This window comes from Dasypus novemcinctus, chromosome 1 (assembly GCF_030445035.2).
Source record: "Dasypus novemcinctus isolate mDasNov1 chromosome 1, mDasNov1.1.hap2, whole genome shotgun sequence".
NCBI lineage: Eukaryota > Metazoa > Chordata > Mammalia > Cingulata > Dasypodidae > Dasypus > Dasypus novemcinctus.
In genome coordinates, this window is record NC_080673.1 from 151,984,967 (window position 1) to 152,129,145 (window position 144,179).

Sequence of the window (144,179 nt, forward strand, 5' to 3'; positions counted from 1 at the left end):
CAATTTCTCTCTCTTTCACAGGGATTTAGTGTCAGGAGGCTGTGTGTTACTGCTGTTCTTTGGTTTTTGGTTCAACTTGTTCTAGGTATTTAGGATTGTCCCTGTCCATTGCTTAAATCTGTGCCCTGGGTCCAGAAATGGGTTGCAGACCAACTTTCAAGGGCCTTGGGGAGGATATTAGGCCAGAAAAACCTCTCTGATTTACTTAAAAAAAATCCCTGCCCCCAAGATGACTTCCTTGTCTGTTTTGCTCATTACTGTTTTGTTTTTTCTTTAGGATGCACTGGGAACCAAACCCGGGACCTTCTGTGTGGGAGGCAGGTGTTCAACTGCTTGAGCCACATCCGCTTTCTGCGCGATTGTTTTTATTTTTGCTTGTTGTCTGCTTTTTCCCCCTCTCTGCTTGTTGTTTCTGCTCATTATATGCTTGCTGTTTTTGATCGATATCTGCTCATTGTTTGCTTGTTGCTTGTTTGACTTCTTAAGAAGGCTTGGGGAACTGAACCTCGGACTGCCCATGTGGGAGGTGGGCCTTCAATTGCTTGAGCCACATCGGCTCCCCACTTACTTAAATTTCCTCTCAGGTACTTTCTTGGTCCACTAGCAGATGGCACTCTTCAGCAGCCCTCTTGTTTCAAAGCCTGGTGGGAGTGTGTTTGCTGCAACTTCCACAGCAACATTGTGACAGAGGACCTGCCTGGACTCAGAACCGCCCCATTCAGGCTTTCTCAGAGGCAGCTCTCCAACCTTTGCTTGCAGCCCCCTCCTTTTTCCTGGTTAGGAAATAATTCCACTCCCATTTGCATCCTCACCAACCAGTCCTGGTCAGTAAGGAGGGTGATTGACTGGGTTGTATCTCTTTAGTTCTGTGCCGGCTCCCAAGGCAAACAATGGTGCAGCTGCTTCCAGCCTGGAAGGGCTCCTGGGACACAGCAGACCAGATTTGTTGGCCAAAAGCTGATCAGTCTTAGGCTGTCTCCCTTTCTCTCCCATTTCCTGGGGAGGTGGGTCCTTGCTGCTACCCCATCTAGTTGCTGGCTCAAGGCTGAAGAATTAAAAATTATCTGCTTGTTGGGTGGGGAAGAGTGCCAGTGGCTGCAGGTACAGCTTCTACTCATGGCCTCTACATCAAAAATTTTTTCTTGTGCCCTTCTCTCTTCTGGGTGGCGTCTAACCTTCTCCTGGTGTCTTAAGCCCTAGAACATTTTTTCCTCAGGCCTTATCTGCCTCTCCTCTAACTATTTTTCTGGGAGAAAGAGAGTTCCATGTCTTTCTAATCTGCCATCTTCCCAGAAGTTCATTCTGTATGAGTTTTGTATTATTTCTGCAACTATCCTATAAGTTCAAAAGTATTACAAATAAAATAATTAAAAAGATTTTCCCCTTATGTTATGTCTTCTAAAAATTTTATAGTTTTGCTTTTCATATTTAGATATGAACTATGGAATTTTTTTCCATCTTATACATTTTTAAGGACAACCAACTGTCCCAGCACCATTTATTCCAAGTCTTATCATTTCCCCACTCACTTGCCATGACATATCTGTAAGAAAACAGGAGTCCATATTTGTATGGGTGTTTCTGGACTTTCACACTTTTGCTCCATCAGTCTATTTGTTTATCCTTTCATCAATAAAACAATAAGTCATCATATTCATCCTTCCATTTTGTTCTTCAGGAGTGTCTTGGCAATTAGCCTTTTTTCCTCCATATAAATTCTAGACAAAAGGTCCACAGAAACAAAACAAAAATTTTATGATTTTGACTGAAATTGCATTGAATATTTAAATTTGGGGATAATTCAACCATGCTATATGTTCTTATGTGGAATATTCATTTATTTAGGCCATCTTTAATATCTTTTGATAGTTGTCTCATTTTCTCCATATAGGTCTTGCATATATTTCATTAGATTTATTTCTAAATACTAAATATGTTTGATGCAAATGACATCTTTTTTTATTATTATACTTTTAAGCATTTCTAGTGAATGGACATGCAATTAATTTTTGAATACTGATTTTGTAAGAACTTGCTTTTATACAGAGGATAACACATAACAGACTTAAGAATAATATCAAATGGCAACTTTTTAAAAAATTTCTTTATTTCAGATTAGCTTATTCATTGCTACACACAGTCACATAAACCTCAAAATCTAAGTTTACAACTGATCATCACATGAGTTCCCTAACCCATATATATTAGTTAGACAAAGGGGAAAAACAATTTTTAAAAATATTTTAATTATACATGGTTTGTAAACAGTAGGGACTTAGTGAAAGCTGAAGAACTCCCAATTCATTACACATAGAGTAACAACTCTCAAACACAAGAAGCTAAACAACGGAGGATTTCCTGTTCAGCCACAGAAAAAATGTTAAAGGTATTTTATGATAAGATAAATACTTTGTTAGTACACAACCTATTGGGCAAATAAAACTGCTATATAGGTTTGTACTTTTGCATTTTAAAAATCTGTAGAATGTTATTGTCCATTTTTATGACATTTACTAATACATAAAATATTAAGTCTGCATTCTCAAAGCAGTAGGTTGTCTGGTGTACTCAGAGTGCTTTATTTTATCGTTTCTTCTTTCATAATGTTTAGTGGGACTGAGCAATGCTGGAGCAATAATCCAGGATGTCCTGAATAGTGAATTCCATTGTAACACCAGATCCAGGATAACAGCGAGCTATTAAACCTTCAAAGTGCTTGTACTGGCGTATAAATTCATCTTGCATGGAATGCCACACCACCTATTTTAAAAAAAGAAAAAAAAGTCAGCAAACTATGAATGGAAAGGACACATACTCAAGTACATAGAAATAATGACAAGACATTCTATGAATTTGGCATAGTGTAACGGTATTTTGGAGGAGGAATCCTAGCTCCTTCTACTTATGAGTTTTGTGACTGCGGGTATGTTACATCACTGTTCTGGGCCTCACGGTTCTCATCTGAAAAACATGGTAATAATACCTCCTTCACAAGGTTCTTGTGAGGATTAAATGAGTAGATATATGTCAAGTTCATAAACAGTGTTTGATAAGTGAGCACTCATTAAGTTTTAGCTATTATTGTATATACTCCCATGTCTAACACAAATGTGGTTGTTTCACCATTACATATTGAATTAAAACTAGTGACTAAACGAAATGCAACAGTTAATGCTTAAATATAATTTCAGATAAGAGTTTAAATTTTCTTTATCTAAAATTGACTATGCAAAACATTGATTGATGTTGTTGAGGACACTAAGACCAGTCAGTCCCAGTAGTTTATAATCTAGCAATGGAGACTGATATAGTAGAAAACTACAAGACAGAATTTGATATACATAATATTGTAATGGCTAATATTAATAGATTACATTTATTGAAGCTTCTTCTATCTCAGCACAGTGCAAAGTGTTTAACGTAAATATTATCTTATTTAAGTCTCAGGACAACCTGGTGAGAATGGTACTATGACCATCATCTCTATTTGACACCTGAAGAAATGTATTTTTCCAGGTTTTTTTCCTTACTACAGCTCATAAACCTAAATTTCTGTCATCTTAGACTAATCACATTTTCCTAAGTGATACCGCACTTTTTGCTTTTCATCTTTTAGCTCATGCTATTTCTTCTACCTAGACTACTCTTCCCCTCTGTACCTGTTAAAATACTATCTGAATTTCAGAGACTGGCACAAATGAAAAAAACCCTCATGAATCCTTCCACGATATTGAACTTAGAAGTGGTCTCTCAGTATAATTTATAAAGAATAATGGCTCAACTGCAGGTTTAAATCTGGTTCCTCCACTTATTATTCATGGTCATATTACTTCACCTCTCTGGGCTCTGGTTTCCTTACCTATAAAATGGCAATGACAATAATGTAGTACCCACTATATGAGAAAATAAGAAAATTGAGGCTCAAAAAGGTTAGTAAGTTGCCCAAAGTCACACAGCAGATTCTTGAGATTATGAATTCAGTTCTTGCTCTAACCCCCATGCTCAGAACCATTCTTCTGTTCTATACTATATACCATTTTGATAAGATAGTACTATCTCACCTCCTCTAAAAATAAAAACAATGGTGATGGATGCACAATATTGTGATTATACTAGAAACCATGGACTATAAACTTAGGATAGATGGTATGGTATGCGAATATATCTCAATAAAACTGTTCAATAAATAAATGTGAAAGACTAGTCATAAATATCAGCTATGTACAGCAGGGGAAGTATAGAGAGATGGAGAAGTGAAGACATTTCTCATTTGTTTTTTGTCTATCATTATTATTATTGAAATAATGTAAATGCTCTAATAATGATTGCAGTGATGAAGGCACTACTATGTGATTATACCAAATACCACTGATTGTACACTTTGGATGAACTGCCTGCTTTATTAATATCAATAAAATTGATTTGTTTAAAAACAAGCACACCAAAAAATCCAAAAAAAAAAAAAAAAAAAAGAAATACAAAATAACCAGGAAGAGCCATATACATTTATATAAATATTATTCTTTTCTTTCTCAGAATTCATGATACTGGTCTGTAATTGGTGGAACTTTTCTCCTGCACTAAAATTAGAAACTCCATAACATTTCTAGAGAAATATTTTTTGGAGAAAAGTAGTGTCTCTAAGGATATTTCAGTTAGGATGGTCAAAAGAACTAAACATACCTGAAGTAAATTCTCCTCTTCACATAAATGTTTATCAACCTTCTTGTAGAGGTTATCTAAACCTTTTTTCACTTCCTTTCCAGGATACTCTTTAATAACTTTACGAAGTTCTTGTTTGTTAAATGCAAGTTGGTAGCTTACTTCTTCTTCTCTTATACCTTGTGCTACACGAGCTTCAACACCTTCAAAGAAATGCTTCAAGGAAATGAAAAGAAATAATGACCAAGAACTGCTTTTATTACCACAAATTAAAACTATCTGATTATAAAATAATAGCTATTCAATATATAAAAACCAGACAATGTTTGAAACAATAAAGAATTAAAAAATCACCTATTATCACAATGCTGTTAACATTTTATTTTATTTATTTATTTTATTTTATTTTTTTTTGCTTTAACATTTTAGATTTCATTCTAGTCTTCTGATGTGTAAAGACATCAGATGTATAAGTCTTCTGATGTGTAAAGATATCATCTAGTCTTTGGATGTATAAAGACAGATGAGATTATAATTCTGTATCCTGCATTTTCCATTTAATATTACATGGTTCCTAAACATAAATTTTTTTTACATACATAGGAAGCAGACACTCAACCACTGAGTTATATCCATTCCCCATTAAGTATAAACTTTAATAGCTACATAATAGTCCATCTAATGACTGAACTACAATTTATTTATTCATTCCTCCATTACTGGATATTTAATATTTTCCTATTTCATCTATCAGTTTCATAATTATCTTTATACACAAATATTTACCTGCATTGCAGATTACTATCTGTTATTAATTTCTACGACTATAATTACTCCGTTGAGCTGCAAAACAGTAAGTAATGTGAAGATTCTTCACATAAACGAATTACCTCCCAGGAAATTTCAATCAACTTATATTTCTATCAATGGTATATGAGAATGCTACCTCACCATATCACAATCAGTATTATCACAATTTTAAGACAATCCTTGCCATTTTGATCAATGAAAAAGGTTTATTTGTTGTTTTATTTCACAATTCTTTGTCTATAAATGAGGCTACAATTTTTGCTGCATTGGTCAGAGCTTCTATACCATGTTAAATAAAGGATCTAACGATGTTTCCTTTAAATTTGATTTTGAAGGGAATGCCTCTAATGTTGCATTACGTTTGAGACAGGCCTTTACTGGACTAAAGGAATATCCATCTGTTCTTAAGTTTTATAGGTAAGTGGTTCTTCATCTGATTAAATATCTTCTACATAATTCTTTGAAATGTTGACAACAGATACATACTCTATATTTGACTCTAATTCAAGATAAAAACTCACAAGAGATGGCTAACCACATTGTGAACAAAGTTAGAAGTGTCCCTTTTTTGCTTTCATTATGTTGTAAAGTTCTCTAAAACCACCATTTCTTAATTTTAATATCAGACTTGCTTTGGGGAATGGCTCAAGACAGGAAATGAAAAGAAAAGGCAATGAATAGAACGATTTTTGGTTCTCCTTTTATCTTGATAAGCTTTTGTAAGTGTCAACTGAATGAGAAAGGTTGGCCATTTACTAGGTAAGAAATGAGAAAGAATATGGTATAAAGGAAAAAGCCTAATCTGGGTTCACACTCTAGCTTTGTTGCTTACAAGCTCTTATAATTTTATTTATTTTCAGTTTCTTCATCTGTAAAATGGGGATAGTACTATCTTACTTCACATTTTAGTTTATAAAAAATAAAGGAAAATAATTAATTCTAAATGTACAGAGATCATCTAGCAGTGTCCGATACACTGGCAGCTTCAACACTGGGTTCCTCATTCCTTTTGCCCTGCTCTAGTATATGAGGAAATGTAATATATGTCTTGTCTGTAGTGTTACTCATCTGTAGATAGCTGTGTTTTGAACCAGGGGAAAAAACTGAATGAAGACATGCTTACATTTAGTTTTTCAAGAGGCTGTCCTAAAGAGTAAATGACATAAGATTGAAGGTGATCTGTGTATTTTTGTTTGGCTTCTTTTTTTTCAGCTTCTAGACATGAGATTTTCAAACGAGAAAGAGTTGCAGAAATATGGTGAAAGTTTTCCATCATAACCACATCCCTGGGTGTCTTCTGGCTTTCATTTGCTACTTTCTCCACTAAAATCAAAGCAGAAAAAAAGATGACACATCTCTGAGTATGGCTACATTTAGCTATAAAATATTTATACAGTTGATTCTTTTTCATTTATAAAGTTTATGTCATGCATATTTCAAGGTATTAATAAAACATATTTTATTGGAGGGTTCTTCACACCCATCTAAGACTAAAATATCATCCTGGGAAGCGGATGTGGCTCAAGTAATTGGGCTCCTGTCTACCATATAGGAACTTCAGGGTTTGATGCCCAGGGCCTACTGGTGAAGGCAAGCTGGCCCATGTGGAGTGCTGGCCCACGCGGAGTGCTGGCCCACATGAAGCGCCGCCCTGCGCAGGAGTGCTGCCCCACGCAGAAGTGCCAGCCAATGCGGAGAGCTGACACAGCAAGATGACACAACAAAAAGAGACACAGAGGAGAGACAATAAGTGACTTAGCAGATCAGGAAGCTGAGGTGGCGCAAGAGAATGATCACCCCTCTCTCACTCCCGAAGGTCCCAGGATCAGTTCCTGGAGCCACCTATGAGAATGCAAGCAGACACAGAAGAACACATAGCAAATGGGCACAGAGAGCAGACAATGGAGGGAGTGGGGAGAAATAAATGAATCTTTTTAAAAAAATCATCCTATAACAGTCTCATGTATATATGGAAATCTAGCATATGATATAGGCATCATTTCAAATCAAAGGGGAAATGATGAATTACTCAGAATGTATTAGGACAACCAGCTGGTCCTTTTGAATACATTAAATTTAGATTCCTATTTCACATTTTTCAGTAAAACAAATTCTAAATTGCTTCAGCACTTGAAATGTAATAAGCAAATGAATGAATAAAACCATGAAAGTACTAAAGAAAATACAAAAACATTTAAAAAAATAATATTGCAGTAGTGTGGCCTTTCTAAGCATGGCTCAAAACTTAGAAGCCATAAAAAGGAAAGATGGATACGTTTGACATAAATTTTGAAGACTACTGTATAGGAAAAGACACCATATACAAAAGCAAATTGGAAAGAAATCTTAGTGCAACACTAATGACAAAGAGTCAACAACTTTATTAGATAAAAAGTTCTTTCAAAGAAATAGAATATGTCAACAGGGATAAAATGGGCAAAGTATATGAATGTCAACAAAAAAAGACAAGCAAATGGTCAAAAATGTGTTCACTCAGTCTAATAAATGAAATGCAAATTTAAAAAAAACAAAATATTTTATAGCTATTAGGTTACCAAACAATAAAAAGATAGATAATACCTAGTAATATCCAGCACTGGTGCAGGTATAGTACAAACTTTCACCACCTGCTCATGGCACTAAATTGGTGTATCCTTTCTGTAAGGCAATTTTGCAAAGCCTTGAGGAAATACAAACCCTTTGACCCAGTAATTTCATTAGCAATTTACGCTAAGGAAATTATTAGTTGAGTGAGCAAAGATATATGCAGGAAACTGGAAACAAACTAATGCCTATGAGTTGATTTGGTAAATAACTAATACATGGAACACTATGTAATCATTAAAAATGATTATGGCTATCTACATTCATTAACAAGGAAGGATAATAGGATTATAGAGTCTAGCAGGTTCCGAAAAGGGTGGAAGGCATGATAAAATTTTTATAATAAAGACAACACATATACATACTATATATATATACATATATATATAAGACGAAAGACATACATTGAATAGTTTTGGAGAATTAACAGTTAAATGTTATCTCTGCACAATGAGATTGCAGGTGATCCTTATTTTATTCTTGATTTTTTAAATCTATTTTTCAATTTTTGGGGGTATGTGTAATGAGTATATATTACTTTACAGTCAGATAAAGTAAAGCTGCTTTGAATTTGTAAAAGAAAAATCAACCATACAAACATTTGATCACGAAATTGTCTATTTTCTCCCTAGACTTGCTTCCACTGAAAACTGTTGCATGTAAATAGTAGGTGATTCCACTTCCTGTCAATTTTTTAGCTTTTAAATACCTGAATTTAGGCAGGTCAATTATTTAAAATTAAATGACATATCCAAACTGTTTATGTACTTAATTGTGGGATATGATAGAGGAAGAGAGTAAATGATAGTATTTTAGCACTAAAAAAGACTAAATCATCTAATTTACTCACTCATGTAAGAGCTATGGAAACTGATGTCTAAAGAAGTAACACCATTGCCCATCATCTCCAGAAGACCCTAGTGAAAATTCAAATATAATGTGGGAGGATCAATTTTTTGTGTTTATAAAATGACTTTCAATTTTGCACAGTGATACACCCAGATTAGCCCTAAAATATAAGTGGTTCCTGATAAATAAGAATAGGTTGCATGCACTGCTTATTTTCCAAATTTAAAGAATCTTTAATTTCAGAAAACCCAAAAAAGAAAGACGATAAAATACAGAAAATAGTGAACATTGTCCCCCAACTTCCAAGTAACCAGAAATAATGAAAACCAATAAAAATTTTTTCTTAGAACACAACAAAAGCTTACCATTAACAAATACTCCTCTGATAAGTTTGGTATATGCTTTATCTAGATCTCCACGACGCTCAGCATTTTTAAAGATTGATTCTGCGAGTCCAGCAAATTCTTCAAATTCAGTGACAAATGAAAGAATTCCTACTTTACTCTTCTTTGAGATCTTTACTTCTTCCATTTGCCTTATTTGGGTACTCTAAAGTTAGGCAGAAGGCAAGTGAGAGAGATGACCAAGCAACTTAGAAAGTGCATGCAATTATAATCAAATGTATACATCATAAAGGCAGAATATAATTTAGTACCTAGGATATTTTGGATTTTTACTTACTGAAGATGCATCACAATAGGGATAACTAAGAAAATAACTTCTATATAATTTATATACATACATTATACACAACATTTTTCTAATATGTTTCACTTAAGAAAAAAAGATCAAGGAAAAAACCTAAACTATTGAAAACAAAAGTCAATCAAGGCTTGAGAAACTCAAGTCTTTGTTCAATGCAAAAACAACCAATAAATATTTCTATCATTCATGTACAAGGGAAGTAAAATGCTCGCCCATTTTGTGTCAGAGCAGACCAGAGCATATACAGTCTCACCCAGGCTATTTCTTGTTGATGGCCTTGTGGCCAAGTTTTGGAATCACAAAACCATTTCAAGGGGCAGGAATAACATTTCTATTTGGCTAGGCAAGTTCTGTATTTGGATAGGAATTGGGCGTGGGGAGGCGGGAATTGGGGAGGGCGACAGAAGAGGACAGACAATTCTTTTATGGATTTGCATTATATAGTTTTCTATGTAAGTTCAGTATTAAAGTGGTTGTGTATGCTACTGACAAAGTGCAAAAGTTTATATAGACAGAATTTAGACATCTGGGTTCACAAAGATATGAAGATTCAATTAAGGCTTTATATACTTCTTAGGGGATCTACATCAATTCATAGTAAGAATGACACTGCCATCTATAAAAATGTAAATACAAATAAATTAGAAGGCAGAAACTGAATAGCAGTTATGTATGGCAGGGGAAGCAGAGAGAGATTTAGAGATGATTATTAAGGGTTAGAGATTTTTTTGTTGGTCTTTTTTTATTATTGAAATAATGAAAATGCTCTAAAAATGATTGAAGTGATGAATGCACAACTATGTGATTATACCAAATACCATTGGTTGTACACTTTGGATGAATTGTATGCTTTATTCATATGTATCAATGAAATTGATTTAAAAAAAAAAACAGGCTACCCAGATTGAAAGATTATCTGGAGAGGGAGAGGTCCTGGGGCTAAATGTGGAGAGAGAAGCCCTGGGTTCCAACTGAGCCCAGCCTTCCAGCTGGGCTGGACAGGCTCTATATCTATTAAAGAAGTTGAATTTGTAGTTAAAACTTTCCCACAATGTAAACATAAGACCTTGCTGACTTCACTGGTGAACTGTACTGAACATTTAAAGAAGAAATAGTACCAATTCCACACAAAGTCTTCCAGAAAATAAAACAAGAGTTAATACTTGCCAGCTCATTCCATAAGGCAACACCAAGCTAAGACATTACAAGGAAACTAGAAACCAAAATTACTCATGAACGTGGTTGCAAAGAAAAGAAAAGAATGACATTGCCAAATACTGGAGGATTATTTTCATCTTCTACCTAAAATTTCACTCTGTTGAGATATGGGGCATATAACTTGAAAACCAAAGGACATGTGGATTAGGAAAATAATTGTTTCTAGGCTGCAGGCATTAGCATAAGAAAGTCCTGTGTATACCATTTCCTATGATCTTTACCAATGTATCAATAAACTAATGTTATTGATAAAATGACCCTAAGGAGTGAAAATGGATGCAATAGAGGGGACAGTAAGATTGCAGGTTCTGGAACCAGACTGTCTGGGTTTGAATCCAAGCTGTGTGACCTGGAAAAAGTTACTTAGTCTCTTGGCTAAGCACTTACCTTACAGGGGTGGTTGAGAGGATTAAATGAGATACTAGATATTAGAATTAGAGAGATATTGTGTGTAAAGTGTATAAAACAATGCCCAGCACACAGTAAGCACTAATTTATGAATGGTGAATATATTAAGTTACATGCATATTTTTGTTATCTATGATACTTAAATGCACAGGATAGTGACTATAGTCTGAAAATACTTGAACATTCATAAGAAATGTTCTATATGATAGTTGTCTTCTCTGGCTTTGTTACTGGTAGGCTAGAAATAATCATTCATTTAAGAAAAGAGCCTTCAATGAAATAAATCTATGACAAAAGCCAACCAAATTTCTCACATGCTGAAGGTACTCCTTATTTTCAACTGGCTGCCCAGTTATATTGTCATCACCATATGGGATTAGTCACTATTTAAGATTACAGCTTCGATGCTACATTACTCTTCTGATGTTTATCCATGGCAATTTAAAGAAATCATATCAGTCACAAAGGCTTAAGAGGGCAAATTTATGTCCCTATAGTATGAAGAATCTTGAAAAGCAAACTAAATGCAGATAGAAATATATGGATTGCAGAGTTCAGCTTGGTAGTATTAGAAGTTCAAGTTACTGTCTAATTCTAGCTCTTGTTCAGGCTAGGTTAGCTTTCTTAGTCTTGCACTTTGGAGAATACCCGGTACTTTGGGCTTGGACACCAGAAGAAACTGCCAGGAGCTCTCTGTTTCATTTTCTGCAGCCATTTGATACATTCATTCTTTTTGTGTACTACATGACCTTTTTCAACTCTTTTATGTCCTAAGGTCTGCTCTTGTCCCAAATACCAAACATGTAACACTTACTGAGCACATCCAATCTGCCAGGCACTGTGAGAAGACCTGAGTTAAAATTAGGTACAGAGGGACGACAGGCAGCAAAAGGAACCATATTTCTCCAGTTTAGTGGCAAAACACATGTCCTTTAGAATATATGCAATTTAGGAGAAAATGTGAAATTATATTTTTGCCGAGGTTAATGTTACTTCATTTCTCCACTGCTCTGTCTTGAGAGTAATGTGAATTCTTTTAATGAACTACAGTTAATTACTATTATATTAGCCAGTGTTCTCCAAAGAAACAGAACCAAGAGGATATACATATATGTACGTTTGTAAATATTAAGAATTTTATTAAAGGATTGGCTCATACGGCTGTAGGAATTAACAAGTCTGAATTCCATAGGGCAGGCTGTAAATTGGGAACTTTGATAGTTGTGATGAATTCCCCAGGAAAGCTGGCTGGCAGAAGTAGAAACAGAAATTCTGAATACTGAAACCATCACTTCTCTCTTCAAGGCCATCTACTGGTTGGATGACACTCGTCTCTTTGCAGAAGGCAAACTCCTTTGTTGACTGTAGATGTAATCAGCCATGGATACAATCAACCGACTAATAACTGAAATCCACAAAATACCCTCATGGTAACAATCAGGACAGTGCTTGCTTGAACGAACTGGACACCATAACCTAGCCAAGCTGATGCATGAACTTAACCACCACAGTTTACCTTGACAACTTGGCACCCACACACATCTCCTTAAACCATTCCTAATCTCTAAATAAAGAAAATAACATAGTCATACTTTTGCCTAAAAGTCCTGAGTGCAACTGGAAATGCACTAACTCTTTCCCCAAAAGAGGAAGCAAGTCCTTGGATAATATTCACTCTCAACCTTGATATCCTATAACTTAAATAATATAACTAAAGTTAATACAACTTACAATATATGATAAGGGGATAAGACAGGGGAGAAAAAGATACTTGCTTTATGTATTTATTCAAACATATTTATAACAAAACAAGGAAGAAATACTCCTAACTCCTAGCATCCTCATTTTGCAACATGGTCATAGCTCGTATTTATTACTACCTTCTTCCACTACCCATTCTATATTCCCTTTACTTTCAGGAAGCATCTCAGCTGGTCATGGTTCTTTGCCTGGTACGGTGACCCAAACCTTCATCCCTGAAGGTTCTGGGCCATTGTTAGTCCTGCCTGGATTGGGTTGTTACAGTTTTCCACTGACTTTATTCCCAAGGCATGGTAGTACTAAGAGATGCCCTAAGAGATCTCTTTTATTCCCAGTAAACTTTTTTTAACCTCCACTGTGTAGGTACAATCCTATTTCCCCATGGTAATCAGAATCAATCACCCCAGCCAGTAGAGTAATTCCCTTCTTCGATTTAGACACATGAGGAGCCCAAAGTGGCTGGGTGGCAGTCTTAACTTCCAGTTTAAGGTATCCTTGTATCTCCTGGTAGAAGCATTTCTTATTTGGAGCTAATACCTGTATACACAGCAGAGCTTTAGGTCACAGGGCCAGGAAGCAAACTTTTTCTAGTGGATCACTACAGGTAATAGCGAGCATTGCCAATCACATTTCTACCCCTTACTTCCTGGCCATGGGAGAAACAGCACTGAAGAGTGGATACTTATTCAGAGCACATACAGCATCGTGGAGAAAATGGCCCCAATCCTGCAAGGTATTGCCACTCAGGTGGTAATGTAATTGAGTCTTCAAAGGCCTTTCCACGATTCTATTAATCCAGCTGCTTTAGGATGGTGGAAAACATGGTAAAGCCATTGAATTCCCAGAGTATGTGCCCATTCCCGTACTTCATTTGCTTTGAAATGCATTCCTTGATCAGAAGCAATTCAGTGTGGAATACCGTGACAGTCAATAAATCATTCTGTAACTACGGATGGTAGTTTTGGTGGAAGCATCGTGTGCAGGAAAGACAAATCCATATCCAGAGTATATGTCTATTTCAGTAAAAGCAAAATGCTACCTCTTTGATGATGGAAGTGATCCAGTACAATCTGCCTGCCACCAGGTAGCAGGCTGATCACCTCGGGGAATGTGCCATATCAGGGACTGAGTATTGGTCTTTGCTGCTGTCAGATTGGACACTCAGCAATGGCTGTGGCCAGGTGAGACTTGGTAAGAGTAAGAACATTTTGCTGAGCTCATGCATAATCCCTATAACCATGGCTTTGATCATGAGCCCATAGGAGTGCCTGGAGAAAGTGGCCAACCTGTGTCTACAAAATGGATCATCCTTTCCACTTGATTATTAAAATTCTCCTCTGCTGATGTCACCCTCTGGCAAGCATTCACATGGGACACAAATACCTTCAAGTTTTTCTTCTGCTCATTCAGTAAGGTCTATCTCATACCTCTCCCCTAGACTGCTTTGTCACCAATTTTCCAATTGTGTTCCTTTCAAGTCCCTGACCATCTGCCCAAACCATTGACCACAGTTATGAATCAGTATGTAAAGCACCTCCAGACAATTTTTCTTTCCAAGCTAAAGAACAAGTAGGTGTACTGCTCAAAATTCTGCCCACTGGGAGGATTTCCCTTCGCCGCTGTCCTTCAGGGATGTTGCAGAAAGGGACTATATTGCTGCAGTTCACTTTCAGGTAGTACCTGTATATTATGAGGAACCATCTGTAAACCAAGACAAAGTTTTCTCTTCCTCAGTTAACTGACCACGGGGAATTACCCACAGTATTAGAGCTTCCGGCTGGGACAGAAGATAATGTGGCAGTGGGGGACCATGGGCATTTGTGCTACTTCCTCATATAACTTACTTGTGCTTTCAGGGCCTGCTCAAGCCTGTTATCACATATACCACTTCTGTTTGATGATGGAGTGCTACTGTACCCAACTTTATGGCTTGGTGGGTCAGACAACATACAGTTCATGATGGACAACTAATGTCATCTTAGATTGCCACAGGGCTGCCGATGCAAAGTATCAAAACTGTGTTGACTTTTATAAAGGGGATTTATTTGGGGTAAAAGCTTATAGTTTCAAGGCCATGAAATGTCCAAATCAAGGAACCATCAGAGACACTTTCTCACCAAAGTCAGCTATTGGTAATCATGGTGTTCCTGCCACATAGCAAAGCAAGATGGAGGCTGATCTCTGCTGAGGTCCCTGCCTTCCCCTTCAGGCTCACATCTCTTCAGTCTTGAGCTGCTGGACAGGCCCCAGCTCTTAGAGACTGTGCTTCAGCTTCAAGTGTGAGTGATCCTCAAGTCTTCTCTCTCACATGGCTGGGTCAAAATGACAGAGTTCTGTTTTCTGTGTGTCTCTTTATCTGTGTCTGTTTACATAAGGCCAGCAAGAGGGTGGAGACCCAACTTGAGTCACTCTCACTGACATAGTCCAATGAAAAGCTATCTAATCAAGTCCCTTAACAGAAACTAATGCAATCAAAGGGTTTCACACCCATAGGAATGGATTAGTTAAAAAAGCATAATCTCTTTCTGGGACTCACCAAACTCAAACTGTCACAGGTCTCATGGTAACTTGGTGGCCCATGGTTAAGTGTTCAGTCTCTACTAAGACCCAGTAGCAGACAATAAGTTGTGTCTCAAAAAGAGAGCAGTTACTTTCAAAGGATGACAGCGCTTTGCTACAAAATCCTAAGAGCCTGTGCTGTGATATTACTATAGCGGCCTGTCAAAGTCTCCAAACAGTATCTCTATTGGTAACTGACTCTCCAGCACAATTGGATCTGCTAGATCATAGGGGCCAAGTGGCAGAACAGCTTGCATAGCAGTCTGGCTCTATTATAGAGCTTCCTCTTATTCTAGTCCCCACGCAAAACAAGCAGCTTTTTGGGTTACCCAGCAAATGGGCCAGAGCAGCACACTTCAAATGAAGAATATGTTGCCTCCAATATCCAAAGAGAACAACTGGCATTGTGCCTCTTTTTTTGGTTGTAGGAGGGGCCAGATGCAACAGTTTATCTGTCACCTTAGAAGGAATATCTTAATATGCCTCAAACCACTGTATGCCTAGAAATTTCACTGATGGAAAATCCCTGAGTTTTTATCTTCTACACTCTAGCACAAAAATGCCTTATCAGTAAGTCTACCTAGAAGAGTTGCTACTTCTTGCTCACTAGGTCCAATCAGCATGTCATCAATATAATGGACCTCTGTGATGTGATATCTTGTGGAAGGAAAAGATGATCAAGGTCCCTGTGGACTAGATTATGTCATACAGCTGAAGAGCTGATATACCCCTGAGGTAGGACAGGACAGATATATTGCTGGCCTTTGAAAGCAAACTGTGTCTGGTGTTTTTTCACTAACAGGTACTGAGAAAAAGGCATTTGCCAGATAAATAGCTGCATGAAAGTGCCAGGGGATGTGTTGATGTGCTCAAGCAATGGCATCACATCTGGAACAGCAACCTGGAGTCACTACTTGGTTAAGTTTACAACAACCCACTGTTATCCTCCAAAATCCACCTGTTTTCTGTACAGGCCAAATGGAAAGCTAAATGGGGATGTGGTGGGAATCACCATGCCTGCATCCTTCAAGTCCCTGAGAGCATCCATTTCTTTAACAAGTGTATCCAGAATATTTAGAAACAACCTGTCAATTATCTTCTTTATTTCATAGAAGTCTAGTCACCCAGAGCCTTGTCTCATATAAGCATTTGTGTAGCAGTAGCCAACAGTGACATTTTATCTCTGTCTCATATAAGCATTTGTGTAGCAGTAGCCAACAGTGACATTTTATCTCTATTGCCAATTCATGCCATGGGCTATCAGTGCCATACTGAACACTGGAAAGAGTCATTGATGGCTTTAAATCTAATGAGATTAGAGAACCAATTCCAAGAACCCCAGAACCAACTGAGAAATCTCATCCTTCAGATTTCTGAAGATTTCTCAAGAACTCTCTGTACCAAAATCTGTATTAGTCAGGGTTCTCCAGAGAAACAGAACCAAAAGGATATAAATATATATGTATGTATGTAAATATTAAGAAATGCATTATAGGAATTGGCTGACATGACCATGGGGATTGGAAAGTCTGAATTCTGTAGGGCAAGCTGCAAATTGGGAATTCCAATGAAGGTTTTGAAGAATTCCCCAGGAGAAGCTGGCTAGTTGAAGTTAAGATAGAAATTAATCTTTCTGACTGCCAAAATCATCAGTTCTCCTTTTAAGGAGTTTGGATGATTTCTCTCAACGGTGAAGGCAATCTCCTTTGTTGTTTGTAGATGTAATTAGCCATAGATGTAATCAACTGACTAATAATTTAAATCCACAAACTACTCTCAAGGTAACAATCAGGCTAGTGCTTACTTGACCAAACAACTGGACCCTATAACCTAGCCAAGTTGACACATAAACTTAACCATCACAACAATTACTACCATCACCATCATCATCACCACCACCACCGCTCTTATTCACTCTCAGTCATTGAACCTTTATTCTGTGCCAGGTAATGTATTAAACACTTCATGTGAACCTACAGCTACATCTACCTGACACCACATCCTGTATTTTTAACAATTATGTGCTACTGAGTTGAAAGCTATTATATGAAGTTATATTTTACTGGTAAAAGCAACTAAATTTTCATATTCTGGAAATGTATAGTCTTCTCATGATTTAGTGTTCCCCTATGTCACATGGGCTTCATTATCTTAGCCTGTGGTAGCTCTTCCTTTTCCTTTTGTCTGTCTGCAGCCACACCTTCCAAGATTATCACTACCTCTGGGTAAGTGGGAGGCAGGGGAAGGATAAAACTCTGTATGGCCAAATTTTATAATATTTCAAATAGCAGGTAAAATCATTTGGTAAGGAAGAAGGATTAACAAGCCTGGTGCAGTAACATTTAAGTTTCTACAGTGAACATATTACTATCATACTTTCAAAAACTCAATAGATATTTTATAAAAGTATAAAAGATGATATGGATTATAATAGTCATTAATATTTTTATCTCTCATTATACTACAGATATAAAAGAGCTGGATATAACTTAGAGGTACCATTGTAATTTTAGTGATTTCATTGGTTTTTCAATTCTTAAAGTAGGAATATTCAAAAGATACATATTCACTTTTATATACTAAGTATATTAATAAAGTGGACCTCTTTTTTAAAGACCTGGACTAGCCCAATTCATATGTACAGGCTTGCTGAAAACTAACAAACAATAAGAAAGTTGTTAATTATTTTTTTTGCTATTAGAAGGGAGAAAATTGTTGGGAATTATTGTACAATTTATTCTTAAAATAAGGCAGAATTATTAAAGTTACTAAAAAATTAAAATAATAAAAATTGAAACAATCAGTTAAAATAACCCAGTTATTCATTTTCTTATTAGAATACATTAGAAGAAGAAGAAGAAGAGCAATAAATCCAAATGATAGTTTTAATTATCTCAAATCAGTGGTCACTGATCAGGAAACTGACATGTCAGTAAATCCCAAAACTTAATTACCTAGTAGATCTCTAAGCAGTGGCTATCATTGGGCCATCTACTCCAGAATTTGCCAAGAATCCAAGTATAGATAAAAACTAGCTGGCACAGTGTGATCCAACTCTGTTCAGATATATTACAGCCAATACCCTGTGATAAGGGTTTGAGGGATATGAACATCAGATCACCCAATAGAAACCTGGAAAACCCCCTGATTTAAATGAAAGACATTCACTTACATTTTACAATGATTAAAATTCTAAATTATTAAAAACAAAACTTACAATGCACTTGTCAAAGTTCCTTTTGACGGTCACCAGAACATTTCCCAATGTAGTACTTAGAAAGGAAGCAGGGTCCACATTTTGTGCAGTCCATACATGATGACTCATTTTGACCAGCATGTACAGGGAATTAAAGCTATCAATTTTATCTCCTAATGCAATTAGGTTGTTCAGTTCTGGCTCAATGCAGCGAAATATTTTAATCATCATTTGGCGGATCATATCTTTCCTGTTCAGAAATCACACAAAATATAGAAAGTTATTAGAAGCTTCAAGTGAACTCACCTTTAACTTTAATCTACTGGGTATACATAAAATAATGAAAATTTTTTATTTCAAACTAAAATTTTCTAGATATGATGAACTAAGTATTCTACAACAGTGTTCAATATAAAATATTTTATTGAAGTTAAGCTTTATCAGTCAGAATAATTTTATGTCATTAGTAAAACTGCATCCTGAAATGTGCTTTTTGATTTCTGAGAACACACTGCAATTCAAAGACTACTTCTATGCAGTAAATATCAGAATTGATCACATTTTTTCTGATTACTGAAGAGCCATATAATAGGACCAATTTTATATAATCCAATAAAATGATCTATAAGACTACAATACAGATGTACATGTTGGGGCTCTGACCGTTCAACCAGCAGCACTTCTCTATGTTTGACTTAAGGTTTTACTTTCCCAAAATAAACTTTAGATATTTGTACACATACTCAGATGAAACAGGTAGTGGTGTGCCAGAATTATGTTGTCGTGATAATGTTCCTCCATCCAGGTCTTCTGCTTCAGTCTGTAAAAATTATTCAGGTACTTTACATAATAAAAGACCAAGAATATGACTAGTTTATATAGTAAAAGCCTGCTCAGCTGGACTTAGATATGATCTTTGTCCACAAGTCTCTCCTTTTACTTTTACTGGAACTGCAGTTGGTGCTGGGGTTTAGTGTATACCCAGGGGTCCTGAATCTCTGGACTGACCATGTGATAGCCAGGCCCTGAGCCTCAACAGACTTGCAACTCCTACACTCTGATTTATTGGACTTACCCCACTCATCTAACATGGAGGTGAAGAAGGTCAACCACCACACCAGGGAGCCAAGAGTGCCTACAACTGAAAGCAGGAGAATTGCATCCAGTACCCATCTGCAATCTAAGCCCCCTCTTGATATAGATGTGGAGTGGACACAACCATTCTAAAGTCCACAGGATGGAGGAATAGATTATGGGTTAGAGTGGTCTTACTGATATTCTATTCATGATCTATTGTGATTAGTAATCGAAGAAAATTGGCATTGGTGTGGAGAAAGTGGCCATGGTGGCTGCTGGGGGTAGGGAGTGGGAGGAAGAGATGAGATGTGGAGGCGTTTTCGGGACTTGGAGTTGTCCTGGGTGGTGCTGCAGGGACAGTTACCGGACATTGTATGTCCTCTCATGGCCCACAGGGTGGAACGTGGGAGAGTGTGGGCTATGGTGTGGACCACTGACCATGAGGTGCAGCGGTGTTCAGAGATGTATTCACCAAATGCAATGAATGTCTCATGATGATGGAGGAGATTGTTGCTATACGGGGAGGAGTGGGGTGAGGGGGGTGGGGGGTATACGGGGACCTCATATTTTTTTAATGTAATATGAAAAAAAAAAGCCTGCTCAGTCTTAAAATTCCTAGGAGAGAATACATTATTAAAAAATAATGATTTTTAAAGGTAGTATTACTAATAAAGCTATATAATTATGTTGTTTAAGAATGTTAATGCTTCTTTTTCCCTTAAGGACAAAATCCTTTGTTCTTAGATTAATTTAAGAATTATTGTGGCATGAGAAGTTTTGCTTGTGTTGTGCACAAGAGGGGAAAGAGAGGAGAGGGGGTTACAAAGGGTCAGGAGGCTTCTGGCAGGACATGGGAGGGCAGGTCAACAAAAAACAAAACAACTTTTTAGTAAGAACTTTCAGAAGATAATTAGAAAGTGAAGGGAATCTCATCAATTGTTCTAATAAAACTTCAGCATTTAAAAAATGTTACCAAAAAATTCTTACGGAAGCCAACAAGTAAGCTAATTTACCACCACCTCTAACAAACCCACCCCAAATATTTGCAATACCAATTATTTTCTCATTCATTTTTTGACTGCTTTTTACATGCCTCTTCTCTGAGGCATAATTTTTTTTAGATGACCTTATTTTGAAAATCACTCTTTTGCACTGTGCTTTTAAGTTTTTCAAAATATTTTAGAAAATTTCTCCTTTTGTTCTCCTACATTTATGCCACCTGAGAGGCATGCTGAACAGGTATTATTAAGTTCATCTTGTAGGTGAGAAAAACTGGGGACTAAATAATTGACCTAGGTCTCATAGCTAGTTAGTAACAAAGTCATTCAAAGATTCAGATCTTTAAGTCCTCATCTTTTTTTTTTTTGGCTAGACCATGGTATACACATTCAAACACTATCTTTTATTTATTGTATTTTTTTCTAGATAACTACACTAAAATGTTAAAATTCCTATTTAAATAATGTTCTTCTGCAAAGTAAATTCAGACATTTGGCCCTCATTAATTAAGAAAATATTTAGATTAAGGTTCTGGAATATTAAATTAGATCGCCAAATTCCAACTATCATTGTTTTTAAAATCTTGTGGTATGAAAAAATTAATTAAAAAACCCTTGTCATAATCTCTTTACTTTTCTCTTCTGATATTGAAATTGTAACCATATATTAATTAAATTATATTACAGAGCATAAACACCAGCCAAAATAAATGTAAGCCATACCATAGTTCCAGGCATACTTTGATGTTGCTGCAGTTTAAAAAATTTGCTTATGAAGTCCTGTTCTGCTAGACATAGGGGCTCCAGTTCACTTAGTACCTGTTCAAAGATCTAAAGGAAACCAAAGTGATCTATGATGAAAGAAGTGCACCAAATGCTTAATGTAAGATTCTACATTTAATTCACTTTTCTACAGGGGCCAGATGATATATCTATAATCTCAATAGAATTTTAAAGACAAAAACCCTTCCAAAATTGATTTGGATGGCAGACAGGGAAATACACTATTATTCAGGACACAGAACATACCTAAAATAAAAACTCAGTTATTCACTCCAAATTGGGAAAGAATACAAAGATAAACTTTTGTAATTTATTTAATGCAGTGCAAAGAGGAGTTAGCTTCACAAAAGCTGTTTCTTCTTTACTTTGTAGTTGCTCAAAACTTATATGAAAAGTGTTAATACTTTAAGATGTAAAACAAATTTTAATAAATCTTTTATGTTATGCTATTGATAACTAACATATTAGATATCATTTGACCAGTATTCCTTTTCAAAATCAAAACTACAAAATAAGATATGGTTAATGTTTAAGAGAGTCAACAGAGCCCAACTATTTGGACACACTGAAAACAATAAGAAACACTAAGAAGAAAACCAATATTAATATTTAAGAAGTATTAATTTGTTGTTTTACCTTATCAAATTTGGTTCTGTCAGCGACATCAAGATCAGAGGTGGACATGTTTCCCATATCCAGCAAGGATGATGACTGAGATCTGCGATTCCCTGAACTCTGAACAGTGAGCTTGTTTAGACTAGATGTAGATCCAGTTAATTTCCCAGAACTTCCATGAAGGCCTAAGAAATAATAAGACTTTGAAAGTTGTGATCTTCATGAATAAAAGATCCATAGCATAAATCAGGGCTACCTCCTACTATCTTGGTCTTCCAAGGCTTTATGTCACATTAATTAGTGTACAAGTCTACATTATGGGACAGTGCATATTAATTAGTGCACAAATCTACCTCATAAACTTTTGTGTCCTATTCCTGGGCATCTTGTAAAAGGAAGCAAAAACTACTCAGATCCATAGAATAGGACTGAAAGGGACCTTAAAGATCAGTCTATCCCCCATTCATCCCATGCCTGATGACATCTCTAGAGTAAAGTAGATCAAGGTTTCTTTCCCACTCAAAAGACATGAATATGGATGAAGGTAATAGACCTTCTAGCGTACCTGCTAACCAACACGACTTTATTAAGTTTCTAAAGAAAACTGCCACATTAAATCAATATATTAGGTTGAACCATATGAAACTGCCAATACTCATTCTTGCCTTACAAAAAAAGTCAAATACATATCGTTTACCTGAATACATTCCCAAACCCAGCAGCTCTGCTTTTATAGTAAGTGAACTGTTCAACTACAGTTCTCTAAAAACTAAACAAAGAGAAAAAAAATACCCTGAAAATTTGGTATAGTTAAAATACAACTAAAATGTAATGCATCACTAACCATATCAATATGGGATATCTGTATTTAGGTATAATTTTAGGTATCCATCATAGCCAAGAGGAAAAATAGAAACAATACAGCTAGACAATATCCTATATATATCCAGGAATTCAATTTTTATAAGAAAATGTGATGTTTTTGTTCAAAATTAAATACAACGATAAATAAAATATGTATTTTTAATTCTTGAATAGTTTTCTGAGAAGTATTTGCTGACCACTTGCTGATGGTCAGAAGGAAGAAATGAGGACATAATAGGAGAATTAAAGACAAACTTTGGCTTCATTATTCAAAATCTGACCACATCTACAAGAATTTTTGAAGACTTTATAAACACAGCCTGAAAAAAGAAACATAATGGTTAAGCTTTTTCATAAATTTCTAACACAAAGTTCTAACATGAAATATATAATTTTAATTAAATAATATATTTCTTGGATGTAGCCATACCACTACCATCATACTGGTTTTCTTTCAACAAATACCTGGCAACTCAGAGTAATCAATTTTTTGGTATTAACTTTTTTTCCCAAGACAACTAATTTCTAGACATTAGAGAAACATGTATTGAGAATACCTACTAATGCACTCAGCATACTCACTCTCTGTTTCCTGTTTGACAGCACTTTCTTTTCGAGGCAGTGTAGCTGTGATGGATTAGGTTGCAAGCATCAAAGACAAAGACAAGTTAATAAACTGCATTTTGCACAAACCATGCACAAGAGGAAGTTAAGCTCTAGTTTAAAAGACACATGCAAAGAACCATGAGCCATCAAGTAACGAGAGGTGCAAACACATGTTTAGTTGGTCAGCTACTGTTTGAAAAATTATAGAGAGAAACAACTTTACTAGTCTTTTAATGTATTGTTTTTACTCAAATAATCAGGTAAAAATGTCTATATTTGTAATCTCTCCACACTTATAATTTTTTTTTATTTTTTAGGTTTTTGAAAGCAGTACACAAATTTTAAGTAGCTATATTTGGAAATTTTGATTTCTTGAGAAAATATAGTTCAAGGAAATAATTTAATACAGTGGAAATTCAATAGAATAAAGCTGTAGATTTAGACATTAAATGCAGCAACTCTTGTATTCCCTGATCCTGAAATGAATCTCCATTGTACTAAATAATTTTATAATATATGTGATAAAAATTATATGGACTTTAAAACCATTTAAAAATTAAAACCAACTATCAAGCTCAATTACTTAGTAAATGGTTTTGTGAATACCTAGAATGAAAGGTATATATCATAGCACTAATTATCAGGAGATGGGGTGATGGAAGGGTAAAGCTGAAGGAAGAGGTTTACTACAGGAATCTGAGTGTTTTTAGGATCACTTGGCATTTCTTTTATTCTAAAACCTCTCTCTGTAATACTTATTAGATCAATTTGAGAGATCGTCTTGTGGAACATTCTAAAAAATGTGAAAGGGAAGGAAAGAAATCACAGAAAGAAATGAAAAATTAAAGACTATAACCTAAAAATATCTTAAAAACTGAGAACAATGTGTCAACTGACATTGTCCCTTCAATACAAAGCCATGCTTAAAGGCAAAAGCCAAAGTGTAAGCTACTAACTTGTCACACCAGAGACATGTATATTTTAACAGCCTTGGCTACACAAAGATTGAGGGAATATAAGGCTGAACATTAGCTAGAGTGGAAAACAGAGGTCATGCTGGAGCCACCATCTAGCCAACCTGAACAGTACCTCCTGATTTAAGGTATCACTATGCTATGTGGTCCAATTCCAGAGCATAGCCTAATATTTCATGTAATTTTTTTTAAAGTAGCAATAAAAAAAATAGTCATTAGTAGTACCCATTAATTATAATTTGTGCCTCATAAAAAGTTTATCATTTATCAGCAATAATACTCATGTAAACTTATAAATAACTTTAAAAAACCCCTGCTGGAATATAAGCTTCACGAGGGTAGGGTTTTTGTGTTTTGCTGTATGCCTAGTACTTGGAACTGTGCTTATTGCATAGCAGGTAATTAATAAATATTTGTTGAATGAATCTTCTACCTAGCCCCAATTCCAGTCTTGTCTTCAAGATTCCTTTTGAAGTCTACAAAATGTCTTAGTTTAGTGGAGATACATAAAATGGAAAAATGATTCTGGCTACCATTTTTAAGATTTGGAATATTAAATAGGAAGTGGGCAGCAGTTATTTAAATGTATTATATATTTTAAATCAACTAAATGATATATGTTTTATTTTAGCTATAGAAAGAAAAAAACTGGTGATTTAAAAAATAATTACTAAATTTCCTTTGCCTGCTATTTCAGTAACTGCATTTGTAGAATACAAAGGGGAAAAAGCAAAGTATTAGTCCTGGGGGAAAAATTCCCCAACTCTGAAGTTCTCAAAGCAGACCCATTAATCAAAAAAGGCAATGACCTACATAAAAACCTTGTCACACAAAAATAATTCTTTCCAGCTGCCTTTTACTTATTTTGAATTATAGGAACTAAGTATATTTTAAAGACTTAAGAGTGTTCAGAAGAGGAGTATTTCCCTGACTCTCTATGACTATACTGACTATGCAGTTGCTTTTTATAAGATACATTCAAACTGATTTTCTATTCTCATCAGCATCTATGACACAGAATTCCCTCAGCAAATAAAAAACAAAACACATTTTAATTTTATTTATAATTATTTAATTTTTATTCATTGAAAATTATCACTTTGAAATTTCAGGTTTCTATTTTAATTTCTGTTAAAGGTTCGTTTAAATTTAATTTGAATCACTGAAAAAATATCTTTAAAAAAGGAACATTCTTCCTTATTCAAAACTTCTCAAGTCATTTATATTTAAATTGAAATTTATCCTTAAAATACTAACAAAGTTAAATCTTCGAACATGAGCTGAACTGTTTGATTCTCTGAATTGTGTTTATTATTTAGTTTTTCTTCACTTGTAGCTGATGACATCAAAATAACTGACACTAATTTTCTGGTGCTATCAATTGTCACAAATTACTCTCTTAATCCTTATCTTATTATTCTTATTATTACATAGGAGAAATGTAATTTTAACATTTTGTTTGTTTGTTTTTAGGTACCAGGGGCCGGGATTCAACCCCGGACCTCGTATGTGGGAAGCCACCACTCAAACACTGAGCCATACTGGCTTCCCTGTGTTGGTTTGTTTGTTTTGCTTGTTGTTTGTTTTTATTTTTTTCTTAGAAGGTACCAGGAACACATGGGACACACGGGAGGTCTCACATGGGACCTCCCATGTTTCTCGAGAAGAAGATGCTCAAACTGCTTGAGCCACATCTACTCCCCTTTAACACTTGTTTTAAAAATATAAAAAGTTCCTTCTAAATCTGTATTAGGGTAATTAAAATATTTTTAACAAGATAATTTAAGAACTTTTCAAGGGGTAAGAAAAGAAAAAAAAATAGGTCTCTGACAGGTTAATGCAATGATACTATAATTAAATTATATTTTTATTATGTCAATTATCTTACATGAATCTTAGGGTTTGATAAACTCTTATGATACTATGATTAATGAATTTTAGAAAAGTTCCCCTTTTCCAGTTTCTTTACACTGAATAAGAGTTTTTCCAAAATAAAATGGTTCACTAACAAGTGGTGACAAATATACTTAATGAAAACATTAAACATGTAACTGCATTAATAATATGCTACTTACCAAAAAAAAAAAAAAAAAGCATAACATATCCACAGTGAAAACATTAACATGGATATGAACAAACTGCTGTTTAAGAACAATTAACCTTTAGGATGAGTTAGCATTTCTGTTTCCAAAAGCCTATTGTCCCAAGATTCTTCTTAGTTCTTTACCAAAGTGTAGCATATATACATACATACATATATATATATATGTATATATGTATGTACATATACATACAGATTCAAACCATTTTAAATGCCTGGACTAGCATAATCAATATATTAGTACTTCATTTTTAAAAAAATAGTGAATTACAAAATAATTGCCCACTAAAGACAGTCCTTTCTTTCCTAAAAAACAATGGAAAGATACGCTACAAATTTTCAGTCTTGTTTCCTACAGTTACTTAGGGCAAAGGCTCCTTTCAACAAGCAAATGCTAAACTCATTATTCTAAAGGGGAGAGATGCAGACACACTGAGGAGTACACATCTTAGCCATTTAAGGCCAGGTTTTGACTAGAATAGGCACAGAACTCCATCCAAAAGGAACTCCAGGGATGGGTGCATGCAAGAGCAGAATGTGGCCTCGGTAAATCACCTCCCTCACAACTTGATACTTTCACTGGCTATCCTAAAAATGTTTTGGTTCAGTTAACACACTTAACAAGTAACAACAACAAAATATGTTCTTAAAATATCTCTTTGGAAAAATAAGGTATAATTACAGGAGAAATTCTGGCGGCATTTATAGCCCTTTGGCAGGGTAGAAAACACTTAAAACTTCTTTGTGATTCCAAGTGGCTAGTAAGAAGTAAGGAGAAGCCAGGAAGTTTTCTCATTTCTCTGCAGAGAGCAATGTCTTAAGAGATCAATGACTTGCCCCAACTGTTATAAAAGGTCTTTCAGGGAGTTAGAAACTGAACTCTCAACATCTAGTTCTTAGCCTAATACTTTCTCTACCAGACTGTACTTTATTTTAGTGTGAATACACAATTGAATAACTGTCAGATTCACACACTGCAGAATTTTAATCAGTAAAAAACACCTAATACCAAATACCTAATATTTGTTCTGTGAAATACCTATAAATCAAACCAATTTAGTTAAACCTACTCTTTCATGAATTCTACTGTATCTTTTTTCCCCTACTGTATCTTATACCGCTTTGCCTAAAAAGTCTTAGAATTATTTATTATGAATAAAACCAGTTTTAATATGAAAAGAAGACAACGAACTGAGGTGTCTAGGCTTACCAAACTTCTTGCTTTCTTTTGTTGTGCCTGTCATCTTGATCTTTGCAACTTCAAAAAAATCTTTGATTTCTCTTTCATACAGTCGTGATAAATAATCCATGTAATTCTTTAAATAAAAGTAACATGTACTTCTTATTAATAAAACAAACAATAATTTCCATTTTCAACCCTCTCTAATCCTTCATGCTTGTTTTAAATTTTGGAAGCTAAAACTTGGATGAATTTCACAGGATAAAAAAGGAGGCTATTTTTTGGTCTTTTAAAAAAATTGAATAGACATTATAACATTAACAATTTACAAAAAAAATATGAAATAATAAAAACAGACTTCTATTTTCAAGTTTACATATTATCTTTCACATATTTTAATTATAGCTGCAATCATATTGTATAGACTATTTGAGTCAGAGCTATTTTCACATACATAGTCCATGATTTTTAGGTTTTCATGATTTTTTTAAATGACCACATAGTATTCCATTTTGTTGATGTATCCCAATTTAATAAACTAATCACCTAGCACATGACACTTCAGTAGTTTCAATGCTGCAATAAGCTTTTTGTAAACTGTTTCCATGGAATGATTTCCTATGAGTGGAAATACAGGACCAATGAATATGGGAATTTTTAAGTTTCTTTGTCCATACTGCTATGTTGCTTAAAAAATGATCAAACACTGGCAATGACAATGAAGGAGTACATTTAGTTTCACTGAAACACTGTCATCTTGGGGTATTACACTCAAATAGGTTATTTCAGTAAGAATTTAATGAGTGTATCCTACAGTTTTCATAATTAATTAATTTTCTTAAAACAGATTTGATTTATTCTAGCTTAAAGGAAAGCATCTATCATTTAGCATAAAATGCATTTATTTGTCATCTTCTTATCATCATGTATAAATATTTTATACCAGGAGGGATTCCTCAACAGTGGAAGACTACACATTTTTCCAAGTCCTAGTTAAATGCCATTGACAGAGGCTGACTAAATTTAAATAAATCCATAGCAGAAAAATTGTAGTTGGTAATTCTTTTACGTTTATCACAGACTCCAAGCTTCAATTTTCTTTATTATTTCAAACTGACATGTTCACTTTTAGAACAGGTTTACCTTGATTTAAAAATCAGATGCACTTTTCAAAAGGTATACATTATGTCCATATTTGTATGTTGACTCATATTTCACCACTGATTTTGTTAGATATTTTACAGACATATCATTATAAAATAGTATTTGATCAAACATAATACAGATCCAAGCTTTCTCAATAATTAGGCCATATATACTTCCCACATAATCTCTGCTAGAAAAGTTAATTGAATGGGCAATTCTTCCCCGTGACTTCTGCCTAACTTTAAAAACAAATATAAATTAAAATATACTCTCAAAGTAATTGCTATTTCATTGGGCTATCTCACTTTTTTAAGGTGCTCAAATGACTGAAAATCCTTTTTTCCAGGTACTTAATAGAACTCCATGTTGGGAAAGACTATAGACAGGTGTGATGGTATCTGTTCCTTCACTGACCAAATACTGAAAGATGACTCTCACTTTGAGTATGTATTCCTTTTAGCTGCTGTATACAACACTAAACATAAAATTTAACTCATGATTATAAGCATTCTGTTACCTCAGGCAGTCTTTCAACTTTATTTTAAGCTGATTATGGATTCTTACAGAAAACTCCATGTTTTACTCTTTGTCAAGTGAACCTTAGGCTGAGAGAAGACGTCTCAGGAATCTTCAGGACTCACTGTTAATATCCAGAGGTTATTAAGAGAGGAAGATTCATTTCCTACCTGTGGCAGTTGGAGGTTATTTATGAATTCCAAAAAAGAGAGGTTATGTTGTAAATGGGTCTGTTCCTCTGGGTGTGATTCCTTTTGATTGTATTAGATTCAGGTGAGATGTCTTTGATTAAATTCTATTAAGATTAGGGCTTTGATTCGACCATGACAGTAAGGTATAACTCAGGGTTGAGTCTCTACCCCCTTGGTGAGCTACATAAATGGACACTCACTCATGAAGACACACAAAAGAAGATAACATGGAAGAAGAGAGAGAACTTTGTTTTGATCCTGGGGCCCCAGAGAGAGCTGAGTGATTCACCTAATAGTTTGCAGCTGAAGAGACCGAAGCCTTGAGCAGCTGAGAAGGCCTAAAAGAAACAGGATCTCCAGCCAACAGCTGAGATTGGAAGAAGCTGGGCTCAGGAAGTCTTAAGAGAAGGAGGAAGGCTGAACCCTTGCAGAGATAGGCAACCATCTTGCTTCAACACATGGCAACAGACTTTGGTGAGAAAATACCTCTTATGGTACCTTGAGCTGGACTCATTAGGGCCTTGTAACCGTAAGCTTTCACCCCAAATAAATACCCTTTATAAAAGTCAATAGGTTTCTGGCACTCTGCATCAGCACCTCTTTGGCTGACTAATATCCTATCCAAGTACAAATGGATCAACTCTATTATTAATTGCCCTACGTGCATAATCCAGAGCCACAGTCAGGGGTCATCAAGCTTGAGAGGAGACAATCTGGGTAGTTAAACTATGGGACCAAAGCACCCTTATTTTCTACAGTCCCTAATTATGCACATCAAAATCAGGACTTTGATTAGATTCAGCCATAAGAACAAATGGGGTGATGGCTAGTGATTCTTATACCTAAAGAATCTGGAAAGGTAGAGGAGGGATTTTCCCTTTCCTGCCAAGAAGTGTGAGCTGTGTACAACCAACCAAACTGCAAAATAGCTATCTGGATTTAATTATTATTTTTTACTAAAGAAACACTGGTTTGTTTCCCTCTTTCTTTTCTTCTTTCATTCTTTTTTTATTCTTTTAAGAAAAATAATCCCATTTTTGATAACACTTTAGCAGCCAAGGTTAGATTTGGAGGCAAAACACCATCTGTCAAAAGCTCGAACTACAGGATGAAGTAACACATTCCTGGGAAATTAGCCAATTTCATAGGAAAGCTCATTAATATTGTCAATCAAAAATACTCTGAGCACAGAATGATTCCATGAATCATCTAGGTTGGCTACAATCTTGTTTCTTCACTTGAAATTACATTCATGAATACTGCATTATAAATAAAGATATGGCAATGATACTGAGATTTAGGCAAAAAGCTTATTGATTACTTATTTGAATATTCACTAGGGGACAAAGCACTTGTTGGCACAAAACTCTTAAGGAGATATAATTTATGTTTAATTATTCAAAATGTTAATCCTCCTAAAACTTCAAAAGGCAAAGAATTCCAGTAATATAAATATTTTCCCTTAAGATATCTCCAAATCAGAATTCTGTTGAATGAAAACACAACACAACACAACACAACACAACAAGAGAGTTGAATAACACTTAAAAGACTAATTCTGAGAAACAAAAATAATCTTACCTAAAATAGCTAGCCAGATAAGATATAAGTGAACACCTCAGGAGAAGAACATCCTTTTTGAAAAGTATTTTTATTATAATTATGACATATTATTCATTTTGTCAGGGTTTATATCCCCTTTTCTTATCATTTTATTTTGGAAGTAGAAGGAACCAGATTTTGCTTTAAATGGCCAAAGACACTTGGAAGGAAAAATCCAGGAAGATTGATATTTAAGAATATCCTACTACCAAATAGGTTGATCTGAACATATTGTTGGAAATGCATGATTTGCCTTTTCCTTATCATCAGCCTTCTCGTAAATTTCTATTTAACCTTACTTTATTCTCCTGAAGCATGAACCTAAGATGCTCAAAAGGAGTTGTAATAATTATTTCATTAAGTATAGAGATAAAATGGGTTCATGTACAGACATTAATTCCCTAAGAGAAGATAATCTTCATTTTAAAAACGCTTTGAAAAGAGAGCTCCTCTAAATAAAACTGGGAAAATACTAGCAAAACTAGCAATAATTTCTACAAGTGAAAAAAAGGATGATTTTGTTACCTAATTCCCAGTTAGAAATTTTTGGGCACGAGCACATTAAGAGGTTTGGGAGGGGAAAGATCCTTTACATGAACCATTTCAGGATCTCCACTCTACTGGAAAAAAAAAAACATGAAACTTTTTCAAATTCAAGATCTTTTAGGATCACATTACCTACGTAAATTATTATTAAAAATTACTAAAATTAAAATGGCTTACGCATTACTTGGATTTTTCTATTTCTAAACTCTAAATTCATAAAACTTACAAAAAAAAGATTTCATCTGTTTCTTCAGTGTATTTCAGAATTAAACTGCTCTTTCAGCCAGGAATATCCAGAATATCATTAACTATTTATATATTTTATATATTTGAGTTAGACAGATAGCAATTCTTGGCTTCATCTTTTAAAACAAGTGACTTGCTAATTCCTATATTAAAGGCCACAGAAGGCATACCAGAAAAGTGCCATATGTTATGGTTTCTAACTGTCATGGTCATCTGTTAAATCCAAGTCAGATCATGTCACCATATTGCTCAAAGCTCTCAAATACCCTCCCCCCAGCACCCCCCCCCCCATCTCACTCACAGTAAAAGTCAGACACTTACACTGGTAATTCCAGTCCCTTCCCAAACTGCCCTGCTCTACCTCTACCCTTACCTATCCCACCTGTCCTAAGGCTCTGCCTCTGGCTCATTAAATGCCCCTCAAGCACACCAGGATCACCCTCAACTTAGGGGCACAGACACTGTGCCTGGAATGCTTTCCCCCAAAAAACCACAGTGTTCATTCCCATTGATCTTTTCTTTTTTAATTATTCCACTTATCTTTTAAATCTGGGCTTATGTATCACCTTCTCCTGCCACCTTCTCTGACTATGCTATTTGAAAAACCTTCCCTAGTCCTGGCATTGTTTCCCCTTTTTCGCTTTCTTTTCTTTATAGCACTAAGAATCTTCTTATCTTCCCCAATTACTGAATTGCAGTCAGTGGAATATACCACTATTCTTTTAGTTTCCAAGTCTAGCAAGTTTGGCATCATTTTGTGCCATATGACTTTGGAGTCTCTCTTTTTGTTTCTCTTCACTTTCCAGTCCTACCACGATCTTCCTGGTTGTTCAAGACCTCATATCATCTGAATTATTACATGAAGTTCCTAATTAACTTCTCCCATCTTGTCTAATCCCCCCTGCTTGATGAATTCTCATCTTTTTCAACATAATTATTCACTGCTCCAGAATATGAAATTTCTGCTTCAGTAAGGCTTTCCTCATTATCCTTGGAAAAGGACATATTTTTTCTTGCCTTTGTCCACATGTCTTGCTCCCTACTCCGGCAATGCCCTCCCTTTTATCTATAGCTCCTCTATTTCCACAATTATTTAAAATCCAATTCAAGTCATATATTTTCTCCAAGCCTTCAGGATAATGGTTTCTTCTTTCTCTAAACTGTCATATATTTCAACTCATTTCTAGTTTGGCGCTTAATTTTTTGCTGATTATTTTCAGTATGATTGTTCTTCCCAGCTAGACTTAAAAGCTCTTTAAGGAGAGAGTCTTGTTAGTTAGGCCCACATGCTTGGAATAGTGACATGTTTGCTTAATAAAGAAGTATTTAGTACTTGTTTATCAGACTAATTGATAAATTCTTAGAGGGAAAATCTTACACATCTTCATACTCCCTACAGTTTCTATATTGCATATAAAGAAACTCAAGAAATCATTATAGCATTTAACTAAATTCAATGATGTGTCAGGCTAGAGCATGGCCTAATATTATTTTATATTGAATTTTGAAATTTAGCTCTACTTTATCCAAGTACATAAAATAAATGCTATCACTTGTTACTGAGCACTTCGAAATTAAATTTTCTACCATTGCAAATAGTGTACTACAGTATTTAAAAGGTTATTTGGGGAAATAAATACATGACCTCTTGATTCTAAAAGATTTATGCTCTAGATTCAATGAGTAAATGATGCCATATCCATACCTTTGTGAGTCCCTCATATTTGCCATAATCTGTACTCTTTAGCCATTCCATCAGCTTGGCATATCGAAGCAAATCTCTATGAAATGGATGATGATTGGGTAAAGTCAGTTCAACTGAGTGTTGAGCAAGAGTTGAACTCTGATCGTGACCCTAAAACAAGTAAATAAGTAAATAAATACCACGGACAGTATAAAAAAACACTGCTACAACTGAAAAGTCAAAGCAATGACCAAATGCAGCAAAGCAAAATCAACAGAACATAGAAAAATAAAAACCAAGTACTTACTTGTCTTCTTTATCTTTTGTCTATCAAGTAAACCCATCACTATAAAATAACCATAATCAGGCAAGAATGGCACTCTGATAAACCAACTACTCATTGTATCTTCAAAATGAGAATCAATGTTTTAGTTAAGCTTGTCTCGCATACCATATTGTTTTACAATTTACTAAGCAAAACAACTTTATGACACAGACTATATTAAGAAACACCATAGAAAAGTAATTCAAAACAGAATTTCTATATTTATGAAAATAGTTTAGAGTATACAGATTTAAAACAACAGATAAAAATATTTAGTATATAGAATTTTAGATCTAGGAAGGACCATAGAGAACTATATCCTAGACTTTCCAGAAAATTCCTAATAATGCAATTAAAGTTTTTCTGTTAAAGTGATTTGTTAATAACTATACATGAGTTTGTCTTTATACCTTGAAAAGACTTTTATAAAAATAAATAGTTAATGAACAGCCTTAGACAGATGATGCATCCTAACTTTTGCCTTGGAAAATATAGACCTGGTAGATCATCTGATCCAATTACCTTATCTTCTAAAACAGGGGTTTTTAACCTTTTTTGTTCCATTTTGATCCCTTTGCCAGTCAGATAAAATGAATACTACTGTAATTTATTTATTATGGACATTCATAAGTGAAGGAAATGCTAGATTTCAGTTGGAGATCAGAGAAAATAAAGATAATAATTTGATTTTTAAAATTCAGTTCAGGCTCACAGACCCCCTAAAATCTTTCCACGGACCCCTGGTTAAGAACCCCTGTTCTTAAAGAAGAAACAGGCTCAATAGGCTGAGTAATTTGCTCAGTGTGCCCTGGAAGAAAGCTAGAACTGGAACTTTGGTCATCTGAGTCCCACTTCTGTTTTAAAAACATGCCAAACAAAATCATTTTAACCAGACTAAAAAAAAAAACTGCAATTGCCTACAAGTTATTGGTACTAAAAAGAAAAAGAAAAAATATTTCCAGCCCTCTATTCTCAAGATTATCTAGCTCTCCTCTGCTATGAGATCAGCATATTATAGAAGTCCAAGTCAGTGTCTAAGAGACAGGAGCTGAAAGATTAAGAGTAGATTCCCCCAAAAAACAATTTTCTAAGAACTAGGAAAGGGCAAAACAAGCCAGATTTATTTGAAGTCATTCTGAATCAATCTGATTTGCCTAGATAGTCAGGAGTTATTATTATTATTATTATTTTTAGCATTTTGTGAAAACTGAATTAAACAACATGATTTGGGGGGTTGTTTAACTCATTTCCTGGTAAAGTTACCTAAAGGCAATTATAAATGTATATTGTATTACTCAAAAAAGAATAACTTCTAAACATCACCAATGTGAAGAATTTAAATTATTTTACTTTAAAAGGGATTTCATCATCTACCTAATTATATTCTTTACTATATACACAAAATAAGAACTTGATGGTTATGGAGTTTTAAAAAAATTCTTTTAAATACAGAGTATACAGAAAGAATAATTCCTGGCCTATGGGAATAAAGAGCTCCCTAGTAATTAAGAAGTTACTTTAGAGTAATAAAGAGTAAAATACACCCAGTACTAAAATCTCCATCATTATCTGAGACCTTTCTTTATTAAAGTTTTCAAGTTACTCTCCTGGGGAATTTTCTTCTTGTGAGATTATAGCATCAATTTAAAGTGGAAATAAAAAGAAAAATAGGATCAAATATACAGAAATTACCTGTAAAACTGGGTGAGCAACCAATATATATTTTAAAATTCACCTTATTGATATCTGCTTCATTTAACTTAGGAAATTGTACCAGAGATGGCAGAAAAGTACTCAAAAAACGGTACTAATTCAATATAACAAGAATCAGAACATAGAGGCAAAATCTAACGTGAAGTGAAATGAGGCTGTTAATAGTGTTGGCAGTAACTCATCATATTTTTTGCTGCAGAAATATTAGTGTGTTTGATTATGGGGTCCTGCCCCAGATCCTGCTGGGGGTGTTATATAATATACTGTATATTCAAAGTATTACTTTCATAAAATCTGAAAAAGTCTAAAACCACAGCTGACTCCAAGAGTTTTAGATAAGGGAGTGTGGTCCTGCTTTCTGTACAGCTAACTGAATTTAAAATATTCATGTCTTTTAACAGAGTAACTGCATACTAAGAGCTTCAGTGTTTAAAAAAAAAAAAAAGGAACAATTCTGCATTTTTGGAATGCTTGGGAGACCACATCTTTTCCATGAAGAAAAGGCTAAAAATAAACTTGAACAAAATTAATAATATTAAATAAAACACATAATATTATATAAAACCATGGACTACTATTTAAACTCTAATTACAGGTGCTAAAGCTCAATACTTTGACACTACAGAAAAGTTTAATTGCCATACTGTAAATATAAGGCATGCATAGATATTATAGTTATTGATGTAATTTTATCTCCAAATTGTGTCTTAATTAATTATATTGAATAAAGGGAAAGAACATTTGACAGACTTGTTATGGCTTATAAATGGTTTCCAAATATGCTCTTCATCAATATCAATATGAAGTACCTTTCATTATCCAAAAATAGTCTTCCTCATTAATTCAAGACTCAAAATGCTTTATGTTCTTCTACAACTGTTTACTCAGATTATTACTCAAGTTCTATTATTTACTTTAGTGCCAGGAAACCTCTTTAATCATTAAAAACCTCCTGAAAATGGAAGAATAACTTTAATTATTAACATTTGTAGAGAATTTTACAGTTTACAAAGCTCTTTCACATTATTATTCAAAGTTTTCTTTTGCAAACAGCATTTGAACATCACCATCATCTGAAAAATTCACTTGTAACATTAAGAACATCATTACCATCAAACCATTACTATTAAGATAGACTGAATGGTATTTGTGTTAAAAAGGATTTAATTTTAGAGAAAATGCTTCCAAAATAACTATAATATAATAAATAGATACTTGAGTGTAGGTTGTGTAAACCATGCTCCTTGAACACTTAATACTGCCATGTACATTTCCTAAGAACAAGGATATTCATTTATCTTACCACCTAAAGTACAGTTACCTTAAAAGCATTATCTAGTTCAAGAAACTTAACATTGATATAAAGCTTACAGTCTATATTCCAATTTTTCAAATGTCCCTTTGAGCCTTTTCTCTTCCCTTGCTAGATCCCATCCAGGAACATGTGTTGCATTAAATTGTCACTGTCTCTTTAGTTGCTCACTCTTTCTTTTTTTTTAATTGTGGGAACATATACATAATATAAACTTTCCCATCTCAACCATTCCCAAGCATACCATTCAATGGATAAATCACATTTACAATATTGTGGTGCCCTTCCCACTTTCTATTACCAAAACCTTCCCATCTCCCCAAACAGAAACCCTATACCAATTATGCATTAATTCCCGATTCCCCCTCTACCTTCCCTAACTGCCCTGCCCTTGGCAACCTATACTCTAATTTCTGTCTCTATGAGTTTGCACATTCTGATATTTTCTTTGTAGCTACCATGGGGCTTAAATTTAACATCTTGATCTATTATATTCTCGTTTGCTTTGATGACAACTTAATTTCAATAGTATACAGAAACTGTGTTCCTCTACCTCTGTGTGTCCCCCACCTTTATATAGTTCTTACCACAAATTACATGTTTTTACATTATGAGTCCAAATCTAGGATTACCATTAGGTTTTCTGCATTTGCCTTTTAGATTCTGAAGTAAAAGGTGGAGTTAAAAACCAAAAATACAACGGTACTAGTATTTATATTTACTCATGTCATTAACCTCATGAGAGATCTTTTTTCCTTCATGTAGCTTTGATATATTATTGTCTATTGTTCTTTCCCTTCAATCTGCAGAATTCTCTTTAGAATCTCCTGTAGGCCAGTTTAATGGTGACAAACTTTCTAGACTTTTATATATTTGGGAATATCTTAAATCTCACCCTCATTTCTGAAAGACAGTTTTGCTGGATATAGAATTCTTGGTTGACAATTTTTTGCTTTAAGCACTTTAAACATGTCATCCTATTGTTTTTATGCCTCCATGGTTTCCAATAAGAATAATCTTATTGAGGTTCTTTGCATGTGACATGTTGCTTTTCTCTTGTGGCTTTCAGAATCTCTTATCATTGGCATTTGACAGTTTAATAATGCCGCAGCATGGTCTATTTGCATTTATACTGTTTGGAGTTAGTTGAGCATCTTGGATGTGTGAATTCATGCCTTTTGTTAAATGTGGGAAATTTTCAGCACTATTTCTTTGAATATTATCTCTGCTCTTTTCCCTCTCTCTTCTCCTCCTGAGACTCCAACAATGCATATACTGGTATGCCTGATGGTATCCACAGGTTACTCAGGCTCTGTTCCTTTTTTTCTTCATTGTTTCTTTTTTCTCCTCCTCAGACTGAATCTTTAAGTTCTCTGATTATTTTTTCTGCAATCTGCTGTTGAAGGTCTCTAGGGAATTCTTAAATTCTGTTACCATGGTGTTTAGTGCTGTTTGGTTTCTTAACTTCTATCTCTCTATTCATACTCTCTTTATGCTCAACTACCATTTTCTTGATGTCCTTTAGTTCTTTGCCCATGTTTTCCTTTAGCTCTTTGAGCATATTTAGGACCATTTTAGAAAAATCTTTCTCTAGTATGTCTCAGGTCTGGTACTCCTCATTGATGGTTTCTAATGCTTTAACCTCCTTTGTCTGGGCTATCACTTCCTGTTTCTTCGTATCTTTGTGACTTTTTGTTGATACCTGAACATTTTGATATTTTAAAGTGTTTTCACTGGAATTTAGACTCTGAGACATCTGTTCCTTAAGCTTACATCTACCTAGTATTGTGACAGAGCTTTCTTTAAATGCTAACAAGAAAAAAAGGAGGAGGAAGAGGAGAAAAAGAAAACACTTTTCTCAGTCTTTGCAGATTGACCTATATGAATGCTTTCCTTCAGGGCTTATCCATACAGTCAATTTAGATAATAGCTCCAGGTTAAAGAGCAGGGACTTTCTTGGTTCTTCCTGGGCATGTGTCTTGTCTTGCACATGCATGTGTGGCTCTATATTTCCCTCATTTACATGGTTCTGAATATCCCTCCTTCCCTAGGAAAAAGTTTCCTCACGGTCTCAAGAACAGTACTGTATGTGCTGTAGCCAGCAACCCCTTGTCCCAGGTATTACAACTTGACTGCCCTCCTACAGCATTCTGCAGGACAGTTCTGAGAGCTGCCTTCTACACACAGGGAAAATTCTGGGATGGCAGGTCCCTCATAGCATCACCAGGCAGACCGGGCCAGCCAGACAAGCTTCCAGTACATGCATGAGGGTTACTCTACTCTCTACAGAACCCAGAACAGGGTTTCACACTGAAAGCATTGGCTGATTCCACACCGAGCCAGTAAGGGGGTGAGAGTAGGCCAGTCAGGGCACCAGGAGATCATAACACCTTTAAGTAACCTTTTTCTTGATTCAGTGCTAGACCTATTGCTGCAGTACTTTAACTGTTTTCTAGGACTTTGAGAGAGAAGTTTCTTCCAGTTCTTGATAGTTGTTCAAAGCTTCTGTTGGGAAACAGAGCCCGGAAGCATCTCAATCTGGTACCTTGAATGGTGCAGTATCAACACATAATTTTAAAATAATAATTAGGTGACTACATTTTTTCCCAAATCAATCTAAGACAAATACATTTTGTGAAAATTTAGTGAATTATAACTTTTCATTAGTACATTTGTTATTAGAATTTGTAGTAAAATTTTCTAACATTGTATGCTTTATTTTCACTAAGCACTGCCCCAAGTGCTAAAAATATATAAACACATTAATCCTCATAACCACCTAATGAGGTAAGTATTTTTATTACCTGCTTTATTCAGATAAGACAACGAAGGTGCACAGCAAAGTTAATTAACTTGCCCAAAATTATTGATCTAGAAAGTGAAAGAGTTGGGGTTCCACACCCCAACTCTTACTCCAGCGTACTCACTCTTAACACTGACTTTCTTGAAGGAATGACACATTCATGTTAAATACTGAACATATTTTCAGGATTTGGGAACTCTTTCCTTCTACATTATGACAAGTTATGTTTAGCTTATTTTTAAAGGAAGGAGAAAATCTGAGCAAAGTTCCAACAAACATCATAAAAATGGATCTAGTTAAATAATTATAAGATTTTTTAGCTTTAATCAGAGATTAAGATTTAGAAAAGTATGAAATATCCTTAAGAAAACAATATTTGTGAAATCAATTGAATATTTGTGGCCTATTACACAGGTTTTATTTTACTATATGATGTTTCTGTAAATATATGTTGAAAGAAGAAAAGTTTTCAAACTTAAGCGTACAGAACAAAAAACCACAACTTCAGTTTTTTTCCTGGTATACTTTTAGTTCAGTGCACTTTAGCTCATTTTCATTTTCTCTAAGTTATTAGTATAATCAGTCTCATCATATTGCCAAAGGTAATGAATGGTATATAGAATCATATCACAAGGTCTCTGTAGAACAAAGAAAAAAAGCAGAGCATAGTTATCCTTTCAAAACAAATCTTTAAAATTCAACCAAAAGAGTTTTTAAAAAGACAATTTCTTTTTGCAAATATTTCAACAATTTCGTTAGCCTTAATTTGACGTCTGCTTATTAATATAATATCAGAATCCTAGTTAGTATAACTGGCTTGATTTTCCTAGCTGAATATCTTTCTATGTACAAAAATTTCTAGTAAATGTAAAAACTATAGATAGGAGTCTATAATTTCAATGAAAGCTGAGTATATAATAAGATCTAAAAGATCTAAAAGAATTTAGCCAACTCTTAAAAGTATTACTCATTATATTAGAGTAAGAAGTGACTATTAAATAAAATGCATTTCAAGTTTCGTTAAAATAGAGACATGTGTAAGTATTCATATGAAAGCTGCATCATAGACAGCATGCTCTGGATTAGTGATTTCCAAATGTAAAGATGTTTTTACTGGTTTATGACAGTAAAAGAAAAATAAAACGATGGGAGTGAGTTTCTCATAAATGTATTAATTTTTTTTTAAAGGAGGTATCAGGGATTGAACCCAGAACCTTGTACATGGGAAGCAGGCAATCAACCACTGAGCTACAACTGCTCTCCAAATGTATTAATTTTTAAAGTCTGAAATTATGTTCTGGTTTGTTTAGTGTCAAAATGTCATTTAAAAAAAGAAGATAATGAAAGAAAATGGTCTTTTAAGGTCTTTACTTGGTAAAATAAAAAACTGGGGGAAGTAGATGTGGCTCAACTAGTTGGGATGCCTGTCTACCATACAGGAGGTCCTGGGTTCAGGTCCCAGTGCCGCCTAAAGAAGATGAGCAGATGCCACACTTGCTGCAATGAGCTAGATGCCACACCTGCTGCAATGAGCAGATGCCACAAACCAGCTGACACCGCAGCCCAGGGAGCAGATATGGCTGAGGTTGTTGGGCACCTGCCTCCCATGTGGGAGTTCCTGGGTTCAGTTCCTGGTGCCTCCTGGAGCTGGAGAGCAAACAGTGTGTAGACAGACGAGAGAACCATTGGGGACAAAGGGGGCATAAATTTTTAAAAAAATTAAGTAAATAAATCTTTAAAAGAAAAAAACCTGGTAACTTGGTCAGTCTCCAATTTCATTTCTGTTAACTTTACTGACGTGGATTTAAAAAAGACTGGGAACCAATGCTCTTAAATTACTGTTATTTTGTGAGCAATAGATTATTTCCTCTGGATTCTTCTGTACAGTATTTATGTATTTTATAATATCTATAGATTGGGGAGTAGGTGTAGCTCAGTGGTTGAGCATCTGCTTCCCATGTACAAGGTCTTGAGTTCAATCCCTGGAGCTTCCTTAAAAAAAATCTATAGATTTACTACAATCTGTATTGCATACTGCAAGGTTTCTGTTCAATTCCTATATTATACATAATATCATATCTGATTACTTAAATCTTCAGTATGCTTGCTTTTGATTAAACCTTTTTAGCACTTACAAATAATCCATAGTTCTACAATTAGCAATTTATCATATATATATATCATTGTAGAGCTTTAAGTATGTTAATCTTAATGCCTTAGATGTATCTTGAGGACAGGAAACATTTCTTATTCTACCATATGGACCAGATTGACTACATAAGAGACACACAGTAAAAATTTAGTGATTGACAAAAAGCTGCATCATAATAGGTTAATCAAATTTTCCCAGCTAGTTTGTCCCAAAACCAGGAATATAAATACCCATGTTTCCTGACTTGTTTGCTAAGTGACCTGATGAATTGAATTCAGCAGAGAGCAATTCTCTTTCCTGCATTTGGGGCATCTTCCTCCACCTTCTTCAGCACATCCCAGACTATTGCAATATTACGGTTTTTAACATGCATCACTCACATGTGTTACGTATTAGATTTGCAGAAATTTGAAACATTCATTAAAATAAAGCCATTAGTCTATAAGGCAAAGAAGCAAAATCATAAATAATTGCATATTACAAGAAACAATCAAGGGTGCAGAAAGGACCACTGTTTACTGACTTGGTATTTTTAATACCATCTACAAATGTGGATAACATCACTGTCAACAGTATCATTTAAAAATATTAAGGGACTGCACAGAAATAGATGTTATTGAAACAAGAAAAATTTGAATTAGTATTTCCTATATGACTTCTAATTTACTTTTTTTCTTTATATTTTTTGGGTCAAGTGAAATGTTGAGGAAGTCTTCCCTAATTTCCCCCTCCCACCCTTAGCTCCCAAACTATCACTATCATATCATTCCTGAATATATTTGTCTGTCTCCCTCTCCTAGACTGTGAGCTACTCAAGGACAAGAACTGTCTCTCATTTATTCAAGTCAATGTCTAGTATGCATCTCAATCACCTGGCAAATGTTTATTAAATAAATGAAGAAGGAAATAAGTGAATGAAAGAGTGATGGGAAGAAAGCAAGTTGAATGAGATTAAATTCCTTTCTGGTAAAATAAACTCTTTGCTTACAGGACATTAAAAATTGCTACAAATATGGTTAATGGGTAACGTAAATCAGTAAGTTAAGTTATAATTTATAAAGATACTGCTGATGTTAAGTTTAGCAAACTTTTTGGAAAAAAAAATCAGAGAAGCTTGAGCCAAATTTGATGTACTCACAGGAATCGAAAGAAAGTAGGACCTGTTATAGAGTTGAAGGAGGGCCTGAGTAAACTAATTGGAAATAAAATATAGTAAATACAATTGTTTTAGAATACTGAAAAGTGAAAATAAAACAAGAACCCAAAGTTTCAGATAGTATTTCTTGATGAATAACAGATTCCCCCCAAGTTTTTTTCACCTAGTAACCATAATAAATAAAATAAGAGGTGAAAAACATAAGAAACCTAATATATTACACCCGATATTATAATGTCTTCCATTCAAATCCAAGGTATTCTTAATATTCTTTATATTAGTATTATTGTCACAACCTTAATTATAATATCCCCTTCCATATAAAAATGTAGACAAAGGGTTTACATGAAGATTAAATCAACTGAAAGGTACAGTTGAAATATATTCATTTTTCTCACATGAATATTTTCTGTATAAGTACATAGAGCCTATGAAACCCTTAAGAAGTCCTGGTTCCCATCTAAAAATACTGAGAAATAAAACAAGCCAACCATTAAACTTCTTCATAATCTCCATGTAACAAATGTGGACTTATATCAATACGAATGTCTAAACAGTATATGCAATAAATAAACATAGTTATTTGATTTCTAGAATCAGAGAGTTTGAACTGAAAGGAACTAGATTGTTTGGGGCAGCTGAGGCCCTAAATACATCTATGACAAAATATGCACGTATTTCAAAGTCTTAAAATCAAACAAAGGTGTGAAGGAATACATTGTGATCCCAATTAAACACACTAAAAAGCTGATGAGAATTTAAGGTTTAGGGTAATATACAAATAAGCTAAAGGGACAGGACAGTTTTAATAATAACGTAAAATTACCTGTTGAACAAAGACATTGTTGAGGTGACTGGCCAGTCTCCGGGCAAAATGTTCTCGCAAATCACTGAAACGCTGTTGTTGCTGTTTGACTGCCATAAGCATGTCATGGCCTGAAATCAGAATGATGTCTCTTGACTGACTGAATAGGTAAAAATATATTCTCTGATGTCTGATGCACACATTTATAACAGGACCCATATTTAAGTTTTAAAGAACCCAAAGTTTCACTGGTTTATATATTTGCTTATAAAAGAAAGGTAAGCAGAAGAAAAAATAATCTAGTCTGGTGTCAGTTCCCAAAGTGTGGTCCTGCATTAGCATCACCTGGAAATAGTTAAAAATGTGGATTCCAGGTTTGTAGTCCAGAAACTGAATCTGGGAGTGGAATCTGTCAATCTGTGTTTGAACAAGCTCTTCCATGCTTCTGATGCACAGTCAAGTTTTGGAACCATTGGCCCAGCAAAAACCTTACACTGTCTGGTCTAAACCAAAAGTTACTTAAAAAAGTACTTTGCACTAGATTCTATAGACTGTAAAAGAAAAATCATGGATTTAACCAGAGTTAATTACAGTCAGTTAGAAAAAAAATAAAAAGGGTTCTCAGCACCAAAAGGAATATGTTTGAAACATGTTGTGTAGATAATAAAGGAATCCTAAACCACTTCCCCATGTATTTCTTGTCACAGATGTCAAAAATCTTTGTATTGCCAGAGGAGAGAACTTGGTCATTTTGATCCTGCCATGTGACAGAAAGAAGAAGGCGCAAACAGCTAAAGCCCAGGGGAGAGATGGATCATTTGCCTGATACTTACAGCTAACCTTGGGAAGAGAGTTGAGACTGATTGGAAGACCCAGAAAGAAACAAGCCCTATGCGAGGAGACAGAGGAAGCCCTGAGGGACAAGCCCTACGCCAGCCTGCAGCTCAGAGAGAGGAAGCCCAGAGGGAAGGCTGAACCCTCGCAGAGATCAACGACCATCTTGCCTCAACGCCAGGTAACTGAGTGGTGAGAAAGCAATCTTGAATTGGATCTTTAGGGATTTGTAACTCTAAGCTTTTTTCCCAAATAAATAGATAAATAAACAAGAGCAAATAAACAAAAGCCAAAAAACTTTGTATCAAGTCATAGACTTAGACTCAGGTTCTTGGTAGATTTCATTATGTCCAGTGAATTTACCTGGCCGGAGAGCAATATTCATACACTGCAGGAGGGCATCGGCAGCATTGGTGCAGGCTTCAATGCCTCGGGAAGATGCAAGGTCTCCTTCCTGAAGGGCCTTTATGTGACCTTTGGCCAAGTCCATGTGGTTCTGGAAGATTTGCACATGTAATTTTGGACAATTTGTAAGTGAGATGCTATTCAATCCTATTGCCAGATCTTTGGAATTATTTTAAATCCTGATCTTATAAGGAAATGAGAAAATGTTTATAAAAGGGCTTTACATATTATCACTATTTGTTTGTTTGTTTGTTGGTAGTTTATAATTAACTTACCACAAGAAACTCTATCTCAGATAGGAGTTTTACATTATTAGTGTTACTAAGATGAATTAGGTGGTTGCTTTCAGAGATCTGGTCCATTTGTTCTTTTACACTTTGAAGCATTTCCTCATAACTGCTCAGTTTCAATTCAATCTGATCAACCTCCTTTAGAGCTTCATCCAGTAACTTCATCAGGATGTTCACTTGCTTTTCAGAGGCCATGATTGACTGGATATTAGCCTATAAATTTAAAAACAAAATAATACTTCAGTAAATGTGTAAAAGAATTATAAAGATAAAATGTTGTTAAACCTCTTTAAAGCAGAATAATAAAGATTTATATCACCTATATTCTGTAAATAACTTTTTTGTAACCTAAAGCTTCTTCGAAGACAAAATGAAAAAAATAAGACTTTGGGTGAATATATGGAAGAAAATGTCACTGTACATACAAGACAACAGATCTTACAGTGATGAAAGACAATGTCAAAATTTTTTAAATTTTATATTTTTTTATTTCAAACTTAAAAAAATTTAATTTTGCATTTTACTTGTTATTTTTAAAACTATCATTATTATATCATTTTCCTATTAATTATATTTGGTTATTTTCTTGGCTTCAATTTTGAAGAAGTTTTGGACCAGAGAAGGGTTGCTACTATGGCCGGGGAGGATCATTGGTGTGGGGTGTCAGAGATAGGGGGTACATGGGAGGCAGTTCACCTGGGGCATACCTATTAGGCATATGAATGTGTTCAAATGTTCATGTCACAGTGGGTGGAGTTTCACACAATAACCAAAAGAATTTTGAATTCCCATCCTGGAGAACTCTGCTGCAATCTCTATTAGGAAAACAAGGATCCCAAGTACAAGGCAGTGACCAGTGAAGGAGGATGGACCATTAATGGGCCTTTAATAATGATAACTGTACCTTTACTTTTGAATAATGATGACATGAACCTTTACTTTTGAAACTGAAACTTAGCCTAGTTGTATAGGGTTCCTAAGAGTTACCTCCTGAGGGACTCCTTGTTGCTTAAATGCGGCCTCTCTCTAAGTCAAGCTCAGCATATAAATGCATTACCTTCCCCCTGGCATTGGACATGACTCCCGGAGATAAGCCTCCCTGGTACCAAGGGATTACACCAAGCACCAACTAGCAATGCACCTGGAAAAAGACCTTGACAAAAACAGGGATAGGGTAAAGACAAATGAGTTTATGTGGCTAAGAGACTTCAAAGTGAGTCGGGAGTTCATTCCAGAAGTTATGCTTACACATGTCTCAGCAGGATCTCATTGACAACCAAAGTAAAAATTGCCTAATATAGCAGGGCTCCTGAGGGCTCTGGAGACATCCAGACACTATAGGCAGGGCAGACAGTTTAGAAGTTTGGCACCCAGCCAGGGGGCCCCATTTTAGAATTTATGTTTCCCAGTGTGACTGAATTGGATTCAGCTATGATTTACCTAAACATGGCTCTTCTACCCCTTCTTTTTGGACCTATAGTTAGTACTAGAGTTGATAGGTATATGTCCAAGAGTCTTACTCTTTGGGCTGTCCATGTACCAGTTGGGCCCTGAGTCTCAACAGATTTGCAACACTTACTCTCCAGTTCATTGGACTCACCGAGGACAACTAACAAGGAGATGATGATGGACAATGACCATCTCAAGAAACAGGGAGTCTCCAACTGCAAGCAAGATAGTCCCATCTGCCCCATGGGATCTAAGTTCCTTCTCAATTAGAGGCAGAGGGGCATCACCATCCTAGAATCCTCAGGATTGGGGAATGAACAATGGACTAGAGTAGAGTTACTGGTATTCTACTATAGATTTATTGTGATTCTAGCAATGGAAGAACTGATATAGAGGCAGTGGCCATTGGAGTTTCTGAGGGAAGGGAGAAGGGAAAATAGCTATCATTTGGGAGCATTTTTGGGACTTGGGAATTGTCCTGAATGACATTGCAAGGACAGATACAGGCCATTGTACATCTGTAATTACTTACAAAAATGTGCGGGACAGAGTGTACACTACAATGTAAACTGTAATCCCTTTGTGGCAACGCTCCAAAATGTGTTCATCAATTGTAACAAATGTACCATACTAACAGAGGATGTTGTTAATGTGGGAAAATATGGGAGGGTTAGGGAGCAGGGCATATGGGAATTCCCTATATTTTTAATGTAACTTTTATGAAATCTAAGTATGTATTTTTTAAAAATAAAAAAGTATATAAAAATTGATATACACCTACTTTATCACTTTATATTTATGTTGTAATATTTATACGGTGTTTCCTAAGGGTAGCTACAGCAAGGTCAGGCACCATGTCTCAGCATTTATAATTTCCACAGGCTGTTCAAGTAGGGTTCTTCCCCATAGTTTATCATTGCTAATGATATATTCTCATTTCTGTAAAGTGAGGAGCATTAGACAATAGCATCTCTAACATTTTTTCCAATTCCAGCAGCTATGGAAATTTTTTACTTGTTAGTATTTATGTAAATCACTAAATAAAAGCATGATGACATCTGAATATCTTAGTTAAGAGTGTAACAGTGATATACCAGTCTTTGAAGGATACATGGAACTTATAGGATATGCAAGAGCACATAGCAAACAAAAGATTATTCTATCATCATTTGCAACTACTACATCTTTTTTTCTAAGCAAGCAGTGACAAACCACCATCCCTTTCCACTGTTCTCTAAATGATTTTGAAATCCCTGAAATATGGAAGCTACCAAATTCAAAATTAAACTGCAGAGTAATCTGATACCTTGGAATTTATATGAAATATTAATTAGAAAATAAAAATCACTAAGCCACAAGAAGAAGGCAAGTAACATGGTATTGGACAAGGAATTAAAAGAACATCATTGTACAGTTGACACTGTGATGTCACACATTTTATGTATTATGCACAATAACTGAACTGCAAGTGTAAATCAAAAGTAAGAGTCAACAGGGCTTAGTCCTGCTGACATATCTTAGGTAGCAGAGCTGGGGCACGAACTTGCCCAAGACGATTTCCACTTCAACATCTTTAAGTCTCTTTTTGGTTTTCTTCCAGTGAGTTCTGTAAACGTGTAGGCTTAGACAATTCATGTAATTTCTCTGGGCCTAAGTTAGACTCCAACTTCTGTACCTTTCAGGTATAAATGCCAAAATTCTGTAATTCTTTAAATGTTTACATTTAAATTTAAATTCTGTAAATTCTTTAAAATGTTCTTTGTTCTCTGAGAGTTTTCCTTAAATGCTCATTATGTGTTTTTTTAAAAGAAAATCCAATACTCTTATTTTAGATTATTGCTATTTAAGTGGTCCTACTTTTAGCCCTTACTTTCTAACAAAGTGAATTTAGATTCGAGACTTGAAAACTGTGCATACAAATTAAAAGATCTATTCCAAATATGTTAGTGGAAAAGTCAACCATTTTTTTTTCCTGGTTCTCCTGTTTCCATCACGCTTATTCTGTTCCCTTTCGGTAAATAATTCACTTCTATCAGCTTAACTTCTTTCTAATTCATATCTATTTTTTTTCCAAACCAGAAAAATGTCATTCTTTTTCATGGAACTGTTTTGAAGTATTTCAGAGGCTGGGGGTATCAACCTTTAAATTGGTTTCTGGTTGGCACCTTTTTACATCCATCACTTCATATTAAGAACCTCCAAAAATCCAGAACCTCTGCCAACTGTCTACATTGATCTGACTAAAAGGGATGATTCTGTCTTTTGAAGAACAATGAAAGATGGATAACAGTTAGTAAGCAGCTTAGACATAAAGACAGCCCTACTCATACTATGAAGGCTTAAGTGCTGAGGCAGTAAACTATGGATATCACCATCCTACTCAATCTATTACGTATTGTTCATTCATAGATTATAAGAAAGTCTTACCCCATCTAACACCTGCAGCTCTCTGGACAACTTTTCAGCAAAGGCCTCAGCATTGGAGATTGCATATTCACAGCCTTCCATCATTATTTCAATATCTTGTTCTTCTCTCGCATTTAACTCTTGGTATTCATCCACTGCTTCTTCATCACCTCCTGCTACACTCTGATTTTCTCCACTTGGAACAGATTCTTAAAGAGGATAAAGGTAAATGACTCAAAATAAAATAGTCAATAGAAAGGAATGACTAATAATATTATGGTATGGTTACTCATAGCTAATTAAGATCAGCTATAAGCAAAGGTCACATTTAGTGGCTGAAAATAGGAAATGATTCAAAATATATGAAAAACTTTATTTCTAAAAAGAACTGTATATGTTAATGAAATAAAGCACTAAAAAATTATAACAAAGAGCATGCAGTCAAACTCACTGATTTGTAAGTGTTAAAACAGGCTTTAGTCACAATTTCCCAAAGCACAACTAGACCAGAAAACAAAAACAAATAAGACACATGAAAATACACCTAACCTTTTTCTCTACCTGAGGTGACTGTTGCTTTTTAAAGGAAACAATGATTATGAACTCAGGAAACATGAAAACACTTTACTTTCCTTTTTTATCCAGGTAACATTTTCCTCTTTGTTTTTTGTTTCTTTTTATTTTTGCTATGTTTTTTTCCACTTGAAACAAAAAATGTAGCTACAATTCACAACTTTTGGGGGGTCAATGGCTACATTAACTTAATTTTCTCTTTATTTTGAAAATATTCACATTCATTGATAAAATTTTTCAATATCGGTTACAAAGGCTTTCTCAATAACTCTACAGAAAGAAGAGCAACTACCATGACAACATGGGTGTTTGAGATTAAAAAAGTATAAACGGTCTTCATGCTTCATAACAAAAGACCAAGAAGCAAAAATCTGAGGTGCTTTCTGGATAAATGATTTTGTTCAATGTTTTGCGAATATATTTAATATAGGGGCATTTTGTAAAAAGCTAAGTATTCAACTTGAGGCTAGAAGTGAAATGAAATAAATAATTTTTAACCCCTAAAATATTATTTTAATCACTCTAAATTAAGTTAATGATTTTCACAGACTTTCACAGTTGCTTTAAATCAAAAGTTCTGGATGCTTTTGGTATTTTAGAACTCCCCAGGAAAAAAAGAAGGGACTAAAACTTATGCTACAGGCAATGATAGATTACAATACACAAATATGAGTTCTTTAAAAGAGAGGTATTCTCAAGCTCCTTGTCATTTTTCACTGTGAAAATAAGTGTTAAACTGTCATGTCGCTTATTAGCCCCTAGGGGGCAGGGACAATCCAAAGCATTCTGTATAGCTCCTTACAAAAGGATATATTTAAAATAAATATTTTAAATGATCATAATAACTATCAGAAGTATTTTCTCTCACAAAGCAATTCTTTGGAAGCCAATAATAACGAACACTATTATTAATTTTACTACACTATGGATTTTGTAATAAACTTGTCCCTTTACCCAATTTCATAAGGTATGCAACCAACAGCACATAACAATGGCAATAAAAATATACAGAATAGAATAAGAAGAAAAGGTGTTACGCACCTTCTGTAACTTTAGGCAGTTCTGGAGAGTAAAAAGGTATGAAAAAAGCAGAGGAAAGTAAGCAAAGAATATTAGCTGGGTATACAGGTTCAAAATTTTTTAATACTACCCGTGTATCATTCGAACTTCATGTTAAACTAAGGTTTAAAAGACAACATTGGGGGAAAAAAAAGACAACATTGAAATCAACTACAAAGGGGAAAGATCCATATGAAGCTAAATTTCCAGGGTTCATATTTCTTACTCATTTTCAGATAGAGACTAAAAACAATATATTTATTTTACTATTTTCTCTAAATCTTTTTGGAAACAGTACTGGCTCATCCTTGGAAGAGAAAACTGAAAAACAGATCATTTCCTGGGGATTATTTTTAGGTCAGCTGTGACTCATGCATTTAGTCTAGTTATTTTCACTCAAGGCCCCAAAACTTTACCCATACACTCCTTCACAATGGATTAGTCACAAAGCACTGTTAGAGAGGACAAGATTGAGGCAATTTAAAAAGCACATTAGGTATCAGTTCAGGCTAACTTTAGGTTCTAAGTTAAAGATTTCTTTTTTTAACCTGGCTGCAAGGAAAAGAATGAAAAGGAAAAGGCCAAACAAAAACTTAACTTCCACTGCTAACACATTTCTCTTTTAAAAACCTTATTCTTCAGAGAAGCCCCTATTATTTTGTATGAACATCCAATTACCACCAATAAAAACGACCAAAGTTGCCACTGCTAGTATTTACAATAAGAATAGTCTTACTTACTTGGATGATTAATAAGCTTTTAAAGGGAGGTGGTGATAATTTCTTTTCTTTTTTTTTTAAACATTATCCAAAGCTTATTAGATATACATATTTTTAAAAAGTGGGAATTAGTGACCTGATTTCAAGCCCATTAAAACAAGTTTGTAGGCATTAATAAAGCTATTCCCTGAACTCCACTAAACTAAGCAACGGTTATTGATTAATAGAAAGTAATTTTCAAAGTGTGATCCTTAAGGATCTTCTTGGTACTCTTAAAATTGATGTCAATTAGGGTTAGTGTTTGTAATCATGACAATGTCTACACTTTTGTTTTAGGCCTTGAAAAATGAAATGATTTTTTAAAATTCTGAATTGCCAATATTCAACCATTTTGGCTGAAAATCTCATTGATTTGGTAATGTTTCTTAATGAGGTGATTCCAGGTAAAGAATGCAATTTCCAATATTGTTAAATAATGAAACATATTTGTTTAAAATACATCTTCAGGAGACAAATAATATCTGAAATTACACAATATCTGAAAATAGAACAGTAAGCTTGTAAACCATTTACTCATTATAATGTTCAACCCTGAAATGGTATTATAATAAAAAGCTACTCAAAGCAAATTAAACCTCTAACCAAGGCATGAAAAATTACCATCAATTTCTTGGAAGTCATTCTCTCAAAACACTCAACTGCCAAAACACTGTGAACTATGTTGGTGAGATGGCAACTCTGGGGACTATAACGAAAAGGTCAGCCCCACTGGAAATCACAGGACCTGATGTGGCTTTTTTTTCCAGTTCCAACCATCAAGCCTAAAACCAGTAACAGACTCACTACTTGGTAAGTGTTATAAAAGAATTCTGCATTCAAGGAGAGAAAGATCGATGGCCAACCAGAAAAGAAAACAGTAAAACAAAATTGAGAAGGGACAGAGGCAAGTGACTAAATAAAGGAATAGCTTGAACCATCTGAAACTGCCATTTTTGTAGGCAAAATGGTTGAATATTGGCAATTTCAGATGGTTCAACATTATAAAAACCTTTTAATTTTTAAATTCTAATATATAGCTTAGGGCAAAGCTAAGTTCTTTCTAATACATAATTTAGAACAAACCTAAGTTTTCTTTCTCAATAAAAAGAGAAGCAACAACTTTTATAAGCTCTATTCACGGTATACTGGCTCTTATTTAAACTGCTTTTTTGAGATAAAGAATAAACCACTAATTTGGATCCATAAGGCATATAGAAACAATTGTCTTACAATGTTTATGTTTTTATGCAAGAAATTTTGGAAGAATAAATCTCATTATATATTTTCAGTAATTAACAGTAGTTTTTGCCTTGCAACACAAGTAATCCCTAGAGAGCAACATTCCCAAAGATAAAATGATAAAAAATACTTCAGTTAACTTCATGTTTAAAGATTTTATCCTGATAATAACAGCTAATATATTTATTCTCATCACTTTCACATATCAATAATTTAATTCTTACAACAATCTTATGAGGTAGTATATATATTATTATCTCTATATCTGAGATAAGGGAAACTGACATAGAAACTGATATAAGTAACCTATCCAACATGACAAAGATAGGAAATTATAAAAACAGGACTTGAACCCAGGCAACATGACCCCAGAGTTGTATTCTTAACCACTATATCTACACTCTGCACAAAAATATAGCTACAAGGATATTCATCCCAGATTATTTAAAATAAGCAAAAACTGAAATATTAAAAATAAGTGATGTTTGATAAATTATGGTATATCTATATATATAATTCTACAGTGCCATTAAAAATAATGTTGGGGTATTTAATAACATGAAAAATGTTCATCATATATTATATGAAAAAGTAAATTAGGAAACAATGTAAATTTCTTTATTTAATGTATTTGAAAATGCATAGAAAGAATACTAGAAGAATAACAAAACATTAATACTGGTTATTCCTGGGGGGGCAGTTTATATCTAAATTTAACTTAATAAATCAATTTTCTATAATGAACAAATATCACTGTAATAAGAAACATCATTTTAAAATTCCAATACAATATAAGGTAACACAGTGTTCTAATTAATGTAAATAATGTCAAATTAGATAGTCACTTAAATATACATTTGATTTTACACAAATATTTAATTTTACCTTCCAAAAGCTGTGAGCTAACATTGACAAAATCAATTTTCTTCCGGAGATACCGCTGATTTAATTTCCAAATGCACGAAATAAATGTGTTCTTTTCAGCGGTGCTGCTGGCAACCCATTTATAAATTTTTTCAAAATGTAAATCAAATTCAGGATTTTCCTGGAATAAAATATGCGAGAAGTTATTTATAATCATATCCTTGTACACTATTAATGTAAAATCTGCATGTCAATAAATCAAAAAGAAATTGAAGCTATTCTTTAAAAAAAAAAAATCACCATTAAAAGTCTGCAGGTGACTTTAATAGAATGGTTCAGAGAATTAAATTTATAGGAAAAACTGTTAACCACCCAAAGGAAGGTGGATGAATGACAACATACTGATTTGGTATTTCCTTCTTATACCGCTAAGGTCTTAGAGTAAGAAAATAGAGGCGGTGGACTTGTCCCAGTGGTTAGGATGTCTGTCTACCACATGGGAGGGCTGCGGTTCAAATCCTGGGCCTCCTTGACCTGTGCGGAGCTGGCCCATGTGCAGTGCTGATGCGTGCAAGGAGTGCTGTGCCACGCAGGGGTGTGCCCCGCATAGGGGAGCTCCACGGGCAAGGAGTGCGCCCTGTAAGGAGAGCCACCCAGCGCGAAAGAAAGTGCAGCCTGCCCAGGAATGGTGCTGCACATATGGAGAGCTGACATAACAAGATGACGCAACAAAAAAAGAAACACAGATTCCCGTGCCGCTGACAACAACAGACGCGGACAAAGAAGATGCAGCAAATAGACACAGAGAACAGACAACTGGGGTGGGGGTGAAGGGGAGAGAAATAAATAAATAAATAAATCTTCTAAAAAAAAGAAAAAAAAAAGAAAATAGAAAGTCTACTTAGTTTACTTAACAGCTTTATGTTTTAGCTTCCTCGTTTGTAAGATGAAGATGATCTCTAGTTTTGACTTGCACCTAAATTTTCTAACTAAACTGCCTTATGATTTTTAGAGTTACATTGTTATTGTTGTTGTATTATACTGTGACCTGACACTAACTCCTTGAAAAGGAATATCTTCTATTTATAACATGAGGAAAAAAAACTTCCATTTCATTGTGGTTTTCAAGAACAAATAAAGTGAAAAGCAGGGACAACTTCTAATTGTTTTTTATTCTGAAAACATAGAGTGATTAAATGTGTTTCAAAAGGCAAATATTCAGGTGGGCCTTAAAATTCTTTCGAGTAACAGACAAGACCGAGGGAATTACACTACGCTCTCTAAAAGTTTGTTAAGCTACATTTCAGCAATAATTCCATGTTAGGCTAATATTTCTTTGTTGATTGTAGAACTATGTGAGGACTAAATAAAAAATGAAAACATAAATATATACTTTTCTTTACATTCAAGCAATTAAAAATAGGTCATGTTTCATTATTTAAAAAAATATTTTACACAATATATTTAGTTCATACTAAAGCATCATACAGTATTTGTCCTTTTGAGTCTGGCTTGCTTTGCTCAACATAATGTCCTCCAGGTTCATCCATGTTGTCATATGCTTCATGACTTCATTTCTCCTTCGGCTGCATAATATTCCATCGTGGGAATAGACCACAGCTTGTTTATCCATTCATCAGTTGATGGACACCTGTTCATTAATTTTTTTTAATGCTCCATAGGGTTGAAGGAGAATAATATATTCAATTCATTTAAAGTATTACTTGGAGGGGAAAAATGTAAACAAACATTTTAGATGGGGAGTTATATCAGATGAGATTGGGCTTGTTCAGGGTGATATGGCCATAGACAAGGGAAGTTACATCAGACTTTTAACATGAAGAGGTGTGATATTTTAGGGAAGAGGACTTGCCCTGTGGTATAGCAATCAAATAACAGTAGCATGGAACTACTTATCAGTTTAGTTTATAGCTTAATGAAGAGATTTGAAGTGTCAAAAAATTTAAATCCTGCATTCACAATGAAAAGATAATTGCATTATTACTTAAAAAAAAAACTAAGCATATTGGCAACCGATATGAAACTTGATGGGAAATGATCTCTTCCCTGGGAATATTTCCCATAATGCCATAAAGAAGCTGAGTGCTCCAGTGGCAACACTCACACAAATCAATGTGTGATACTAAATGGCTAATGTCAGGCTATGTATAAAAATTTTATATTTTATATCCATATATAGAGTACACACACCAAGGTGCCTATATAAAATGAAAAAGAATCCATTAAGCAAGTCAGCAATGAGGCATCAGCTGTGAGAAAGCATTCAAATACGCCATCAGCAATGTTAGTGAATTATGCGAGTCACCTGGGGTTACAGTGGAAAACTATCCGAGAGAGAAAGACTTTAATAAAGGTGCATTTCTGAAACGCCCTTAAAGTACTTTCTCTCCAACAGAAACCTACAAAAAACAAGTCTCCACACTTGACTCCTTGCCATAATAGAAATAATTTACTTTCGAAGTGTTTAAAAAAATTCCATCCTCTTTCCAAAAAAACAAACAAAAACAAAAGCACTTTCAAAACCTGTTTCCACAGACCACATTTCTCTAAAAATTGGGTGTTCCTTAGGGATAAAGCAAAGGTCCAATTTGTGTGTAATACTTAGTTAAAGAATAGAATTCTCTGCATTTGGAAGAAATGTGAATTCTACAGATATGCAGGACTCTGGTAAAACTTGTTTTTTTAAAAAATTTTGTTTTTTTTTCTTCATTTCTTTTTGCATCTGACTCAAATGTCTTATCATTTTTTTTTTTCAGCTTTTAGAACCTCACAGGTTTTCACTAGGGTAAAACCAGATTTTATTAGATTGTACTATAAAGATTGTTTTCTACTTCTTTGTGTCTTTTTAATAAACGTATGAGACTTCAAGAATTAAATCCTAGCACACCTGCAATTACACTAGTACAGCCTGGCTATTACCCTCATCAGCAGCACAAGTGGAGTGTTGCAAACCATACCCTGGAGCTCCGGAGGTGCTAAAGAAGCCCTGAATCTAACCAAAAGAGCTCTACTTGAGATCCTTGAAAAAAGGGTATTGCTGTGAAACGTTTTGTTAGGAATGTAGGTGGCCTTTTAATGTGAATATCACATTAATCAAATTCCTTGGAGTCTGAATGTGGTTTATGTTGGTGTAAGATTTATTTATTTTTTACTTGAGCCACAAATATCAAAGCCAGGGCCTCAGAAAGCCAGCTTGACTGCCTCAGCTAGTGATTTTGCATTAATTCATGAGAAGGAAATAAGTATGAGTCACTTTGGTTATATTATGCATGATTGTGAAGCAGGTTTTACCAAAACGATGAAGATGAAAAATAATTAACTCGTATGACATACCATGGATACACTTTAAAATCCAAAACACTAAACGTATCTAACTTATATACAGATATGTATGGAGACAAAACTACCTTGGCTCTAGTTTATATAACTTGTACATAAGCATAATTGTAGCTTAAAAAAAATTAAAAACAGGTTAGCAGATGTAGTTCAGTGGTTGAGCACCTGCCTCCCACACGGGAAGTCCTGGGCTCAATCCCTTAAAAAATAATAAAATAAAATAAAAACAACCAAATACATATATATATACACACATGCACACTTACTGTTAGCAGCCAGGGTTATAGGGGCCAGAAAGGGGGTATGAAGGGTTGAATAATACACTTCAGATTATTTCTTGGTTAGAGTTTCAGCAGTCACAGGTTTAAATCATCTTAGAATACAAAAGGCTATCTTATAAAACAAAAGACACTTCCTGAACACAGATCAAAGAACTAAAAAATAAAACATACTTTAATAGCGTCTTTGGCATCTACCACAGCCAGGTCTCGAAGAGCCCAAGCAATCTGCCTTTTGTAGAAATCTCCCTTATCAGATTTCTTGACTTTGACCACTTTCACTTGCACAGGGCGTTCAGTTGTTACTGTCGAGTAAATACATACTTTAATTAGAATTACTTATCACACATTCACTCATTCGTTGAATAATATTAAAATAGGAGTAATATTTCATAACAAATGCAAGAACTGAGAAATGCTGAGCTAATGGAGGCACCTAAATCAGATACAGACAGAGGCAAGTTCCTAGAAAAGTAAAGCTTGAGATCAATTTTAAAGGAAGAGTAGGACTAAAGAAAGCTCTAAAAGAAGGACATACGTAAAGCCAGAGAGGCTTGAATGAACATAAGACCATTTCAGGGAATAGCAATAAGGAGTTCAATATGGACAGTACAAGAAACAAAGTAGATGGAAATGAAGTTAACAAAAAAGCATAAAATGGAGTGTAGGTCATAAAAGGGCTTTATCTGAAAGCTGTTGGGGAGCCATTAAAAGATTTTGATTAGGGAAATGATATGCTCTTGTTTCCCATTTCTAGAAATTACTCCGGTAGCAGAATGGAGAATGGACTGAAAGGGTCAAATGAAAGAGAAGACTAGTTGGGTGGCTACTGAAGAAATCTAGGAGAGAAGTCATGGGAGGTTGCACGAATCAGGTAGTGAAAATGAGGACTAGGTGACAGATGAGAGAGAGAGATGAATGAAACAAACAGATGAGAGAGAGAGATGAATGAAGACTACTGGATGGTCAGGAAGGACGCTAGCATGGTAACTTGAAGGTTCTCGTTGGGCAAGTGGACATCGCTATTTACCAAACAGGGATTCCAGAAGGACCATATTTTCTGGAAATAAATTCTATATTTAATCATGATAGACTTAAACTATAATTGTTCATATTATAAAACTACTGCTGCCCTCTACATACAAACCAATGAAAAGGAGATTCTTCCCCTTTGTTGGATGTTATTTAATGAAAACTGAATTTACTACGGAGGGAAAGATATAATAAAGGTGACAGAAATTACGAAAGAGAAAATGAAATTTTAACAGACAGCATCAAAAAAGCCAAAAAACAATAAAAAATAATAATAAAATTGGAAAACCTTTGGCAAGAATGAGCAAGGCTATACAAGATCTCTCAGTATTATTTCTTACAACTGCATGGGAAGCCACAATTGTCTCAAAATAAAAAGTTAACAAGAAGAAAAAGAGAGAGAGAAGGCAAAAACAACACTAAGAATTAAAAAGGGTTCATAACTACAATACTGTTAAAATAAAAAAGATAAGGGCATATTAGAATAACTGAATGCAAAGAAACCTGAACACTTAGATGAAACAGTTGAATACTTTAAAAAATGTAGCTTACTAAAATTGAATCAAGAATAGAAAATATGGCAGGGTATATACCCATTAAAGAAATTGCATCAGTAGCTAAAAATCACCCTTCCCCTCAAAACAAACACCCCAGTCTAAGACAGTTTTACTGGAATCTTTTGCTTTCAAGGAATGAATAATTCAAACCTACACAACTCTTCCAGAGCATAGAAAATGAAAGTACACTCCTTACCTAATTTTATAACTAATTATAAAGTCAGACAAGGAGAGTGTGAAAATAAGAATTACATGCCAATGTAACTAATGAATATGGATGCAAAATCTTAAAACAAATTCTGTACCAGCAAACTTAACCCAAGGGTATATATAAAAGATAACATTATACTTGTTAATTCTAAGATGTACATATGTTAATTTTTTCTTCACATTTTAACATCTCTGGCATCAGGATAAATCTTAATATCAATGCAATCTCACAGCATAATTGGCAGCATTTTTTTCTTTTTTCTGCTGTACAAAAAAATAGTATATCCTATAATCAATGGCACATAATACGTATAATACATCAAGATTGAATTGGGTTTATTTTAGAAAGTCAATTTATCAGTAGAAAAACCAATTATAATTACTCACCACATAACACATTAAGGGAGGAAAATTATGAGCATCTCAATATATGTGGAAAAAGCATTTGATAAAATATAACTTTCATTCATGATTAAAAAATAAACAAAACAAAAAAGTTTAAGAAGTCAGGAAAGAAGGGAACTTCTTTGATATCTTAAAGGATAGCTACAAAAACCCCACAGCAAATATACTTAAGGGTGAAATCATTCCCTATGAAATCAACACTGTATTGGTGGTCCTAACTAGCACAGCAGAGAGAGTAAAAGAAAAAATGGAAGGAAGAAAAAGTCACTACTTGCAAAAAGTCTACAGACAAACTTTAGAATTAATAAGAGGGTTTAGCAAAATTAATAGATACAGAAGGCAATATAAAAAACAACTCTATATTCTAGCAAGAAATGATTTTAAAATGTATTAATGCTATAATAGTTTATTTACGACAGTATCAAAAAGCCTAGGAATAAACAAATACCTAGGAGTAAATCTATCAACACCCATGCCAAGCTTTTAGAGGAAACCATAAACCTTAGTGAAAAGCATTAGAGAAAACCTAAGTAAATGGAGAACTGAACCATGTTCAAGGACAAGACAATGGAATTTCATAAAAATACTGGTTCACTCCAAATTGATCGATAGATTCAAAACAATTCCAATCAAACAATCAAAATCTAAACAAAACCTGTGACTTGACAAGCAGATTCTAAAATTTAGATGAAAGAACAAAGAGGAAAAAAAAAAGGCCAAAATATAATAAGAACATAGTCACACACATCCCTATAATCACAAACACAAAAATCAACTTCAGGTAAATTATAGACGAAGATGTGAAAGACAAAATTATAAAATTTTTAGACGATAATATAGGTGAATATCTTTATTACCTCAGGCTAAGGAAGGATATTTTAAAAGACATGCAAAATGGAGAATCCATAAAGGATTAGGATGAGATACTTGATTATACTAAAATTACAAATTTTTATTAAAAGACACCATAAAAATGGCAAAAGACAAGCCACGGACTGGCATGCACATAACTGACAAAAGATGAGTATCCAGATTACCTAAGAACTTGTACAAATCAGTAAAAGGACAAACAACTCAGTAGAAAAATGAGTAGAAGACTTGAACAGGCAAATTTTATATGTAAGGAAACCAAATGGCTAACAAACTCACGAAAATATTGCTCAATGTCATTATTAATCAGGGAAATGCAAATGACGAAGTTTAATGAAATACCATTTCACACCTACCAGAGATTGGCAACAGTCTCAAAATCAAGAGATCACTAGGATATAAAGAACCTGGAACACACACAATGCCAGTGGGAATGTAAACTAGCACAACTACTTTGGAAAATAATTTGTTATTAGATTGAACATTTACATACCTATGATCCGGCAATTCTATATCTAGGTATCTACACTGGAAAATTCTCGCCTGTAAGTAGCAGCAAACAAGGACAAACATGTTCACAGAAATAATGTCTGTAATAGCAAAAAACTGGAAATAAATTATAGTGTTTTGAAGCTGTATATTCTCCCAAAAAACATGTTCTTAAGTCTAATGTATTTCTGTGGGTGTGGATGCATTTTAAGTAGGACCTTTGGATGAGGATACTTCAGTTAAGGTGTGACCCACCTCCTTCAGGATGGCTCTTAATCCTCTTACCGGAGTCCTTTATAAACAGAATGAATACAGAGAGAAAGAAGAGGAAGCCATGGGAGCAAGAAACTGAAAGCAACAAAACCCAGAAGAAATGGGAGAGACCAGGAGACACTGTCACGTGCCTTGCCATGTGGTGGAGGACCAAGGATCTCTGGTGCTGATCTTTAGGAAGAAGGCATCTCTTTGATGATGACTTCATTTGGATATTTTCCTGGACTCTAACTGTAAGCTAATCAATTCCCATTGTTTAAGCCCAACCCATTTCATGGTATCTACTTTAAGCAGCCTAGGAAACTAATACACAAATCAAGTATTCATCACTAGTAGAATGGGTAAGTAAACTGTGGTACACTCATCCAGTGGAATACTACATAACAGTGAAAATGAAATAATTAAGGCTATATGAAAGAACATGGATAATACTCATGAACACAAACAAAACATGAAGTGAAAACAGTCACAAATGAATACATGCACTATGATTCAATTTATGTAAAGTTCAAAAACATGCAAAACTAAACAATACATTATTTGAGATTATCAACATATGGTAAAACGATAAAGAAAACAGTAAACCAAAAATCAGGATACTAGTTACTTCTTAATGAGGGAGGGAAGGGAATGAGGTCAAAGAAGGCACACAGGAAACTTCACAGGCAATGGTAATATTCTTCTTATATAGGGTGGTAGGTACACAAATATTCACTTAATGGTTAGTCTTTACACTTTACACATATGTAACATTACAGAAATTCCTTTGTATCTAGTCAATATTTAATAAGAACAATTTTTAAAAACTAAATTTGTTGGCCCCCAAGTTTTTCTGATTACAGAGACAATGAAAACATTTACAATCCAAAGTAAACAAATACTTATTCTTACTACCTACCTGTAGCACACAAAAAACAGTTCTTTTTCTTTTTTCCTGCTTTGCAGACATTCACAATACTTAGCAAGCGCTCATCATTTGGTGTAAAAATATCTCTTTGTAATGCGTGCTTGATTGCCGTCATCTTTTCTCAGCTGAAAAAATTCAGAGTATAGATAATAAGTTCGCCCTGAAAATCATCCTACTTTATACCGTTCTACTTATGACTCAAAAACTGTCTTATTTATAGTTGATAAGTATAGGAAGAATGATTTAATACATTAATACACCTACACCACATGAATCAAAAGCTGTAAAGTATGGAATTGAAATTAGAGGAGAACCAATGGTACTAAACTCTAAAATCTTTGGAAGCACTCACCAGGTAATATAATATGAAAAAATTAAGATTTAAGAAAAAAATTGTAAAACCCAATGGTCAATCTTTAAAAATAAGTCTCCTGTATTAAAAAAAACACCTTATAACTCAAAAATAAAGACAACCCAATTAAAAACTGGGCAAAGGATTTGAATAGACATTTCTCTAAAGAAGATATATAAATGGTCAAAAAGTAAATCAAAAGATGCTCAACATCATTAGTCATTAGGAAAATGTGAATCAAAACCATGAGATACCATTTCACAGCCACTAAGGATGGCTAAGATAAAAAAGAATGCTAAGTGAACAAAGCCAATCGCACATGTATGATTCCATTTATATGGAATGTCTAGACTAGGCAAATCCATAGAGACAGAAAAGGGCTGAGATTAAGGGAAATGGGAAGTGATTCCTAATGAGAGTAGAGGTTTTCCTCTGGGAATGATAAAAATGTCCTTGAATAATATAGTGGTAATGATTGAAAAACTTGTGAATATAGTAAAAATTGGTGACTTTTATACTTCAAAAGGGTGAATTATATGGTATGTGAATTACATCTCAAAGTTATAAAAAAGTTTTCACTTATCTCCTTTTTCTCATCTAAACATCTTTTAAAAAGTTTAAGTTAAATTTTTAAAAAATCTTATAAATTTTACTTTTCATACATATATATTTTGTGTATGTGTATTACTATTTTTCAATGCTAAAAGTGAAGTATTTCATATATATTGCCTAGGAAATTAAATTATCCTTATAACACTATGGAAAAATGAAGAAATTGTGAATTTTAAATAAATGACTTACAATGAACTTTAAAAAAAATTTATTGAAGTATATCACACATACATAAACAATAAGTGTATAGTAATAGTTGTGAACTTTCAAAACAAACATACATAACATCTTACAGGGACATGATACTTCATCCTACCAACAAAACCTTGCATTGTTGTGCAATATTATTAACTAATGATTAAAGAGCACCCTACCAAAATATTACTACCAACCAAAGTATTGTATTTTGGTGTATTTTTCCCTCAACCCATCCTATTATTATAATTATTATATCATTTATATATGAACATACATAAACAATAAGTCTATAACAAAAGTTGTGAACTTACAAAGCAAACATGCATAACATAATACAGGGGTCCCCTACATCAACCTACTCCCAACACCTTGCATTGTTTTGAGACATTTGTTAATGATGAAAGAATATCATCAAAAATCTTACTACTAACTATAGTCCCCATCTTACAGTTGGTGTATTCTCCCCCAACCCACCCCACTATCACTTTCTGAAAATACCTTTATGACGGAAGTTGTTAAACTTACAAAACAATAATGCACATGTGCAGGATTCCCATACAATACCCCTTCATCAACACACCACACCGTGGTGCAACACTTGCCACAGACAATGAGATAATATCATCAGACCATTACCAGGTCCATAACATATATTTGGTACACGTTTTCCATACTCTGCCATTATCAACATAGTATATTTTTGGCTTAGATGCATGAATATATTATCACTGTTAGCCATAGCCCACAGGTCATTCCAGTTGTATTTTTCCCATGCTTCTCCACATTCCCACCACCCTGCAATAGTGATGTACATCCACTTTGACTCACAAAGGACACTCTTGCACCTGTACCATTAACCACAATTCTCATCCACCTCTGGGTTTACTGTGCTATTCAGTCCCTAAATAACTCTCTAGCTTTCTTTCAAACGGCATTTACATCCCTAGACTATCCTTTTCATTCCTGTTTATAAACCTGCTGTTACTCACTATAATGTGTTACCATCAACCCTATACAGTTCCACACTTGTACAATAAAGCTAATTAAAACTTTTATATACATTAAACATCAGTAGTCCATCTCAGTCCTCCTCTTATCTCCTTTAAGAATTTATCACCTACCACGATGTCTTGATATTTTCCTACATTTTCTTCTAGAAGTTTTATGGTTCTTGCTTTTATATTTAGGTTTCTGATCCATTTTGCGTTAACTATAAGGTGTGAGATATGGGTCCCCTTTCCTTCTTTTGGCTATGGATATCAAGTTCTCTTGGTAGAATTGATATCTTAATGATATTTAGTGTTCCAATTTGTGAGTATGGAATATTTTTCCAATTGCTTAGGTCGTTTTTTATTTCTTTTAAAAATGAGTTGTAGTTTTCTGAATACAAGTGCTTTACATCATTGGTTAAGTTTATTCCTAAATAATTATTTTGGTTGCTATTGTAAATTGATTTTTTCCCCCAACTTCCTCCTCAGATTGCACATTACTAGTATCTTTTTTAGTCTATTTCAACTAACATAAGTATAGGTACTCTGGCTTTTTTTTGGTTTGTTACTGAATGCATGGAATATCTTTTTTCCAGCGTTTCACTTTCAATCTATTGGTTTCCTTGGGTCTAAGGTGACTCTCTTGCAGATAGCTTATAGGTGGCTCATATTTTCTTATCTATTCTGCCAGTCTGTGTCTTTTGATTGGGGAGTTTAATCCATTAATATTCAATGTTATTACTGTCAAGGCAGTTCTTATTTCACCCATTGGAACTTTGAATTTTATCGGTCATATTTTATTTTCACCACTCATTTGAGACTTTTAGTTACTTTTACTGATATAATCTTCATTTCTAGACTCTCTTCTAAGCCTCTCTCTCCAGTGTTTTCTTTTTAGGCTGTAACACTCCCCTTAGTATTTCCTGCAAAGCTGGTCTTTTTGTTATAAGCTCTCTTAGTTTCTGTTTATCTGTGAATATTATAATTTCACACTCATTTCTTTTTTTTTAATGATTTATTTATTTATCTCCCCTCCCCCCCACCCCAGCTGTTTGTTCTCTGTGTCTACTTGCTGCGTCTTCTTTGTCCGCTTCTGTTTTTGTCAGTGGCACAGGAATCTGTGTTTCTTTTTGTTGCGTCATCTTGTTGTGTCAGCTCTCCGTGTGTGCGGCACCATTCCTGGGCAGGCTGTACTTTCTTTCGCGCTGGGCAGCTCTCCTTACGGGGCGCACTCCTTGTGCGTGGGGCTCCCCTACGTGGTGGACACCCCTGCGTGGCATGGCACTCCTTGTGCACATCAGCACTGCGTATGGGACAGCTCCACACGGGTCAAGGAGGCCCAGGGTTTGAACCGCGGACCTCCCATGTGGTAGACAGATGCCCTAACCACTGGGCCAAGTCCGCCACCTCACACTTATTTCTGAAAGACAATTTTGCTGAATGTAAGATTCTTGGCTGGCAGGTTTTTTTTTTGCAGTATCTTAAATATATCATACCACTGTCTTCTTGCTTCCATTGTTTCTGATCAGAAATCGGCACTTAATCTTATTGGTTGTCCCTTATATGTGATGCATTGCTTTTCTCTTGCTGTTCTTAGAATTCCCTCTTTGTCCTTGGCATTTGACATTCTGATTAGTATGTGTCTTGGAGTTGGTCTATTTGGATTTATTCAGATGGGAGTACATTGTGCTTCTTGGACATGGATATTCATGTCCTTCAATAGGGTTGAGTAATTTTCTACCATTATTTCTTCAAATATCGCTTCTGCCCATTTTCCCTTTTCTTCTCCTTCTGGGACATCCATGACATGTCTGTTTGCACATCTCTTGCTGTCATTTAGTTCCCTGAGACCTTGTTCAATTCTTTCCATTCTTCTCTTCATCAGTTCTTTTGTATGTTTGCTTTCTGAGGCCATTTCTTCTAGCTCATCAAACCCTTCTTTTGCCTCCTCAAATCTGCTATTATATGACACCAGTGTATTTTTTATTTCATTTATTGCACCTTTCATTCCCATAAGATCTGCTATTTTTCTATGTTTGCTTTCAAATTCTTCTTTGTGCTCATCCAATGTCTTCTTAATATCCTTAATCTCTTTAGCCATCTCACTGAATTTATTAAAGAGATTTGTTTGAACATCATGATTAGTTGTCTCAACTCCTTTATGTCATCTGCAGGCTTATCTTATTTCTTTAACTGGGAAATATCTTCCTGTTTCTTGGTGTGGACTGTAATTTTTTGTGGTGTCTTGGCATCTGGCTTAGCAGATGTATTTATTCTGGGTGCAGTTTCTCTCTTTAGTTTAGGGTTTTCTTGCCCTTTCTCCCTTGCTGTTTGTGTAGTAGGAGCCAAGGAGGTAGTTGGTGCTGTAGCTGTGGAGGTTCAAGTCACTCACATTGTCCAAGGGACAGGTGAAGTTTCTCCCAACTTTCTCCTTTGCCAGGAGTAAGGACAGAACCACAGCTGTGTGGTGCAGGCCTAAACTCTAGTTGCCTGGAGAGACTGATGAAGTTTCATGCCTTTCCTCCCCTGCCTGGAACAGAAATGGAGCTGCAGGTGTGGGCAGCAGTCTATGCCATGTGGGTCCAAAATGACTGCAATTACCTCGGGTATACTTCCAACTATTCAGTCTGTGCCAGTTGAATGTACCTATAGTTACCCAAAGAGGTTGGTGCAGGGCCTGCCTGCCTCCTCCCTGCTAGAGGTGGGGCTGAAGCCTAAGATAGGGCTGCAGGCTGATCTGGGTATAAGAAGTCAGCCCCTACTGTCACTGTGATTTTCAATCAGCCCACCTTCCCCTCACGCTGGGAGCAGAGTCAAAATGGTGGCTACTGGTCTCTTTCTGACCCAGACAGGTTCAAACTTTAGCTGTTCTTAGGGTTATACTTCAGCCAGCCAAATTTACTAATCCATAGCTGAAGTCAGTGGCCAACCGTCTCTTTCTCCTTGGTTTTTGGGAAATGGAGCTTTCAACTCCAGCCACAGAACAGCTCCTGTGGTGGCCTGTGCTGCCAGAGTAGAATAATCACCAGCCTCCGTGGCATGGCCTGTATTTTCCCAGAGAGGCTGGTGCAGGTCCCCCCAGGTTCCTCCCTGCTGAAGGTGAGGATGGGGCTTAGGCTAGAGCTGCAGTCTGATCTGGATGGAAAGAAGCTGCTCCCTACCAGCACTATGACTTTCATTCAGCCCCGCTTCCCCTCTTGCCAGGGGCAGAGTAAAAATGGTGGCTACCAGCCTCTTTCTCACTTGGATAGTTTCAAATTTTAGCCATTCTTGGGGTTATACTTTAGCCAGCCAAGTTTACTAATCATTACTTGTGGTTGGTGCCCAACCATCTCTTCCTCCCCCTTTTTTGGGAAGTGGAGCATCCAATTTCAGCAGTGGAAAAGTTCCCAGGGTGGCTTGTGCCACTAGTGGAAGATGGGCACTGGCCTCTGTGGCGTGGAGTGCTCTGCTTACGAAATCTTCTCTGCAGATGGGCAGTCTCCCCCTTCCATTCTTTCAAGGATGTTGCAGGATGTGCTTCTGGTCTCCTGGAGCTCCCAAACAGGTGTTTTAGGTAGATCTGGATGATTACTACTTGCCCTGTGCATGAGCTGACTCTAGGAGCTCCTTACTCTACTGCTATCTTGTTGGTCCTACAGTGAACTTTTATAACACAATCAACACTTTTGTAAAGTTGGTCTCCTATATTTTACTCAACCTGTGAAATCTGTATCTTTGCTTCAATTCCAAAAATTGTTTTCTCACAGAAATCACTCATCTTCTCCCTCCTTCCTCTAGTCTTAGGCTACCCGGCCTCTTCCTCCCCTCCCCCACTCCCCAAGATTGCTTCCTTCTTATCTGTTTGCTCATTGTTTGGGCTCATTGTCTATTTTTTGTTTGTTTTTCTTTAGGAGGCACCGGGAACCAAACCCAGGACCTCCCATGTGGAAGGCAGGCATACAACTGCTTGGGCCACACCTGCTTCCTGCTTCTTTTTGCTCCTTGTCTGCTCATTGCCTTGCTTGTTGTTTTTGCTTATTGTCTCCTCATTGTTTTTCTCATCTGCTTGTTGTTCTTGCTTGTTGTGTGTTTTCTCTAGGAGGCACTGGGAACTGAACCCAGGACCTCCCATGTGGAGGCCAGGCACTCAACTGCTTGAGCCATATCTGCTCCCCCTACCTGGCCTCTTTTAGTTCAATTTATTTTCTTATCTAGCCTGGAAGCAGTGCTCATTTCCCTACACCCACATTATCTTCTTCAATTGTCTTACTCTTTCAGTTGACCAATTTATTGTTTTACCAATCTCCTAAAACTGTCTCTACTGCCACTTTAAAAAGGCACATATCTAAGTTCTCTGAATACATCCTGAATATCTAAATCAACAATTCTTTAACATTTAGCATGACTCTAGATGTTTTCTTTTTCCAGTGGCCATCTCTGTTCTAACAAATCTTTACTACTCTCCTTCAGCTCCCAATTCTAGTTTCAGTCTCTGCACTATGCACATGACTTCACCTACCTTGCAGAGGATATGGAGGCCACAAAGAACAATTCTCTCCTATTGTTTTCTTCTCCATTTCTCTACATCTTCACCCATCCTAACCTCTCTTCCATCTATTACCAAATGTTGCTATTACGATACCCTTAATATGCTCTAGGCTTAGATATTGTGCTAAAAGCTCTAGTCTAATCCTATGCCCAAGCTACACTGGACACTGGCCAGTTGAGTTTCTTATCTCTGGGCTTTTGGTCATATAATTTCCTTTTCCTGGAATTCTTTTTTTCCCAGGAAATTCTAACACATCTCATTCAAGATCCTGCTAAAATGTCACCTCTTATATGAAGCAGCCACAAAAAAATTAATAACTCCACTTCTACTTCTCTAACATTTCCCCTTTACTCTGCTAGCATAGGACTTGCCAACATTGTTTTCTAGTTAACTGTATTCTCTAGTATCTCTTTGTAGGCAAGGATCATGTCTTACTCATTTTTGCATTCCCAGCACTGGCAAATTACAAATAACAGGCATTTAAGAAATGTTTAAAATAACCAAAACAACACCAAAAAAACATAACAACTACAGGTTTCCCAAAGTTCCCTCTTTCCAAGTCCCACATCAGCAAGCAAATGTCCAGGTTCAAAATCTCAAGTCTTATTTGATTCCCCTCCTCCACTGTCAACATCAAATCTATTACCATGTTCTGTGGATTTCCTCACATACATATAATTTATTTCTTCCTTTCTGTTCCCACTGCCACTGCACTAAACCTGAGTCACATCACCTTTATCTATTTAATAGTATAGCATCCAGTTATATCATTGCAAGCTTCTGGAATTCCCAAGTTCCCCACAAATAAATAACCTTAAAACACAAATTTCATCATACCATGCCCTTACTCAATATTCTCCTAATGTTCCACATATGAATCTTTTCACTCCAAGCAACCTTTTCACTTCCAGGCTTTCAGTCTTTGCTCAGGTGCTTTTCCATGCAGGAAATGTTATCACCTCTCCATCCATATCTAATTACATTTATGGTTTATATTTAGTTGACTCAATAGAGATCTTAGGTACAAACTGATCTCTCTACTCAATTTCTATAGCACTTACTACATTTATTAAACAAGCAGGCGCTTGGTGTCTAATTGGTTCATGAGAGCATAAGCTTCCAGATCTCAAGAACTAACTCTTAAAAGAAAAAAAAAAAAAGGGGGGGGGGAGGAGAGAGTGCTAAACTATCACATTTTGGGGGTTTATTATAGGTACTGTCAAACATCTCTTGAGGTAAACTGAACTGAATAGTAAATACTGGTCAAATGAATTTGCCATTGCTTTTGACCAGTCCCTCTCTGGTCAAAAGCAATGACTGAAATGTATAGTAAGTGGGAAAACAAGAAAGGATTGGGCCTACATCATAAAAGAATTAGGCATAATGAAAAGCACTATGTGACCCTTCATTTATTCAAATATTGATGCCTACTAAGTGCCAGTAGGCTACAGTAGTGAACATGATAGACATGTTAATGAAGACATCAGTATTCCTATCATTTATAGTCTAAGGGTCAAGCAATAAATTCTCCAGTCATTATAACACTTTTCTGTAAATCAATGAGTAAATCACTAGAGGTTCTCCGAACTTATTTTCCAGGCCTAAGAACCTATGTCTGACCATGTTCCAGAGGCAGGAGACCAATACCTACTCTGTATTGGATTTACTCTCTGGTGGATTTGCCTGCATGACAGTTTGGTTGTTCTCAATGCTCGTGTGGATGGTTCCCCGTATGCTGTGAAAACATTTTAGCGCATGGAGCGCTGTCATCCAGAAAAAAGTGTACGGAGACAGGGCCATGTACTTAAGAAATTTTAGGAAAAAACGTGAATTTTGGCAAGGAAGGGGAAGACTGTCACACCTTCTTCTCCTGGTCCACGCCAAAGCGCGTCCGATCAGAGCCGTTTTGCACGAATGATTCCTAAAAGGCAGATCCGGAAAGGGATGTGCCAGGATTGCTATTCCTGCTCCATGTTCTCCCAGGCCCCAGAAAGCAAGCGAGACAGGCTTGACCCGGACTCTGCACCCCACCCAGAGAGGCGGGAAAGAAGGGGGTCCTGGCGGCTGAAGGAGCGATGCCCTGACCCGGGGCGCAGAGCCAGTAGCAGGACTGAGAGGCTACCTCAGACCCTGGGGCCCGCCTGCCTGCTCGTCTACCCGCTGCAGGGACTACCAGGCAGCCGCGGCCGAAGGCTTACCACAAGGCCGGACCGAGCCCGCCTGCACCCAGGCAGGTCCTCCAAGACGGAGAAGGGATGGGGCGTTGGTGACGATCGCTACTGAAAAGCGCCCCTCAGTAAAGCGCTTAACGCAAAGCGGCGGTTCTACTACCACTTCCCATATCCGGGCACGTGACAGGCCTCAGAGCCGGAAGTGGGCCCTGTAGCGGAGGCAGGAGAGACGGTGGGAAAAAGGCAGTGGCCAATAGACGCGGAGGGGGCGGGGCGCCACCGGAGAGGCGTGGCGCGGCGGGACCTGGCTCCGCCGGAGGGGTGTGCCAGGCAGGGCAGGGGCGTGTCAGGCAGGGCCGGGGTGGGGCGTGCGCCGCTAAAGACTTCGTGCTGCGCAATATTTTCTTTGGCTAGAATATTTATTCAGATGTTTTCAGCAATTTAGTTAAGAAGAGTTCCCATTAAATGTTTTCTTTCTTTCTTTCTTTCTTTTTTTTTTTTTTTTTTGCATTTCTGAAGCTCTTTTAACTCTTTTAACTCTTGCTACTTAAAGCATGGGGAGCTTAAATGAGTTAAGTCAGAATCTGGGGGGTGGGATCCCAACTATTAGTACTTTTCAGTTTCCCAGATGATTCTAATATGTAGCTATCTAAGGTCGAGAAACATTGCTCTAGTGATCTTGATATTCAAGGATGTGGTCCGCGGACCATTTGCATGGGCGCTGTCTAGGAACATTTTAGAATACGCACCCTCTCTTGCCCCCTTAAGATATACTGAATCTGCACCCCAACATTTAACTTTGAGAAGTACAGGTGATGCCAAATTGCTGGTCTCAAGGCAGATGAGTCCATATTCCTGGCATCTGTTTTATGCCAGGCACTTTGATTCCAGAAGTGGTTCAGACGTGAATTCTAACCTGAAAGAATTCAGTGTTGAGCTAGATAAGGTTTAGATACAAATAAATATAAAACAAGATACAAAATAAATGAAGAGAGCTCAAGGTCAAATAAGTGTGCTGGTACTAAAAAGGAGCAATTTCTTTGCTCCCATTCAACATAGCCCTTTGCAAGGGGCTGCCGGGTTGCATTCCTAATTAGTTAATATGACAAACGACCAGGGCTAATTCTGTGCTAATTCTGTGCCAATGTTAGGTGCTGAAGATACAAACTCAGGGAACCCACCTAAAAGGAAGTACATTCTCACTGGGGAGAAAGAATTAAACAGATGCGTAAATTAAGTCTAGTAAGGTAAATCCAACAACAGAGGTAGAGAAAAAGAGACTAAGTACTGTGAAAATGTAAGAGTGTAACACTCGGTCAGAGTTTATCTGAAGATATAACTAGGGTGGAAAAATCATAAGAAATAGTGTGGGTCTGTTTGCTATTGAAATTATAGCAAAATTCTAGTGTTCCAGTCAACTCTGCTCAGAAAGCTTTTCACTTTCATGGAATGACTTCCCTTTCAACAGCATGATCTCTATTGAGTCTTTACTTCTCTATAAAGGTCCCTCAATCCCTAAGCACAGGGAGTGTCTGTCCCAGAACGCTTATTGTGGATATTCTTTATGTGACAATTGTATGTGCCACTCTCTCTTTTATTTACCTGTATGTTTACAGCCCTCCTCAGAGTTGGGAAATTAATTGTATTCCATGTGTATTTATATAGTCTGGCCTTTCCCCTTGAACTCCAGATTTGTATATCTGTCTCCCTGACATTTCCACTTGGATGTCTATTAGGCATCTGAAAGTTAATGTGTACAAAGATGAAATCCTGATCTATCCCCACCCTTCTTGGGTTCCCTCAAAAGTAAAGGCTTAAACAAGGATTATGTTAGTAGTTTACTTGGGATTATTAGCCCAGGGAGGAAGAGAGAGGAAAGGAGGAGGGCAGGTGAAACAAGGAAGAGGTAAAGTCAGTAGTAACAAAAGTTACTATGTTCAACTGTTTTCTCAGTTCCCTAAAATCTTCTGAGAAGCCCTATAAAATGAGTCTCAAATGGCCCACTGAGGGGCAGAATAGCAGAAGCATTTACCTGTTGGCTCCTGTCTCCCTTTGATCAAAGAACCACCACAGTAATAACTACTCCACATATGATGGTTAGGGTCATGTGTCAACCTGGCTAGGTAGTTGTGCTCATTTGTTTGGTCAAGCACTGGCTTGATTGTTATTGTGAGGACACATTCTGTGGACTTAAATCATCAGTAAATTGATTGCATCTATGGCTGATTACATCCACAATCAACTTGAGGAGATTGCCTTAAACATTGAGAGATATCTCATACAATCAGTAGAAAGCTTTAAAAGAAGTGATAATTTCAGCAGTCAGATGGGAGAATTTCCATTTCTACTTCAACCAGCCAGCTTCTCCTGGGGAATTCACTGTAAACCTTTCTCAGAGTTCCCAGCTTACTAGCCTGTCCTACAGAATTGAACTTGTGCATGAGACAACTTTTATAAAATCTCATAATATTTACAGGTATCTCCTACTGTTCCCTAGAGAACCCTGACTAATACAGCTTTGGTACTAAGAGTGTTTCTTGAGAAACAGAATCTAAAGAATGAGATTTTAAAATTGGTTCTTGGATTTTGGAATTGGTTCTCTACTCTGATGGGACCTAAATTCACTAATGACACTATTTCTAATAATCAAGATGGCACTGATAGTCCATGGCATGAGTTAGCAATAGAGATATGCAAAATATCACCATTGGATACAGTTACTCAAATGCTTATTAGAGGCAAGGCTCTGGGTGAGAGTATTTTTGACACCTTAACAGAATTTTGTGGAGTTAAAAGTTATAATGTTGTTGGCTGATTGTTCTTAAATATACTGGTTATGGTTATAAAAGAAAGAGATCTGAAGGCTTCAAATTTGCAACTTAAGAGCCACATGAAGGACGTGAAAGTTTCTGTGTGTGCACTGTGCCTGATAAACTTGAAACAATCTCCCCTGAGGTAACAGCTCTCAGTCCTTTGTCTGAAGAGATTAATCTTGTTTCATCAGACGAAACTGCAGTGTAATAGCCCGGAGGTAATTGGTTTGCAGTTATTTCTAATTCTTCTTCTAACACATCCTCACCACCCCTCTTTTCTTCCAGACCTATAACTAGACTGAAATCTCAACAGTCCCCAAAAAGTGAGGCACAAAGTGTGACCAATGAGGAGAGGTGGTATACTCCAAAGAACTGGATGAGGTTTTTTTTTAAATTTATTTTTTTAAAAAAGATACTTAGATTACACAAAATGTTCCACAAACAATATAAGGGATTCCCATATGCCCTACTCTCCATATCCCACATTTTCACCCACTAACAACTTCTTTAATTAGTGTGGTACATTCATTGCAATTGATGAACACATTTTGGAGCATTGCCACTAAGTATGGATTATAGTTTACATTGTAGTTTACACTCTCTCCCACTCAATTCTGTAGGTTATGGCAGGATATATAATGGCCTGTATCAGTCATTGCAATGTCATTCAGGACCATTCCAAGTCCCAAAAATGCTCCCATATTACACCTCTTTTTCCCTTCCCTAGAGCTGAATGAGTTTTTAATTTATATAGAAAGAAATCAGGGCAATATTTGTGGGAATGGATAGTAAGCATGAGGGACAATGGTGGAAGGAATATTAAGTTGTTTCAGGCTGAATTTATTGATATGAGTCCACTAAGCAGAGATTCTGGATTCAATATTGTAACTTGAGGGCTGTGGCAGTTTGGTATTCTTTATGAATTCCAAAAATAGATATTGGATTGTGTTTGTAAACTGGTCTGTTCCTCTGGGCGCATTAGATTCAGAGGTTTCACTTTTACTTTATTAAATCAAGATTAAGGCTTTTACTTGACCATGTCCTTAGAGCAACTTGGTTTGAGTCCCCATCTCCTTGGTGGGGATAAAATAGACTCTCACACAGAAGTAGACACACAGAAGCAGATATACAGAAGAGAGAGCTCCATAGACACATAAACCCAGGAAGAGAGATGAACCTTGGTAGTCTAGTTGACCTTGTGAAGAGAACAGAGCAGCTGAGCCCAGAAACAAATGAGCCCCAGGGTGAGAGACAAGCCTTATGTCTGCCTACAGCTGAGATTGGAAGAAGCTGAGACCATGGAGCCTTAAGAGCAAGGAGGAAGGCTGAACCCTTGCAGACATGCCCACCATCTTGTATCAACACGTGGCAACAGACATTGGGTGAGAAAGTACCTCTTATGGTACCCTGAGTTGGGCTCTTCAGGGCCTGGTAACTGTAAGTTTCTCTCCCAAATAAATATCCTTTATACAACCTAAACCAGAGTTCTGGTACTTTGCATACCCTTTGTCTGACTAATACAAGGAATTAGAAAGGGCTCTAACGTTTGTTGGTTGACTGAAACATGGACAAAATGTGACCAGCATTACCTGAAGTCAAAATGCCAGTGCTGCCATGGTATAATGTAGATGAGGGGATCCAAAAGCTTAGAGAGATTGGCATGTTAGAGTGGATTTATCATGTAAGACCTCTCACCCACCCCAGGAATGTCCAGAGGACACACCTTTTGTAGGACTGTGAGGAATAAATATGTTAGACTAACTCCATCATCTCCGAATAGCTCTGTGCTTGCTCTTCTCAGTAGGTAAGTTATTACTGTGGGAATGCTGCCACTGAACTGGGATCCTTAAACACAATGGGCATGATTTAATCCTGGGTTGGCAGAAGCCAAGTGGCAGCACTTAATCACCAAAAACAAGGTGGGCATGGTTACCACAATGGACAGCAGACTCAAAGCAGCAGTCAATATGGTTTGACTTGCAAAGACCTATGGAGCTTGGATACCTGGAAGTAAAATAGATGGTCAGTCTGCTAAATTCTTACTTGATGTGTATAAGGAGAAGAGTCCAGTGAACAAAAGCCAAATTTGAATTACAAAACAGAGTCAGGATCACTTTATCAGTTCCCAGACTTGACAGTTTACAAACCCAGAGCCCCTTGAATGAGGGGAAAGCTGGGTTCCCTTGGGGGAAGGATCCTATTACATTGCCAAAAATTTACACTGTTAATCTTCCTCTCAAAGAGACCTACCACCTTTAAATAGGGTAGCTGTGCATTGGGGAAAAGAAAATGATGAGACATTTCAGGGATTATTAGACACTGGCTCAGAAGTCATATTAATTCCAGGAGACCCAAAAAGTCTCCGTGGTCCAGAAGTCAGAGTAAGGGTTTATGGAAATCAGGTGATCGATGGAGTTTTAGCTCAGGTTCATTTCACAGTTGGTTCAGTGGGTCCCCAGACTAAGTTTGTGATTATTTCCCCAGTTCCAGAATGCGTAATTGGAAAAGAATACTCAGCAACTGGCAGAATTCTCACATTGGTTCCCTGACTTGTGGTATGAGGGCTATTATGGTAGAAAAGACCGAGTGGAAACCACTAGAACTGCCCCAACATAGCCAAAAGTAAATCAAAAGCAATACTGGATTCCTAGAGAAATTGCAGAGATTAGTGCCACCATCAAGGACTTGAAGGATGTAGGGTGCTGATTCCCACCACATCCCCATTCAACTCTCCAATCTGGCCTGTGCAGAAAACAGATGTGTCTTGGAGGATGACAGTGGATTATCATAAATTTTACCAGGGGTGATTACAGTTGCAGCTGCTGTTGCAGATGTGGTATAATTGTTTGAGCAAATCAACATATCCCCTGGTATCTGGTATACAGCTTTGCTCTGACAAATGCTCTTTTCTCAATTGCTTCTAGTAAAGGCCACAAGAAGCAGTTTGCTTTTAGCTGGCAAGGCCAGCAATACACCTTCACTGTCCTACCCCAGGAGTATATAAACTCTGCAGCCCTATGTCATAATATTGTCTGCAGAGTCCTTGACCACTCCCCCTGCCCCCCACAGAAGACATCGTACTGGTCCATCGTATTGATGATATCATGTTGATTGAACCTAATGAGACTTATTGGTAAGGCATTTGTATGTCAGAGGATTGGGGATAAATCCAACAAAACTACAGGTGTCTTCCTCCTCAGTGAAATTTCTAGGTCTCCACTGGTGTGGGACATGTTGAGATATCCCTTCTAAGGTGAAGGATGAACTGTTGCTTCTGGTGCCCCCTACAATCAAAAAGAGGCATAATGCCTAATTGGCCTCTTTGGATTTTGGAGACAACATATTCCTCATTTGGGTATGCTTCTTGGGCCCATATACTGAGTGACCAGAAAAGTTGCTAGTTTTGACTGGGGACTGAAACAAGAGGAGGCTGTGTAATATAGCCAGTCTACCATGCCAGCTGCACTGCCAATTGGGCCATGTGATCCAGCAGATCCAATGGTGCTGGAATTGTCAGGGGCAAATAGAGATACTATCTGGAGTCATTGACAGTCCCCTATAGGAGAATCACAATGCAGACTCAGGATTTTGGACCAAAGCCTTGCTATCCTCTCCAAATAATGACTCTCTTTTTGTGAAACTGCTTATGGCCTGCCACCAGGCATTAGTAGAAACTGAACACATAACCATAGGCCACCAAGTTACTATGAGACCTCAGTTGCCTATCATGAGCTGGGTGTTGTCCTACCTACTAAGCCAGTGCTCAGTAGCACTCCATCGTAGAATGGAAGTGGTAGATATGAGATAGGGCTCAAGCGGGTCCTGAAGGCACAAGTAAGTTACATGAGGAAGTTGCCCAAAAGCCTATGTCCACCTCTCCTGTCACATTGCCTTCTCTTTCCCAGCCCGCAGCTATGGCTTCTTGGGGGAGTTCCTTATAATCAGTAGACTCAGGAAGAAAAATATTGGCTCTGGTTTACAGATGGTTTTGCATGATGTGCAGATACCACCTGAAAGTGGACAGCTACATCACTTCAGCCCCTTTCTGGGACATCCCTGAAGTACAGTGGTGAGGGCAAATCGGCAAATCCTCCCAGTGAGAGAAACTTTGAGCAGTACACCTGGTTGTTCATTTTGCTTAGAAAAAGAAATGGCCAGAGGTGCTTTTTTTTTTTTTTTTTTTTTTTTTTACTGATTCATTGACTGTTGCCAATGGTTTAGCTGGATGGTTAGGACCTTGGAAAGACAATGGGATTGGAAAATTGGTGACAAAGATATCTGAGGAAGAGGTATGTGGATAGACCTTTTTGAGTGGACAAAAAACATGAAGATATTTGTGTCCCACATGAATGCTCACAAAAGGATAACTACAGCAGAGGAAGATTTTAATAATCAAGTGGATAGGATGATCTGTTCTGTGACAACCAGTCAGCCTCTTTCCCCAGCCACTCCTGTCATTGCCCATTGGGCTCTTGAGCAAAGTGGCCATGATCGTTGGGGATGGAGGTTATGCATGGGCTCAGCAACATGGACCTCCATTCACCAAGACTGACCTAGCTACAACCACTTCTGAGTACCCAACCGCCAGCAGCAGAGACCCACACTCAGCCCCCAATATGGCACCATTCCCCAAGGTGTTCAGCCTGCTACCCGGCTAATGATTACATTTGAGCACTTCCATCATAGAAGGGGAAGCAATTTTTTCTAAGTGGAATAGACACATACTCCAGATATGAGTTTGCCTTCCCAACATACAATGCTTCTGCCAAAACTACCATCCATGGATTTACTGAATTCTTACTTGCTGCCATGGTATTCCATTGCTTCTGATCCAGAAACTTACTTTCCAGAAAATCATGTGTGAGAATGGACACATGCTCATGGAATTCACTGGTCTTACCATGTTCCCTATCATCCTGAAGCAGCTAGATTGATAGAATGGTGGCATGTCCTTTTGGAGACTCAAGTTTGGTGCCAACTATGTGACAATACCTTGCAGGGCTGGGGTAATGTTCTCCAAAAGACTTTGTATGCTCAAAATCAGTGTCCACTCTATGTGCTGTTTCTGCCATGGCCAGGACTCACAGGTCCAGGAATCAAGGAGTGGAAATGGGAGTGGCACCACTCCTTATTACCTCTAGTGAACCACTAGAAATGTTTTTGCTTCCTGCCACTGAAACATAATCTCTGTTGGGCTACAGGTTTTAATTCTAAAAGGAGAAGTGCTTCCATCAGGAGACAATAACAATGATTCCATTTAACTGCAAGTTAAGAGTGCCACCTGGCTACTTTGGGTACCTCATGCCTCTGAATCAACAAGCAAAGAAGGGAATTACTGAATGACTAGGGTAATTGATTCTATTAAGGAGAAATACAACTGCAGTTACACAATGGAGGTAAAGAAGAGTTTGCCTGGAATACAGGAGATCCCCGAAGGCATAGGCACTACCATGCCCTGTAATTAAAATCAATGGAAAACTGCAACAACCCAATCCAGGCAAGAAACTTCTGGAATGAAGGTTTTGATCATGCCACAGGCATTGTCCAGCTGAGAACCATGGCCTGGTGGGATGCTTGCTGAGGGTAAAGGGAACATGGAATGAATGGGTAGTGGAAGAAGATAAATATGAACTATGACCATGTGATCATTTACAGAAATGAAAACAGTAACGGTTATGAATATTTCTTCCTTATTTCTTGTATCTTTGTATATGAACATAAAGCAAATATCTTTGTTTCCTTCTCTATCTTCCCCCCTTATCATATGACATAAGTTATATTAGTGTCATGTCATAGTGCTTAAGTTATAGGATATCAAGTTTAAGAGTAAATATTGCTCAAGGACTTGCACCCTATTCTGGAGAGATTTGGTGCATTTCCTGTTGTACACAGGATAGTTGAGTAGTGTTAGGTGAAAAATATGTCTCTTATTGTTTCTTATTTAAAGATGAAATATGGTTTAAGGTGATATGTATGGCTGCCAAGTTGACAGGGTTAGACTGTGAAGGGTTCAGGTGTCATCTTGGCCAGGTTAGGATGTTCACTTGTTTGTTCAAGCAAGAACTGGCCTGATTATTACTGTGAGGACATTTTGTGGACTTAAATCATCAGTAAGTTGATTACTTCTATGGCTGATTACATTCACAATCAACTGAGGAGATTACCTTCAACAGTGAGAGATGTCTCATCCAGTAAGTTGAAGGCTTTAAAAGAAGTGATTATTTTTGCAGTCAGAAGAGAGAATTTCCATCTCTGCTTCAGCCAGCCAACTTCTCTTGGGGAATTCAATGAAATCTTCATCTGAGTTCCCAGCTTGTAGCCTTCCCTACAGAATTTGGACTTATGAATCCCTACAGTACTGTGAGACAATTTTTATAAAATCTCACAATATTTACAGATATCTCCTGTCAGTTCTATTTCCCTGACACTTCTAAATTGAGCAATTGTGAAATGCCAAACTGGTTCCCACATCAGAGAAGCCCTGGGGCAGAAAGTGAGAAGAGAGTGCCTAACATGTTGAACTTGCCCAAAGTTCATCAAACCCTGCTCAGAGCAGTTTCCTGCAGCAGTGGTTGGCAAAAGAGCCCAAATGGGTTTGAAGTAGTGACATAAGATGTCCATTTCAGTTCACTTATTGTACTACTCAGATCTGCTTGTACCCTGCATTATATTCTGTCCTTTGTAGAGGCTCCTTGAAGGTGATGGCCAGTCACAATATCTATAAGGACTTAATACAAAAGAGTTAGCGGAATAAGCTTCAGTCTCTGCTTTATGCAGATGCCAAAGCCATGTTTGTATTCATTAACTCTCTCTTCCACTACCAATTGTAATTTTCCCTCACCCTTGGCCAGCACATCAGCTAATCTATGTTGCTTCCCTGTTAAGATAACCTAGACCTTCAGACCTCATTTCCCTTGCTCTTGCTGGGGCATAGTTTCTGTAGTTGCCTGTTCAGCCTATCCCTGGATGCAGAAACACAAAGAAATGCCCTAATGAATTCCTTGGTGAATCTGTTGGCTTATATAAAGTGTATTTATTTGGGAAAGAAGCTTACAGTTACCAGGCCATAAAGCATTAGTTACTTCCCTCACCAAAGTCTATTGCCACATGTTAGAGCAAGATGGCTGCCAACAGCTGCAAATGTTCAGACTTCTTCTTAAGGCTCTGTGGTCCCAGCTTCTTCCAATATCAGCTGTAGATTTACATTGTGATAATGTGTGTCTTGTCACACTTTTTTTTTTCTTGGTCATAAATAATGATGATCAGGATTGCTATAATTCCTGTGATTGTGGTCGCAGGCAAGAAAGGCAAACTCAGGATTCTGTAAATATTTTTAATGAAGGCCACTTCTTTCTCAATATAGAATAAGCCATAAGCTGCACTGCTTCCAGCTGTGACATATGGGTATATTTCCCTTCACACTTGTTCTTTAGAGCTATCACTTAGTGGGTTTTTTTGTGGCAGTGGTCCAATATTATCTACTCATCAACATAATGGGGCAACCCAACTGTGAACCAGGCTTGAGTTTTTTTCGTTCTATTAGATAGTCATAGGCAATGCCCAGGAAGTCATAGGATTGAGTTAAGAGGGAGACGTCAGTGCTACAGGGGTGAGTGCAAAGGGAGTCAGTCACCCATTTACATAATTTATTTGTGTTCTCTAGATGTGCTCAAATTTAAGCCTATTCTATTTCCGTGCTTCAGTCGATTGTTTCTGTCCCCATGGACATATGACTTGGTGGTTCTTATCATATCCATTTCATGATAAATAGTTCTGTTTTCTTCAAAGCAGCATAGTTTTCTACTCAGAAGACATGGCCTTGCAAAGTACTAGCAATCTGTTCTCCAACTCTTATACTGGGGCTTTCCAGAGTTATCACACAGCATTCTTATCCACCAAGATCCCTTTATCACCATCAGATATGCTGGGATAAATGGCTTGAGCATTAGAGCAACTTGTACCACAGCCTAAATCTCCTGCAGGGAAGTGGACTTGACCCAGCGGATAGGGTCTGCCTACCACATGGGAGGTCCACGGTTCAAACCCTGGGCCTCCTTGACCTGTGGGGAGCTGGCCCACATGCAATGCTGATGCTCGCAAGGAGTGCCCTGCCACGCAGGGGTGTCCCCGCGTAGGGGAGCCCCATGTGCAAGGAGTGCACCCTGTAAGGAGAGCTGCCCAGTGTGAAATAAAGTGCAGCCTGCCCAGGAATGGCGCCACACACAAGAAGAGCTGACACAACAAGATGATGCAACAAAAAGAGATTCCCGCTGCCGCTGATAAGGATAGAAGCGGTTACAGAAGAACACACAGCGAATGGACACAGAGAGCAGACAACTGGGGCGGGGGGGGGGGGGGGGGGGGGGGAAGAAGGGAAAAATAAATCTTAAAAAAAATCTCCTGCGAAGCCCTCTCTTGCTCTGGGCCATACTCGAAACTGGCACTTGGCACTTGATAAATGGCTTAGAGCAATATTCTTAAGTGTAGTATGTTCAAAATGCAAAGGGGCCCACAAAATCCTCTTTTATAGTTGTAGTGTGCAAATTGCAATACCTTTTCCATTATTTTAAAGGGGAGGTCCTATAAACATTTCACTGAGGACCATGTATTGAATCATGAAGCTTATTTCTCACTCTCTGGCATCTAGAGTGCTTGCCACTTCTTACTCACTGGGTCCAATCAGTACAGTACCCAGCATGATGTTCTGATGCATGTCAAGGTGATCAAGGTCCCTGTGGACTCTATTGCAACAGAGAGCAAAAGTTAACATAATCCTGGGGAAATACAATGAATGTATACTGTTGATCATTCCTTGTAAAAGTGAACTGTTTCTGATTCTCCTTACTTTCAGGACTTGACAAGATGTCTTGTCAAGAGCTGCGGAAGACATGTTTATCTCGTCTTCACTTCTACACCCTCGTAGACTACCACTTACTTAAGATTATGGTAGTCTCCCATCATTCACCATGATCCATTTGATGTTTGTTGTGGCCTAATAGATAAAATGAATGGTGTTATAAAATGGTGCCAATCTCTGTAATTCCTTCTGAGATGTGGTTTTGCTTCTGATTTAGTGTTTTGGCCAACAGTTTCTACATCACCCTTCATTTTAAATTGCTCATACTCTACAGCTGAGGGAACACCTAAGGGAAACCTAGAAGGGAAATAAGCATAGAGCTAGGCCTGCAGATCCAGTGATCTACTGTGAGGTTAATTTGGGCCAAAAGGCCATTTATAACCTGCCTTCCATAATCCTCTACTCCAACTAGAGAACCGTGATGGTATTTGGGTCCCCTGTTATCAGACCTTTTATCCAACGGTCCTCAAAAATTTTGGGTAGGGAGCAGATGTGGCTCAAGTAGTTGAGTGCCTGCTTCCCACATGGAGGTCACAGGTTCAATCCCTGGCCCACTATATTTAAAAAAAAAAGTTCATGAACATAAATAGCTATAGGTTTCCTTGCTGAGGAATGGGAAGAATATTTGTCATATCATTATAGCGAAATTGCAAACACCTTTTTCAGGAGAACCCTGCTTTCCCTTTAATCAAAGGGCTTTGGATCTGTGAACTCACTTAAATCTGGAAACTGGGTGAAAAGCCGTGATTCTTTGCTATGGAAAATAGTTTCAGTCTTTTTCTTGCCATCTTACTAGAACTGGTAGGTTTACAGAAAAACCATACAAAAAAGACTGCATTCCCATATACCTCCTAAATGTTGACACTTTGCATTAGTGTGGTACATTTGTTACAATCGATGAAAGCATATTAAAATTGTACTATTAACTATAGTCCATAGTTTACATTAGGTGTATTCTTCCCCATATACTACCCTATTATTAACACCTTGCTTTAGTGTGGTACATTTGTTATAATTCATAAAAGAACATTATAATACTTGTACTACTATGATACATCATTTACAATAGCATTTACTGTGTTTTACAGTCCTGTGTTTTACCTTTTAATTTTTATTCCAGTAACATATATATGACCTAAAATTTCCCCCCTTTTAATCACATTCACTTATATAATTCAGTACTTTTAATTACACTCACAATATTGTGTATGACCACCATCCAGTTCCAAAACTTTACCATCAACCCAAATGAAAATTCTGTACAAATTAAGGATTTAACTCCCCATTGCCTACCTCTAACCAAGCCACTGGTAACCTATATTCTAGATTTAACTTTATGAGTTTGCTTATTCTAATTATTTCATATCAGTGAGATCATACCATATTTGTCCTTTTTTATCTAGCTTATTTTACTCAGCATAATATCCTTAAAGTTCATCCACGTTGTTACATGTATCAGGACATCATTCCTTTTTAAGGCCGAATAACATTCCATTATATATATATGCCATATTGTGTTTATCTATTCATTGGTTGATGGACAGTTGAATTGCTTCCACATTTTGGCAATTATGAATAATGCCTCTATGAACATCAGTGTGCAAATATCTGCTTTTAGTCCCTGCTTTCAATTCTTTTGGGTAAATACCTAGTAAAGGAATGGCTGGGCCATATGGTAATTCTCTACTTAGCTTTCTGAGGAACTACCAAACTGTCTCCCAGAGCAACTGCACATTTTACCTTGCCACTAGCAATGAATGTTTCATTTTTCTCCACATCCTCTCCAACACCTGTAATTTCCTGTCTTTTTTAAAAATAGTACCCATTCTAGTGGATGTGAAATGATATCTCATTGTAGTTTTGATTTGTATTTCCCTAATAGTTATTGATGTTGAACATCTTTTTCATGTGCTTTTTTAGCCATTTGTATATCTTCTTTGGAGAAATAACTTTTCAAGTCTTTTGCTCATTTTTAAATTGTGTTGCTTGTTTTTTATTGTTGAGTTATAAGATTTATTTATATATTATGGATATTAAGCCCTTATTGAATATGTGGTTTCCAAATATTTTCTCCTACTAAGTAAGTTGTCTTTTCACTTTTGTGATGAGGTCCCATTTATCTATTTTTCTTTTGTTGCTTTTGCTTTGGGTGTAAAGTCCAAGAAAGTATTGCCTAACATAAAATCCTGAAGATCCTTCCCTACATTTTCTTCTAAAAACTTTATAGCCCAGCTTCTTATATTTAAGTTTTTGATCCATTTTGAGTTAATTTTTGTATTTGGTGTGAGATAGGGATCCTGCCTCATTCCACCTCATATGGATATCCAATTTTCCCAGCACCGTTTATCGAAAGACTAGTCTTTCCCAATTGAGTGGACTTGGAAGTCTCGTCAAAAATCAAGTGACCATATGTGAAGGGTTATTTCTGAACTCTCAATTCTATTCCATCGTTCTATATATTGATCCCTGTGTCAGTGCCATGCTGGTTTTTGTTGCTGTGTTGTTGTTTTAGGAGGTATCAGGGATTGAACCCAGGACCTTATACATGAGTAGCAGGTGCTCAACCACTGGACTACGTCCACTACCCAATCAGAGTTGTTGTTTTCATTTGCTTGTTTGTTTTTAGGAGGTACCAGGGATTGGGACCCTGTATATGGTAAGTAGGTGCTCAACTACTTGAACTACATCCGTTCCCCACCATGCTGTTTTGACAACTGTAGCTTTGTAATAAGCTTTAACACTGGAAAGTGTTAGTCCTCCAACTTTGTTCTTTTTCAAGACATTTTTGGCTATAAAGGGCCCCTTACCCCTCCAAATAAATTTGATAACTGGCTTTTCCATTTCTGGAAACAAGGCTGTTTTAATTTGCCAAAGGGTTGCTGATGCAAAGAACCAGAAATGGGATGGCTTTTATAACGGATATTCATTTAGGATAAAAGCTTACAGTTCCAAGGCTGTGAAAAGTCCAAACTGAGGTACCATTGGAGATGCTTTCTCACCAAAGTCAGTGATCACTGATCTTGGCATGTTGCCATGTGGTAAAGCAAGATGGCCGCCTAATTTTGCCTAAGTCTCTCTTTTCCCTCTGGTCTCACTGTCTGCTCTTGAGCTGCTCCATGGGCCAGCCTCCTGGGGGCTTCTTGCTTAAGCAATCTTCTCTCTCACATTGCCGAATCAAATATGCTGGCTCCTTTTTTCCTCTATCTATGTGAGTCAATTTATATCAGACCCAGCAAGGGCATGGGGACTCAACCTGAGTCATGTTCTCACTGACATAGTCCAATCCAAAGCTGTGAAGTCTTCTTACCAAGTAATCTAATTAGAGACCCCTCAACCGAATTTAATGCAATCAAAGGGTATCATACCCAGAAGAACAGATTGGTTTACAAACATATTCTTTCTCTTTTTGGGATTCATAAAATAATCTCAAACTGCCACATAGGATGTTGGAATTTTTATTGGAATTGCATTAAATCTGTACAGAAAGAAAAATTGATTATACAAATGAGTAATACCCTTGTCATTTGTCCATCTGTCTTGCTCTTTAGAATGCCAACATATGTTAAGCATCACCACAGATTCTTAATTGGTCTAGGTACTCTAAATTCCATTCTGACCTTGCTACCTATTACAGTAATTATGCCTTTGATATCTAAGTGCAGTACTTGACCTTAGCCATTCTGGGGAATTCCATCATCCCCAGTGACACTAGTGAGTTTGGTTCCATGGCAGTAGCTCCTTCTGTCAAACTTGATTTATGGAGGATAGTTGCCATTGAGCTTTGCAGAGGTTCTTAAGTGCCACCTCACTGGTGTGTTCCTTATGAAAGAAGTTTTTGGTAGCATTCCAAGTTGTGGGCATTTTAGTCTCACAATAAATACATTCCAGCATCCCTGTTTCTGGGGAACATATTTTAATCATGGTTTTTTCAATCTCACATAATAAATCATAAAAAATTCATTCTGACATTCCTGTTCCCCTGATCTTTCTGATCCTTTCTCAGTACTCAAGGTACTTCTAGTATCTTAACCTCATTTTGGCCATCATAATGTTCAAGCTGACTCCTGATATCCTTGCCAGAATATTAAATCCAGAAGCACAGGTGAATGGCCCCATGTCATAAATTCTCCCCTGTCCAGCTTTACGATCTGATTCCAATGGTGCAACATTTTAAATGTTCAATCCATGTGTTCCCACATATTCCCTTTATTCCTATTATCCAGACCTGCAATTCCTTTTGATTTAATCTAGTTCAGTCCTCTCAACTGGGAGTTTGGCAATGTCTGGAGTTATTTTGGGGTGTCACAACTGGGGAGGTGCTACTGGTATCTAGTGCATAATGCTAAACAATCCTGAATACATAGGACAGCCGCCCACAACAAAGAATTATCGAGGCCCCAAAATCGCTAGGGCTGAGGTTGATCTACTTCTCCCTAGAGCAGGGATTGCATTTCCCGACATGGGTTATGCCGAGATCTGATATTGAGGAAAATAAGTCATATTATGAGGCATTCGCCTCAGATATATTTTCTGCAGCTTTCCCAGTCAAGGAGAAGCTGCTTTCCTTTACCAAGAGGAAGGAGACTGCTGGTACAGGGATAGGAAAAAAATCTAGGGACTTAAGATTAAAAGGCATGTACATACATATGTTCCCATTCTGGGAGACAAGGTGCTGTGATATTGCCCCTGAAAGGAGCCCATTGATGGCTGCACAGAATTAGTCATTCCAGCAGCCAACAGCAGCATCTAGAATAAGAGGTGCAAGTAAGAGGATTTAAAATGGCCCATGAAAGATGAAAACACTGCTCCTTCACCCGATTTTTTCTATTTCAGGTAATGGTGTCGCCATCTTTCCAATTGCTCAGGCCAGGCCTGAATCCTCTCTTTCTCTAACATTCTACTTCCAATCTTTCAAGAAATCATATTGGTTCTATCTTCAACTGATCATCTCTCACTCTCTCTGTTGCTACTCTCTCCAGGATTATTGCGTATATAATTTCTCTCCTGAATTATTGCATAAGCCTCCTACTACTCTTTGTCCTTCCATTGGTGTCTCCCTAGTCTATTTTTATACAGCTGTCAGATTGGTCCCTTTTAAAACACTAGTCAAATCATGTTACCCACTGTTCAAAAGCCTCCAATAGCTTCAGAGTAAAAACTAAAGTCTTTTCAATGACCTACAAGACTCTCTACAGATAATCTGCCCCTTCCCCTACCACCAAGGCTTCATCTTCTATTCTACCTTCTTAGTTATTCTACTCCAGTTTTTTTTACTTCCTTGCTATTTCTTGAAAATGACAGACCAAGTGCCTCAGGACCTTTCCACTTGCTGTTTCTTCTGCCTAGAATGCTTTTCCATTACATATCTGTATGACTCATTACCGAACTCCCTTCAAATCTTTGCTTATATACTACCTCAGTGACACTTTCCTTGATGGTCTTATTTAAAATAATGCCCTAACCCTCCTTCCAGCATTCTTTGTCTTTCTTTTTGCTTTGTTTTTCTTTATGGTATTTATTACATTCTGGTATATTGTATATGTTATTTGCTTTGTTTGTTTAATGGCTTTCTTCCTTCCTCAAGAATGAAGCTTTACGAGGGTAGGGATTTTTATCTGTTTTGTTCACTCGTGTATCCCCAGTGTGTCAAATATGTATGTCTTAGTTTGCCAGGGTTATTATAGCAGATACCACAAACTGGCTGGGTTAAACAACAGGAATTTATTGTCTCACAGCTTTGGAAGCTGTAAGTCAAAATCATAATATTGGCAGGCCCTGTCTTCTCTGAAGTCTGTAGCATTCTGGTGGTAGCTAATTGGCAATCAGTCTCTGCCTCTATCCCATGGTGATCTGTCTCTTCCTCTCTCCTCCTGAGGTTTCTTCTACTGATTGACTACATCTGAATTTCCTTTCCTTTTTTTCCTTTTTTTAATTTTTTATTTATTTCTCTCCCCTTCCCCCCGCCCCCAACTCTATTGTCAGCTCTCTGTGTCCATTTGCTGGGTGTTCTTCTTTGTCCATTTCTGTTGTCAGCGGCATGGGAATCTGTGTTTCTTTTTGTTGCGTCATCTTGCTGCATCAGCTCTCTGTGTGTGCGGCACCATTCCTGGGCAGGCTGCACTTTCATTTGCGCTGGGCAGCTCTCCTTATGGGGCACACTCCTTGCATGTGGGGCTCCCCTACGCGGGGACACCCCTGCATGGCAGGGCACTCCTTGCGCGCATCAGCACTGCACATGGGCCAGCTCCAGACGAGTCAAGGAGGCCCGGGGTTTGAACCGCGGACCTCCCATATAGTAGACAGATGCCCTATCCACTGGGCCAAGTCCACTTCCCTCCTTTTCTTTTAAGGACTTCAATTTTATTGGATCAAGGCCCACCCTAATTCGGTTTGGCCTAAACATTTCAAAGATCCTTTTTACAAACGAGCTCATGCCTGTGGTGGTTTGGAGCTATAAGCTACCCCATAAAAACCTGTTCGTAAACCTAATCCATTCCTGTGGTTGTGAACCCATTGGAAGGGCCTTTTGGTGAGGTTACTTCAGTTAAGGTGTGTGTGGCCTGCCTGAACAGAATGGGTCTTAATCCTATCACTGGAGTCCTTTGTAAGCAGAATGAAATTCACACACAGAAAGAAAGCCACAGAGGGAGGGCCAGGAGCTGAACATCAACAGAACTGGAAGAGAAGGAAAAGACCAGGAAATTACCACCATGTGCCTTGCCATGTGACCAGCTAGGACCAAGGATTGCCAGCAGCCAGCCCCAGAGTGCCCCTGTCATCACCCTGATAATGCCTTGATTTGGGCTTTCTCTTTGCCTCAAAACTGTGAGCTAATAAATTCCCATTGCTTAAGCCAAACTGTTGTGTGGTACTTGCTTGAGTGGCCCAGAAAACTAAACAATGCCCACAGGACTTGGGGTTAGGACCTGAAAATGTCTTTGTGGGGGATGTGATTCAACCCACCATAATATAATAATAGCTAATGATTATATAGCACTTGTAATTATGTGCTATGCACGTTCAAAGCACTTTACTTGTGCTCACAACAACACTACAAGATAAGAATCATTAGGCTTATTTTAAAGATTGGAAATCTGAGGCACAGGTTCATTGAGCAGCTAGCCCAAGGACACATAGTAGACTCTCAGTGAATATCCTTTTATGTCGCCATAAACCTCTGCTTAAAGTAGACTTAAGAAGTAATGTAAAATAGTGGAATGTACATAGTCATTGGAATCACACAGACCTGGGTTCCAATCCTGTCTCTACCTTTATTGGTTCAGTGACCACAGGGCATTATTTAGCTCGTCTGCATCTCAGTTTCCTCATCAGTAGATTAAAAATAATCATCCCCCCTCTTCTGGGGCTCATGCATATTTGATGAGATATTTCTTGTAAATCACTTGGCACATTGTTTGACACACAGTAAGAACTCAATAAATGGAGGCTGTTATTACATGCAGGTTAGTTTAGAGGATTAAATTAGGCAGATTATGTTTCTGAAAAGCATCACTCAGTTCTGTGCTCACAGATGCCCTTGGTTCCTGCTTCCATTTCATAGAAAGGAGGCTGGCGGCATATATTTACATAAGTCATGCAAAAGGTAATCTCATATATTTGGATAGATTAAAATTATTTTTCCATTATTAACAAGGTCCAAGGGAAAAAAATCTTTTCTAAGTGGCCAAGAGTGGTGTGACAGTTTGGGATTATTTTTGTGAATCCCAGAAAAAGAAAGATTATTTGGTAAATTAATCTATTCCTCTGGGTGTGATACTCTTTGATTGTATTAAATTCAGTGAGGAGCCCTTGATTACATTACCAGTCAAGATTAGGGCTTTTCCAAAAGGGGAAAAGTGAAGACAAATGAATTTTTATGGCTAAGAGACTTCAAAGTGAGTGGGGAGGTCATTCCAGAGGCTACACTTATGCATGTCTCAGCAGTATCTCGTTGACTGACAAAGTAGATACTACCCTAAATAGCAGGGCTGGCTCCTGAGGGCTCTGGAGACATCCAGACACTGTACTCAGGGGCAGATAGCTCAGGAGTTTGGGGCCTTGCCCCCTACTTTGGAATTTATATTCCCCAGAGTGACAGAGTTGGACTCAGTTGTGGTTTCCCTACACGTGGCTCTTCTGTCCTTCTTTCAGAACCTATAATTTGTACTAGAGCTGGTAGGTATACATCTAAGAGACTTAAATCTTTGGGTTGCCCATGTGCCAGCTGGGCCCTGAATCTCAACAGATTTGCAACACCTACTCTCCAGTTCATTGGTCTCACCCAGGACAACTAACAAAGAGGTGATAATGGACAACTACCATAACAAAGAACTGAGAGAGTCTAGGACTGCAAGAAAGAGAGTCTCATCCATTGGCCCCATGGGATACGTTTTTCCCTCAGGACTTACTGGTATTCTGCTATAGACTCATTGTGATTCTAGCAATAGAAAAAACTATATTATTGATGTGGAGGCAGTGGCCACTGGAGGTTCTGAGGGCAGGGAGAGGGAAAAACAGGTGTAATACTGGGGCATTTTAGGGACTTGGAAATTGTCCTGAGTGACATTGCAATGACAGATGCAGGCCATTATTTATCTTGCCATAACCTACAGAATTGAATGGGAGAGAGTATAAACTATAATGTAAGTTTTAATACACACTTATTGGCAATGCTCCAAAATGTGTTCATCAATTGCAATGAATGTACCTCACTAATAAAGGCTGTTGTTAATGTGGGAAAATGTGGGAGGTGTGGGGAGCAGAGCATATGAGAATCCCCTGTATTTTTTAAGTGATATTTATGCAACTAAGAGTCTTTTAAAAAATAAATAAAATCTAGGGAAAAAAAAGATTAGGGCTTTGATTCTACCATGTCAGTAAGGCATGATGCAGGTTGAGTCCCTGCCCCCTGGTGGGTTGATATAAATGGACATTCACTTAAGAGGACACATGGGAAGTGAGAAGAACTCTGTCAGTTTTGGTCCTGAGACTCTGGGGAGAGATGAGCTATTTACCTGATAGCTTAATGTTGACCCTGGGAAAAGAATCGAGACTGATATAGGATGCCCTAAGAGACAAACCCTTCATCCTGAATGACATTGCAATGACAGATATATGCCATTATATGTCCTGCCATAACCTTAAGAATTGAGTGGAAGAGAGTATAACCTCTAATGTAAACTATTATTCATGCTTATTGGCAATGCTCCAAAATGTGTTCATCAATTTCAGTGAATGTACCACACTAATGAATGAAGTTGTTAATGTGGGGAAAAGTGGGAAGAGTGGGGAGTGGGGCATATGGGAATCCCTTATTTTTTTTAATGAAAAATGTGTTATCTAAGTATCTTAAAAGTAAAAAAATACTAAAAAATAAAATAAAATGATCCTCCCAGGTAAAAAATAAATAAACAAAGGCAATGGACACCAGGGGTTCTAAGGAATGGGAGAGGAAAGAATAGTTGTAACACAGGGGCATTTTCTGGACATAGGAGTTGTCTTGCATGACATTGCTGGAACAGATACAGATCATTGTATATATTGCCATAAGCTAAGAAATTGTGTGGGATAGAGTGTAAACTGCATTGTAAGCTGTAATCTATGGTAAGTAGCAATGCTTCCATATGTTTATCGATTGTAACAATTATACCAGACTAATGAGGGATGTTGTGGATGGAAAGAGTGGGAAGGGCAGGGAGTGGGGCATATGAGAAAACTCTATATTTTTTATGTACCATTTATGTAATCTAAAGTGTCTTTAAAATAAAAAACTAATTTAAAAAAAAAAAAAAGAAAAAAAGACAAGCGCCATGCCAGCCTACAGCTAAGACCAGGAAGAAGTTGGGTCCACAGAGCCACAAGAGGAAGAGGAACCCTGAGGGAAATGAAACCCAGCATAGATCGCCCACCTTATTGCTTCAACACGTGGCAACTGCCTTTGGTGAGAAAGCAACCTTGGGTTGGACTCTTCAGGGCCTTGTAACTGTAAGCTTTTACCCCAAATAAATACCCTTTATAAAAGCCAACAGATTCCTGGTACTTTGGCAGACTAAACGAATGGTGAATATTGATGATTTAGCAATATTGGCACGATGACTGAAGTTAATCGTTTCTTAAGAGACGTCATGCTGGTTATTCTGCACCAGTAAAGCAGTGGTGTGAAGGCTGTGGTTACTTGATGATTTTCTCAGAGAACTCAGAACAAGCTGCACTCTCTTCGCACCTTTTAAAGGGGGAGGGCGAATTCTCTTTTCCTCAGATTGAAAGCCCCAAGGAGGAAAGACAGAAGTGTCATACTGCCCCAGGGGTCTGCCTGGATGAAGCACCAATGGGGGGAAGTGGCTGTGGCTCAATCAGTTGGGCTCCCGTCTACCATACGGGAGGCCCTGGGTTCGCGTCCAGGCACCTCCTTGTGAAGGCAGGCTCACCCATGGGCCGCGGAGAGCCACCGGCTGCCAGCGCTGCGGAGAGCCGACTCAGCACGGTGACATAACAAAAAGGGAGACAAGTAAAAACACAAAAGAGTGTGCAGCGAATGGACACAGAGAGCAAAGAACAAGCAAGCCACAGGGGGGTGGGGGAATTAAAAAAATACATAGACACATAGAAGAATGCACAGTGAATGGACAGAGAGAGCAGACAGGAAACAAACCACAAGGGGGGGGCATAAAAAAAAAAAGAACCAATGGGTGGTAGTTCGGCTGCCTTTGTGGACGTAAATTTAGTGAGAAAACTCACAGATGTCATAGAAGTGGGCTTTCACGTGGCCAACTTTTAATGGGGCCAAAACTGTCCCTTATTTTAAGTCAAATTGTTTTAACTTGAGTATGGGCTTAAGGAGTCTTCCAATGTTTAAGGAAATCATGAAGGTTTATATAACCTCATTTCCCCTTATTTCTAATTTTGGGGGCTTTTCTTACGTCAGTTACTTTGATTTTTCTCTTTTCTTTTTCTTAGCATTGCTTTTCTTATGATGCAATAATGAACGTCCTTATCTGAGGATGAAAGAACAATTTTTTCAGAGGTGTCAGACCATTCATTAACATCAATGCAAAGAACACCAAGTAATATTTTTTGGAACAATGAAAATAACAGTGCTTTAGCTTCCAGATTCTTTATAAATGGCTTTAACAGTCACAGCATGGCAAAGCAATTGGTGTTTATTTTAAGTTTTGTCAGAAACAGACACAAATATGCCTGCATAATACTTTACATTTTCTTTGCAGCTTTTTAGAATGAAGTCAGGGTGCTCTAGCCACTAAACAAATATGGTAATTTCCTGCATTGGCATCAATTTAATAAACATTTAAAAATAAATATGAGTTAGATCGTAAGTGTACATTTTGTATACCACAGAAAGTAGTACAATAACACATATACATATACAAAGAAGAAGGAAAAGTTGACTTAATGGTTTGGAGCTTTGTACCCCCTCCAAAAACATGTTCTTAAATTTAATCCATTCCTGTGGCTATGAACCTCAGTTAATATACAGGTTTCTTCAGTTAATTTACAGCCCAGCCCAATCAGGATGCATCTTAATCCTATTACTGGAGTTCTTTATAAGTAGAAAGAAATTCACACAAACAGAGAGAAAGCCACTGGAAACAAGAATTGAAGGACAACAGAACCTGGAAGAGAAGGGAGAGGCCAAGAGAGGCCACCGTGTGCATTGCTATGTGACAGAGGAGACCAGGCCCAAGGATCACCAGCAGCCAGCTACGATCCAGAATACCAGTCTTAAGGAAGAAAGCATCTTCTTAATGATGCCATGATTTGGACTTTTTCCTAGCCTCAAAACTGTGAGTCATTAAATTCCTATTGTTTAAACCAACCCATTGCATGGTATTTGATTGAGTTGTAAGGGAACTAAAACAGTGAGGAGAATTGGTTTTCTTTTCCTGAGTATTAATATTTAAATAGTGAGGATCCTATTTTCATATATTATCAATATGTTTTTCATCTTAGTAATTCATTTTTACCCTTAGACCTTTCCACCATTCAAACAAGACTGCAGTTTTCCATGAGATAGGGGAAGGGTTGTTTCAGCAGATGGCAAAGTAGCTTTTGAGAATCATTTAGGGCATAGATTGGAAATATTAGTCACATTTGGGTTTTCCTGCTCTTGAGACTAGGTAAGTCTTCTTCACACCAAGGGAGATGAAAACATACATGAAGGGGAAGAAGACCTTCAATACTGCAGAGCTGTAGGAAGGGGCCTCCATTCTAGCCTTGCTCTCACATTCAGGTTGAGTCTAAAAGTGAGTAGGAAAGGGGTGTTGTGCCCTAGTCCCTGAGTGGTGTTCAGGGAGACCTCAGGATTGCAGTTTCCCACACCTTCTGTATGCTGGAGGTGTAGAGTAGAAACGGGCAAATGATTTGAGGCAGTCTCCTCGAGTTCCTATGTGCCTCAGGTGAGGGATGGAGCTGCAGCAGAGAACACCCCCAGCATCTGAGAACTCCATGGGTGTGGCTCCAAGAACGTCAGTCCTCAAGGGACCGATGGCCAGAGCAAGGAGGAGGCAGCAGTGAGCTGCATGGACAGCTGCCTGGAGGCCAGCGAGGAACAGGGGCTCAGCTTATGCCAGAGAAGGTAGTGAAAGCACCAAAGTCAGGAGATGGCATCTAGGATCAAATGCCCTTTGTACCATATTGTGGCACTTTATTGGCCCCCAATGGCTTTCTCAGAGAAAGAAGAGGGTATACTGAACTGACTGCTATTAAGATTCTATCACTCAGAGGACTGTGGGCCAAAAGAGAAATCAAATACAGAAACTAAAGAAATGAAGGAAATTTCATTCTTTGTCCACTTCTGTGTATGACCTAAGATTTCTACTTTTATAATATGGCAGGGCCCATATTCAGGAAAGATGTGGGATATGACTTCCCCTCTTCCCCTTCCTTCTGGTGAATTTGCTTAAAGCTGGAGAGGAACATGATGTCTTTTCCTCCCTTTACTTTTCTCTCCTTTGCTTTCTTTCAATCAAGTTTTCCACTCTACTCATATTCATTCATTCATTTAACAAAAATCGGCTGAGAACTTATTTCTGCTCTGTACGAGGCACTGTTCTACGTACTAGATGATAAAGCTGTGAGCAAGGAAAAGTTCTCTATCTATGTTTGGGTGGTGACCTAAAAGGTGAACTAGAATCATCCACTGGAGGATCTGGGGGAAATGTTCTAGGCAGAGGGAATGGCCATTATGAAAGCACAGTGCTGTACAGTGCACATTCCAGGGGATTCTCTCAGCTGTGCAGAGATCATCTCTCACCTAATTCTGAATCTCTTCTGGGAATTGGCAACCATGGACATAGTTTTGTTTTAAGTAGAGGTCAGTGATTCTCAGCATGAGCTCATTAAGAAGTTTGGGTCTAACACAAGGCACAGAGTTTTCTCTGCACTTGGGGAACACAGCAGGAACTGCTTCTGGCAAGTCTAGACCTGCTCCCTAGAAGTGTAAGCAAAGTAAAGTAATTACAAATTAATTATATATATATTTTTAAAAGAGTTATTTTTATTTCTTTCTCCTCACTCCCAGCCCCCCATTGTCAGCTCTCTGTGTCCATTGGCTGTGTGTTCTTCTGTGTCTGCTTGTACTCTCATTAGGCGGCTCTAGGAACCGATTCTGGGACCTTCTAGAGTGGGAGCTCCCTAGTCTGCTGTGTCTCTTTTTGTCTCTCCTCTGCGTCTCTTTGTTGCATCATCTTGCTGTGCCAGTTCTCCTGTGTGGGATATCATTATTGCAAGGGCCAGCTCTCTGCTTGAGCCAGCTTGCTGTGGGCCTGCTTGCCTTTATCAGGAGGCTCTGGGTATCAAACCCTGGACCTCCTATATGGTTGATGGGAGCCCAATCACTTGAGGCACATCCACTTCCCTGTATTCCTTTTATCGAAAATCAGAGTTAATTTTGAATACTCTAATTGGTTTAGAATTATACCCTTCTTTTATCCCAAACACCTTAAATTCTTTACCAGTTGCATGGATTAAATTCAATGAGGAAAAATTCAATGTGACAATATGCTTCACATACATTAAGTAGTAAATATATGAGGCATAGTAAATAACTTTCTGGTAAGTAGCACTTAAGCTGTACAAAAAGACTACTGTTGCTATTAATAATTAGTATAATAATTATTCTAATAATTATACTAATTAGTTTATGTAATGAATTTTTAGCATAAATGAAGGCAAATTTCATAGGAGAGGCATGAATGAGACTTCGAGTGTTATTGCCTTTGAATTGTATATAAAATCTGGTACTGCTGTGATAAGTTTATTTATTTTTCCCCAGAATCTTCAGTCTTTCAGGCAAAATATTCAAAGCTGGTACTGAGCAAAAAATGGATAGCCAAATCATGAAACAGAAAGGAAGTAGAAAAGAAAAGCTGTTAGGAGAAACTCAGTGAAACTGTTCTGTAGTAAGTCTTCCATTCTGAAATAGGAATATTAGAACAATGTAAAATAACTGATTTTCATACCCAGCTATCAATAAAGAGTTTTTGTTTGGTAAAATAGTTTATTTGGAAAAGATTTCCATCGGTGTGATTAAAAATTAAAAGTTTGTCTATGAAAGTTATGTATATCTAGAAAATTCACTTTATGTTTCTTTGAAAGTGAAAAACATAAAGGGGTTTGCCCATATCTGCTTTGGTGGACAGTTACTTGTGTTCATATTCCCTTCAGTGTTAACTTGCAGTGGAACGTATGGTTTTTGTTTTTCATGGTTGCTTATTTAAGAGTGGGGAAAATTTGTGAGCACAGAGGAATGTGTTTGTTTTCTTAAAATGTTTGGCATTTTCTTATAATATAATTTTTTTGTTTGTTTGTAGAGAATTAGATGGTGTGATTAATGGTTAAGCTAATGTGTCAACTCAGCCAGGTAATTGTGTCCTGTTGTTTGGTCAAGCAAGCACTGGGCTGATTATAATACAAGGACATTTATGGACTTTAGTCATCAGTGAGTTCATTGCAAAGATGGCTAATTACATCTTTGATTAACCAAAGAGATTGCCATCAGCAATGAGTGATGTTTTATCTGATCAGTTGAATGCCTTACAAGGGGAAGTGATTCCAGCATTCAGAGAGAATTTTTCCAGCTTGACTTCAGACAGCCAATGACTCATGAGAACTCATCAAGGACCTTCATCAGAGCCCCTGGTTTGCAGCCTGCCTGTGGAATCAGAATCTGGACTTGTGCATCCCCGTGGTCATGTGAGAAAATTTATAATATCTCTTGCTATTGACAGATATCTCCTGTTGATTCTGTGTCCCTAGAGAACCATGACTAATACAGATGGTTTTAATATTATGTAAGATAAATATTTGTCTCTTTAGTACTCCTACAATATTTGGGAAATAATTATATTAATTTGCATTTTCCTGGTGCAACCTACTCCAAGAAGAGAAAAATGGCTTCTCTCACATCATAAATAAGAAGACCTCAGGCAGTTATGGGAACAAGGGGCCAAAGTGTTCAACAGTTCCCTTTTATCAGAACTTGGCTCCATTCACTCAAGAAGTGAAAGTTTTAAAGCTTCCTCCACCACTAACCTTCAAGGATAACGGGTAACATTTCATAACTAGGAAAATTCAACCAATGGGCTTGTAAAATCATAGATTTATTTGCTACTTGCTTAGAAATTTAAAAAGTATATCTTTTGCAAATGGGAGGTGTGCCAAGTATCCAAGAAATGCCTTTAGAATTTAAGCCTCTTTGTTAAAAAAGAATTTCTGATCTTCCAAATAAAATCTAACTTATTTCAAGCAACACTAATATTTATAAAACACCTACTGGGGCCAGGCACTGTACTATGAGGCATAAGGGACCCAAGGAGGAACTAGCTTTAACTCTGTCTTCAAGGACTCTGAAATAAAAATTGATACTCATTGGATGTGTCTACCCCTTAGGGCTACCACTTACTTGTCCAGGCAACAGCTTGGTATGAATTTGACTGGAGCTTTACTTTTTTAAAAGAAAAAAAAAATTCAGCTAGTATATTATTATACAACTTGTAATATCACCAATAAGCTGCTCTCAGCAGTTGTGGGAAAGAAGGGCCATAGTGTCCATCAGTTCCCTTTATCACAACCCTTGCAGAGCCCAGGTAGAGAGAATGCCTTCTGCTAGTCATCCTCCCAACCCCATCTTTGTGAGGAGACTAAGTCAGGTAGGACTCTGAATTCTGAGACTGGTAGGTGAGCAAGTAAAGCAATATGTGGAATCTATTAGGTTGAATTATCCATCTCTATTATTCCCGTGTTTTCCTGTTAAACATCCATGTTCTTGCCATGACTTCACGGTGGATGGAGTAACTTCCCTGCCCTTTGACTTTAGACTTGGCCTAATGACTTGTTTTGACCAATGGGTTGTTAGTGAACAGAAGCTTGAAATGAGCTTGCACAACTGGACTTTCCCTTACTATTCCTGACTTGGACCATAAGAAGATCAAACCTTGTGAGTCATAGGTTCAAGGAGGAAGAGAGATGCAGAGCAAACCTGGACCCAGCCTGCAGCTTGGAGACCAGCCCAGCATAGCTCAGCTTAGATCAGCCATATTCCAATCAATTTACAGATGCACTAGCAAAAACTAAATGCAGGTCTATTTTAAGTCACTTGGATTTTATGGTTGCTTGTTATGCAGCACTATTGTGAAAACAGTGGGCTGATACAAGCAGATGCTCAGAATGTGGTCAAGAGAGGAAGTACACAATTGCTAGGGTGTATACCAGGAAGAATGCTCATAGGTATTTTCCATGAGTACTTGTAAGGGTTTAGGAAAGAGGGAGCACTCTTTCATTGCTCCAGAATTAGCTGGGTGGCCTGAATTTGTTGTGCTCATCTGTACGTCTCATCTAGATTAATTTATATCTATTATTGGAATAATTCTCCTTAGTTGTGATGTTGTGTGGCATATACCTGAATGCCTGTGGGTAACTCTTTTGGTCCTGGCTCTTATGCCTGAGGAGTTTCAAACTACTCTAGAGGCTAAGAGAAAAAAGGAGTGAAAGAAAAAATATATGAGGAAAGAGTATAGAGAAATGAAGACATTTTAGCTCAGAAATATTAAACTTAAAAAGAGTAGGGGGAAAAGGACACAAAAGGCAAAGAAGGGAGAAAGGAAAGAGAAGGGAAAATGCTAATGTGATCAGGTTTTCAACAACTACTTAAAAAATCAGATATCCTTTATAAGGATTGCTTGTCAAAAAAATAAATACATGTAAGTTGAGTGCCTCCTGTGTATAATCCAAAGGTGAATAAGATACCATCTCTATTTTCTCTATAAAGACATCACTTTGATATAGGAAGTGGTTATTTTATTAACCACAAACTGAACTTTTTACCAAAGAAGCAAACAGATAGGTATAGGTTTTAATAAGTTGGAGAGGGCAATGCAAGGCATGACACATGATATATCATCATTTGTAGTGCCTGCTTCGAGAAAAGGATGTTTTACTTATTGCCCTTCTTGTTAAGTCTTAACAGGAACAATTTTCAACGTAGTTACACAACTAAATAACTACGTTACTTGGTTCCAAAGACTGAGACTCAACTAACTCCTTTCTTCCACATTTTCATGCTGTCTGCAAATATAGGCCTCTATCTTTTAGAAACCTCATGAGAAATCTACTTGAGTAGGTATTTTTAAAAAACATTTTCTTTTGAGTAATTGCAAAGCTCATAGCTAGTACAGAGAACTTCTGCCCACCCCTAGGCCAGCTTCCCCAAATTATCAAAATTAGGAAAGCAGCCTTGGTACAGTATAACTAACTAAATTACAGACCTTAATTCAGATTTCACCAGCTTTGCCACCAATGTCCTAGGATCACACCCAGGATCCCACATTGCATTTAGTTGTCATATCTCCTTAAGTCTTCTCTCATCTGAAATGGTCCTCCAGTCTTTCTTTATTTTCCATGACCCTGACACCTTTAAAGAGCGGGACTTGCAGAACGTGTCTCAATTTTGGTATGTCTGATGTTTTCTCCTGGTTTCTCTAAGGATATGAATTTGGGGGAAAGAACACCACAGAGATGGTGTGCATTTCTCAGCACGTCATAGCAGTGGCTTACTACATTTATATATTCCATTACTGATGATGATAACCTTGACTCCCTGGTTGAGGTGGTGTCTACCAGGTGTCTACTGCTATAAAGTTTCCCCCCCTTTAGTCAACACGCATTGTGGGGGAGGAGCACTTTGAGGCTATGCAAATATCCTGTTTCTCCTTAACTTTCGCCCACTAATTTTAGAATTCATTTCTTATCTTGCCTACTGTGGTTGTAATTGTGTTGTTTTAATATTGATTTTCTATTTTCCTCATTTTCTCAATCATTTATTATTTTTCTTTATTCCTTCTACATTTATTATTTATAATTCTATTGTAAGGAGGAGTAGTCCCTTCTCCCCTATTTTTTTATTCATTCATTCATTTATTCAAGTATTTACTCTATCAATATGGACTCAGGGATATTTACTTTATTCTTTTGGGTTATTATCCAGTACTATCATTTTTTATTTTATTGCTCAAATTGTTTAAGCACTGGCAATTTGGGAGCTATTTCAGGTTGTTTCCTCTATCTTTTTGACAGGTTATATCTTTCTATTTTTTAACATTTTCTTATCCTCCGGCACCACAAGATGTTCTGGGCTTATCTTATATTTCCTCTGCTCCAGCCCTTCTCAAGAAGCCCTTTTATTTCGAAATGATTTTCAATCTTTATTTCAGAATGATAGATTTAAGGTATTTTTAAACTTTTCATTATGAAAAATTTCACACACACACTAATGTGGAGAGACGGGTATAATAAACTGGATTGCCACCCAGTTTCCACAGTCATTAATATTTTGCCAATCCTACTTTTAACTGCCCTTCCCCCTTTTTTCATCAAGGAGTATTTTAAAACAAACCTAAGACTCCATGCCATCTCACCAGCAACTATCTTATTTAATTTTTAAAGACTTAAAAAAAAAAATACCCCAATGATTTTATCCCACTTAACACAATTAGCCATTATTTCTTAATACTATTTGCTTTAGTTTGTCGAAGGGCTGCCAATGCAAAGTACCAGAAATGGGTTGGCTTTTATAAAGGAGATTTATTTGGGGTAAAAGTTTACAGTTCCGAGGCAGTGAAAAGTCAAAACAGAGGCACCACCAGAGGCGCTTTCTCTCTGAAGTCAGCTGCCACGTGTTGAAGCAAAATGGTCACCAATCTCTGCTGAGGTTTGAACTCAGTTGAGGACAACCAGGCATAGGGCTTGTCTCTTTCTGAGCCTCTTTATCAGTCTCAGCTGTTCTGCTTTCTTTAGAATTCAGCTGTAAGCTATCAGGCATGTAGCAGGGCCTGCCTCCTCTTGAGCTCTTCCAACTCTTCCGTGGGCCCAGCCTCTTGGGGCTTCCTGCTTAAGTGATCCTCTAGTCTTCTTTCTCACATGGTAGGATCAAACACGGTGGCCTCCTTTTCCTGTGTCTGTGTTTCTTTTTATAGCAGACCCAGCAAAGGGTGCAGAGACTCAACCTGAGTCCCCTCTCACTCATGTAGTCTAACCAAAAACCCTAAAGTGATTTATCAAGTAATCCAGTCAGAGGATCCTCAAATTTAATGCAAATTTAATGTAATCAAATGATATCACATCGATAGGAATAGATTAATAGCATAATCTTTCTCTTTTTGGGATTCATAAAATAATCTCAAACTGCCACACTGTTTAATACCCTTTAAATTCAGATTTCCTTGATATGTTCAAAACCAGGGTCTAAACGAGGCCCACATGTTATATTTGCTTGTTATATTTCTTAAATCTTTTATCTACAATAATGCTACCACTCCCTCACCCCCACCCAGCTCCCCATTTTATTTGTTTGTTAGAAAAACTGAGTCTTTGGTCTTGTAGAATTTCATATGTTCTGTATTGGACCAATTGCTTCCACAAGGTGTCATTTTCCTGAAAATCAATAGCTAGCCCTAGAGGTGTGATTAGATTCAAGTTCAATTTTTAGGTAAGAATCCTCCATTGGTGTGTTGAGTACTTATTGTCCCAATATCATGAGAACATAAGGACCTACTTTTAGGGATGCTAAGATTGATCTTGGGTTCAGGTGGTGTCAACCTGGTCTCTGCATTATAAAGTTCTCCAAAAATTTTCACCTAATAGTTCTAGCACTCATTGACAATTGTTTCCTAAATCCATTATTTCACTAAGGACTGTAAAATGGTAATTTTTCTAGTTCTATCATTCCTACTGCATTTGCTAGTTGGACTTGTTCTTTGAAACCTTCCCTCATCATATTACCTGAAACGTAGTTCACACAAGAAAGGCAGGACAAATGCTTGAATCATTTCTTTATCAATTTTCAGAGGCTTCAGTGGTGACAAATGAGATTTTTAAAAGGGTTTTTATGAGAGTAATGAGCTTACATGTATTTGATATATTTCATTCTAACATAGCGATTTTCTTTGTGATGCTCAACTCCTCACATCTTAGATCAGTGAGGATTACTTCAAGTTAGCTCCTGGGTCCCCCAGTAGATTTTGACAGTTTTTTTGCTTCCAGGTCCATCAACATGTCTCACGTTGATCTTGTGTATTTTCTGCTCTGGAGCTGGGATCAGCAATGTCTTCAAGCAATTCTCATTCCTTTCAGTGGAAAATGGTATTTTGAGACCATCTCTGCTTGCTAAGAGTGAATATCTTCGCTTCAAGGTCTCAGGAACAAATGTAGGAAATGGATGCTTTTTTTTTTTTTAAACAGAGGAATTTATACTTATCAGTTTATACTAATATTTCTAGTTCAAATTTAGTATTAGAGTTTTAACTTCTTTTATTTATACATGTATGTTCTCTCTCTTCTGGTTACAATCTAGACTTAATGATATTAACATGATGGCATATTCATTGTCTTACAATATTCCTGTAATAGCTTCAAAATAACACTGCTAATACTACTAGTAACAATGATAATTCTGAATATGGTTTTAGATTTCTTTCCAGTTTCTTTTGCCTTAGATGACATATCCTACTAGGAATATAAAGTCAATATGCTATGTTTTATAGTCTCTTGAAGTAATTATTTTCTCTGGGTAGTTATGCCCCTAACTTGATATGCAACTGGGTTCATTTGTTTCTGTTTTCAATTTTTAGAGATTTTCATCCTTTTTTATTTAAGTTTTTAATCACAATTAAAACGTTTAGATGGTACTAGAGTAAAAGCTCTATAACAAGGAGCATTCACAGAAATCTCACTTCTAATTCAATTCTCTCCACCCTGTTCTTTATCTCCTCCTACAGACAAATATTCAGTTTCAGTTTGTCTTTTTGAACCTTTTGAAAATATAAGCAAACATATTTCCCCTCTTTCTTACACAAAAGGTAGTATGCGTTAACATTGTTCTGCACTTGGCTTTCCTTGCTTAGCAGTTTTTTGTTTTTTTGTTTTTGTTTTTCTGGAGAGCACACCATAGTAAGTTTATTTTAAACTATATTTAAAAACGACTGAACTGTTTATATTAGTCAACCAAAGAAGTGTTGATGCAAAGTACCAGAAATCTGTTGGCTCTTATGGAGGATATTTATTTGGGGTAGAAGCTTACAGTTACAAGACCCTAAAGAGTCCCACTCAAGATACCATAAGAGGTACTTCCTCACCAAAATCTGTTGCCACGTGTTGAAACAAGATGGTGGGCCATGTCTGCAAGGGTTCAGCTTTCCTCTTCCTCTTAAGGCTCCAAGGGCCAAGCTTCTTGAGGCTGAAGGGCTCATTTCTTTCGAGGCTTAGCTGCTCTGGTCTCTTCACAAAGTCACCTGTAAATTATCAGATGAATGGCTCATTTCTCTTCCCTCAGCTGCAGCATCAAAGCTGACAAGGTCTCTCCTCTTCCTGTCTAAGGAGCTCTCTCTGTTCCTCTGAGTATTTTCTCCGTGTGTCTACTTCTGTGTGAGTGTCTGTTTATACAGCCCACCAAGGGGGTGGGGACACAACCCTGACTCACCCTAATGATGTGGTCGAATCAAAGCCCTAATTTTTTATTTAATCGAGTAAACATAAAGCCTTTGAATTAAACAATCAAAGGATATCATGCCCAGAGAAACAGACCAGTTTACAAATGTAATCTATGTCTCTTTTTGGAATTCATAAATTATATCAAACTGCCACACTGCTTTTCAAAGTACTGTATCATTTTGCATTTTCACCAGCAATTTATGGGAATTTCAGTTGCTCTACAACCTGGCCAGCACTTTCCTTGTCTGTTTAAGAAATACTAGCATTCTAATAGGTGTGCAGTTCTATCTATTGGGTCTCATTCCTTTTTACTGCTGCATGATACTATATTGTGTGTAAATACCACAGTTTATTCAGTTAGTCTTCTAGTAATCAACCTTTGGGTTCTTTTTAATATTTTGCCCTTGGGAAAAAATACCATGATGAATAGTCTTGTGCATTTGTCACTATGCATGTTTGCTAATGTGTATTTATTTATTTATTTTGCTAATGTATCTTTGAGATAGAATTCTAGAAGTAAAATTACTGGGTCAAAGGATAAATCTTAATGTTATGTTGTGAGATATTGCCAAATGTCTCTCCTATAGGATTTATACCATTTTGCATTCCCAATAGCAATGAATGGAAGTCTAACCAATGGAATGTTGTCAATTTTTTTTATTTTTGCCAATCCAATGGTTGAGAAATGGAATCATGCTGTTGATTTAATTTGCATTTCTCTTATTATGGGCAATCTTGTATATATTTTTTGTTTATGGGTCATTCACAATGTTTTTTCATTTCTTTAATGTCTTTTTTGCCAATTTTTCAGCAAAATTGAGTTGTTGGTCTTTTTTTCCCCCTCTCAACTTTAAGAGTACTTTCTATATGAAGGATATTGCACTTTGCTATATGTTGCAATCTTTTACAGTTTCCCACTAATTATTTTCATGAAAAGGCCTTTTATTTTTATGTAATCAATATAATACTTTTTTCTTCTATTGTTTCTGATTTCGATTCATAACTAGGGAAGTTTGCCCCAACCTTAGTTTATAAATAATTCACCCATGTTTTCTTCTAGTAGACTTAGAAGAAAACACATAGGAAAAAAGTCCAAAATGTTGAATGATTGCATTAAATCACATTTCACTGCAATTCACAAAGCAGCACTTTATTTTCATATAAACAATAATTACTGATGGAGGGAAAAAGCAAAACATGACTATCAATATTTTTTTTGAGAAACATTTTCATAGCAAACTGATGAAGGAACATGACATACATCTTCAGAGTGGCAGGGGACACAGGGACAAGCACACAAGATTGAAGGCATAAAAGCATATTCTCATAAGGACCAAGCAATCCTTGTTGTTGGAGGACCAAATCGAATCATCGTTAATGTAAGTAGAATCAAAGTTCACGATCTGTAAGTCCTTCTTAAGATATGCATGATTCAGCTTATTTACAGTTCGAGCAAAGGCATATTTTGAAGCACAACTATATGCTTCCAAACTGTACACTTTCTTAAAGTGCAGATCAAAAAATGGATTGTCCTGAAAGAGAAAGAGAAACATGATTTAGTTTACAGCAAAGGAAGTAGCTAAATTTCTAGATCCTCTCATATTCTCTTTTATATGCTTATTGATCATAAAAGTATCAGTATGAAACATATTTCTAAAACCTACAAATGAGCTTTCTGAAGCTACCTGCTTCAAATATAATTACCTCTTAAAAAACAACAATAAGCAAGGTTATTTTTGAAGCATTTGTGCGTTTTCAGTTGTGCAAATGAAACACGCATTGTAATGTGTAGTTATCAAGTCTTCCCCAATGTAGTGAATTTGAGAGAATAGGTAGAAATGGAAAGAGAAAATAAACAATACAGATTTCTGTGGGGGAGAAAAGGCTTCTTCCTTTCTCTATTAGAAGGTTGGTTTCTTGTGCTTTTTCAAAGGTAGATGGGGAAAATATAGGATGGCTAATTAGCCCTTGGCATAGGACAGAGACACTATGCTGACTTTGAATTAAATAGCAAGAAATTACCTTTAAATCATTTGACTGAAATTGACAAATTACTGGACTGTCTCTTATTGGATTACTCAAAGCTCTTGCTACATTTCTAGTGGGGATGTTTAATGAAAAAAAAAAAAGCAATCAATCCTGATTTAGGCCTTATATGTTAAAAGAACAATAATCATTACTGTTATTAATAGCATTAAAAACAATGCCTTAGAGAATTGTGGTTAATAGTACAAGTGCAAGAATGTTCTTCTGTGAACTAGAATGGACGCATGTCACTATTGCAGGGTAGTGGGAATGTGGAGAAGTATGGGGAAAAATACAATTAATGTAACATATGGACTATAGTTAACAGCAGTACTGCAATATTCTTGTATCAATGCCAAAGATGTACTATGTTATCAATAGGGGGGTATGGGGAAAATATGCCAAATGTACACTATGGACTATAGTTAATGGTAGTAGTCTGATGATATTATCTTGTAATCTATAACAAACGTTCCACAACGGTAGGGTGTGTTGGTGAAGGGGTCGTGTATGGGAATTCCACACATGTGCATGACTGTTTTGTAAGTTCACAACTTCTGTAATAAAAATATATTTTAAAAATTTCTTACATTTATAAAGTGCTTTTCAGTTTACAAAATGCTTTCACACTCATTATCTGCCCAACTTTTAATTCTCCTTGAGGGCAGAGATTTCGCATTATTTATCTTTGTGACCCTAGTGCATCTCCATGACAACTACTAAGTTCTTAACAAATATGCCAAATGTATGTTGAACTGATGTGAAGTAAACCCATGAAAAGAAAAGCAGAGGTAAGTATTGCCCTAAAGGACAAAAAGGCACGAAACCAAACCAGAGTATTAAAAGTTTGTTAACGCATGTTATGTAAACTTAATACACAAACAAGTTATATATTTGCAATTTCTTTTTTAAACAGAAACATTCTTGCAGGAGGCAGGAAAATAACATGGGTTTTGAAGTTAGTCAACCATTTTGACTCCCCATCTAATGATGAGGGAAACAATTATCTGATTTGACCCTCACTTTTCTCAATTTAAACAAGGTTGCTGAAAACATGAGATTACTCATATAAACTGCTTAGTAAGGAGCTTAATAAATAATAGTTCCTTTTCTCAAATCTGTCCCCAAAGGTTGTGATACAGGTGTTAACGCCACCTTGCTTAGTTCATTAAAAGTTTTTGAAAAGCAAAACAGTGCTTTTAGAAGAATGCACAGGGAAACAGATATAGCTCAGTGGTTGAGTGCTGGCTTTCCACATACGAAGTTCAGGTTCAATCCCTGGTCCCTGTACAGAATGAAAAACATGATTTTAAATGCAGCATTCTCCTAGCTATACCTCACAAGTTTTTTCTCGCTGGTATAATTGCAGCTTGAAAGGCAATTCTGCAGAGAACCTCAATAAAAGGAAATCACATCCATTCCATTACCAGATACTAATCATGCTTTTTATGGAGGTTTCTCTCCGAAACATTTGCTCCTTATCATGTAGAAAATATCCTTCACGACTTTGAAATACTTGGAGAGGGTTGATCTTTTCTTAATTATTAGTAACCTAGTAATTGAAGCCTGAACATGCACATAGAATACAAATTGTCCTCCCTCCCTTTCGCTCTCTCCCTCACTCTTTCTCTCTTCCTGCCTTCCTACTTTCCTTCCTCCCTGCCTCTCTCTCTTCAGCTCACCCTCCCTTCCTCCCTGCTTCCCTTTCTCTCTTTCTCGTTTTTCCTTCCTTTCTCCTTCCTTCCTTCCTTCGGACATCCTATAGCTAAAAGAGGATGCCTCACAGATTGTTTAGCGATCCCTTGTTTGTAATGAGATAATAGTTTCCAGATGGGTAAAGTCCAGGCCACACATGTTATTATTGGCAGAGCCAGGTCAAGAACTAAGATCTCAATCAGCTCCACCCCATTTTTTTGCTACCTCAGCCCGTCTCTGGTTGTGTCACGTCAGTCTCTAAATCCCCACTCATTTTGATGTCTCTTTTATAAATTGACTTCAGTTTCAATTCCATTCCATTTCAAAGTTGACAGCTTCCTGGCTTGAAATTGCCTTATTTAAAACTGCATCATTGCTATTGAGAAAAATATAATAAATGCTGACTCCCAAGGATTCGACTCCAAGAAGAGAGAGGAGAAGTGGCAATTCCCAGGATAACCAGGATATTTTTACTTCGTCCATGGAAAAGAAATCTTCAAAAGAACTACGCTTTTGATATTACAGTTTTTCATCTGGGAATTGAGTATTTTAGTTCCTAAGTGATGAGAAAAATAGAAATAATCAACTTCTCTTTTATGTCTAGTTCACTATCAAACAGAATTGTCTTCTGTTTGATATGAAAAGGAAAGAATCAACATTAGGATGAAATTAAAAGCCAGGAAAGGAAAAGGTGGGGATGATACATTCTTGAAACTGCATATTAATGAACTTGTCATTGATTTCTGGTAAAATTCAATGAGAAATAGAAATTTTAGTTAATATAGGAATGCATAAAGAAGAAATAATAATTTTAAAAATTTGTAATCCCATCATACAGATAATTATTGTTAAAGTCTTTTTTTGTATATACATGTATTTTTTGTATTAGATTTCAGTTTTCAATAATATTTTAGACTAAATGTGTAAAATTGAGATAATATTTTGAATTTGGGTGCCTTTTAGAAAACATTAAATGGCAATTGTGTTATAAAGCATTCTTTTGGAAAAATTATTTCTAATAGCTGTATAATATTCCACCATATGGATATGCAGTAACATATTTAACCATTTTCTAAGTGTTGAATGTTTAGATAAGATGTATTGTGAGAAAAACGTTATGTGAGTACTTAACAAAGAAGGTAATGAAAGCCAGTGCACATTCACCAAGAAATCATGCCAAATCCACCAAATTTTAAAAAGGAATTTACTAGGGAATAAGTCGAGGTAATGACCATGGCACATATTGAATTCAGCAAAGGTCATAGGGACAGAATTTAAATATTTGTGCCAAATAATTAATTTATTTTCTGACAGAATTTAGTGTTTATGTCTGTCTAATAATCTAATGTACCTTCACAGCCTAGCAGGGCCTGATATACCATAGGTCCTGAGAAAATGAATGAATGAATGAATGAATTCATAGAGGTGTTAAATTATCAGTCCAAAAAAGGCAGATTAATAGAGTTCTGAATAAAGACTAGCTCACTAATTAATAACTGTGTGATTTTGGACAAGTCAGTTAATTTCTTTAAATCTCATCTTCCTCATTTTTAAAATGAGAGTAATAATAGAATCTAATTCATGGGGTTTTATGATGATTATATGATTCCAGGCAGTTGGTAATAGTTGACTAAGGAGGAGTGGTAGCAGGTAGTAGTACTAATAATGGTAGCCTGTCAGTTACCTAGAGGGATGTACTGATGCCCGCTTGCTTCATCATTTTTTAATCATTGACTTGGATAAAATCCTAAATATTATACTCAGTAAATCTGTATCATACCATAGTGAGTATTTTAAAAATCAAGGTATTAGAAGATTTGATAGGTTGGAACAATAGGCCAAACTAACAATATGGCATTTAGTAGGATTAAGAAGAAATGAAATTAAGTTCTAATTCACCCAACAACAATATTTACGGAGTGACTAATACCTGCCAGGTAGAAGGTTATAATAAAAGATGAAAAGTCATGGCCCCAGTTTTTAAGGAGCATTCCTTCAAGAGCAGAGACCAAGTAAGCCAATGACTACAGTTTTTAGGATTATGGTTATAACAAATTTACATCCACAAGGTGGATAGGATGGAAACACATGAGGAGGACTTTACCCAATGGGAAATCCAGGAATGAGATAGAGGATGGCGTGCTTGGGCATTTGAAGCCCTAAGAGTTAGTAGTTAGGCACTGTGAAGGTATAAAGGTCAAGGCAACAATGACCAGAGATAAAGGGGCCAAATCACCAAGGGCCTTTATTTAGATTTAATTCTCCATAAGTAGAAGATATGACAGATCAGGTTAAATGACAATTCAGGCACAAAAGACTTGCAGTTTCAGCTAAGTTTTTAATGAAATAAAGACTTCAGATCTAAGGAAATTACAAGTGAGTCACACCACTTATTTAAAAAATTGTATTTAATTCTAGAAAAACTGAAACATTCTGAGAAAATGGTCTGGTGAAGGGTCTAGAAGCAATGTCATGGGAAAAACCAACAATACTACCATTCCTAGTGTTTTCACCGTTCTGACTTACATATTATCTTATTTGATCTTTGTATGAAAATTATTTAAAGAATGAGATGGGCATATTTAGCCTAGAAAAGAGAAAACATGTGGGAACATTATAATTGTCTTCAAAGATCATAAAAGCTGCTATGTAAAAGGAGGGTTTGATTTGTTCTGGGTTGTTCCGATGGCAAAACTAGGACTGATAAGTGGATATTATAGTGAAACAGATTTTGATTCACCATAAGCAGGACATTTAAATATAAAGTCAGGCAATTCAGAAATGGAATGGACTTCCCCATGTGGTGATGAGTCCCCATCAGCAGAATTCAAGGGTAGACTGGGAAAACCAAATGTCTAGTGGTTAAGTGCAGTCTTTCAATTATAAGACAGTTGGATTTCCATGAGTTATATGATCCTTCTGGAGGATAACATGGTTTTTCTGACAGAGAAATACGAAGACAAGAGGAAGAATCCCTAACAATTATGGAGGAGGTTGGGGTAGGGGTAGGGAGAAAGTGGTAGTGGAAGTATCATATATTTGAAAAAAAAAAAAAGGCATCTAAACTTTCAGGACTGACTGGTAGATTATGTTGAACCTGTTAAGAGGCCCTTGGGAAAGATGCTTTTAAATTAATAAACAATTCAAATTTGAACTCATAAAAGTGGAACAAAAATACCAGTGCCACTGTACCACTTAAGAACAATTTAATATCATCTTAACTTAGTACATACCAAGAATATATGCAGTAGGATATTGAACATAAAGATCTCCAGCATATTGATTCCACATCTCCCTTACAAAATGTAACACTTACAGTATCTGCTTCTTTTCCATCAATCATCTGCAGATCGTTCAAAGACCACTTTTTTGTTACTTCATATTTTTCATCTAAACCTATTCTGTAGTGTTTCACCATAATTATTTTTACTTCTTCATTTTTGGTCACTGTAGGATGGAAAAATACTTCATTTACATAAACTCTTAGAGGATAATAAATGATTCATCAAGTCACACTTTTCAGAATCCCTTTTCATATCATGACTTTGAATCTACATTGTATCTGTATCCCAGTTCTCAATCTTGATGCATCTGAACCTTCATGCCTATGCCCTCAAATGTGATCAGCTTGTTAATTTTTGCTACAACTGTGGTTACATACTGCCATAGTGATGTCTGTCAGACAGAATGTTGAGCTTTGTGCATAGAGCTTTGTGGTGGAAAATGGGTTTCAACTGGGACAGGAAGCAAGAGGCTTCGTGTTAGCATACAGTTGGTACCAAAATTTTTACCAGAACAAGTTGGAATTTTACTTTATGACAATACCAGAAAGTGAGGTTAGGAAAGTAAACAGTTCTGTTCAAATAGAAACACAGTGTTGAAGACTGACCCAGCAAATACTACAGTAACCGTGAATGATTTAAGTCACTGTGAGACTTTGGATGTAGAAGTGCTTGCATCTTAGCTACTGTTGACCTTCTAGGTATTGTTTCATATGTTTAATCCTTTCAAGAGTGTTTTTTTTAAATTCTAGCATTTAAAATGTGCTGCTAACACAAAAAACTTTAGTAATATATTTTGAAAGTGGTGGGAAAAGCATTGCTTATTTTACGTGAACAAAATGAGGGAAATGATTTCCTGGCATTAGCATCACTCACTTACCTTGGTCCCATATTAACATATCAGAAAAATCAACACTTGCATTTTGAGCCCCTGAATTTGGAAATTATCAGTGAGTTAATAAAGGAGTTTTTACTGAGTGTCATTATTTGCATGATAGAACTATTATAGATGATACAGGGCATACAAGTGTGAGATATGATCTGTACCCTCTAGGAATTTATAGTTCTGTTGGGGAGACAAACCTAATACACATAATACACAAAGCTAATAAACCTAATACACAAACCTAATACACATTAGACAAACCTAATACACCTAATATACTATGTTATAAAAAGGTGGCAGGTGGGGATCAAATATCAAATTTATTTTCAAGATGGACAATGTCACTTAAAGAATTACAAGTTGGTTTTGACTTCTTAGAGAGGACTGGAGTTTGTCTTTGGGGTATACTCTCCCTTGGTTATAGGGATGCCTCATATAATTATGTAGATAAAAAGCAATATTTTACAATATAACAATAGTGATAGATAAGCAGTGTGGAGCAGACTGTATGTCCAACAGGAATCCTGAGAAAGGAGAGGATTGGAATAGTTAAGGAAGGAATTATGGAAGAAATAGTATTTGACATGAGCCTTTAAAATTAGTCCTGTTTGGAAAGGCATAATAATGAAAGCATTTCTAAGTGAGATATAGAGTAAGGTTATGAATAGACAATAGAAGCAAAACTTCACCAGGTAGAATGATATAAAATAGACCATGGAGTTGGGTTGGTGTTGGGATATGTGATCAGTAGGATTAACTAGGGTAAGATGGTTGTGAAAAGGTTTAGAAGAGCCTGGATTTGAAAAGCAATAGAAGCCACTCTGAACTTATGGTGTCTGAATTCCCTCTCTTGCAGGAGGGATGGATGGCTGGCCTGGATGCAGAGGACTCCAGAATTAGGGCTGGTGAAGGTAGTAAGTCCCCTGTAAAGGTGCAGATGATACTGAAATCAAGGGACTGCTGAGCTCACAGTTGATGGAGCTTAGTTCAATACTCAAGAGAGTCTGACAAATCTCAGAAAGTGTTCAGTTTAGTGCTACGTATTTAGTGAAAACTCATACAATGACACATGTTCAATAACCCTCCTTCCTTCCTGAGCAGGAGACTAATAAAATGGTGACCTATTAAAGGACTATTTTTCTGGTAGCAGTGGTGTGTGAGATACTTTGAAGAAGAAAAGAAAGGGGAACTGGAGGATGCTGGAGGGGCAGTGTGGTTTAGTTGTCTCTAGCATTAGACATTCTGGATTCAGGTTGTGACACTACCACTTACAGTGTGGTCTGAGTAAATTATTTAATCTCTAGAGAGACAAAAGCTCAATTTTCATGTTGTAAAGTGGACAGACCCATAAAGTGTAGGAATTGAGCTAGACAAAATATTGAAAAGATTTAGGGTAGTGCTTGTTTTATGGTAAGTATTGAAGTGTTTTGTTTTGTTTGTTTTAGGAGGCTGTTGTAGTAACCTAGGATTAGGACATGGGCAATAGAAATATTAGTGGCAAATCCAAGTAAGATTCAAATGTGACATTGAAAACACTGGATGGATTTGATGTTAACCAGAATAGGAAGGTATGGAGGGTGAGCTGGTTGGGTGGAATGATGGGTATAGTTCTTGACATACAGAATTTGAGGTACCCACAAACCATCTGAGAAGAGAATTAGATGGAAGTTTATGGTCTAGGTCTGGAAATACAGATTGGGGATTTTGGGGGTATAAAAAGGATTCCAAGAATAGGTTTAGAGAGAAAAAAGCAAAGGAAGGAGGTCATGAAGAGTGGAGAAGAAAGAGGTGCCAGCAAAGATGACTGAGAAGGGGCCATCAGCAAGGCGATGAGCTCGATGCTAACAAGAGGACAGAGGATTTCAAGGATTAGGGGACAACCCCTTGAGCGGCTTCGTTGGGTAAAGCAGAGTCCTGTCCTGCCACTGAAGATGACTTGGGAGGGATCATTTATTCCCTAACTGAGGGTAGTTTCTAAAGAATGGCGAGGGCAGGAGACAGCTTGCAGAGGACTCTTTCATGCACTTAACTAATATAGGTGCATGTTGTATGCTTGTTCCTGGGTATAAAAAAATAAAATGACTAAAGGCTATGACACATATCACAATTCCAGGAGTTTGGAGGAATTCTGCATTTTGGGGATAGAGGGAGTGGCTGGGAGATATGTCTGGAGAGGACCTAGTGTAGAATATTTTAACTCAGTGTCAGTGAATGGGCACAGCGTCTGTGATCCTCCTAATGTTGGGTGCAAAAGTTGGTGGATTTCTGCCCATGTGAACTTCTCTAGCCCTAAAAAAGGTCCATCTTCACTGGTCTAGATGGTAGCTTTGGCAAGAGGGAAGGATTAGAAAAGAAAATAACTAAGTAAGGTTGCTGTGTTGAAGTAGAGGCACAATTGATGTTGCAGTACTGAACGATGAGGACAAGATCTTGGCTTTTATTTTACTAGGAGATAGTTGTATCTGTACAGACCAAAGTTGTATCTCAGAACCCAAGGACTATGTTCTTGTTCTATCTATCTTACTAGCTCTCTAGGGAGTGGGGTTGGGGACTTAGGAAGACACAGGAAGTATGAAAATGTACTTTGAAGTAACTCCCCTGCCTATTGGTGATTATATCATCCTCATCTCCATGCTATAACTGGTTAATTGACTTTATCTACTTATTTATTTTACTAATCAATAAATTTTTATTGAGAGCCTATAGGCATCAAACCCTGTGCTAGGCATAGAAAAATATTAATTCCCATAAGACACTACTTCTGCTCTCACTGAGATTACAAGAGATGGGACCTTCTGAAAGAAAACACCTGGTCACAGAGCTCTGATAGAGGCCCAGATGGAGTAATATGGAAACATGGAGGAGCTGAATCTTTATCTGGCTGCAGGTCAGGAAGAGCCTCCTTAAGGAGGTAATCTAAGTTGCAAATGGTTGTAAGAGTTAGCAGAATGAAGAAAGGGGTAAAGGGAGTTCTGGAGCAGCATGGGTACAAAGGCATGAAATATTTGACATATTTGAGTCATTGCAAGTACTCTGCATTGTTGGCATGAGGGTGAGAGTGATAGGAAGTAAGTTAGGCAGGCTAGTTCCCAGCTGGGGCTGGAATACTAGGTTAAGTTCTGGGGATCACTGAGGGCTTTTAAGGGAATAGACAGACTGAGCTCTAAATTTTAGAAAATTCTCTTGGACGGTTCACTAAAGGATGGATTGGAGGCAGAAGAAAGAAGACAAAAGATATCAAGGAGGTAGGATCAACCAGTCATCAAGTTTGCTTACATTAGTGGTCACTGTCCCACTGACACCAAACTAAGAACTTGCTTTAAAAGTTAACCTTTTTGATAAAATGATATAGCGCAGAGACAGTACAGTTTCCTTAATTTGACGAAACAGTCTGCTCTGGAGCCAAGGAGGCTCCAGAAACTTTTGCTACCAAGAGCCAAAGAAGTCTACTCAAGCTGGAGTAGACCCAATCCCTAATCTCCATGCTTGAACTCTGCTGCCAGCTAAAATTAATTGGCCATATCCACATTAATGCAGTGGCAAAGTGGAAACTTACCACATTATCTTAAAGCAGAAAGGTGTTTGTATAGTCAAACTGTTAGAGCCTAGGTTTTAGTGACCTCAGAGGTGCCATTATGTAATTATGATGTAGTGAATAATATCTATAGACCCAAGGAATTACAGAATTAACCCAATCCCAGATTTAATATTTTAGTCAGTGCTTTCAGAATTATGATCTTCTCATAACTTCATGCCAATCACTTATTTTCATTTTTCATTTTTAAATAAACTTTCTAATTAATAAATCCCTCTGTTATCATAGTAGAATAGTCATTATTATTTATGAGGAAAGAAGATTGGCCAATTGAACCAATATGATTTGGCAAAATAAAGAAAAAGAGTAATGCACTAGTAAGTTGCACAAAAAATGTTTTAAATAAATAAAAAACTGTTATTTTACAAACTTGGTGTTATATAATTATTTTTGTCATTTAAATGAAATAGGGAAGAATTACCACGTGATATCAAAGGTAAGCAGACTCAGTAAAAATGTTACAGTGTTTTGATGAATGTCTTTGGGTCATGGAGAATGCCATCATTGATTTAATCAAATCAATTTGATGATCTTCAAAATTTCAAACAACTTTTTTCCTGTAAATATTTTCATAAAATCAATTTTTGGCCTATACTAGATGTCTTTAAAGTTGAAAAGATTAGCTGTAAGCAAGTTAGGGCATGGGTTATTGATGTACTTATAGAACTAGGAGATAGACTGAAAATGGAAGAAAATGATTTTGTGAGAACAGAAGCACCAAAGAAACATAGGAGAATGTCCAACGAGGATTCTGCAAGGTTTGGTTTTGTGAGCTCCCATCTAACATATTTTCAGTGTAGCGTGGGAGAGCATGACAGCACAGTGGTTAGGTACAAGGTTCAAGTGGACCTAGATGTAAAAGTGATTTGTCACTTATTAGATGGCAATCTTGGGCAAACTTATTAGACACTCTAAACTTCAGTTAATAAGAACTGGCAAATAAAGTAATATATTTGATCTTGGCATAGTTCTCAGCACGTGTTAAAAAATGCTGGCTATTCTTACTGATTAGAAGCAGTGCGGCAAAGTGGAAAGAACTTGGATTTTAGAATCAGATTTATTACCTGTGACCTTGGAATGGTTATTTAACTTCTGCGAGCTTTGGTTTCCCCACCTCTGTAATAAGAATATCTATCTCCTAAAGGTTGCTATGAAGATGAAAGGGGATAATGTATGCACACCACATTAAGTAGACTTGTTCCTCGCACTTAACAGGCACGCCTTACCACAATCCCTTTCATCCCACCATCAATAATGTCACTCTAATAATGAAAAAATTTAAATCTCTCCCCCATCAAAGCTCTACTCTAAAGTTCCATTCACTCTATAAATGATTTGGTTTTGAGTTTAGAATCGGCAGATCATTATGGTCTCGGCATTAAATGTACAAAGTAGTAGATTAGTCACTGGGAAAAACGTGGCTCATGAGTGACTAACTGATGATGATGTGGGTTGTTACTGTTAGAGGTGATGATAAGGTTAAACTCTAAATTCCAGGTCCCCTTCTTGTAGAATTAAAAATGAAGTCATGACAAATGCAAGTTACCTGGAGGATTCAAATGGGAAATTCATCATTTCCATATTATAGCACTCACCTACAGTTGCCCTAATCTGTAGGGTAAAAACATTTTTGTTTAAATTCTTCCATGCAGACAATATTTAGTGATATTTGAAAAATGCACTTTAGCGTGTGTGTGAGTGAGTGACAGGGTTTGGGCAGAGGAAGGATTTAAGGGAAAATAGTCAAGTGCTTTCTTCTACTTTTAGAAGATAGAGAGCAAGAGGTATAATATGTAAAATCCACTTTGATATCCCATCTCATAATATTGATTGTAATTAAGTTTTACAGTAAATTTTAGGATACATGACTTGACTTTTTAATAAAATGTATCTTTTGTAAATAAATACTATGTATTTTTCCTATCTTAATTTCTAAAAATAGAAAATGATAAATGCAGGCAAATTAGAATTTCTCAGTATATTCTCTTTTGTGCACAAGATTCCTGTGTTGTAACAGAACCAAGCCATATTAATATTTATTAAGGAATATAATACAGGCTATGAGAGGGGTGGTGTTAAATTATTACATATAAAGAGACTTGAGTAAACCTGAAATTTGAAAAATAAAAAGAATATGCAAGTAAACTATGCTCGTATCTACTTTCAAAACATAGGCAGAGTTCTTTGGATGTATTTTGGACTATGTAGTTGTTATTCTTCTACTATTAATAACATCTTTAATTTATGGAAACTTTTCAAAGCATTTTCCCATCTTATTATTCTTACAAAGTACTATAAATTAGTAGGGTAATTTGTTCTCAATTTAGAGATGACAAAATTAACCTCTCCCAGACCATACTATTATCAACTGAAATAAAAACTAAAGAATAAAAAAGGTCTTTAGCTAGAGTTCTCTGTCATTAAGATATTGGGAAGTTACAAATTCAGCAACAATGGTTCCAAATGTAACCTTCAACATTGCTTTTAGCAGCCTTTTTTTGTTGTTGTTTATTTATTTTTATTTTCTACAACTACTGTTATTGTAAATGATTTGACAAAATTGTTGGATTCTCTGGTTCACAGAGAAAAAATTCTGTTCTGGCATCAAAATGTAAAATATGTATAGGACATGTGTATATGATTTTTAAAAAGATATGAGAATATGTAAAAATAATCTGTATATAAACTTACATATCATTTTATTTATATAATATATTTATTCTTCATTATGTATATTGCTATATATTTTTAAACTATAGTTCTATCTTTTATTTCATGTATTTGGAATATAATTTATCATGTTAGTTTCCTAGTAAGGATTTAATAGGGAAGCACCATGAGAAGATGCAGGTGTTATTTCCTTTTCAGAGATGTCAACATTGAGGCTAGAGAGGTTAATTATTTTGCCCCAAATTTCTCAGCTGGTAGTTGGGCAAAGCAGAGTCAGGATTTACACCAGATGTAAGGATTCTAAGGTCCATTCCACCAGGCCTTACTACTTCCCATTCGATTTTGGCTAATGCTTTAAGATGTTGTTTCAAGGCTTCCAGAACTTCTTTAATTCGTTTGCACTCTCATCATTGCACAATATCCCTTTCTAAATGCCTGCACATAATGGAACTCTTCCTCATCCTTCCTAAGAAGATGATCCTTTTAACTGTCAATAGTAATGATATTTTAGGATATAGAAAGCTAATTTCAGGAAGAAATTACCATGCAATCCCTGAGATGGAAAGAGTAATGTCCCAGGAAATCACCAGTGTAAATTCTAGCAAACTACAGAGAGGAAGAACGAGACAGTTTATGATCTCTGATTTTGAAATCAACCAGGTAAACCTTCAAGATTTAATATAAATCACAGTCCCCTTGCTGTGAGATTCCACGAAAGACAGTCTCTGGTCAATAAATAGAAAGCTTAACCATATTTAACCATATTCATTTTCTTTAATTTGAGATTCACATAGAGTTAGAGCTGTTGGATTGGAGGGGATAAAGAAGAAATCATAATTAAGCGACTCTCTTCTGACCATGGCCAACATTCAAAGTACAGAGTCATCTGTCTCAACAATTGTTATGTGACAAGTTTGATTCCATATCAAGGAAAATTTTCTGAGTAAAGCCTGGTCAAAGATTTAAGACTGTCAAGCATCACATTTGCCTTATTTTAAATTCCTCTTCTGTTGAGATGTATTTGCAGTTGTCATGAAGAAGTGATACATTTGGGGAAAGTGCATGTAAATTGATGGTTGAGTTGTAGAGGAAAAGTTAGTGAACTGCATGTGGTTCATAACATCCATTCTGATCTGGAGTATTAAAATATTGTATTCTTCATCTCTAAGAGGACCTTGCTTATTTTCTTGCTTTTTATGTGACAGTCATAGAATTTTTACTGTTGAAATTGTACTTAAGTGATCACCTACCTTACTCTGCATTTTCCAGATGAGAAAATCAAAACCCAAAGAGGTTGCCTCTGTACATGTTAACAAGGCCAGTTTCTTGACCTTCCAGGCCTAGCTAAAAAGCTTTATCTCATTTTTGAAACAAACAAACAAGTAACCTGGTCCACTGTGCTTTTCTCTGTACCCAGGGGATACAGGGGAAAAAATCACATTCATCTCCAAAACTTTAATTCTAGGATACTTTTCTTTCATGACAAATAGAACAAGTTTAGTTAATTATGTAAGTTGGGGGGGGGGGTACTAAGATATTTTTGGTAAATTGGATATATATATTATTATACTTATTTTTATAAGCTTTCTTTAAAAATACTTGTGCACTCATGATACACAATGAGTAAGTAGTTCTATGAAGTGGGAATCACCAATAAATACAAAATTATTAAATTTTAATGTCGGAGTAAACATGTTTTCTAATATATTAAGCAAAAACACTGTAAGGTATAGTGGTTTGATGGTTAGGATACAATATAGTTACTTACTTAAATTGTTTTAATTGATTTTTTTCCTTAATTTATTTCTCTTTCCTGGACAAATTAGTAAGTTTTTTACATTGCTGATATGCCAAGTTCCCAAATTTTGTATTCACATAGAAAAATGTGCTAGGTCAGGAATTAGATAAATATCTATGCTTATGATTGGATAAACATTATTATTCTATTAGGAATAATTAAATTGTAAAGAATTCTTGGAACTTCCCTTGTAGTACTCCCTCCTGACACATTTAGAAAATTCTTTTAAGCCAACTATTAGAAAGGGGATTATAACAGGTCGTTTTTAGAAAATGCTGTGGTGTGTGCCTATAAAAACAAAGTCCATGATGAAATCTTAGCATTTATAAGAGCTTTCCTCTTAAGCTCTTGAAAAACATTAAAAGTCATGGATTAGGAAAAGGGAGTGCTGTGTATTGAATTCAGAACCTACATAAGCATTCCTCTCTAAATTCAGCATAAGAATCACAGGTTAGGCAAATGATAATTAAGTGCAAAAGTTTATTCCTACATTTGGACAATTTTCTTGAAGTTTTAGAAATGAAAATAATTTAGAGAACATTTCCTTATTTTCAAAGCTTCATCTTCATGAATTTCTATCATTTAAGCATTGTTTCTGGGAGCATGCTTCTGGCAGGAGAAGGAATTTTTAAGAGATCATTTCTCTTTTCAAAATAAACCACCAGGAAGTCTAAATTAGCCTTCAGAAGAAAAATGCAATGTCTTGTTTCTTTCCTAGCATGAGAAGGGAAAGCACTAGTTGTCTAGACTGATTGGATATAGAACTGTATAACTCAATTCTCCAACATATTTAAAAATATACTGAGAGCTCTCTGTATTTGAATTTTTAAAAATGAGCTCTTACACGATAAAACTGCATGCCAAAAAAGTGATTTAAATAAAATACGGGAAATGAAATAATCAAATCAGAAAAGTGCATATCCAGTTTCATTTCTGAACAATTAACCAAAATATTCTTAACCCAATGTTTTTTCTTTCTTTCATTTAAGCATTTTTTTTTCAATCTGTTGAACCCAAATTCTTAAACTTGGCATAGTTAAGTCCCATCACATGAAGATACATATGCTATTACTGTATAGAAAAATAAATACAAAAATATTACTTTATCACCCAAACATCTTTGGGTCTGCTTTTTGAAATGAAAACAGAAAGAACAGATTACCTGACACACAGAGGTAATACCTGTCCTGGACCGAGAACTCTATTTCAATGAACTCGTACAGATTCTGTGAGAGTGGCTTAAACAGTTTCTTCTCCAAGTCCTCTTTTACCAATGATGACATCTCCTCCAGTTCCACTTAGCCTGAGGTCTTGGCTCAAGCTCACTCTTTCTCTCCTTTTGCTCCTAGATCTTGTTTGGGTACGCTGCTCCTTGCTGGGTCCTGCCCACCACTCAGCCCTCACTCTCTTAACTTCTCATTCCCAGATAGAACCCAGGTTCCGGAGAGCGCAGCGTGGTCAGACCCCTCACTGCGGTATCAGCCCAGTGGCAGCTGCTGCAGCAGCAGCCAAAATACAGCAGCGGCACTGGTCCCACTGCCACTCTTCAGCCTCCAGCCTTGAGCAGGCTTGCTCTCTGGAGCTCTCCTGTGGTTTGTGGATGGGGGAACATGTATATGAACACCGGCAGATGTACTTGTGGAGTCCCTTGGTTATGCCAGTCTAGCAGCCTTTTTCCCTTTCACATCACTATGCAGAGAAAGACCACTGCTTTACTTTGTTTCCATTATATAAATCAGCTGTCTGGCTCTATTGATTGGGATCATCTTCCATTAAGAACTTTGCTATCACTGGCAAAGGAAAAAGCATCCATACTTGCTCCCGACACTTCCAACAAGTCCCTTTCCCTCCTTCCTTTGCCCTTCTGCAGTGTATTCAAATTTTTGCTTCCATGAGAATATGCACCGATTCCTGGGTTGAAATCATTTCTGAAATGGAAATTTTAAATGGACTCACTTTGATACTGTTTATTTTTCCAGTCACAAAGAAAAGTTTATCAGGCACCTGCCAGGCCAAAACATTGCATTTATTCCTTGGGAGTGTTCATTTATTCACTCAGTAATTTATTTAGAAATATTTACTAAAATAACAACCACGCTAATCACTAAGTCTTGTAAGTCTTTTAGTTTATGCATAGCTGCTTGTTTAGCAACGATATATCTTAGCAGATGGAATGGACAACTGTTAGTCAGTCTTACCAATCACCTTTCCTATACCAATATTCATTAGTTTTTGTAGTCCTGAATGCATGGCCTTTACTTGTGAGAGTCTCAAATTCATTTCTGGAGGAAATACTGAAACTTTTGCTGTAAGTCTTCAAAAAAAGAGTGTGTGTGTGTGTGTGCGCGTGTGCGTGCTGTGATGATTTTGGCTAAGCTTCAAACAGATCTATTTTGTGAGGTGGTTCTGTTGTTTCCATTTGTTTTCATCTGACTATTGTAAAAGGTATTGTAGAATACAGCCATATTCTTGAAAGGAAAAGAAATGCAGTTCCTTCTTGTGACCACTCTTCCCTGACATTCTAACATTCCCTGATGAGGACTTGCTGAGACCCCTGACATTCCAGACTTCAGTTTATCACTAATATTGCAGACTGTGTCAGGATAGGACATTTTCAGTGGTTTGTTTACACTGCCAACATTCTCATTAAGAAAGGGTTTCTCTGACTCAGTCAGAGAAAGAGCACATCTTTTGTTCAGAATTCTGGTGTCACTTTAAAACATTGGATTTACAAAGGCAGTTTCCTTTTAAAAAGAAAAAAAAAAGAAATTCTGAAAGTCTTTCTATGAAAAAATATCTTTCTGACTATAGAACAAAACTCTTTTTCAGGTAAGGTTTTCTAGTCTTTTCAGATAATTTTACAAAATTTTTTAAATTTTATGACATAAAGTTTGGATTTTACTTCTGCATACTGTAAAATAGCACCAATAACAAGTGTTTTGTGTTTTTTTGTTCCATGAAATAGATGATTTATAGTCATTAAGAGATATTTATGACAAAATGTCATAAGGCAGTGAAAATAAAATAATTTCTATAGAATTCCCTCCGGTAAGTGCTAAAACATTTATAGCAGTTAGATATTTTCAAATAGATTTTCTCTTATGTTGGAGAAGAATTTCAAATTTGTTAATGAAGAGAAAGTCTTATTACTTGATATGCAACTCATCATGACCAATTTATCACAATACCTAACAGTGCTTACTATGTGTTAGGTGCTATTCTAAGAGTTTTACAGAGATTGGTTTATTTGATCTTCACAGCAACCCTCTGAGGTAGGTATTACTGTTATTTAGATTTTACATCTGAGGAAATTTAGGTATAAGTTACCAGTTACTTGCCCAAAATCATACTGTGGTAGAGACAGATTTGAATGCAGGTAGTCTTGCTCCATAGTTTTTTCTCTGAACCACTACATCATTTTGTCTTGTTCCAATTTGACCATGAGTAGTATTTTTAAAACTTCGATACCAAATTGTAGACATATTTCTTAGGATGCTTTAACCTGTAAACACAGGTACCATTTTCTTGTCCCCACCTTTTCTTCAACCGTCTTCATTCTTTGACTTTTCAATTCTGCTTGTATCCATTTGATAAAAGGACTTCAGTACAGGTAAAGATGAGCTCCCCCATAGTTAGTGTTTCATAAACATCTTTAAAGAAATGAATGATTGTCATTTTATTAGGCTTAAAGAAAGGACTTACCGTTCCCTTTTCTATGCTAAAAACCCCAAATGGAACCAGACATTTATGGTCCAAATAGATAGGATATCTGTTTTTTCCCTTTGCGTGGAACCCCTCTCTTTTCTTCCTATAGAAGAAGCCATTTTTCCTGTGGACAAGTCATTCCGTGTAGTACAGGCAGAGCTGCTCCCCCTGCCCCTGCTTGACCACAGGAGTGAGGACATGACACTGGCTAACCAGAGGCCTCTCTTCCCTGGTTTAGGGCTGTGCATATAATTCAAGCAGGAGTGTGCCAGTTATTAACTGACTGTCTCTCAGTTCCAAATCCACTCTTCTTTGCCTTACTTGGTGACTTTGGAGCTGGGCCCTCCAAGCGTTTCTCCTCTGCCGGCTGGTGGAATGTTAAACCTCATTAATAGAAGGCAATGGAGTGACACTGCAAGGCCAATAGCAGCAGGGAGATACTTCCCTTCCAGACCTTCCAGGTTCTGGTCCTCCATTCTTATCACTCAGGGAGGAAGCACAGCAGCTGCACGGGGAAGTTCTAACTGTATCTCCAGAATATGCTGTTGCCATCAGCAGATACTTTAGAGCTGCTTCTGCTCACGCATCTCCCCCTGCAACAGGGGGCTGCTTCTACAGACCAGTCACAGCTTACCCTCATCCTCCAGCAATGGGGGTTGCCTCTGCAGACTGACTCTGGACCGTGCTCTTTGGCCACTTTCTTTACCACCAGCAGTCTTCAAAGAAGTCTGAATCTTAGTCTGGGGTTGGGAGACTCTTTTAGTTCTTGATTCCTTTACTGTTGTTCCTTCATCCTTAACCTAGAGTTAGTAGTTGCTCTTTTGTACATGCTACCCATGGGAGTCCTTATTTTTTTGTTGTTGTTGTTTTTGTGTTTTTTTTTAACTCCTTCTAATAAAAAAGGGGTGTGTGTGAACTGTAAATAGTTAACTACCTTCTACCGTTCTTATTAAAAATTATTTATGTTAAATTTTTCTGTTCAAATAACTATCATGGTTTCTGTCTCCAGACTGATACAAGGGTCCACCAGGCTCCTTCCTGTTAATTTACATGGAGATTTTGGTGAAAAAAAGCAAAAAAAAGATGGTCTCTCTCTTCTTTTTGGATCACAACCTGTAAGGATACAGTATGCTGTAGCTGCTTGAGGACATTTTCCCCAATCTCAGCAAGCTATTTTCGGTTCAAAAGAAAAGAAAAGATGAGGTCATCAGGCACAGAGAGATAAATAGACACAAGAGACAAATGGAGAGGGGAAGAATTCAAATGACATCTTTTGACCCTTTGGATCCAGTCACGTGAACCAATTAATCCCTTTTTCTTTCTTAAGTTTGAGTTAGATTCCTGTTTCTTGAAATTGAACAAACACTAATTATTATAAAAAGTAACTTTGTCACAAAAGAAGGAAGCACTCTTATTCATGGAACATTCTCATTTCATCTTTAGTTTTAATAGTATTTTTAAGACTTTATCTACAATATACTGGAGGCGGTGCCTATGTCCTATCTACTGTCAGTACTCCAACAGCTGGGACAAATCCCCCCATTGAAGGAGGATGGGGCTGCTGCATCAGTGTCCACCACAGGGCTACCTAACCCAGTCTGAGGAATTGGAATGGGCCTCAAAGTGACAGTGGAGCTGACACCTGAAAGCTGTGTTAAAATGCCCAGGCAAAGAGGGAATATATTCATTTGATCATTCAACAAATACTGAGTCTCTACTTATTTTATACAAGATATCATGGTGGATGTTAGGGTTACAAAATTGAACAAACTCCCTTGTACTTTGAAGGAGGTCGCATTATGGAAACTTTTACATTTTTTTCCTAGACCCAAGTAATCTGGAGCTTCTTGAAAACAGAGGCCATGCCTGCCTCGTTCACCACTGTATCCTCAGCAGCAGTTTCCATTTACTACTGGCTCCCATGGGTTTCCAAATACTGTTTATATGTATTCCTTCTTTCTGATTTCTACCAACTCCACTCTAGTTCAGGCACTTATGGTATGTAACAAGGCTCATGGTTTCAGGCCCCTCCCTTTACCTGTCCTTCTTCTATAGGTCTTTGTTCAGGGTCGGTTCTAGCAGCACTGGATCCACCAAACCTCTTTTGAGCCTCTCAACTAGGTGTAGGCTTTTTATTTTTTTAACTGTTGCACTGATTTGTTTCAACCTCTTATTGCATACACTTCCTCTTGTTCATACACATCCTCATGTTCTAGTCCTTGTCTTATGTTTCTACTAGATTGTAAGCTCCTTGAGAGAAGGAACCACATTTTATTAATTTTTAAAAATATTTATTTTATTTATTTCTCTCCCCTTCCCCCTCCCCCCACCCCAGTTGTCTGTTCTCTGTGTCCATTTGCTGCATGTTCTTCTTTTTGTCCACTTCTGTTGTTGTCAGCAGCACAGGAATCTATGTTTCTTTTTGTTGTGTCATCTTGCTGCGTCAGCTCTCCGTGTGTGCGGCGCCATTCCTGGGCAGGCTGCACTTTCTTTCGCGCTGGGCGGCTCTCCTTACGGGGCGTACTCCTTGTGCATGGGGCTCCCCTATGCAGGGGGCAGCCCTGTGTGGCAGGGCACTCCTTGCGCGCATCAGCACTGTGCATGGGCCGGCTCCACACGGGTCAAGGAGGCCCATGTGGTAGGCAGAAGCCCTATCCACTGGGCCAAGTCTGCTTCCCCACATTTTAGATATCTCAGTATTTTTAGCTTCTAGTACAGTGCCTGGAAGGTAGTGTTCCATAAATGTTTGTGCTGTTTTTGTTTAAGAAAAAATAATTCTTTATTTTTAAAGAAGCTTTAGATTACATAATGTTACATTGAAAAGATAGGGGATTCCCGTATACACCACCCGCTCCTCTGTCTATACATTCCTCCATTAATAACATCTTTCATTAGCGTGGTACATTTGTTACAATTGATGAACACATATTTTAAGCATTTGCTACTAACTATAGTCTACAGTTTACATTGTGGTTTATAGTTTGTACCACATAGTTTTATATGTTTTGACAAAATGTATAATGGTCTGTATTCTTCATTGCAATGGCATACAGAACCATTCCAATGTCCCCAAAATGCTCCTTATTATATATATTCTTCCCTCTCCCTTCCCTCCGAACCTCTGGAGGCCACTGTCTTTATATCAATGTTATGAGTTCTTCCATTACTAGAATAATTATGTCTACTTTAGTCCATAATTGCAATTCTTCTTTATGTTTGTTCATTTCTCAATTGTGAGGATTTTAGGATGCTGAGGCCCACTCTCCTTCTGATTGACAGATTAAAAACAAACTAACTGAGGTTCAGAGAAGTTGATGCTTTTCCGAAGGCCACCAAGCTAGTGTGAAATGGTAGAGCTGGGATTAGAACTCACATTTTGCTGCCTACCCCAGGCTATTTTCCACCCACCATGATTAGGAAAATAGCTAACATAACTGAGTGTTTACTATGCGCCAGGAAGATAAGGATGTCATGGAAAAGTCTCTTACAGGGCAAGGTCTTATTTTCTATTATATATGTTTTTGAAACTCTCTCAATTTTCATAATATTAGAAATGTATCATGACCTTTATTGACAACAGATACTTGGATATGACTCCATTATTGATTTAATAAAAGGTGAAGATTTAAAATATACTCACTGCATGTGAGGAGGAATTGAGAGGAATGAGGAATTTAGCATTGTTTTCTTGCGAATGACGTAAGTTGATCTGAATCTCTTTGTTTTCCCAGAATTTTTATAGGGTTGGGTTTCTTCCAATCTCCCCCTGCACCACCTTGGCAATATCTCATGAGCTATTGATAAATTATTAAACTCTGATGCAAACCCAAGTGCCAGGATTAACCATAAGAAGGTGTATCAGTCAGGGGCCAGTCCAGAGAAGAAAACAGGTGATATTGACAGGAAAAACAAAGAAATGTTAGCTAAGTATAAAGAACTGTTAACTTAAAAGGCAAAGAAGAATTCTGCGTTATGGATGTAGCAGCTACCAGTCCTTAGGCAGGGGAAGAAAACTTAGAAACTTAAAGGAGGGGGCCTGTGGAGATGAAACTCAGACCTCTGAAGCGGGGTAGGGTGGTGGTGGTGTGTGTTTGGCTGGGTTGGTTTTTCTGAGTTCAGAGGACGGACCCTGGGGACTGGAACCCCAACCTGAGGAGAGGCTGTTGGCTGACTGGTGCTAGAGTCACTGATGCCGGTGATTTGGGGCTGCTTCTACAAGTGCTGGGAAAACTCCGAACTGGATTCCGCTCTTGCTACAGGAAAGCCTGCCCTGCCAGGGTGGAGAAGCTTTGCTGGAGTATGCGCAACTGGAGGAAGCCGAAGAAAAGCCAGAAACCCACAGCCTTGCCAGTCTCCCACAGCACCCCACGGTTGACAAACCTGATACTGAGCACTGGCAAAGCAGAAAAGTGGCAAAGAATGTTGACAAAGCCGAATCCAGCCCTAGCATCACAGAGGCATGAATAGAAGGATAGGCTCGTGACTGAAAGAGAAGAATAGTAACTGCTACATATGAAGATTTTACTCTGTCTCCTCCATCTACAGGGGTCTGCAGCTTGTCTGATGGGCAATCTCACAGTGGTTATAAGGGAACAGATTCTGGAGTCGGGTTGACTGCGTTTGAATCCTGGCTTTGCCTCTTTCTAGTTGGGTAACCTTGGGCAAGTCACGTGCTTCCTTAGCTCAGTTTCCTCATCTATAGAATGTGGGTAATGGTATTACTCACTGCTAAAACAAATACCACACAATGGGTTGGCTTAAACAACAGAAATTTATTTGCTCACAGTTTCGAAGTTAAGAAGAGTCCAAAATCGAGGTGTCGGCAAGGTGATGATTTATTTCTAAACACTGTGGTGTTCTGGGCTGGCAGCCTGAGATCTCGGTCTTTGGCTTTTCTGTCACGTAGCGATGCACAATGCCTCCTCCATTCTCCTATGGGTTCCCTTGACTTCCAGCTCCTTCCCATGGCTTTCTCTATGTATGTCTGAATTTTATTTTGTTTATAAAAGACTTGAGTAATCTGGATTAAAATCCAATCTGGGAAGTGAACTTGGCCCAATGGATAGGGCATCTGCCTACCACATGGGAGGTCCGCGGTTCAAACCCCGCGCCTCCTTGACCCGTGTGGAGCTGGCCCATGTGCAGTGCTGATGCGCGCAAGGAGTGCCATGCCACGCAGGGGTGTCCCCCGCGTGGGGGAGCCCCACGTGCAAGGAGTGCACCCCGTAAGGAGAGCCGCCCAGCGTGAAAGAAAGTGCAGCCTGCCCAGGAATGGTGCCTCACAAACGGAGAGTTGATGCAGCAAGATGACGCGACAAAAAGAAACACAGATTCCCGTGCCACTGACAACAACAGAAGTGGACAAAAAGAAGAACACGCAGCAAATGGACACAGAGTACAGACAACTGGGGGCGGGGGGGGAAGGGGAGAGAAATAAAATAAATCTTTAAAAAATAAACAAACAAAAACCCAATCTGATTCAGTTGGGCCATACCTCAACTACAGTAACAGCTTTAAGAGATTCTTTTTTTTTTTTAAATATTAATTTTAGACCAAGTGACTGTTTTTTGTTTTTGCTTTTTAAAATTATTTTAAAATTTATTTCTCTTCCCTTCCCTGCCCCCCACCCAGTTGTCTGCTCTCTGTGTCCATTTGCTGTGTGTTCTTCTGTGTCTGCTTGTATTCTTGTAAGCGGCACTTGGAACCTGTGCCTCTTTATTATTTTTTTATTTTTTATAACTTCTTTTTTAAAAAATATTTATTTATTTATTTCTCTCCCCTCCCCCCCCACCCCCCTGCCCTGGTTGTCTGTTTTCTGTGTCTATTTGCTGCATCTTCTTCATCTGCTTCTGTTGTTGTCAGAGGCATGGGAATCTGTTTTTGTTGTTGTTGCATCATCTTGTTGTGTCAGCTCTCTGTGTGGGCAGTGCCATTCTTAGGCAGGCTGCACTTTCTGTTGCGCTGGGCAGCTCTCCTTACAGGGTGCACTCCTTACACTTGGGGCTCCCCTATGTGGGGGACACCCCTGCATGGCACAGCACTCCTTGTGTGCATCAGCACTGCGCATGGGCCAGCTCCACACGGGTCAAGTTGGCCCGGGGTTTGAACCGCGGACCTCTCATGTGGTAGACAGACGCCCTAACCACTGGGTCAAGTCCACTTCTCTGTGTCTCTTTTTGTTGTGTCATCTTGCTGTGCCAGCTCTCTGTGTGTATGGCGCCACTCCTGGGCAGCCTGCGCTTTTTTCACACTAGGCGGCTCTGCTTACGGGGTGCACTCCTTATGCATGGGGCTCCCCTATGCAGGAGACACCCCCATGTGGCACAGCACTCCTTGCGTGCATCAGCACTGTGCATGGGCCAGCTCACCACATGGGTCAGGAGGCCCTGGGTTTGAACCTTGGACCTCCCATGTGGTAGGCAGACACCCTATCTGTTGGGCCAAATCCGCTTCCCTCAAGAGATTCTTTGTACAATGGGTCCACAGCCACCAGAATGTGGACCAAGACCAAGAACATGTCCAAACAGGGGTACATAATTCAATCTGCCTCACCTACCTCACAGGGTCATGGTAAGAACTAAATAAGTTAACCTTTGTAAAGCATGTAGAATAGTGCCTGCCAGATAGAAAATGCCCACCACATATTAGCAGTTATTATCTCCCTGAAAGTGCTTATACCAGGCGCCTCATTGCTAGAGTTCTGTCCAGGTGCCCTACATAGTTGGACACCCAAAGTCATGTGCTTTTGGCTCCACTTCCAGGGCTGCCAGCTGTTCTACTGAGCCTTTCTTCCCATCAGTTAAACCTCTTTCCTTTCCTAGAGTCAGAGGAGGTAGGTAACATCTAGCTTTCAAAGTGGTGTGAGTTCCTGGTTCTCATCATTGAACTTAACAGCAATCCAGAGATTGCACACTATAAGTATTCATTACTTAATTATTACAAATACATAATGAGCACTTATTCTGTGTCTAGTCCTGTCCTATCTTGCCCTCAGAAGCACCCAACCTAGTTGAGAGAGTCCCATAAGAAAAGATTAGAAACCATATGCAGGAATCTATACAATTGTGATAAGAATTGTTATTTAGAGTTCTAAGATTTATGATTTATCAAGCACGTTATTCTGGGAAAAGGTACTTTTCTAGTGTTGGAGAATGTTTGTTGCAGGTCCTTATAGTTCTTTAAAAAATTATTTTATAGATGCCCATTAGTATATGTTTAACTGATAAATGGAGAATCATGGGAAGCACGGTGTACATAATGGTTTTATTCTAAAGTCTGAAGCATGGTAAATTATATATCATTGCTCAGTCTAACTGCTCTTTATAATCATATCACATCTCTAATGGAAAAAAATTAACGTTATAGTTAGATTGGTCACTTGAATTGAATTGAAATGCTTTCTGTTTCCACAAAGGTGTCCTTGGTTAGGTTTTTGGATTCCATTAATGCAAAATACTCCACCCAAGAAATAAAGAACAGTGTCTTATTTATCAATTGCAAAGACTCTAACCATTTTGGGAGCAATACTACATAAAGTACTAAAAAAATCCTGTTCAATTTGAATTAGGAAGATAGAAAAAAAATTAGGAAAGGTTATTTGAAAAGTGTGTTTGGATTAGGAAAAAAAGTCATTACTAACAAATATTGCTACACGAATTAGAAAGATACTAGCTTATTAGGCATTTAATAAAACACAGAGAAAAATAATTTAAGAAGACTTAAGGCAGACTACCAAAAATTTTTATTTTAGGCAATTTAGGAGGATGCTATTATAGGGTGTTGTAGTGGTAAGGATGCTGAATTTGAATTTAGAAAATGTTGGTTCAAGCCCTGAATCTACCTCTTCCTCTTTCCATGATTTGTTTACCTTTAAAATTGAGGGTTTTGGACAAAATTATCTCACATTTATTATTATTTGTTTATAGTATTATCAAATTTTTACATGTGTATAGTTTAAAGTCATACATAGTTTTACATATAGCTTGATTGAAAAACAACCCCTCCCTTGCCATATTCCCATCCTCAGGTGTTTTTTGAGTGACTCCTTCCATATCTTTATGTAACATGCTTACATTGCTACTTTTTGATGTTTTGGTCCTAGGCATAGCTATTGACCTCCCATTATAGAGTATGAGGATATAGCTCTTTTTTAGACCCCTGTCCTTCCTTTCTTTTGAACTTTCCAATATGATTATATTATGCATTTGTTTAGATCAACATTTAATACTTTTGATCATTATTGCTATGTAAATACTATTCACAGCTAAACCATTTGGTTCATAAAATTATGGTTAATTTTTCTTTCTTGACCAACTTTAAAATTTCCCTGGAGTTTTTCTTACTCATTCAGTTGCTCAGTTTCCTATATACTTATTAATTTGTGCAAATATCCTCTCTGTCAGTTAATTGACTATCTTCTAAATACATTCAGACATCAGATATTCTATCAATTTTATCTTAAAGAAATCTTTCTTCAGTCCTTCTATGCTTGGTCCAATCTGGACTGGTAGCCTCTGAATTGCGACCTTAACTTGTTCCACAGCTTCATGCATCATTCTGTGGATTACCCTTACCGTTGCGTGCACTGGAGAAACATACTTTGGGAGAAAGACTAAAAGGGAGAGGAACATTTCTTTAGATCTTGAATGTCTGGAAATATCTTTTTTCTTACCTGCCAACTTGATCAATAGTTTAGGTCTAGAATTTTGTGTCAGAAAAAACTTCAGTTTGAAAGGCATTGCTTCATTCTCTCTTAGTTCTCAGCACTGCTTTAGAGAATTTTGATGCCAATAAGATTTTTGATCCTTTAAATGTAACCTTGTTTCCTCCCTAGAGGCTTTAGGGTGGAAATAAATTTCCTTCAGAATCTGAAGGTATTGCTCCATAGTCTTCTTTGTTTCCAAACTACTGATGTTTCCTGATAATAGAACTGAGCGTACATGAATTTTTATCAATTGTAATAGGTACTTATGGGACTCTTTTCTGGAAACTCATGCCCTTCATTTTAGAAAATTATCTTGAATTATTTTGTTAATATTTCCTTCCTCTTTTCCTCTATTCTTGCTTTCTGGAGCTCTTATTATTCAGAAATTGATTCTCTGGTCCTCTATTTTTCAAAAAAATTTTTTCTCCTGTTTTCCATCTCTCTATATATTTACTCTCTACTTTCTGAAAGATTTTCTCAACTTTATTTTCCAACCCTTCTGTTGAGCTTTTCATTTTTGCTATTTTGTATTTGATTTCCTGAATGTTTCTTTTTTAAGAGAATATCTTATTCTTTTTTAATGGATGAAATACATTTTCCTATCTCTCTGAAGGCGTTAATGATAGTTCTTTACAGTTTTCTTTTGCTGACATGGTCTCTGTTTCTCCAAGTTGTTCTTTTGTCTTTTGCCTTGTTTTACTTTCTATTATACTACAGGCTTTCCCTCAGATGTCTGGTGATCTTTGGACATTTGCTGATATTTAGGAGCTCTAAGGTGACTGGAAGCTCTGGGTTTGTTGACTATAGGAGGGCGATTTGTCAGGGACATTCTGTGGCTATCTTTAGGAATATTTATATTCCTTATGTTCCCTAGAGAAGTACTTTCCAATTTCCTGCTTGGAAGAGATAGCCCTGAGTTCCTTCATTGTGGAGTTCATCAAGGAAAGAAATGGGGAGGGTTGGTGTCTCAATACTCAATATAAAAGTTCTTTGACTGTCCCTGGATTCAGTACAATTCTCTTCGGCCAATTGTGCTAATGTTCCCTTGTCCAGAAACCCTGTTTTCTGTCTCCAGAGAATAAAACTTCACTCTTTGGATAGGGTAGTGAGAAATATTTGCTGCATGGAGTAGGAGAGAAGGATCTGAGGCTCTAACTGCTTTTTAAAGAAAAGACAATCTTTTAATTGCTCTACTTTTGCCCCTACTTTCAGAGGTAACTGATACTGCCAATTTCAGAATCTTCTGGGATTCTGTAGTGACACTGGGTTGCTTCTCAGCAAGTTTACGATTTAGGCCTCAGTCAGTTTCCCGAGTCAGTAACCACTTATACAATTTTTTTCTAGCTTACAACATTTTGTTGCAATGTTTCCTCTCCCATTCTTTCAATCTTGTGTATTTTAAAACAATCTTTTTACCATCATCTTTGTGGAATTTGGAGAGAGTGAAAGTAGATATTATGTGTTCAATCTTTTATTTGCCTCTAGTATTTTTGACTTCAACAGTCTGTGAGTCTAAGCTGGGGGTGGTGAGTTGTGAAAAATCTAATCTCAGTTATCCAAGGCCATACTGGATAGTATACAGATTTTCATAATTACGGGGGCTTGTCTTCTTACACTAGATGCTTACTTGCTTAGTCATACTATCATTTTATTAGTTGGGTGCAGAAAGTGTGAAATTTCTAATAACTTACTTTACAACTTATTTTTTTTGATTAGAGGGTACAGGAAAAAAATACCAAGAGTCATAGTTAAAAGTGAGGATTTCCTGTTTTAAATTATTTATGCTCCTATAGCCCCCAATTTGTTCCAAACATTTTAATATTTCAAAATCTCATTTCTTCAAGATTCTATGTCATTAGGAGATTGCAAATTAAAACAATAAGATGGCACTACACACCTATTAGAATGGCTAAAATCCAAAACATTGACAACAAATGCTGGCGAGATGTTGGACATCAGGAAGTCTATTCATTTCAGGTGGGAATGTCAAAATGGTACACATAGTTGCTTTGGAAGATTATCTGGCAGTTTCTCACAAACATAAATTTGGTTTACCATATGATTTAGCAATCATGCTCCTAAGTATTTACCCAAATTACTTGAAAACTCATGTCCACCCGAAAACCTGTGCATGAATGTTTATAGCAGCTTTATTAATAATAGCCAAATTTGGAAGCAACCAAGGTGTCTTTCAATAGGTGAATGGGTGAACTGGGATACATCTCTATAATGGAGTATTATTCACTGATGAAAAGAAAAGAGCTATCGAGCTACAAAAAGACATGGCATAACCTTAAATGCATATTGCTAAGTAAAAGAAGCCAGTCTGAAAAGCTGCACACGGCATGATTCCAACTATGTGACATTCTGGAAAAGGAAAAACTATTGAGACAGAAAAATGATCAGTGGTTGCTGGGTGTTTGGGGGTCAGAGAGATGAACAGGTAGAACACAAGACATTTTTGGGACAGGGAAACTATTTCGCATAATACAGAAATGGTATATACATGATGCTATACATTTGTCAAATCCCATAGAACTGTACAACAGAGTGAGTCCTCATGTAAACTGTGGACATTAATTACTAATACTGTATGAATATTGGTAATTAACTGTGATAAGCGTACCACACTAATACAAAATGTTACTCATAGGAGAACCTCTGTGTGTGTGTTTGTGTGTTGGGGGAGGGAGTATATAGGATCTCTGTACTTTCTGCACAATTTTTCTATAAACCTAAAACTGCTGTAAAAAATAGTCTATTTTAAAAAAACAACTAGAGATGCTTAAAAAGTCACATTTCTTTCAACAAATCACAAGCAAAGAGAAATGTCATTTTAAAATGTTTTATTTGTTCAAAATACTTTCATGCCTATCCTATGATTACACTAATTCTGTGAAGCATGTTCAGATGAAGAAACTGAGGCATGAAAGGGACCAGTCAAATGACTTCACAAGGAGATACAGCTAATGAGGAGCTTTATGAGGTTAGGAAAATTACATTTTCTTGTTCATCTCTTTCCTTCTGGTGGTGATAAGAAGACTCAAAAAAGTGTCCGCACTCTGGAGAGAAGTCCACTCAGGGAGGAGATTTGGGGTAAAACTGCTAATCCCCTGTACCTACCATTTGGGAACTATACATAAAATGCTTTATATGTGTTACCTCAATTAGTTTTTTTTTTTCTTCTTATTCTCCCCCACCTTGAGGCTTGCTTGCTGTCTGCTCTCTGTGTCCATTCACTGTGCATTCTTCTGTGTGTCTGTATTTCATTTTTTAATTTATTTCCACCCCTCTTGCAGCTTGCTTGTTGTCTGTTCTCTGTGTCCATTCACTGCGCGCTCTTCTGTGTTTTTACTTGTATCCCTTCTTGTTGCGTCACCTTGCTGAGTCAGCTTTCCCTGGTGCTTGAGGGTCGGGCAGTACTCTGTTGTGTTTGGGGGTCTGGCAGCACGGTGCTTGCAGGCTGGTGGCTCTCCGCGGTGTGTGGGTGAGCCTGCCTTCACAAGGAGGCCTGGGACGCGAACCCAGGGCCTCTCACATGGTAGATGGGAGCCCAACTGATTGAGCCACAGCCACTTCCCTCAATTAGTTTTTATTACGATCTTCATGTTTTTATAGATGAGGAAGCTGATCCCCAGGTAGATTAAGGCACTTGCTCAAGGGCACATAACTTAAGTGCTGGAACTGGGTTTGGAGCCCAGGCCTTTCTGACTTGAAAGCTCAGGCTCTTTCCACAGGTACCCTCCTTTTGGGCATAAGCCATTAACTTAGAGCCTAGTGAAATAGAGGAAAATGGGCAATTATAATACTGTGTGATGAAAGATGTGGTGGGGTTACGGATGCCGGAAAATGGTGTTATGAGAGCCTGTGGGAAGCTGCTGGGAAGAGATTATCTAATCGAGACTTGATAGAATATTGGAGTTAGCCAGGGAAGAAAGGCTTGAAAAGTGTTTCAGGCTGAGTGATCAAAGAGATTTTCCAGTACCTTGGGGAAATCAGAGTAATTTAACAATGAGTGCCTTTGGGAAAGAGAGCTAGGGAGAGTAGCAGAGGAGAAATTGAAGAAGCAGGGTGGGGGGTTGGGGGGTAGCATGGACGGGGAGTGTGTGTGGGGGCCAGGAACAGACTGAAAGAGCCTTTAAAATCTAATGAGGGAGTTAGAACTTTGTCCTTGGGCCACTGGGATGCCATTTAGGGTTTTAGCAAGGGAGTGATACATGACCTATGTACAGATTTGTAGTTTACGAAGATCATTTCTGGTAGGTGCAGGGAGAATGGATTTGGGAGAGGCTAGAGTGAGGGTGGAGGCCAAAATGATTCTCAGGCCTTGAAGAACTAGATTGCTGGTGGACACCATTCCTTGAGAGAAGAAACAGCTTCAAAAAAAAAAAAAATCTATTACAGTATCTACAAGAGGAATCTGATTGATTAGACCTGATTTTCCACAAGAAAATCAGTTTAAGTTGGACAGTTTTTTATGTTCATGATCATTTTCTATATCACATTCAGAATCAACTTAAATCTTGAGATTTGGACATCCTTGTACTCATCCCTTTATCCTCTCCCAGTTAAAAAAAAAACTTGATTGACATTTTTTATTAAACTGAGCTATACAAGAAACAATGGCTTTCATAGTTGAGTTTTCTCCTAAAAAGAAAATGGCAAAGTAGGATTTTAAAAATAAACATTTAGGGAAGCGGATGTGGCTCAACCAATTGGGCTCCTGTCTACCATATAGGAGGTCCAGGGTTCGATACCCAGGGCCTCCTGGTGAAACTAGCTGGCCTGTGTGGCGAGCTGGCCCACGCAGGAGTGCTGGCCCACGCAGGAGTGCTGGCCCACGCAGAGAGCTGACATAGCAAAATGACACAACAAAAAGAGACACAGAGGAGAGATAATAAGAGATACAGAACATCAGGGAGCTGAGGTGGCACAAGAGAATGATCACCTCTCTCTCCCACTCCAGAAGGTCCCAGGATCAGTTCCCAGAGTCGCCTAATGAGAATACAAGCAGACACAGAAGAACACACAGTGAATGGACACAGAGGGCAGACAATGGAGGGAGGGGGGAGAAATAAATAATCTTTGAAATAAAAATAAATAAACATTTATATCATCAGATTTGCAATATTTCTAGATACTAATAATCACTGAAACCTTACAAAACAAAGTAGTAGAATTACATGATACATTTTTTCAAAATGGATATGGCTGTAGTGTTATAGTCATGATAAAGAAAATGTTGCCTTAATGCAATATATTTGTTCATTGATTCCCTCCTCTGATGTTTGTGATCTTTAGAAAATGTTACTGTTGGCTTTCCTGCATTTTCTACAGAATATATAATATTAATCTAAAAATAAAATTCTAGAGCTGGAGAAAACTTTACATAATTCAACTCCCTCATTTGACAGATGAAGAAGCTGTCCACAAAAAATCCCTTCTAAAATACTAAATCACCAGAGTCTTTGGATCCCATGTACTATTATAGCACATGAAAGAAAAATAACAACTTCAATCTTTATGTACTATCACTGAAATAAAAAACAGAAAAATATTACAGTTTTGTGAAGAGAACGTGTATTATCTTAACTCCACCATTAGGGTTTTAACTCATATTTTTAGATGGAATGCAACTTCTTTTAGGAAGACACAAAAGCATGGTTAACAACTTTATAGTAAAGGTGCCAAAAGAATTATGTCTGTCTATATGGATATTGGTTTGCATATAACCAATCATTTAGTCCACAATGTACTAAAGAAATTGTTGTCATCAAATACTTATAGAGTCAAGAATGTTTATGAAATATTTGTCTTTTACATAAGCATGATTTCCACCATTTCTAATGCTTTGATTTCTGTTTATAGTCAGTAAAACATAAAGCAATTTTATATGCACTTGGCAACGTCGTACATTTTAAACAGTTTGTACTACTGTTATGGCAAGAGAAGAGAAGGAAAATTTATATTTTATCAGGGGAAAAATAAAACATGAAAAATTTTTTTCAAATAATCTTACCTGATAAAATATAAATATTGTTTTTAACATGTCTGACCTTTTGAGACAATGTAAAACACAAATTAGATATTTATTTTTCATCATTGAAAATAAAATACTGTGGACATTCCTAAATTAAAGGTATAATAGTGTATCAGATGCATCATATAGCACCTATTCTAAAGTCTGTTTTTCTCCTAGGGCCACTGGACGGGCTTCCAAAGGACAAAGAACCTCTTCATAAACTTGTCACTTCCTTAGTCCCAAGAAAACAGATAGACCACTTCCCTCTATATTTATATTGTCTCCCAACTTTGCTAATTGCCAGGATTCCATATGCTTCCGGTGTAATTCAGTTAAAAACAAATTTAACTTTATTTTTTAAAAACTTTTAGATTAGGACTGGCCGGCAGAGCAGCCTCCCGCCCGCACGCCGCCGGGGTCGCCGGAGCCTTGCGCAGATGAGAGCGCCTTTTATTTGCGAGGGTCGGGGGTGGGGCTCTAGCTGGGGAGAGACAATAAATACTGAGGAACGAAAAAAAAAAACTTTTAGATTATAGAAAAGTTACATTGAAAATATAGGTGATTCCCATACAATCCAACCCCTCCCCTTATTAATAATATCTTGCATTAGTGTGGTATATTTGTTTCAACTGATGAACAAATATTAAAGCATTGCTACTGACCATGGTTTACATTGTGGTTTACATTTTGCACCACACAACTGTAGGTTTTGATGAAATATATAATGATCTGTATCTGTGACTGCGATATCATGCAGAACAATTCCAAAACTCTAAAAATGCTCTTTGTTCCACCTGTTCTTCCCTCCTCCTACCTCAGAACCTTTGGTAACCCCATCTTTTTATCAATGCCACATGTTCTGTTTCTACGATGACACAAGAAGTCTACTTTGGCCTATGGTTGCATTCCCTCCTTGTGTTTGAGGATTTGAGAGTGGCGATGACCGCTCTGCTTCAAGATGGAGAAGGTGCTTAGATCTGACAGGGCAGAAGGAAGGAACTGTTTTGCTTACCGTTATAAATACTCTTTGCTTTTTGGGATGGGCGTTGTCCATCATCATCATCTTTCTGATTGTCCTGGGCTAGTCCAATGAACTGCAGAGTAGGTGCTGCAACTCTGCTGAGATTGAGGGCTCAACTGGCATATAAACCGACCTAAGAGTTAATTCTTTGAAGCATATATTTAATGCATATAGTGCTAATTATAGGTTCAAATAAAAGGCATAGAAGAATATTACGTAGGGAAATTACAAAAAAGAAGTCTAACTCTGTTACACTGGGGAGATAGGGTATCATAAATGCCAAGGTAGCAATTCAATTTTGAGGGCTTTCTAATGGAATGAAATCGTGAAAATTGTAGAGGACGTTCAACAAGTTAACTGTTGAACGAGTAACTCCCTGGCAGTTACCTGTCGACATTGCAACCACTTGTAAATGACTAGAGTCTAGTTAACTTCCTTTCCCAGGCAATTAAAGGCAAACGGGGCGGTTTTGTTAGTGTTAGGTTGACCCACAAAACCTGCAATGTGTTATGAATCAGCGCAATAAAAAGAACGTTTAGGGCCGTTGAGCTATCCAAACAACCAGCCTATAAACAAAGTAGAGACGCTGGCTTTCGCCGCCGGTTCCCTGAAGTTCAGTTTGAGGCTTTTCTTATCGCCGGGTCCCCGCACTTTCCCCCATGACTGCCCAGATGCAGGTCACACGCTTGCTTGGTAACCGACTTGACTCCGTCGCGCCCGGGGTGCTTCTTCCCACCTCGGGCGCTCCTAAATCCTGGACCTAAGGGCACCGCGGGATCGGGCGGTATAAACCCGAATTTAAAAAGAGGCATCCGTGTAAAATTTACACTGTAAATAAAAGCGCTCCTTAAACCTGCACGCAAGAGCACCTCATTGCAGGGTCTCGCTCGCCTCTGTTAAATGTAATTTAAAGTCTCCTGTATTATTTTAAGGAGGAATGCATATGCAAACGGTACGTTCTGCCTCCACGGCTTTCCTTAAATATAAATATAAAAGTAAAAGTTCAAAATTCCCCCCAAAGGCACGCACGTATTACCCGTTCCAGCCCAAGCGCGAAGCCTCCCGCGCCAGCCTCACCAAAACCCTGGCGGGGTCTCCGGCTTCCCAGGGGTGGAGGGTAGATGGGGAGGGGTGGAGGGTAGATGGGGAGGGGTGGAGGGTAGATGGGGAGGGGTGGAGGGCAGATGGGGAGGGTGGAGGGCAGATGGAGAGGGTGGAGGGTAGATGGGGAGGGGTGGGCGGGAGGCGGAGCGCGCACAATGAAGAGCCGAGAGTGGAGGAAAGCCCGAGTGGATCAGCCCGGAGGCTGGGCCGGAGGCGCGCAGGTCCCGGACCCCGGCCCTCCCCAAGCCCCGCGTGGCTCCGCGGACTCCCCCGGGGGGCGCGGAGCTCACGGCGTGCTCCGGGACCGCGAGGCCGGAGGCGCCTGGGGTCGCGCGGAGCCCCCGCGGCGCTAAGCCCCTGTGGCTCCTCCCGGCTGTGCCCGCCCCGGGCGAGAGAAAGGCTGCGGGGCGCGCCCGGGATCCCCGCGCACGTCTGCGGACAGACCCTGTGCGTGAAACGGGAACGGCCGGCAGCGGCCAGGCGCCCCTTCCTCTCTCTGCTGCCAAAGGCTGCCGGACGTGGGGCGCGTACCTCAGAATCAGAGGCGAACCGGCGACTGCAGCGAGGCCCTCGCCCTCCTCGGACTTAATGCACTTCCTTGGGGAGAGAAATCGCAGGCTTCCCTTTCGTGAGGACCGTTTCTAGTCGCCACCGACCCGTTTCGTCCTCTTTAGTCAGCTGTGAATCAGAGATGTCCATTTGGTTGCCTGAGCTCGGAGGCAGAGCTGGAGGAAGAGTCCCGAGTTTTCCATATTTTCTTCTTTTTGGTGCAGGAATCAGAGACTTACTTGGCCTCCGGGATTTTTGATGTAGTCTTTTAGGAACGCAGCTACTTGATGTGTTCCTGATCCGGGCCCGGAAAGCATAGGTGACGGAGGTAATTAGTTGTAGTTTATTTTACCTATCACAGGCCAAAAGGAAAAGAATCCATCGAGGACCAACCACAGAAGTAAAGCAGCCAGTGTTGAGATTGAATCCGTCCCCGCTTTTAAAGACACACATGAGGTTAAACTCACTGGATTTTGAATTTGGGGAAAATGTCAGAGAAAACTTTATTCAGCAAGTAGAAAGAACCTATTTCAATTTAATAGTAAGCCCAGTTAAGCTGGGAGTGGGAGGCAGGAGAGGCAGGGAAAAGAAGCAAAAGGAGAAATGAAAGAAGAGACTAAAGTGAAAGAAAAGTAACAACTCAGGAAGAAAGTACAACCGAAAGTATAACCAGTATTGTGGAACTCTGTTGTTTATTTGGAGTGGGGCCTTGAAAGCCAAGTAAGCTCACAGCCCATTCATGTACCCATTGAGACAGTCTCCTAGATGTGAAATGTTTGGCTTATCTACATAGACGTAATTTCTCCATAAGGCACATCTGCCTTCTTGTATTTGGGAACACTGGGCAGGACTTAAGTACTCCACTTGGGAGCCATTTTAAACTGTGCAGTCACCAACAAAAAAAGGGACAAAATGTAAAAATGTGGTACTAAATATACCGTTTACAGTCTGAGAGCTAAAACAAGAAGGCAGAGAAGTGTTGCCTTGTTTGACCTCAGCTGGGAGCAGGAGCATCAGGTGACTCAAATTTGTTTTGCCACTCTGTGTGTATCTGCAAATAACTGTGTAAGTGCTGTATTGATGGTGGAGTTAGAAGGAAATTTTAATAAGTCGATGAGTTTGAAGACACAGAACCCATAAAATAATGAGGATCACTTGTATGTAGGATGACTTTCTCTTGGGACTAGCACGGTGAAATATACTATAGAAACTATGCTGTTAAAGTACTGCTTCATCTGTGTAGAGGAAATAATAGAATGATTTCTCTGCATTGCTTTTTGCTCAGGAAAACTATTCCTTTCAAGGATGCAGATAGAGTGAGTGAAAATGACTAAATGACTAAACTGATTATGAGAAGGAATTTGTTAACACTGCTTTTAAACAGCTTTATTGAGGTATAATTGACATACTTAAATGCTCAATTTGATAGGTTTTAACATAGGTATATACCCTAACCCATCACCACTATTGAAATAATGGAAGTAGCCATCTCTCCCCAAAGTTTCCTTTACCCCTTTATAACACCTCCCATCCTGGCCCCACCAACCACTGGAGTTTCAGTTGTAGTAACGTAAGGTTGAAAAAGACCATAGAGACTATAAAATTTAGTCACCACGTAGTTCAGCATGCCTGAGACGTGCAAGCATTTCCATTGGATAAGGCCAGGAGGGACGTTTAAGCAGCTTGTGTCAGCCAGGTTGCCAGCTGCTCACTGGGAAAGGGGATGGATACAAAGCTGCACTCCAGCAGCACAGCTGTGTCAGCCAAGGCACAGATTCCAAAGTGTGTGGCAAATTCAGATGAGATTCAGGCAAATGTTGGAAGTGGGACAGTCTGAGGTTTTGCCAGAAATGAAAGGAGGTCTTTTTTTTTTTAAAGATTTTATTTTATTCCCCCCCCCCTCCCGGTTGTCTGTTCTCTGTGTCTATTTGCTGCGTCTTGTTTCTTTGTCTACTTCTGTTGTAGTCAGCCGCATGGGAAGTGTGGGCGGCACCATTCCTGGGCAGGCTGCGCTTTCTTTCCGGCTGGGCAGCTCTCCTTACGGGGTGCACTCCTTGTGCGTGGGGCTCCCCTCCGCGGGGTATGTGCATGGCCCAGCTCCACACGGTTCAAGGAGGCCCGGGGTTTGAACCGCGGACCTCCCATGTGGTAGACTGACGCCCTAACCACTGGGCCAAGTC

At 37.3% G+C, this 144,179-nt stretch overlaps 2 protein-coding genes across 10 annotated transcripts; both read right to left on the reverse strand.

Annotated features, from left to right (window-relative positions):
• Nucleotides 1–2,086: 2,086 nt before the first annotated feature.
• On the reverse strand, nucleotides 2,087–71,488 carry EXOC1 (exocyst complex component 1). Of its 8 annotated transcripts, XM_058298175.1 has the most exons (21): nucleotides 71,303–71,460; nucleotides 62,414–62,547; nucleotides 57,854–57,984; nucleotides 54,066–54,225; nucleotides 51,166–51,186; nucleotides 49,573–49,760; nucleotides 45,682–45,909; nucleotides 45,365–45,497; nucleotides 44,189–44,298; nucleotides 43,345–43,398; nucleotides 33,923–34,072; nucleotides 28,001–28,106; nucleotides 23,692–23,736; nucleotides 22,267–22,430; nucleotides 21,571–21,678; nucleotides 19,516–19,592; nucleotides 18,794–19,022; nucleotides 9,291–9,474; nucleotides 6,596–6,795; nucleotides 4,684–4,878; nucleotides 2,087–2,760 (listed from the first exon to the last, which is right to left on the reverse strand). In XM_058298175.1, exons 2-21 carry the CDS (start codon nucleotides 62,535–62,537, stop codon nucleotides 2,608–2,610), a joined length of 2,760 nt encoding a protein of 919 aa, XP_058154158.1. In that variant the 5' UTR covers nucleotides 62,538–62,547; nucleotides 71,303–71,460; the 3' UTR covers nucleotides 2,087–2,607. The 8 variants fall into 8 exon arrangements, with proteins under 8 accessions (XP_058154158.1, XP_058154169.1, XP_058154161.1 ...); XM_058298186.1 differs by lacking the exon at nucleotides 43,345–43,398 and having other exon boundaries at nucleotides 71,303–71,488; XM_058298178.1 differs by lacking the exon at nucleotides 51,166–51,186.
• Nucleotides 71,489–106,092: 34,604 nt separating this feature from the next.
• On the reverse strand, nucleotides 106,093–142,666 carry EXOC1L (exocyst complex component 1 like). 2 transcript variants are annotated; one of them, XM_071216511.1, is made up of 4 exons: nucleotides 141,982–142,666; nucleotides 140,338–140,462; nucleotides 111,981–112,111; nucleotides 106,093–106,476 (listed from the first exon to the last, which is right to left on the reverse strand). In XM_071216511.1, the coding sequence occupies exons 3-4, from the start codon at nucleotides 112,080–112,082 to the stop codon at nucleotides 106,210–106,212; spliced, it is 369 nt and encodes a 122-aa protein (XP_071072612.1). In that variant the 5' UTR covers nucleotides 112,083–112,111; nucleotides 140,338–140,462; nucleotides 141,982–142,666; the 3' UTR covers nucleotides 106,093–106,209. The 2 variants fall into 2 exon arrangements, with proteins under 2 accessions (XP_071072612.1, XP_058154213.1); XM_058298230.2 differs by lacking the exon at nucleotides 141,982–142,666 and having other exon boundaries at nucleotides 140,338–141,058.
• Nucleotides 142,667–144,179: the final 1,513 nt, after the last annotated feature.

Coding starts and splice junctions, on each gene's coding strand:
- EXOC1 (XM_058298175.1), bottom strand. CDS start 62,537: ATGACGGCAATCAAGCACGCATTACAAAGAGATATTTTTACACCAAAT. Junction 19,023..19,515: donor CCACTACCTGTTTCATCTGA/GTATGTGTACAA, acceptor ATTTCTGAACAG/GAAAGATATGATCCGCCAAA. Junction 2,761..4,683: donor AAGAGGAGAATTTACTTCAG/GTATGTTTAGTT, acceptor TTTTTAAAATAG/GTGGTGTGGCATTCCATGCA.
- EXOC1L (XM_071216511.1), bottom strand. CDS start 112,082: ATGGTGAAACACTACAGAATAGGTTTAGATGAAAAATATGAAGTAACA. Junction 106,477..111,980: donor ATGGAAAAGAAGCAGATACT/GTAAGTGTTACA, acceptor TTTCTCTTTCAG/GACAATCCATTTTTTGATCT.